The 144,179-nt window shown below is 40.2% G+C and overlaps 2 protein-coding genes across 3 annotated transcripts; both read left to right on the forward strand.

The window, feature by feature from the left end:
- The first annotated feature begins 2,196 nt into the window (after positions 1-2,196).
- On the forward strand, positions 2,197-10,041 carry LOC139736620 (NFX1-type zinc finger-containing protein 1-like). Its single transcript, XM_071647366.1, has 4 exons — positions 2,197-5,268; positions 6,037-6,212; positions 6,588-6,681; positions 9,025-10,041. Exons 1-4 carry the CDS (start codon positions 2,197-2,199, stop codon positions 10,039-10,041), a joined length of 4,359 nt encoding a protein of 1,452 aa, XP_071503467.1.
- Positions 10,042-26,430: 16,389 nt separating this feature from the next.
- LOC139736622 (protein quaking-A-like) lies at positions 26,431-114,158 on the forward strand. 2 transcript variants are annotated; one of them, XM_071647369.1, is made up of 4 exons: positions 26,431-26,679; positions 62,359-62,489; positions 97,228-97,344; positions 113,870-114,158. In XM_071647369.1, exons 1-4 carry the CDS (start codon positions 26,499-26,501, stop codon positions 114,107-114,109), a joined length of 669 nt encoding a protein of 222 aa, XP_071503470.1. In that variant the 5' UTR covers positions 26,431-26,498; the 3' UTR covers positions 114,110-114,158. The 2 variants fall into 2 exon arrangements, with proteins under 2 accessions (XP_071503470.1, XP_071503471.1); XM_071647370.1 differs by lacking the exon at positions 26,431-26,679 and adding an exon at positions 54,068-54,105.
- Positions 114,159-144,179: the final 30,021 nt, after the last annotated feature.

A 144,179-nucleotide genomic window follows, 5' to 3' on the forward strand; every position in this document is an offset into this window, starting at 1 on the left:
CTATTGGTGTTGTATAGGGCCTCATCCGCGTCAAGCTCTGCTTATGATAACGGTCCCCTGTATTGATTTCTCCTTTGTTCATATACAAATACAATATGCCTTACTATGTTGCTTTGATTCATATGTTATACAGACTGATTTTGTTGTAAAATTGACATTTCTTATGTTGATTTATAAAATGTTATACTCTCCTTTTTTTGCATGCTCTGTATCACTTTGCTTTCACTTGTTATTGTATTTGGAGAAAGAAAATGCAGAAATAAACCAAACCCAAACCAACAAGATACTATTCAAGATTCAAATTTATTAATCAGTTCCATCAAATAAACAGAAATTATGTACAATGTATAAGCAGAAGATATTTGTAATGAGGGACTATGAGGGACTATGTAATGCACATGTATGCATTTTGACTTGCATAGTCCCTCATGATAAATTTGAATCTATTATTTTGACCACAAAACCCTGATTACCACGTGTGTAGTCAAAAGAACATCTGTTATGTACCATATTATATACACACTGTATTCTACAATATTTTGCTTCTATTTTTCTTCAGATTATTTGGACACGCCCACAAAAAAAAATAAACGCCTTCAAAGGGAACATTCCATCATACGGTCAGTGCCATCATCTGTCAATCATTGCTGAAGTACTAAAATGATAAACACATCAAATGGGAATGCACCAAAATTGCATGTTTCCGCGTTACTCATATAATCATGATTAACCGTTAAAGACACTGCGGGGAAAATGCAAGTTATGCTTAGTATTGAGTAGTCCCATAACATATGGTCTAGGTGATAAGAGGGTGTATTCTTCATCATTTTAGTACTCTAGCAATTATCGGCAGATGATGTCTCTGGCAGAATCTTGGTTTGGAAGCTTTTTGTGGGCGTATTTATGTGATCTGAAGAAAAAAATAATCGAAAAATATTAAAAGATGTATTTGTAGCACATACTATTTAGATATTCTTTTGGCTACATAGATGATAATCAGAATATCATCCTGATCATGGCAAACTAAGATGCTAATGTTAAATTCTAATATGGAATGAAAAGATGTGTTAGAATTAAGTAGAAAGAAATGGGATATTAAGGAAATAATCGTTGTATTTCTTTTTTACACATCTATTTACACATGCCATTTCCAGCATTCTCTTCGATCTCTTTCTATCTCTCTTGTTATCTCTGTTCTGCCCTCTCTCTCTCTCTCTCTTCTTCTTCTTCTCCATTATCTCCCTTGTCGTCACTGCCTGAGTCCCCCTTTTTTTTTCGTAATCAGCTTAGACATGATTTGAAAGTTTCACTGGGAAAGTATAATGACTTGCGTATATTTGATATATTTCTATATGCCATATATAATTATGTTCATGTATATTATTGTGAAATATGCTTATAACTTGTCTGTATATCAGTTGTTTTAATGTGTGTGTACAAGTTAGATTAAGTCGTTTGGAAATTATGTTCGATTGTGTCATTCCATTATATATGTTATGTATGTACATATAAATTATTGTATATTTTTATATTTCAATGAAAGTATGACTATATGTTTACGTTAGTTATTACCCAATGGAAATGTAAACAATTCTGCGATTCAGCAATCTGGCTGCAAATGAATTTTCAATGAATCAGTCCTATTACCTTTACCATTACCATTATGAATGATCACAAGTGCACGTGCACTTGCACTGCATAGTCCCTTTGAAGTTTTATTAACAATAAAGCAATGACAATTTCTAGCATAAGTTACAATATTGTTTCAACATTGCAACTCTTGAAATACTAAATACATTCAATACAGAGAACTACTGTCAAAAATCAATGAAGATTTGTTATCATATTTCACTTATTAATCGATCACTGTTATGGGGTCCAAACATGCTATCTAACATGCATGTTATAATCATGTAATTGTTCTTAAACTTCAGATTTAGTATCACGTTAGATATCATGTCCCCTCATGCACCCAACTTCTGCTTTGTTTTTGTAAATCCGCAGAGGTCTGGCTTGAAGTCTCTTCTGTGATAATTTGATGTGTCCGTCACAACACCTCATGATGTTGCACGATTCAAGAACTCAATTGACCACGATCGAACTCAATCACCTAATGCCTTATGAACTAAGTTAAGATTATGGTCTGAGACCTCAAAAAGCGGCTTGTTTGTCAAGAAAATAAGCACAAGACCACAGATGGCTTCGTCAAGACGCTCTCAGTACTTGAAAAATCCTGATGCCAGAGATGCGTCATCGAAGAAGGCGATACCATCGTCTGAAGAAAACATCACACACAATCCTCTCACTGAACAGGAATTGCGTCAGCTTCTTGGTGCACGAGAAAAGCTTCCTGTCGAGCTGCGCGCCAGGAAAATTCCGCTAAAACAGCTTCTTGACAAAGATGACATTCCGAAAGATGCATTTGGGAGTCTCATTAAAGTTTTGGCGATGGCATGTACCTCGGACGGGGAAGACACTGCGCATGTCTTCACGTTCGTGGCGAAATGTAAATTCCTTGAAGTCCATGTCCTTCAGTACATAAGGAGCCTGAGAAGCCGAGACATTTTGACAGAGTGTAATACCGTCATCTTGATCGCATTCCTCATGAGGTCATTTCTTAGGTACGATCCAGGCACAAGACGCACTGTGTCGTCAATTGCGAAGGTGTTGCAGGATATTGCAGCGCGCAACCCAAATATCAATGACCTCCGTCGTCAACTGGATTCTCTAGAGAGCCATCAGGCCCCTCAGCCCACTAAATCAGTATCCAGTAACAGGTGCAGCCTCCAATGTTTCCCAAGATCTGGAGAAGTAGTCGACTGCGATCCACTGGTATCTGTAGCAGTCCAAGGAAACCATCATGTGTTGGATTTCATACAGATTCAGCAGCAGCTCATTAGGCAGGAGGTCGTAGAGCCACTGCGCCATCAGATATCTGAGTACCACCAACTCAAGAGGAACATTGGTGTTAGCCGTGCTATGAGGGAATGTTCCATATTTTCCCATGTGAACGTCTACAAAATCATCACCACCCATACGGCACGCGGTGTGACAATCCGGGTAAAGTTTGGATCAAGGCCAGACGATCTTTCAAGATTTCTTACCTTTGGAACTCTTTTGTGTCTCACTTCCAATGATTTTCATGACATGATTTTTGCTTCTGTGGCAAAACGAGACGAATCATGGGTCCAAAAAGGCTTCTTTGAACTACGACTTTTTCGCGAAGGTGACGCTGTCAAGATTTTGACAACGAGAGATTTAACCATGCTGGATGCTAAAATCTATGCTGCAGAGTATCACGCCATCTATGAGGCATTGGAGCAAATTCGTGGACTCCAATCTTGCATGGCATTCCAAGACTACATGATTTCTGTCTCCGCTGCCGCAATTCAAAAGAAGCATCACAAGTTCCTGCAGGGAAACCTGGAAGCAAGGTTCGATCCTGGACCCCTTCTCAAGGCTGATTCGTGTGCACAGGGTGTAAAGTCAACAAGACGAGTGGTGAAACTGGAGGACTGGCCGAGGTTGGAGCAGTGTGAACCTGACGAGTACCAAATGAGAGCTATTCAATCAGCGCTTACCAAGGAGGTCACCGTGATCACTGGGCATCCCGGCACAGGCAAAACGTACGTTTGCAATAAAATCGTCCATATGATGGTTCTTAAAGAGCGCCAGTCACACTACGCACCTGACTCTGACACTCGCCAGCGTGACCTGAAACTCTTCATATGTTATTCCCGAGCGACTCTTGATGAATTCATACAAGGAATTTTACGCTTTCAAACAGCAGGCATCATCCGTTGTGGGGAGCACACTACCGATGCCTACCTAGCAAAGCTTGGTCTGGAAAAACAGCGGGAGAATCATAAGTCCGAAATTTCAGCCTGTGACAGCCAATACAAGGTTGAGCTCGGTGAACTAGGTAAGCGCCTAGATGCTCTGCGCTGGAATTCCCGCTTACTTGACACAGCTATACTGTCTCTAAACACTCTGCAAGCTGTCATGACAGAAGAACAGCGCCGGTGTTTCCCGCATGCTGAGCGTGGGGAAATACTTAAGTGGCTCCTTTTTGACCAAATTCCAGACCAGGATCTTCGCTGGCTGCAGAGTAGGGCACCTCCTCCCCAAGGACGACTTCCCGGAGATTTTTGGATAGAACAGATGATGTCGCTTGATTTCAACCCAGACAGGGAAAATCCTTCGTCACCTATTGCCAAACACATTGCAAAACACCACCGAGAGGGCAAACTTTCCGCCAAAACACCAGGAGGACACAGATCGTTGTGGAACCTTGTGGTAAGTGATCGCTGGGCCCTCTACCACACCTGGGTTGCTACAGCACAGGCAAAAATCAGAGAAAGAATTGGACACATCTATGGGCAGATGGAGAGCATTCGACGTAAGTCACAGAAAGCACATGATGACGTAGATCTGAGAGTATTGCAAACGGCGTCTGTGGTAGCTACAACTTGCTCCGCGGCAGTCAAAATACAGCGCGTTCTTATGCGACTCTCTCCAAGGATCGTGATCATAGAGGAGGCTGGAGAGATGCTACAGGCTGTCACAGCAGCCATCATCCCTCCTCAATCCCAGCAACTTATCTTAATCGGTGATAAGTACCCGAGGATCAACCAATACACGCACGCGAAGAAGCTTGCAGAGGGAAATGGTTGCGAAACATCACTCCTTCAGCATCTCATCGACAGTGGATACCCAGTAAACACGCTAGCGATGCAACACCGCATGAGTCCGTCAGTTTCTAAGCTCAGCAGGAAATTGAAAGCGTGTGATGATCTCAAACACGCTACCTCAGTTACGAAGTACCTGCCGGTTCCTGGCGTTACGGAGTGCGTGAACTTCATCTCGCATAACAACGGTTCAAATCCTGCCAACCACGAAGCGTCTTTCCTCTGGGGTCTATTCAATTATCTGTTAGGAAGTGGATTCCAGGAGCGGCAAATCTCGATTCTCACAACGTTTCCTGCGCAGTTCAGCCTGTTCAGAGGAAAGTTGGATAGCCAGTTGGAAACAGTTGACAACTTTCGTGGAGAGAACGACATCATCTTCTTCCTTTCGAATGCTTGCGAGAGAAAGAGCATGCAAGGTCGTTTAAACAGCGATGAGCGCCTCATGACAGTTTTGACAGCAGCTCGCAGAGCACTGTTCGTCATCGGTAACTTGGATCACTTGAGTAAAGAAAGTAAAGTGTGGGATCGCGTCATCTCGGAGGCACGCCAACTTGACCTTGTTCACAATGGCCTTAGAATCGTATGCCCTCGGCATCCCAAAGCAACGTCCGTGATTGCATCAAATCTCGAAGACTTCACTCAGTATCAAAAGACAGGCTGCACGCTCCCTTGTAAATCGCGCTTGACGTGTGGACACACGTGCAGAGAACCATGTCATGATCACCGTAATGATGCCCGGAATGTCTGCAAGCAACAATGTGACAAGGTGATATGCATTAATGGTCACAGGTGCAAAGAGAGATGTGGCGACAGGTGCCAAACAACTTGTCAAGAGCTAGTAGAAAAAGAGCTCCTATGCGGACATTTACAACTTGTTAAGTGTCATTTGCCAGTAGGAAATGTTATTTGTCAGGATCGGTGTGAACGGCTGCTTGCTTGTGGTCACCGGTGTTCCGGCATATGTGGCCAGCCCTGCACTGATGTGTGTTTGGCGAAAACAACGAAATCTAACTGGCCGTGCAATCACACTGTAGAAGTTAGGTGCTGTGATGGACCCAGCGCATGCCCTTGGCCGTGTGGAGCAGTGTTGACTTGTGGTCACAAATGCTCCGGAACCTGTGGCCGATGTCGTCGCGGCAGGCTCCATATTCCGTGCGAGCAAACCTGTGGTCGAATTCTTGTTTGCGGGCATGCCTGCGGAGAGACGTGCTCGCCGGAGTGCCCGCCATGTTCGAAGCCCTGCGAAAACAAATGCCAGCATAGCCACTGCACGTACCCTTGTGGCGCCAGGTGTGTGCCTTGCCGAGAAACCTGTCTGTGGCGCTGCGCTCACATTTCGTGTCCTAAGTTGTGCGGGCAGCCCTGTGATCGTAAACCGTGTAACGAGCCGTGCAGGAAGCTTCTGCCCTGTGGACATCCCTGCATTGGCCTGTGTGGTGAGAAGTGCCCCAGCAAGTGTCGTGTCTGTGACGAGGAAGAGGTGACTGAAATCTTCTTCGGCAGTGAGGATGATGACGATGCAAGGTGAGTCCAATGCTCCGCAGTCTGTACATAATTTACTTTTTTATTCTCCTTTATATATCCTTTACTCTTTTAAAAACATTTTGATTATTGCTTTGATCACGTGAATTTTCCTGGCATGTGTAATGACCTTTTCTCCCTTTGCAGCGACAAATGACTGATTCAAATGAGTGAACGTTAAACGGCCATTGTCCAAAGAGCAATGTCTTATTGCAACAAATTGCAGTAGGAATTTTGCATGCTACAAACACTTACGGTATTCAGTTCACCAGTTTTATTAATCATGATTACACTCAGAGCCAATCTTATTGATTTATTGAACGGGAGAAAATGCATTCCTTCACGCACATTCACACTCATGCAAACTCACACTCATAGGTTTGTCCAGCTGGAAGACTGTGGACACCTGTTTGAGGTCAACGCCCTGGATGCGTGGATGCAAACGGCTCGTTCTGAGTCTGCGTCAGTTCAGGTTAGTACACTGATACCGTAACACATTCACAATCCCAGCTTAATACAGATGAAACACTGACAGAAAACAAGCAAACAAACAAACAAACAAAAAAGTTCAAACGCTGAAACGCTCCCTCTCAAAGTGACGCACGTTACAGACAGAACATGTGGAGTACGAGCACTGATCTCTACCCCAATGGTAGATAGTGGGATGAGTCGTACGAGTAAGGTTGTTCTTTGGACCTATACCCTATTTTGTTTCAAATAACATAGATATACGGAGCAGAATAGAGAATACAGTGTTTAGTTATTGGTATTTTGTCGTTATTAGCATTGCTTGGGGTAATACATATCAGACATTGGTAGAAAAACGTATTCTCTTTTTAAAGATATTATCTATTATAGCATTCAGAATTATTTTTAACCTCCATACCCGAGCACATGTGATGTTTTGTTTTCTAAATACAGAATTTTGAAAATAAAAGACTTGTATTCAATTAAACTTGGTCAGTTCATGTTTTATTATAACTGTAATCATTTACCTAAATATTTCATGATTTATTTCATCGAAATAGTCACATTGCACAGCGTTCCCACAAGATGATCCAGTGAATTCCATCTCCACTTAATGAGAACTGTACATACAAACATAAAAATATGAGACCCGGACTTTACATTATCTAAGATCATAGCTTAAAAATACCCTAAGTTTATTACATTTAGATTGAAATGGGGAAAAAACTCACTGTTTCCATGTTTATTATACTTAAATTGTTTGTGTAATAACCTTTGTACTTTCACCTGCCCTGGCGATGGAGTGGCGTGCTCACCAACCTCACTTCCTTTCTTCTCTGCTCCTCCTCCTCCTCCTCCTCCTTCTTTCTCCTAGATCCTTGTGCTGTCATGTTATTCTGTTGATGAACTTGTTACAATGTGATTTCGTCTTTTTTTCATGCGTGCATTTTCTTTTCTATTTCGTTTTGCGGGACAACCTGTGAGTGTATACAAGTATTGTTGATTTGCCACTATATTTTCTTGGTACACACAGCTTAATGAAGAGTGTCCATGCCGTAACATTTTCAGGTCATTCTAAACCTGCGATATTTTTTTTAATTATCATTAGTTTCTTATACATCAATAAATTTCAAATGCTTTAACGGTACACATAATCATATATATATATATATATATGTATTTAGATATATATGTCAGTGGTGTATTATTGTTCTTTTGAGTGATCTATACATTTTACAAGCTTCGCTTCTCAGTAGATAACTCGTTTCCAACGCTTTAGTTTGCTTTGTTTCAGTTGCAAATGAAACCATTGTTCTATAAAGTTTGATAGTTTAGAAGAAATGACATTCAGGTTCAGGTTCAGGCTCAAGTTCAGTGACACTTATTTCCAGCAAATATGAATATATGTAAGTACAAGTAACATGCTATGAATTTGAAAATTTTTACATTCTATTATGAGAGAGACTTGAAAATCTCTCAGTAGGTGATTAGATCCACAAAAACAAACAAACAAACGACAACGTTTCCGTAATATTCTTACGTACAACAATAATGAACTTGTCATGCGAAGACATCACTTTAACCAATTTGCACGAATAGTTGCCACCGACACCATAACAATGCTTGCTTGAAAACGATATTGCGTTGTGCGTAAGATATATTTTGATCTACTCAACTGAGCAACTGTGTGTTTTATTTTGATATACGCTATTGAGATTGAGATTGAAATTCTGAACTATATCAAGCATGCTTGAGAGTCCATTTTTCAAATGTTTAAAGGGACTGTGCAGTACTGGTTGAGGTGAGGGATTCATGTTTTGAACATTCCTAAGTGAGATAATGAGAAACCTCATATGAAATATGAAAGAGCATGTAATTTTAAGAAGGATTCAACGTTTATTTGATGAAAATTGGTTTTCAAATGGCTGAGATATCAAAAGAAGTGATAATAATAAAAGGCGACATGCCACAACTTTATTAGGTTCTCTTTGTTTCACCTTGTTTTTGGATATCTCAGCCATTTCAAAACCGATTTTCATCAAATAAACTTTTGATACCCCTTAGAATTGAATGTTCTTTGACGTCTCATAGAGTGGTTTCTCTGAATATCTCGCATAACGTTAAAAGCTAAATCCTCGCCTTGACCAGAACTGTACACACCCTTTAAACCGAAACCGAGACTTTTGCACTCAAATTATATCTTCTGCGTTGTCCATTAGTATTTCCCCTGGTATCTGCAGAGTTTTGCAGAACCGTAATATGGATAGGCCTATGCGTAAGCAGCATTTACTCACAACATGAACAGACGTTTGGATTTTATATCTTCATCCTCTCCTGAAATTTATAGTTGAAGGAGTGTCCCCGCTGCAAGGCATCGATCCGGAACAACGTGAGGTACAGCAACCAGATAAAGAGAGCGCTGACAGATATCGAAAGGGTGAAGGCTAAGATGCGAGGCAACCAGAGGGAGATTGACGGCGCGCTACGGAAGCTGAGAGAGAAAGCACTGGATCTCCGCCGCCAATTAGTCATGGGAAAATCCATCCTCGCCGAATGTGATATCGATGGTTTGCTCAAAGGCGATCTGCTACAGACACAGTTGGGCCGAGCCGTCGCCAGGAGGAATCGATGCAACTTCCTTTTGGCCCTTCATAAGCTGTATACGTCGGCGTCTCAGCTGCGCTGTAGTCATGAGTTTCTGAAGAGAGAGCGCACCTGCGTAGTTCAGGAATTGTTCATTCTGAAGGGAGTCGTCTGTGGCGGCGACTTGGACCGATTCACTGAACAGCAGATGCATGATATACAACAGGAGATGACTCGTCTGGAGCTGCAAATTGAAGCTTGCCAGACTCTGGGCTCCAACGTCCCCTGGCTGGAACGCAATCTCGAGCCAAGAAGAATCGTAGGAATGTTTCAGGCAATCGTTGCCAAGGCGACACCGTTCACGGAGGAAGATGCAGAGATTGCCGAAGATTTGCTCGAGCGCATCAAGAAATCAACTGGGAGTGCCGTTCTTGGCATCAGCAACAGCGAGAGGGTGGAGATCATCAAGGCCGTCGGGCTCAGCAAAGGTCACTGGTACAAGTGTCCCAAGGGTCATGTCTACGCCATTGGAGAGTGTGGCGGTGCCACACAGCGCACCAGGTGTCCCGAATGTGGAGCAAACATCGGCGGAGACCGGCATCGCTTGGACGAAGGCAACCAGGTGGCCACCGAGATGGACGAGGCTCGCCACGCCGCCTGGCCGACTCACGCTCACGATTTCGAAGATCCCGGCCCTGAATTCGATTATCTCCAAATGGACGCTGCCGACGTGCAGCAGCAGCGCGCGCTAGAAATACAAATGCATTTACTTCGAAACTAAGCTTGCAGAGGACGAAACTCTTTCTGCCAGTCTGTTTCAAGTTCAGGTTGTCATGCATTCGACGCATATCGAGACTCTCATTCAATGTGATCGGTCCTGAATGTAATAGTGAAACGTCGCTCCTGTTGAAATGTCTCACTCACTTGCATAGGCGATGATAGGATTATGTGAAACGGTGTACTACATGATAACCATCTCGTTTCAATTTGTGGCATTACTGTTGTAGCAAGAATTGTACAAGATAAGTATCAACCTTTCTCTCCACACACACGTTATTTGGAGCCCTTCCTACTAACACCATGTTTATTGTGAGTGAGGATTTTTATCAGGTCCAGCGAACTGTATGATTCTGGACACTTTGCATTCTATATACTTGCAATTCTCAAAACAAAAATGTTGAAGGCGTTGTGTATGGGCATTTCATGCTCTATGCATTTTATTAGTGCGCATACATAGCCTTAAATTAGTCAAGGACTGACTGTAATTTTGCAAGATAAGGTGGTCTTGTTGTGTGTTTAATTCCTTCTTCGCGATAATGCGTAGATCGTTGGCGCCAAAAACAAAAACAACAATCATTAAACTCCAGACGAATAATACCTCATTTTTACGAATATTTCACGGAACCGTTTTAAGCAACACTTTTAAGATTATTTTGTGCTTGTACAGTGAAAGCTAAACGTTTAATTCGGTCAAATTTGCTTTCGCCTAGATAAGAAGAAAAATTCGACAGTTACTATAGCTCTACGTGGTATTCATTCTTCTATACACAGGGAACCTGGGCATTCCCAATGTCGGAAAGAATGATGTAAGTGAGTTGTAAGTAAAACAATGAAATCCAGTCTCACTGTTTAGCCAATGCTGTCTAGTTATAGTATATAGGGGGTAAGGGGTAGTGTGTGTTTACATGCATTTCAAGTATATGCTGTTAAAAGAGAAATTTTGGGCGTGCGAAAAATTTTCGCGTGCACGAAAATTTCGCGAGGAGGCAATATTCGCTTAAGTTTTTGTCGACAGCATACTTTGAATGCCAGATTGGCAATTCGCGAAAGTTTCATACCGCGAGTTTTTCTGGTTTTACAGTAATGTATCTTTGAAAAGACCATGAGAGAGGGTGAGGAGGGCAAAGAGCTTCACACGGTAGTATAGCATGCACTCTGAAGGGATATCAACCCTGGCTTCTTTGGAAGAAAACTTCAGGCGTGTTGTTCGTTTCTATACCTCAGCGTGGTATCTTGCTTCTCAACAAGAAATCATTAAATCCTTATTGAGTACCTCGAGAGAAATGTACCAGTATTTCTCAAAATGCGACTGGTTATGTATACATGAAAGATTAAAAGTCGTTTATGTGTCTTTAGGTCTTTTGTAGATTTAATTCCTGATGTTTGTAGATGTATAATGATATTATAAGGCTTGACGATTTGTTGGGCCAACAATTCTCCAGCAAGAGGTCGTGTGCTTTTATAGAGATGTTACTCTTTGTAGATATCATCATCACATCAGAGATTTATTAGAGATTATCCAGAGATCAGTCATGTTGAAAAAAAAAACCAAACTTGTGTTTCTTGGCTCGTGTACCTGCAAATTAGGAGGAGTTGTCACGATTGACGAACGTATTCCTATAAATTTTACATTTTGACGGATGCGTGAGATACGACACGACAGTTCATTCCGTGTATATAAGAGCCCGTTATCGATGAATGTTATAATGGCCATGCAGGGTCAAAGGTTGAGTTTGATCAAACAATGTCAATGTGTTTGGCATAACTTCGCCGAATTTGATACAATGGATAAGCATGAAGTAGAGTGAGTCTGTATAATGTAGATTTCGGATGGAGTATGATCCATTCTTAGACATGTTGGAGTGTTTATGGCAAAGTCATATGAAATGCCAAGAAGAGTAAATCAAGATTATGACTGATATTGTCATGTTTTGTTTGTTGCAATGTAAGAATGTCGTGCAGGACTTGCCATCTGGGGAGAAGTGCTACATTGAAGTATGACTGCGTGCCTTTCCAGAACGCATAATGTAGGGTCAGAGGTGCTACAAGTTTACACCAATATTTTGAAAACGAATTCAGTAATGTAGAAGTTGCTGTTATCATCAGTGGTAAATCAGTCATGTTAAGACCGCATGGATGAAGTATGCATTGCGGAGACTTAAAGATGTTAATACAAGTGATTCCCGTTTAACATAACGAAGTTATATTGAAATTCCATACGTGTATAGCCGAACAGTTAAGTATATAAAGATGTCGGTTATAACTTTGGGACCTCAATTGTTACTTCGTTGTAACGAGAATTTTGTTATAACCGTGTTCGTTGTAACGGGAGCGCACTGTGTATCGCGATGTTTTTGGTGGTTGTTGTTTTTTTTTCAGGTCTTTCAGTTCAGTTTCCATTCAAACAAAGCCACACGAAGAGAGGTGGTTTGACGTGATTACTTGAAAGCCGCTAAGGTTAGAACGCTTAGAAGGCTACTGGTTTGTGTATTATATACAAGTGTATTTCATTCATTCCACATTTCTGCTTGTGTATCATAGGAAGAGTTATGGTGCATTTCTTCTGGCAGGTGGATGTAATGAGAAACAATGACAAAAAAAAAACAACAACCAAGGACGTATATATATATATATATATATATATATATATGATTATATTTGAAACTTGAGATCAAAATTTTTATTCTTCGAGCTATTATGTGTCACTTAATTTCTCGATCTCTTTTTCTGCAATTTTTCGAGTATTCCTGTAATAGGCCTAACCTTTAACCCGCGGACTATATTAACCTGATGTACCCTGTGCAAAGTGTACTGAGATTTCACTTTAGTAGAAAACATGTCAATTTGTATTTATATGTTCGTTTTGGTATATCATTTTCTGTACTCAACATCTGTATCTTTTCTGTTGCAGTACATGTTAAGTTAATCAGGCGGAGGTGGTTCTACGTATAATAATACGAACTCATCTTTGTTACTTCCTTTTGTGATTGCGATGAGAGATAAGAGTATACGTATATATATCTTTTGCTCTGAGATCTAAGATTTCATGAAATCATTAGTTCATGTTGAATGAAATCTTTTGCCTTCTAAAAAAAAGAAAAACAAAGAAAACAAAAACAAAAATATGAAAACAAAAACAAAAATATGAACAACAAAAACAGAAATCTAGGCATCCATACTGCTTAGTGAACGTGAAAATCTCTCATGTAAAGAGATGTCCGTTGTGAAACAACAACAAAAAAGAAAAACAAAAAAGGTTATGACCAAGTGATATCTGTAATTCTGTATGCCATAGAATTATGAATGTCAATATGTATGCATCTCTATATCTTTATTGTGCTTTGTGTTTATAAATGCAGAAATTTTGATGTTTGATTTGCACGCTATGTACTTTAGGCACTGTGCAATTCAGACATAAACTAGAAAATCATTTCATCAGCACTACGGTGTGATACTTCGTGTAACATGGCAGCACCTCTTAACAGTCATCTTTTCACATAGTATGGCCACACAGGAACTGCACAGTACAGCTGCACACAGAAGGGCGCCAGCTATGGCAAGACACGTTATAGTGTGAGAAATTGGTACATTCTGAAGAGGTTACAATGCCGATACAACACCGTAATGGTGAATTCCATTTTATCTGTTGTATAAGGAGAAAAAGAAGAAGACGTATGGATCACTTGGCCATTCCAGAACTCCTGTGATCTGTTTGGGCTCTTATTTTGATATCATGATAGTATCATTATAGATACATTGTATTATCAAGTATAGTATATTGAGTAAATTGTTTATATGACATTTATGTACGACATTGTATTATTGCATGTGATGATGAGTAACGTAGTGTTGATGGAGTAATGTATGCTTCAAAAATCAAAAATCCGGTATGATTTTTTGTTTGTTTGTTTGTTTGTTTGTTTGTTTGTTTGTTTTTGTTTGTTTTTTGGAGGAAAGTATGGTAGTCGGCCCTACTGCTTATAAGATAGTCACATGTCATTTAATTGTTAGTGCTTCAATCTCTATCAAAATGATTCTCCAAGCGGTATATTTCGGCTTTGACGGTGTATTATCCTGGTGTTGCTCTACGTGTCAACTTATATTTGTTACTTTCTTCCGCGATCGCGAAGAGAGATAACAGTATGCGTGTATCGTTTGCTTTGATATTTAAGATTTCTTCAACTCATTTTAAGAAAATGAAAGAGTGTACTTTCATAAAGTTCATATTGAATGAAATCTTATGTATTAAAAAAAGAAGAAAAACAAAAACAAAACAGAAACAAAAACCTAGGCATCCACATTGCTTGGTGAACGTGAAAGTAACTGCTTTTAAGAAATTTCCGTCGTAAAAAAAGATAAATGAATAGAATTAGTTATTCATTGCAGTTACTGTGACGACGTGATATCTTTCATTCTGTATATGTAATAGAATTATGAGAGCCATTATGTATGGAACTCTCCATCTTTATCGTACTTTTTGTGTAAATGCAGTAAATGCAGTGTTTCGTTTCATGCTTTGTGCTTAAATAGGTCCTCAGCGAATCTTATATCGCGAGCATCTAAAAAAAGAGAGAAATATATAATTTCATCAGTAATGCGTTGTTATGCTCGGACCAGGTGGAACATGACAGAAGCTACGCAGTCATCAAGATAGAACTAGAGCTATACCACAGATCTCTGTTTAACCATTATTATACCACTGCTCTATATCATGTAGTTACAATTTACAAATTAGAGTAGAGAGCTAGATATATTTTATACTCGAGTACTCGAGTACATAAGAAGGGCGCCATCTATGGCTAGACACGGGATAGTGTGATAAATTTGTGCATTCCCATCAAGAGGTTACAATGCTCATTCGCCTGGGGTCCGTTTCGTGAAGCCATCACATAAAAGTCTTTACTTAAATCTCAGAATGACCAAAGTCGCTCGTAAGTATAGCTATGAGAGACTTTTAAAGTGAAGTAAAATCCATCATTTTCATGAAGTCTTTTATAAATGTGTCTTATGAGCGAAAAGTCTGTCATATACAACGTAAGACTTTTATGAAACGAAGCCCTGAATAGTGAATTCCCTCTTGTCTGTTTGTAAGAAGAAGTAAAAGTGTGTGTGTGGGGGGGGGGGGGGGTGCCATTCCAGCTCTCCTTTGATCTATTTGTGCGCTTCTTCAGATATGATAGTACGATATTGATATTATGGTACGAGCATGGAGTTGTAGCTCCATGGTATATGAATGTTATAATCACTTACACGTACGTATTGTTCGATGATGAGGAATGTATGCTTCAAAATCAGAATAGCAGTAAGATGAAGTAGTCTTGAGGATTGTGGCATGTCGTTCAATATTGTTAGTGTTTCAATCTCTGTATCAAAATAATTCTACAAAGTGGTATATTTCCTGTGGCAGTGTATTATCCGAATGTAGTTCTACGTGTCAACTTAATACATTTTTATTACTTTCTTCCACGATAGCGAAGAGAGATAAGAGTATATACGTAAGATATTATTACCGTTCTTATATAGTGCATAATACCCTTTTACTCTGAGATTAGAAAATTTTTCAACTCTTCAAAAAAGAAAGGAAGATGATTTTCTTAAAATTCATGCTGAATCAAATCTTTTGTGTTATTAATAGAAACTAAAAGAAAAACCAAAACAACAAAGACACTGCTCCTATAACGAATGGAAAAGCCTCTTTTGTGAGTATATATCCTGAGTATGAAAAATAAAAAATTTAAACCCTAAAGTATTGCGGTCGCTGTGACCAAGTGACATTTATCATTCTGCATGTCATAGAACTATGCATGCCATACAATAATGCAACTTTTTATCGTGCCTTCTGTGTAAATACAGTGAATTTTATGTTTGTTTTCATGCTATGTGCTAAAATAGACCCGCAGTGGTTTGGATATCATTCATAGGTAGAAAATAATACTTAATCAGCAATGCGCGTGATGCATGTACAAAGCAGGTATCATAAAATATAGAAAAACCTATATCAGAATCCGAAATACTAGTATAGACTCAAGGGACGCCAAGGCTGTAAACTGCTGTAAACACTATTAGGGCGCCATCTGTGGCTGGACACAAGATAGTGTTTTAGAAATTGGAATATTCAAAAGAAGTTCAAGTGCGAATACACCTCTGTAGGGACTCTTCATTTATTATATTATATGTTTATTTTTTAAAAAATAAGCTGCATGGCTAGTAAATGCTGTTGATGAGCTGTCTTTCTGACAATGCCTGTTCTAACAAGAAGCATTTCTTTTAATCATAGACAGTATATAACAAGAAAGCTTTTATTGATATGAACGACCGTTTTGTGTACTCGTCCCTCAGGCTCTTGGCTCTCAAATGACGCGAAAAGTTAGTCCGTGACCTAACATAATTAAGCCAGGAGATAGAATAGGCGTATACCTTGCACGGGTGCACGTCACGAGACCAACACGCACTAATCATGTAGCCCACGTGTCAGGCAGCCCATGAGTTCGACACTAAGAAAACAAGGCTCACGAGACCGACATATTAAGCTCCTTGTTGCTATAGTGTCGAACTCATGGGCCGTATGTCTCATGGGCTGTATGACTCGTGGACTTTCTTTAAAAAATCTCGAACAATGGGCTGTTTAACTCGTGGGCGTCAGTCTCGCGGGATGACCCCCTTATATACTGTTACACACCGTCATTGATTTTGTGCGTGTCAGCGCGCGTTCATTATTTTTAGATGTCCGTTGGTGTTAGCAGTGTCGCACACATTTTATGTGTCCGAAGTTTTCATATGAATTATTGATTGACTAGATTTTACCTGTCTTTGGATATTCCAACCGATGATTGACGGGCTTGCCGAGGACTACAAATTTAATGTCATAGAAATTTCACACAAATTCGCAGTTCGATGAATGGGGAAAACAACAAGTTTTCTCGTATAGTGTAACCAGTTTAAGAGATTTTGTTTTTGACGCAGTTGCATGTCCTTCGATGATGGGGAAAACGACAAGTTTTCTCGTATAGTGTAACCAGTTTAAGAGATTTTATTTTTGACGCAGTTGCATGTCCTTTGATCTATTCGTGTTCTTCTTTCGATACCATATTGTACATCGTATTTCATAGATTACATGATATGGTGTTCTGGGTTTATTACACATACATATTGTTTGATGATGAGTATTGTATTCTTCCGACCAAGATATATGATGAAGTTTTCTGCAGTATAATCAACCGTTTAGAGAGTATTATAGTTACATGTTAACTGTCATTGTTTCAATCTCTATCAAAATTATTCTATACAAGGGAAATAGTTTTCATCTTATTTAAATTTTCTCTGTAGTATATTCCTTTCTTTAAAGGTTAGTTAGATGTCATTTGATTGTTCATGCTTAGTTCCGCATTACAATATCGAGCTTTAGAAAGCCAGCCTTATTGTGTAATTCGTCACAGCGATAGATTAGGCCATGCAAGATTTCATTAAGTTAGCTGCAGTGTATCCAGCCCCTTTAAGGGAAGTTATATGATATTTAACTGTTCATACTTCAGTCATTTCTTCATTACATTATCGAGCTCTAAAAGAGGTTTTTGAAAAAATTGCGATACAATTCTAACCTATACCCTGTAGTTAAAAATGAAATACAATCCCTTTGAAAACAGCGATGTGTACCTCGCAGCGAACTTATAATCAACTATAGCGGATTGTACTTTTGGTTACAACTCGTTATTCCGAAGGTTCTTTAGTCCGAAGGTTCGTTAATCCGAAAATGTGATGAGGTTTGTTATTCCGAATGTTCATTAATCCGAAAATGAAACAAAGCTCATTATTCCGAAGGTTCATTTCGGACCCTAATAATACATCATTTCGGATCAACGAACCTTCGGAATAACGAACCCTATTTCATTTTCGGATTAACGAGCCTTCGGAATAGCTAACCCTATTTCATTTTCGGATTAACGAACCTTCGGAATAACGCCACAAATGTTCGGATTAACGAACCTCTAGGTATAGGGAATTTGTGTGTTTCGGATTAACGAACCTTCGGAATAACCACCTTCGGAATAGCGGCCAGCACCCGCACTTTTTACCATGCTGATTCGGTTCATTTTCCAATTACTTATTTTCGTCGCTCATTTTATAGTCTTTTTTAGTCAAAGTCATGGGGCTGAATACTGTATATATACAGGTGTAAGATCTGATAGCAAGTCCTCCCCAGATATTGTATTAAGATATTATCATCATCATAATCATTGATCTTATTGTATTGTTCTTATCTGGTTCCAATTTCCGCATGAGCACGAAAAAACAGGTAATTTGTAACAACAGGGCATGTTGGTTATTAAATTCACTGAGATAAGCATCTGTGATGTAATGATTATTCCAGTATTCCTTAAGTTAATGGTGCTTACGAGCACACCCACCTGACAACAAAGTGGTGCACATGAAAGAAAAATATTATTCAGAGGGGTGAAATTTCAGGTGTGAGTTTCTTCAGTCTCCCTTTACAAATTAAATTGGTTAAAATCGCAATAACTGCTGATCTGTAAATTAACAAACATGTCGGAAAAAAGGAACCAGTGGGACTCGAACCCGTTCATCGTGTCACTGCCGCCAACCAAGGACAGCCTGGTGGTAGTGTCGCTGCCCGGAAAGCGGTAGATGACAGGTTCGAGTCCCACTGGTTCCTTTTCCGTCGTGTTTGTGAATTTACAGATCAGCAATTGCGATCTTAGAAAATTCAATTTGTAGAGGGAGACAAATTGAAGAAACTCACACCTGAGAGTGGTACATGTATTTGGCAACATCGACAGAAAAAGGCTGTTTATATTCAATGCAAAATAATACAATGGATGCTTTCCTAAGTGGTATCTGATGAACCATTCTATAACGTCCCCTTGTCTACGCATGCAGATCTTTAGTTGAACATGATTTATGAACTCCACAAATTGTTATTTCAGGCAAGCATAATTATTCATCATGTCGCCTGTAAACATGTGAAGTGCCTGATCAACCGACTGTTCCCATGCATGTGCACGTGATTATGAGCTAACTCCGAACTGGCTTTATAGCCATCATCATCAACGGTAACAATTTACGAAAATCTATAAATCAAGCAATTACAAACCCAGTTGTGTTCATTTTTGGGTTGAATTTCAGGGAAATATGTGCTTGTTAATCATTGTGCTCTTTCGGTTACAGTAATGTACGCATGGTTTTTCAAATTAAATGTCCTATAGTGACTTCTTCATGTTGTCAAATCTTTGAATAAATTTCGGATGAAAAAGAATACCCTCTCTCCAACTTCTGCAGTTGTTTGTTTGTTTTGTTTGTTTGCTTTTATTTCTGCATTCAATCAGATGCAATTTGAATACAAACTTCAAAAAGTACAAAGACAAAGAATAACAAGTGCAGTGAAATAAATCGATAACAGTACATAAATAGATACACATAGGTGATTGCATTGAGCAATGTAGATACACAGAAACATAAAATAAGATATACAGTATTTTTCAGTAAACAACAGAGATCATTGAATGCAGGAGACCACCATCATAAGCGATTAAGCTTGAAATGGATGGAGGCCTCATAAAATGACTATCGAACGACATAACTCTCTTGGAGGAAGGTAATCAGGTGAGTGCAGTGCACTTGCAGGTGAGAGTGCAAGATGCAGTTGAAGGAAGAAAATAGAGATTGACAATAAGATGACAATCATTTACTATAAATATTTGTCAGCTCAATTAGTTTGGAGAATATAATTGTATCAAATATCGTTTTAGTGAAGCTTTCAAAGAATAGATACTTAAACAGGACTTTATATTTTCCAGGAGATTATTCTAAATGTCGGGACCCGAATGTCTTATAGATTTATGGCTCACTAATAATTTGGGATTCAAAAGGTGGAAATTTCTACATATACGAGTATAGGGTACGAATGGACAGAAGTATTGAACCTAAACATGTTATCAAACGATGATGGAAGTTGATCATGTATATATCTAAACATAATTACTGCTACTTGAATAATATGCAAATCAAAAACCTTCAATGTTTTAAGCTCATGAAATAAAGAATCAGTATGAGCCAGAAAATGCGATCCTGTACAAATACGTATAACTTTCTTTTGTAATTTGAATATAGAATTTATCTTAATAGAGCCGCAAGTACCCCATACAACATTGCGATAACTTATATATGGGAGAATTAAGGAATTATATAATAGAAATAAAGTTGAACGAGGAAGAAAGAACTTCAGCTTGGAAATTATCCCTATATTTCTAGATTTACACGTTGTAACATAATGCAAATGCTCATTCTCCCGATTACCACTGTTATGGCGCTATTGTGTGTGAATGAGTGTAGGATGTATATTATTTAGTATATTGTTGAGGTTGGATGAACGACCTGTAAAAGAGTGTTATTAAAGATGATATTAACATCGCGGCGGATCAATCAAGACTACAATGTATTGTCAAATATTGCCGAGTTCGGTAATGATTTCGAATGCATAGAAGAAAAAAAAAACACCAATCCAGCATTCAATTCAAAACAACCGTATTTTCATTTCCATTAAATAGTCAGGGAAATTATATCCAAGGCATTGTAGGTAAATGTCGCTCGGGAAGTGTTTACAAAATATGGTTTATTTTGTCACTGTATACTGTCTATTAAAAAAAGAACACATTGTGGCAATTCACATGCATAACTCGCAGATTAAGTTCACTCTTGTCTTCAACATGCTACGTCTATCATCACATAAACCTTTTAGAAAAAAATATTATAAAACTTTTTCTATATAAAGCTTCATGTACTCAATATCAGAAATTCAGTTTAGATTTGTCGAATCTGTATTTTGTTACAAAATGACTTTCGAAGATGCCAGAATATGAGAAGAATTAGGCCGCACGCGGAAGAAAATTAAGATTAAATGCTGATCGGTGAATGGAAAGTGGTAATCGGGAGAATGTATGGATGAGAGCTGCAGAGAAGAGAAGCACGTGGATGGATCGAAAGTGAACGAGAAAGAAAGAGAGCTGACGAGAAAGAGAAGGCGAGATAGACGTGGGATAGAGGCGTAGAAACGGAAATGGTTTATTGGTTTATATAGGATAGTGGAGTGTAACACGGGAGAGATGGAAGCTAAAGACGGGGGGTCAGAAAATCGTGACAGGCAGCATCATTAAAAAAAAAACACTTCATATACGTATTGATTATTTGCCAATATCGCCTCCCCAATCAGAGTACAGAAAAACTGTGATAAACGTAGTAAAAAAGAGAAAGAAGTTCCTGAATCTTTTAAATTAGGAGCAAAGCTGCTGCTGATGGGTGAGTAGTCATTTCTACTGCAGTCGCAGTGCCCCTCTGCTGGCGATGAAAAAGGATGTTCGTCTTCTGGGAGCCGTCGTTTCATGAAAGTTATCAGCCGTGACAAGTTGTCAGTCTCTGACAGTTACCATAGTAAAAGTTAGTGACCAGAGCTTCTCAACCAATCAACACTAAATAAGGACTTTACTGGAATTGTCAACTTTCTTGAAAATGTGCCCATGTCATCGAATGCATACTGATATCATTCTGACGTAACTCAATTATGTAAATTTAGTTGCATATATTATAGAGATCAGTGAACGCAGCAGACTCACTCATTGACTCATGACCCACATAAAGCCAAGTGCACGAGCGCCCTCTCTCGGCATTAAATACAGCTTACACGCATCACATAGAATTCTGATAGCGTTTGTTTTGGGAGTTTCATTGTTGGTTTGTTAGGTTATTGTTTTTTGTTAAGTTTGTGTGTTTTGGTGTACGTGGTTGTCATTTTTTTTTTTTACTACTGTTATGTAATTTGCTATCACTGTCTATCTCTGTTTTGACGGGTATAATGAACTCCATATCATTAAAATCTTTCTCGATTGTTGTTTATAGCAACCCATTCGCCTAAATTGATTTACAAGTTAGTATCGATAAAGAATGCAAAATCATGAACAAAAATTACTCTGTTTTATTATGTAAATATTAGATGATATGTCAAGACGACGGAGTTTGATAAAGCGAAAGAGACGAAAAATGCAATATGTCGCTGTTGCATGAAAGTGTGTTCGTCCTCGCATGTTTTCCGCTTTATCAAAGGTGCCAGTGTAAAAAGTTCATTGCTATCATTCGTACAATCATGAAGGCTCGGCAATATAACCTTATTCGTTGGTAATCCGCTTGTTCCTCATTATATAAGGACATAACGGAAACTTTTTTTTTTTTAGTTCAAGAAACATAAACACTAATAAAGAAAATTTCATTGTAAGGTCTTATATTGTGTCATACACTAATATAAGCAGCATTTTAAAGATGTATTTGTAGAAAACAATTTATGTTCATTTTGCAACCAGGAAGGAGAATCAGATTAATTTTATGTGCATTTTTTCTGAACTGCCAAAAATCAACCAACTCTAGCAGACTGTGATTTCACTCTTAACTTTGGAAGAAATCAAGGAATTGAATTGTTGGAGTGTTACACTACAGTATACACTAAAGTATATCAGTATAGTAAATATGTACACACACATTTTACATCATTTAGATGAAAGAATGCTATTCTGGGCAGAATTGCACTTTTGGTATGAGTTAAAGGAGTTGAAGGCTTTTCCTGGTTCCGACGTATCATCTGTTTGGCCAATGAGAATGAGACCTCGAGGAAATAGCACCCTGGTGTAATTGAGGTTTGATTTTGTCTGACTTCCGGCTATCGTTTCGTCTGTATACAAGAAGCACGCAATATAATGATTGTAAAACTGTAATCTATTATTAAAGGGGAAGTTTGCCCAAATACACACGTGGATTCAATGGAATAAAATATATAACCGATCGATTGTAAGTTCAACTTGTATAACCCTATACATGAGAAAATAACACTTTCCTTACCTTATGTACAAGGCAAGAATGGGGGGGGGGTATCATTATTTACACTTTTCTTAAAGAATTACATTTTGCGGAATTCTCCATTCATACTAACTATATCGTTCCACAATATGTGACCATTATAGCCTTCTTATCCAATGTTGACGGGGCATGGGTTTGACGAAAATTAAAAGATTTCGAATATATTCTTTTTCTATGTGAAATGAGTGGCGTTTTGTTTATTTATACGAGTTCATTCATAGCAAATCTGAAGAAGAGATACACTTTCCTTTCAGTAGGTTTACTGCCATCAAACAATGTCTTAAAATTTCAGTCATAATATGCTTCTTAATTTTTACTATACCTTGCTTTCACGGTGATTGTGTACGAAATCCCACTAATTGTTTAAGTAATCTAAGTTAACCTAAATCGATATCGTGGCCTAACTTTAACAGTTTTACAGTTTGCTGAATGATGTTCACCAAAGTGCATAATTACGTATATCTCGTTTTGAGGGGGAGAAGGGATAGTTTGACAGTAAGAGGTTTATCACAAAGTTTCAAGCATCGAATCTATATGTCTGTTGATGTTACAGGGAATTTCTTGCCTATATTTTAAACATGCATTGAGTGAATGCAGACATATTATGAGTCAACACACAGTGAAAGTTTTGGAGTCATCCGACGATCGTTTGCGAGAGATACACAGTCATGGTATAGGTCAACTCAGTGCCGTATATAGTTATGTCGCCCTCTCTAGTCGGCTCTACAACAATTCGTGAAATCACGGGCTTACATGTACGTATATTGACAATAGAACCATGATAATAATATAGGTTTTCCCGGCCAATTTCGCACTTTTTTTCCCAGTCCAATTCCTAATTTGTGCATTCAGTTTAGCACAATCTAGCCTAGCTAGCATGTTCGGTATTTCAATTTTATAATCTTTTCATTCAAATTCATTTTGAAGTATTCAAATTACCTTTAACATCATTCGAATCAGCACTTTTTCAGTTCAAATTCGCAAATCGTTCATTCTTTATTTAGCATGGTATAGTCACGTGATCACCTATACGCTGCGCTCGTTCATTCGATTTCATTCTTGGGCATCCAATTTCGCATTTACTGCAGTCAATTTAGCAGACGCGTTAACGCTTTCATTCCTTTTTCCCCGGCCATTTTCATTCATCATAGGTATTGTTTGCAAGCATCTTAACATTTCATATTTCGTATTCATTCTTTATTCTGATATCACCTGTGCAACAGTACTTTCAAAATTTATGTATGTGCTAATGTACGATAGCATTATTTTATTCACAGATACGTTAATCTTAAGTTTGTTTTGACATTAATTGGGAGAAGGAGGTTTCAATTTACATCGTGATTATTTATTTCATCTGCATGTTTCATTATTTTCATTTGGCGGGTGCTATATTGCGTTAATCATCATTAAGAATAAAGTTCTTGGATCCGCTCTATAGCCATCAATTTGTCAAGGTTATTACCCTCAAATACTTCTGTGATTCTTTCCCTGTCTTCTTGAGAGATACGCCTGTATCTGACTCGTACTACCATGACTGGACATATTAAAGTATAAAGCGAATCTATATATGGTATACTGGTGCATGTATAGTTCTGATGACATGTATAAAAGAAGAGGGGCGTTACACAACAACAAACTTGAATTATTTAGTGTCAAAAATACGTTTGCTATATACTTAACAGTGTGTGGATGACACAAAAATTCACATTTAAAGACGTCAAAATCACGGTTCTCACCTTTTCAAAATAGAAATAACATTACGCTAATTTGAATTAACATGTTTGGAATTTGACTGCCCATACGCGAAATTGAATGACTTTAAATACCATTTTCCGCCAGTGCTGGCGAATTTGAATGACTGAAGAGCACGTGCCAATTAGAATGCCCGTTTTACGAATTCGAAAGGCGCATGTGCGAATTTCATTGATCGAAATGCTAAATTGAATGAACAAGTTGCAAATTTGAATGACAGAATGTGCAGTGACGAGGATTTCCGCTAACTTATTAAATGAACCTTTTATCAAATGGACTGACAAAAGTGCGAAATTAGCCGGGAAACCCTATAAAATACATAAAGGGGAATGAAACCTAACACATACATGAGAATTAGTGAATGCAACAATATTATTAGAACACAAAGGTGAAAGTTTGAGGAAAATCAGACAATCCCTTCAAAAGATATAGATTCTAAAGGTTGGTGCCATCACAAAATAGAGAAATGAAAGGTACACAATTTTCTTGAATTGTGACTGACATGTTAATGGTGATATCATTTCCACTGCTGTCTAAAAGCCAGGTAGGTCCTCTTCCATTATGCTATAGAAAAGTGAAAACAAGTTGAATTGCCTTCATATTTTGTTTACCGTGGTATACTAGTATCGTTTTTCATCATCCAGTGATTGCTGCACCAAACTTTAGAAATTCCTAACTTTTTATGGATTGTTCGATTTTTCTAAAACTTTCACTGATGTGTTCTATTGCTGCATTCACTCAATCCACATCCAACCCCTACAGAGTGGATTTGGCGCAATGTGAGTCATATTATTATTATTGTTATTATTATTATCATTATTGTATAGTTATTATTATTATTATTATTGTTGTTATTATCATTATCATTAGTGTAGTTATCATTATTATTATCATTAATTCACTCGGGTTCATTCCCTTTCAAAAGAATCTAACAATCAGAATATCAAAAAGGAACGAGGGTTTGGAGAATAAGTAGGCATGATTTGCCTTGAAATTTTTCTATATTTAAACAGGTTAAAGGAATACATAGGCCTACCTTTTATCTAAGATTTATATGTGTGAATATCTTTTTCTTTCTCGTTTTCTCTGCATCGTTTTACAAAAAAAAAAAGATGAACAAGCAAAAAGTTTGGAGTTTTCGCATTCCATTTCACGCAAATTTCTTTCATGTTTCTAATTTATTATTTGGATTTAAATAGCGCCTTACCCCTTAGTCCCGGCCCTAAGTATGGTACTAGAAAGTTGTCTTGGACATGGTACTTACTAGTAAGCTAATGTTTGTGATAAACAGGAATACACTAAAAACATACACATTTTGAGTTGCATGCACAATGTACTCTGACATGGGAATGTACCAAAGAGATTTTGGTATTTAATCTCTTTGGAATGTACCCAGTGTGAACGCGATGTACGCGGCCCTAGTACTATAGTAGTCAAGTCACTGAATCATAAAGCCAATCCAAGCGCACAAGTTACTCGTACCACGAGTACTATTTTCACACGGCGCACGTACGCGCACATGGACAGGCTCACAAAATCACATACACACAACACACACCATACACGCAATCAATCGCACCGTAACTTCTGCGCATCGCAAAGCGAGTACACTGCTCACTGTATGCATGCTACGCTGCACGGACGTACCGTACCGACTCAACTATACTTACTAGCCAGCGTCGCGTGCGTGTGTGCATTGTGTGCGTGTAGTTATTCTTGGAAGTTAGTGCTGATATCTACAGGCAAACTGGAATAGTTTCTGCGAATGTTTTGTGATTAATAGTGATTGTAATGTTGCAAATGCAATTTACCCCTCCGCCTCCCGTCGCAGTACCGCCGAAAATGAACGATCACGCGGAGAAACCACCTATGCAGTACACGCCTGAATATCTGGCGCAATTAATGAAGGACAAAACTTCTTTCGCTATGGTGTCAAGTATGTTTATGCACGTCGACAGACTTTTGGACGACGGTAAGTTTGGCCTGACTTGGGCCAGCGTGTAACGCCTATGGGTCCCGCACTAGTGGTGGGTGACAGTCTAGTGTGCTGCGATGTGAAAGAGTGCATGTTGTGTGTGTGTGTGTGTGCGAGTATGAATGGCTTGCTGGCGTTGAAGCCAGACGGTCTACTCCGGCTGCAGAGAGAGTTGGTGTTACGACCAATGTGGAAGCCAACCGCATTGTATCGCCTGTGCGACATGTGCTGGAATTTGCCAGGCGCTTGTAACTTTTTTGACACGTTACTCACCGCCCACAGAGGTATACTGCAGTAAAAGTAAAGGTCCTTGCTACAGCAGGCAATGTTGTGTGGTGTACTGTGGTCTTTTCTTGTAACTTTTAGTTGTGTCGCAACGCACTGTTGCGAAGACTTCTTTGGGTTTTAACCGCGGTGTTGCACTTACTAGAATGGAATGCGAGCCTGAGAAATGCAATGTAGACAACGTCAGAACATGCCCTTGTCTTGTGAAATGGTCTCAGTGCTTTCACTGCCCAGAAATATTCAAATTCAGGGCCAAACAAAAACTATGATCAGATGATATTAAAATAAAGAACATCTCATGTGCTGCTAGTCTAGACCTTGCCTTGAGACATTGAGAGTTCTAGTTAGTACAGAAGAACCAGCAGAGAGGCCAGAGGTGGGGGACTAGTAGCCTCTATGCTCTGTTGTGGTTTTACTTTTGGTTTGGTCCATGTCAATTTCAGACTTCCAAGAACTGGGCAGTAAAAGAAACAGTCTCAGCTCAGTGCTGTGGTGTGTAAGAAGGTGAAATGGCTCACATTCCAAAGTGCTTAGTCTACACTGTACAGTTACCCTCCATATTTCCATGCACCTGTTCACATTCAAAGAAAAATACTTTCTTTCTAGAATTTGAAACGTCGCCTGTCTATTTCTCCTGAAGTTCAAAAGCAAAATTTCGTAAAGATGCGATGAATAGTGCCACTTTTTTTGGTGAATGAGATGAACATGGCAGGTAAAAAGTTGATAACTCTAAAATTATTCCTCCCTCCACTGCAGTGTGATGACCGGTACGTGATGTTATCCCAGGGAATGTAAAATTGGTAACCAGACATTTTTACTTCGTCAGCTGGCCGAAGACTTTTCTTATGCGCTTGGATACTTTTTTTTTTTAACCATTGTTACATGTAAGTGAAAGCTAAAAGCCTGTCTGTGTCTTGATGGACTCTGATGAATTCGTTATAATCTGATACACAGAATATCTGAAAATTCATTAGATTTGGACACATACTAAACAAGCAAAGTTTTGGAGGATAAAAGTCTTGAATTCCTATTTAAAATGTAAAACAAAATTTCTAGATCTTTCTGCAAATGGAATTAGATATGTTTGCAAATTGAGTAGGGTTAAAATACCAGGGCTTTGGCCTCATAATTCTCTGACTGTGTGCTCTGATCTATCTTCCTCTATTTTTTTTTTTCAATGAATGGAAAGGAACACCTAAATTTTAATCATTGCATCATTGTACAGTTTAGATATACGTAACATTAACTTTACAAACCAAGGCTTCGCAATAAGTTTTTCTTTGGTGACCTGAAGAAATAAAGAAAAATAATGAAAATGAAATATAATTGATTGCTCAGCTTACAACAAGTAAACATGTATCACAGCACTTTTCAAAATCGTAGTATCAAACTTACATTAAGGGGGTAGGAAAAAAATAACAGATGAGAGAGGGAAAAAAAAAAGAATTTGATGAAGTGAAACATTAAAAATGATACTGTAAGCAGTGATAATAATAGAGGCCTATATAAAATGGCAGGTATGACCAAGTGCATCAAATACCATGTAGTGACTCAGAAGTCTTCAGAGAGAAAAGCATTAGAAAATGAATAAATTCTACAAAGCAGTAGAACAATTTACAGTAGATATGTACATTGTAATGCATGTGTACCTTGGTAATAATGTGAAAATGGGCTGGCAGGTACATAATGTATGTTAATAGCCTTCAAATGCCATTATTGTAGTGTACAAAATGTAACTCTTACACATTACGGCCTGAACATGACTGCTTTCACTTTCTTTGAATTCCAAGACTTATTTAATTTTTGGCAAATTGTCATGAAACTTCCATCCTTCCATTTATTGAAGTTGAAGGAGTGGGCTTTCGCTTTTTAACTGAATTCATGAGATGCAGTCTCAGTTAAGAGCATCATGATAGAGTATTTTTGTTGTTAATCTTACTACAGTGTACTCAGTGTATCAAGTGTCGCTTAAAAAAAGCAATGAAGATTGTTACTTGGTATCCATGTAGCACCTGCATACACTTGCAAAGTCATTGAGAAATAAACATGAAGTTAAGCTTTCAAATGGAGGTTCCCCCCCCCAAAAAAAAAAATAAATAAAAAATAAAAAATGAAAAATAAAAAATCTGTAACTATCATTTCTTTTTCTCTCTAGTAGTGTTACATGTAGCAGTTTGTATTATGCAAAAGTACCCAGTAAGACAGGAAAAAGCTTTGAAGACATTGTTATCGAAACTTTATGTAAATACGTACATTTGTAGGGCGATGCACAGAACTACAGTATCTTTCAGACACATGTGGCATCACGTAGGACTGCTATTTACTAGTGAATCCATTTTTAATATTTCTTTTTTGTGTGTGTGTGTGGTAATGGTGGTGGTGATGCTTATCAGAAGATCAACGATTCATGAAAGATTTAACATGCAGCTTCTAAGGTTATTGTCTGTTGTTCCACTTGATACAAGGGTAGAATTTATTCAGCATTTATACATTACATTGTATGGTCTTTGAATGAAAAAAAAAAAAGGAAATGGTGTCTGTTACTAAATTGCCTGTCTGAGTGTCAGCAAAACATTTTGACTGGCTGAAAATTTTTTGTGAATGGATACCCTTTGTAAATAATGGTGCCAGCATAGTTCTCCAGGTTGTCATATTATTGACTGTAGTGTGACTGATTGAGATATTAAATTGATAAGCACCATCAAGTGTGTGCTCAAGAGCTTGTTCAAACAAGGGGCTTGAAAACGGAGTGACACACTTGTTTAGCAGCTTGCACACCCAGATTGCGTCTGATAACATGGGCTGTGAGTGAATATGTCACCAAGCATTATTTGTAGGCATGAATAAATGATGTCCTTTCATGAAAATCCAGTGATAACATCCAATTTGATGCAAAAACTGTCCACGACACTGGCTTGTCATTCAGATATTTTCTTCTGCTTGTTATCTTGCTGTCCTCAAACTCTTCAGTAATATCATCAGTAAGAGGCAAAACAATTATTTCTGTGTCATACTGCCTTTAATAAATGGCTTGAAAGTGATCTGAATTACCTGGTATTCACTTGTACTTAGGCTTACTTCTTGAAATTATTGTAAATAAACCTCATTTTATCACGCTTTGCAGTGTTAAGCATGCATTGAACTGTAGTGGAGAATGAGAAAAAATGGGTAGGGCAAAGTTATTGTGAGAGAGGAGTAGTTTTTTCACACATGGTATTTACACCCAATTCATCATCATTGATCTGATGATTTAAAGCAGGGATTTGAATTTCAGCCAGAGATGCATATGAAATGCATTCAGTTGTATTGAAAAGGCGGCTAAAACCATGAGAAAGGAAAGGGCCAGGATCATCCCTGCCCAAAGCTTTTTTCCACCAAAGTAGCAAACCTGACTGGCCATGGAAAGTGAATGGGCAGAGAATGCTGTGGCCGAGGAGTTTAACAATGTATCTCAATTTAGTGAGCCCCCTGGTTTAGCCCTATTCATGGCCCAGCATAAAAGGACTTTTCCCTTTGAAATGGGCTTTCAAGTGAGTGCTCGCTGGAGCATGGAGCCTGGGGCCCCTGTGGTTTTGCTGCCAAGAGAGACTTTACTATGGCTTTGCTTGTAAATCAATACCACATTTAGGTTTTATGTGTACCCAGGAGTAAGTGAGTGTGAGGGTACTGAGCTGAGGGTATAGGTTGAAAAGGGTCGCTCCTTTGGCACCCTGATGGAAGGATTATTAGGCTGCCTTTTGATGACCCCTCAGCTTATACTTGAGAAGAAAATGGCTGTGTGAGTATGGGGTCGGAGTGGTATAGCTGGTATAATGCCCCAATCCTTCTACTTATTACCAAGCTGATTCAGAAATGGTGGGGGGGGGGGGGGGGGGGGGGGGATGGTAGTGATTGGAATATTTATGAGGATTGATATTATTTGCAGTGTCCTGAATACACATTGCAATCATGTTTCATTAGGCAGTGGATCATTTATGGAAATTCTTACTACATTGTATATGGCTGGCTGCTCTTTGGATGACTACTGGATGAATATATGATTGATCTTGTATCAATTCCTATTTTTGCTGTGATGAGAGCTTTTAAAGTTTTATGTCATCCACAAAATTATTTCACATTCGATGTGGACATCTCTCACAGATAGCCTTTTAATACTGTATTGATACTATGTACAATGTGGGTACTTGTAGTCTACATTTGAATGGTCACCTTGACCATCTCCTTCAATATAGAGGGTAATTCATCAGCTGATTAAGTAAAAAGAAATAAAGAAAGACTTGTGTGGTAATGATTTAGTTACAAATTGATTCAGGACTGTTTTCTCTGGCTGCGTTCATGCGAAACTAGAATTGCGTTTCTAAACATGTTTAGTCGCTAAACGTGTTTAGTTGCGTTGCGTTCATGCGATTTTTCCATTTAAACGCGTTTCAAAACGCCGATCTGAAACGCGGAAAAAAGGGCGTTTTGAATCATGATTCTGCCAGAATCACGATCGCAGAAACCGCATGAACGCAACCGTGATTTCAATCATGATTCTATGACGTCATTGTGCGCTGTGCGCAGGCGTGTCTCATGGGGTATCCCATGCACAGCTTCTAGTTCTGTTCGCGCGCTTGTGTACGTCTTATGAATCGTGTGTTTTGGTACCATACTTGCACTTGTTTGTTTACATCAACGCCATACACCGATTCTATGCTAGTATCTAACGTTAACTGTTTAACATAATAATACATGTAATTACTCTCCGATTGAGTTGATAAAAGTAATAGCTGCAGCGCTGTGTCTACCAAGGGAAACAATTGGAGAGACGAAGAATTTGGATTATTCCTCGATCTGTTCCTCGACCTGTGGGCAGAGCCTGAATGCCACAGCTAATCGGAAAGCATTCACCGAAATAAAAACGTAAAGGCCTGTACAGCTGGAATAAGGAGGTCTGGCTCGAGTTGCAGAGACAAGGTCAAACTGCGCAGTGCGCTGCGCAATGGCAAATGATGAGCTGAGCCAGAATCAGCATTGCGAAAGCCCGCATGAACGCTCTTCCGCTGAGACCGTGATTTGAAACGCCGTTTTGAATCATGATTCATGTTTGTGATTCTGGCAACGAAATTCGCATGAACGCGGCCTCTGCCATTCTTCAAATGTTGCAAACAAAAGCAATTAAAAGCCCTTTAACCTCCAATGAAACTTGTGACCAGCTGTTATCTGCCAAAGGTGGCTTGACAACGTCAAAAAACAACATAACCATGAAGCTTCCTGATTTTGAGCAGCAAGGGATATATTCCGTCCGCATACAGTATTACAATTATAAAGTACTCCATTGTTGTAGACTACAGTAGATCTATGAAGAGAGCCCCCTATGTTGCCACACAGTTTGTACTAATTGTTGCATGTTCAAGGAGCAGTGATTTATAGGTGAGCATTTAGGATTCAAAATGTGTGGAATCTCCACTTCATGTAAAGCAGATTTCTTTGCTGCTTGCAAATTGATAAGCACGTGACTAATGTTTACAAGGAACAAACATACCAGCGATGTTTGATGACAGATTGTGAATGAAGGTTACATAATCTGTCTTGTTAGGATTCGATAGGAAAACTGTCATCCAGTAATTTGTGTATAATAACAATATACAAATGTACTTCTGTACAGACCTTGACATACCGGTAATTATTACACCTGGGCTCACAACTTTCCAAAGTTGAGACCATTCCAGGTCCATAGAAGAAATGTGGTCTTAAATTTATTTTCTGTGTGTGTGTGTGTGTGCATAAGTACAAACTTGTATAGTATGTAATTTACATTCCCCTAGGATTGTAAGTAGCAGGAACAATACCCTTATCCTACAGTATGTAGCCAGACCTCCCTAAAAGGTAAATCGTGTATTGTATTATGGGCAGTATTGATTTGAACTTTTGCTACCTGCCTGTGTGCACTCTCCAAACAGTACTGCACACTTGAATCTACAGAATGTGGGTGTGTTTGTGTGTATGTTGTGTGTGTCTTTGTGGATATCTCTCGTACTGTGTAATATATTGAACATCCAAATTCTCAGAAACTGTGTCAACACAAAGCCAGAGGAAGTGAGACTGAGGCCGAGAATCTTAACCCCAACCAGGAAAAGATGTGCAACACATAAGGAAGTGACCAAGCTGCTTCTAGTTTTCCACTCCTTTGATATGCAGTGCTGGCCCTATTTTTTGTAGCTTTATCTGGAGAGTCCAGTATGCTCTGTGGTGCTTTTTGTTGTCATTTTTTTTTCCCCGGGGGGGGGGGGGGGGGGGGGGGGGGGGGGGGGGAAGGAAGATTTCTGTTTTTAGTATACCCGCTATGTGTGTTTATTTTTGTTTTTCGTCATTTCCTTCCAATCTGCGAGTTTGAAATTCCTTTGTCATACTTCTTTTTTTTTTACAAAAGAAAATGGGAAAAGTGAAAGTTTTGAGGCAGTAGGCCTACTGTATGTACTTTCTCAGCAAGACAACTGATACGAGTGTTTGCTGTGGGTAAATAGATGTGAAAGAGAAACTTAGGATCAAATTTCTTGCAGTAGAATTTGAGTTGATAGTTGCTACTTCTTTCTGAAACATACATCAGTTTTGTGTCTCTATGGCAAGCTTACAAATGATTCATGTGTTGGCCAAATGGCAAGCTTATGATTCATGTGTTGGCCACAATATTTTGTGCATTGTCACAAGGTTGACTGTTCTATTTTTGTACACACAAACAAACAAACCCTAAACCACTAATTGTCTTGTTTCTTCAAAACTTTGATCCTCAAAAGACCAGTAACCAGGGCAAAGTTGGGACTGACTTCAATGGTCATTACAACCAGTTTGAAAGGCTAAACATTCAGGAGCATGCAGTACATTGGAATCTGTGCCAACAACTAACTTTTGATACAGTTCACTAGTTTATCTTGACTTTAAAAAAAAGAAAAGAAAAGAAAAGAAGAAGTAATAACATTACCAAAGCAATAATAGGGTTTAAACACAGGAAAAGATCAAGTGTGAAGTAATGTTTTATTAGGTTATTATAATCATTTTTAGTCTACAGTGATATACATCATTTCCGTAATGTTGATAGGGAATGTTACATCGAGTATACTCAATGACATTTATTGGCTGGCAGTTAAATGCGTCTACAGTACTTTATTAATGTTTTCTTGGTCACATCTGCGTACACCAGGAGTATTTGCAATGCTCTCCTTAAATTTCGAATCCAAGATGCCAGAAATCCTAACACTATAAAGCATGTGTCATAATATGAGAATGTTTGTGTGGATGTATGTATGTGTGTGTGTGTGTGTTACATGTTACATGTACAGTTTTGTATGGGTATGAAACTTGGCTCATTCATTCGCACATCAGAAATCAATTTTATGCCGACGCTGCCTCTGGTGCAGTCATCAATTTTTAGTGCAGTGTGGAGACTCCCGAGCGGAATTGATTTGCCTGCCTTTAGTGGGCCTAAATTATTGATTTTCATGGTGATTGGCAATCTGTCAGGGGAACAGGCCGTTGAGCAGTAACAGCAGCAGCAGGGCCTAGACCTTTTGCTGCTACGGTTTCCCCTGATGTTGGGACCCACAATACCCCAGCTTGAATGGTGTTGGCTCTTCGCCTTCTGTTTGATATATCATCCAAAATGGAACTAGTCACGGGTACACAAAAACCTAAAAAAAAAAAAAGAGCAAAGCTACAATCTGTGTCTGTACAGTGGTAGTGTTATGATCGGATGGCAGGCGCAATAATACTGCATGCATGCAGATACGCATATTGCCTGCAAGTAGTGGTAGTCCATTCCAATAAGTAGGCCTACATCATACTATTTCATTGGCCTTAAATATGGCTAATAATACATAAAGTTGAATAAAAACAAGTTGGAGGTAACATTCTAAAAATTGTATCATTGTATCACAGTACTGTAAAAGAATTAAAAAAAAAAAAATGTCTGCAGTTACATGACAAAATAACATTCAGACCCAAAAGCTTATGAATTTCGTTTGAATCACAAACTCATATCAGCAAAGAAACATTTAATACTATGTACACCATGCTTCACTGTGAAAATCATTTGACATCTAATTTTGGTTGTTTTCATGCTTAAATGCCTGTTATCAAAGCTGTATTGAAGCTGCTGCATTTTAAAAAAGTTTGTTTGGTACCAGTATCATATTCATCTATTCTGCAGAGACTGAAGTACACATGTTGCTGCTGTGTAACATTCTTCATGCTTGAACTGTGTTTATTTACAGTATTTTATATACATGCATAAATTCTTAACCTTATTTATTTTTTGGTTGGGTATGTGTGCTTCCTTTATTTGTTCAGCTCTCTTTTCTGCCTCTGATGTACAAGTATATGTGCTTTCAGACTTTAGAAAGAACATACATGTAAGTATGTGAGTGCATCTAATGAGTCACCTATGATAGCAAGCAGTTCAGCATAAATTCAGGGCCCCGTTTTGCTGGCTGGCTTTGGGGCATAGACTACATTGTAGGTAGGCAGGCATAGCCCAGACAGCCTTTTTCCTGGATAGTATTTTCTATGTATGGAAATAGTGCTGAATCTGTTGCTATTGTTTCCTGGGTTGCTGCTGCTGTACTTTTTGTTGTCCAAGAGATAGATAGTGCAATAACCTTTTATCCCTCTCAGGTAGGGGGTCCAAGGGGATGATACAAAATATGTGAATACAGTCATCTCTAAGTCATTGGCAACAATACCAAACTGTTGTATTTTAAAATCTTGTACAGTTGTAAGTGTTTGTATTAATCTTACTCAAGACAAAACACACGTGCAAATACACAACGGGACAGATTCCAATCATCCCAGCGGACTGTAACTTTTCAGTCAGTTCTACAAAACGGTAGAGATGATGTCAATAGCTGCTCCTGTGCTTGTCACTGGCACCGTGTGCACAGCAGTGGTTACAGTACAATGCAGCGACAGTATTCAGTGAGTTGCTGTATCGATCTCAATGACAGTCAATATCAATCAAACAAACAATTCATGAAGGGATATTTTACTTCTATTTCATTTTATTTCCGTATCATATGAAGTATTATACGTGACAGTGCCATGCCGATAATCGTAATATATGAGTAAATTGGTAATACCCCTAGCATGATATTGCTTATCGATTATCGACTATCCAGATGCCCGCCAGTCCTGGTGTGGCCAGACAATCGAGGTCCGACTATACAATCTATGTGCCAGACTAGTTTCATTTATTTCATGTGTGTGTGTGTGTATGTGTGTTTGTATGCGACACACAGATCATGTAAGACTGAGTTACATACAGACATCTTAAATGGCCTTGCAATGTCTTTTCATTCTCCATCAATCGTTGTCATAATTCAAAGAGGTTATTTAGATATTTCACAAGCGGAAGAGTATCTATGCCGTCCTTTTGATTGCATGCGTCATCCCATGCTGGTCTTGGTTCTCGGGAGATGATGGTAGATAGTGATCCCTCTGGGACTCCAGAGCATCGTGCTGTCCATTCATTCAGCCATGAATGGAGCATTTCCGCCCGTGCACTCCTCGCCAAATATTGACTCCTCACCTCTGCCAGTGCGCGTTCACCCTAATTACAACGGAATCTTGTCCTCGGGGCAAATCGAACACGCACACCAAATTTGCTGATAAGGCAGCCCGTCACCAGGCCACAAACTCGGGGTGAATCTTCCTCAGAATTGGTACCGATTGGGGAAACCATGCCTGAATGAATACCAACGACGATACAAAAGATTTGATCGAATTCAGTAACAGTTCTTCAGTCCTTTTGTGGCAGATATGAATTCTTTACCCCCCCCCCCTCCAATAATGATTAATATACCTACCTGTATGACACAAACTTTGGTCCAGCCTTAATCTGTGTTGTGCTGTAATAATAATGTTGTTTAGAGAGAAATTATTGACGTGTATTGGCAGCAAGCAAAACATCACAGATATTTGAAAAGACTTCATTGGAGACTTTATCCCAGAAAAAAAGGTGTGTGTGTCTGTGTGTCTGTGTGTGTGATAGAAAGCTCAAGCGAAGAAGAATAAGCCACTAGGGTCTCTGGACAATTACATCTCTCGCTTATGATAAGGTACCTATTGATGCCTCAAAACTTAACCCATCCACGTACGGGCCTCTGTGTAATCTGTAATATCGTGCCTGCCTAGTAAGTTGGCCATGAACTTGGGCGCGATCTTCCCTACGGCGCGATCTACACGCGAAGAGCATTCATACGTCATGGAAAAAACTGCCTGTGTCATTCCCACTAGGCAGGAGGGATGATGCGTGTACACTCGTGCTAATATGCACTTAGTTGACTCAATACAGCACTAGTTTATGTGAATTTTATGAAAAGAAATAATAAATTATGCAGGAATTATGAAAAAATATTGTTTCTGTGTATTTCATTGATAAATCCTCTTCATTTCAAGCCATCTGTAATCACATCTTACCCACTTGCGAATCGACGTGTCCATAATGTCCTCGTGCCCCACCCCCCGCCCCCGAGATAGCTCTGGAACATTCCATTCAATGACGGGGTTTTTATTTTGCAACGTTATCTAATAACTCTCATGTAAGCAAGTTCTTGCTATGGCTAATCTATTTTGTAATGTATCATAATCTATCTATGCTAAGATAGCCTAATTCAAATTTGCAGAGACATAGAAAAAGATTTGTTTTACAATCGTGATACGTTCAACTGCTCATTTACCCTGTGCTGAAATCCGCATGTCTGCTCCGCACATGTTATCGCTATCGCTCAAACTTCGATCGCGATGGCTTGTGTGTGTACACAGGTACACAGTGCTAGTGTGACGTGCATGTGTGGAGAAGCATGGGGCTGAGAAAACCCGGGACTCCACGTGGTGTAGTGAAAAACAAATCGGACGTTCGAAGTCGTACATTCAAGAGCTAAAACAGACAAATAGCGAATTCAAAGTCCACTGAAAAGGTCTTGACATTGTAATGTATGTTCCAAAATCATGTCTGGCTTAGTTTTGATAGAATTTTCTACACGCACGAGATCAGGAATGAGATCGGTGAACTGGCTAACAACGTGTGTACTGTGAACATGTGACTGGCTTGTGCACATGGCCTAGCTAGGTGATCGTGAGAGTGCGGCAAGAACGCTAGGAATGCACCCGAGATGCGGTGTGTTGCAAATTCTTGGGGTGAAATTAGACTTCCTTGTTCAGCCCGTCTAGTATCTATATTTTTTTAATAATTCTAATTCTTCATAAAATCACGATAAAAAGACTTCATATATTCATTTTATATTTTAGAAGCGTAATATGAAATATTTTGGGGTTTTTTTTAGTCCAAGAAAAAAAAATAGTTTGAATAAAAAAATAATAATAAATAGTCGTTCTTGACTCAAGTCTAATTTCCTGCGCCTTCTTGCAGTTACCCCGCAGTTGCCCATGGATACGATGCATAAATAATCAGCTGTTTACTGAGTCGTACTAGTGTACCACCCTACTGCTCTTGTTCAAATTGAGAGGATTGTTATTTTATCGGCGGCACTTAGTTTTATAACCTCATCCAATAAAAAAGACAAATTCAAACATCAAATGGTGTGACAGTTTTTGTCAGAATTCCCTATCAATTTCAACTTGTTGCCAGGATAGTTTTCAGATTTCACTTGCTTCATTATCGAAGCTGTTTGACATTTGAAAGAACTGCTCCATAAGAAATCACCTTTCATTTGTTATTTATTTTCACAAACAAGTATTTTGGTCACTTGAATATTTCTTATTATTACTTCAATGTCATGATATTCCATGATGGTTATGTATTCTGTCTTTACATGGCAAGATGGGATTTTTTTTTTCCATCCAGGGTCAAAGAAGAAAGTGACAGGAAGGAAACCAAAAGGATAGGGAGGAAATGAAAAGGATACAATGAAACACCTGATCAGCAGGCTCTTTTTTATTACAATGGTGAATGCAGTACATCAGAATTTAAGTACAGTTCTAAATAATTTATCAGTTGAAAAATGAGCAAAGAAAATGGATTTCATCGAGTTCTAAATGAAAACTAAATTAGCATCGCCATTATGATTTAGATCTAGAACCTAGTGCTAGTACTACAGAATAGACCTGATGCAAACTTGTTGTCAAGCTTTTGGTTGAGTTTCTTCAGAGACACGAATTTTGGTAGCACAATACCCGAGTGAATAAGAAAAAGGAAAAAAAAATAAATACACAACTGTAATGCAGGTCTCTAGACCACTCCCGTGCACGAGCGAGCATCAGCCCCCGTTTCTTCAGGGTCACTCTAGCTCTCGTCATTTGCATTGGCCTAGGCTAGGTTACTCGTGTCGTAGTTTTACTCGCCATCATCAATGTCATACATGGTTACACAAAATAAATTACATCTTGCCATCACCTCAACCACAGCAAAACCCTGAATATCACTCCCATCATAGTCACTCTCAGCTCACAAAACATATCAGCAAACGATACAGACATCGCAGACCTAGCTAACTACTAGCTCTAAACATAGTTGTAACTACGCCACGTCAGACATTAGTTGTACACAAAAATGAAACGGAGGTGAAAAACTAGTAATGAATACACGAAGATCATCAACGATGGCATATTACCGTAGAAAAAAATACACAGAACATCTTGCACCCAAAAAAAAATCGAGGTAAAAAACTACGATGAGAAAAACTAGGGTGAAAACACGATGCTTGGAAGACGAACGATGAAGACACTACGGCAAAAATGCTTACACGGAAAACAAACGAGTGGGTACCACACAAGCTACGATGTTATGCGCACATACGTAGATAAGCTACATCGTGTTCAATCAAAAAACTCAACAAACACTAGGACAAAAACTCACCTCTAAATTGTTGCAAACGAGATAATCACTTAGAAAAAATGAACAAAACACTCTCAGAAGTACGATTGTTCTCTGAGAATGAAAGATATAGAATGATACGAAAGCAAAAGAGAGAAAAGAGAGAGAGAAATGGACGGGAAACCTAGAGAAGTTACCCACACTCACTAACGTAAATGGAATTCGACACACACACCCCCGTGCCCGCCCCAGCATAAGCATAGCATAGCAGTACACGTACACACACAAGGAGATATCGTCAAGCACTCTATGAGGAGATCGATATCACGATACCGCGCGTAAGAAATCACTGCAGTTGCTGGGGCAACAAAGATACATGCGCGCTGTAAACATGAATATTGATTAGTTTCTCAGCAGGCTCGAACCCCTGGCAGCTGTTTTGGCCAATAAGAGACATTCTAAAATATGTTTCTTTGCATAAATTATTTTTCTGAGTCCCAGTAAGGATCTCTGTGATTGGCTAAAATTATTCTACAGCTCCTGGCCAAGCCTGAGGTCCTAGGACGCCCTCTTTTGGTCATAAATAATAAAAACCACGTTTTTTGTGGGACGTGACGGGGATGGGTTAATCAAACTTGCTTGCATTGCACAATACATTGAAGCATAACAAAGTCCTGAGCAAAGTATGGTGAATTCTTGCTAGTATAAAAACTATTCATGCAATGGAAATGAATTCCATTCTGTGCTAGGACATGCTGTCATGGTTAATAGAGCCATCGTAGAAGTGATGCAAGAAGGAAAGAGACTGTCTTTGCTTATAAGGGGTGGGGGGGGGGAAAGAAACACCAGCAAGAATCTAAAGGTTTGAGCATCTGTCCCATAATGACTTCTGTCTTTGCTTTCAGTTCCAATAAAAGTCATATTCGTTCAATTTGCAATACAACGTCTCCTTTTGATGTACATAATGTATGTTCATATTTGCATGGTGTTTGTCATGACCAATACATTGGTTTGGGCCTCGTAGATGACAGATACAGCTCCCCCCCCCCCCTCCCTTTCTCCGTAAGCACTGGATGATTGTTTATGACATCAGAAAAGTTATATCTTTCATTTTTTTTTTTTCAAGTTAATCCTGCCCATTCAGATGAGGGTACTGCATTATCGTACTGCGTTATCATTTCCTGGGATATTCAGTGCATTATGATATGATGAACACACTTATTGCAATTTGTATGCGCTACATAAATTTTGTGTTGTTGTTGTTGTTGTTGTTTTTGTTGTTGTTGTTGGCATTGTTGTTGTTGTTGTTGTTGTTGTTGGGGAAACAGGGCAGGTTTCGAGATTTATGTTGTGTTTCAACCTGCCGAAATTCCCTAACCCAATTGCCTGTTGATGATATGACATACTTTATCGGCTTCTGTGGCCTGAATCACTAAACTTGTGACTGTTTATGGACTGGGTCTTGAGATGCCCAAGTTGTATTTAGGTCAAGCAACCCAGTGCATGTAGCACAAAGAGTTGTTTCTGTGTTAAACTTTCCTTTAGGCCAGAGCCTTTTGAAGATTGTACATACATGTACATATAGGTTTATAAATTATGTACAATAGTATGCACATGCCCTGCATTTTAAAAGATGCAGTTGATAGCAAGTACAAAAGTGTATGCTCAGAGAATCAAGACATTTTTCTTATATTAAGTGTTGATCAAATTATGGTGGGGAAACACTGTGCACTTTAGTCTGCTTGTACATGTAATTCATGCCTACAGCTTGAAAAGCACAATGAAGACAACCATATTTGAATCAAAATTATCCGCCTGGCATGTGGAAAACTTTGTAGCTTTTGTTTTTCATGTTTTTCCTCCAAATTATGTGAAACAGTTTATTTTTTTTAAAGCATATGAATAAAAAATTGAAATAATTTTGCATTGTCTATCAAATCAGAGTATGCATATTATCATGCGGTTATGTCCCTCCTTCGTAACACTGCTGCAGCAGTGGAGGTTTTGCTGTCATACTCATAGTAGGCAAGGGTATGGTGTCACAGAAATGTTGTGTGATACTTGGTGTATTATCATATCGCTAGTGCAAACATTTTCTCTTGTACATCCCTTTGGTGGAATGATGTCCCCTTGTCTAGTCATCACTCCTTTCCTGTACGAATTGGCCCCTGACATTTTGGCCCTCGTCTGGACTCTGTTCAGCCCCCATTATTTAATTACCCGCCTAATTGACTTGATGATTCACATTATGCAAATGAGCCCCAAGTCTGTTGCTGGTGATGGTTGTAGGGGGGAAAAAGGCAAACTCCTAATGGTTCACGGGGCTCTATTATCACTCCATTACCACTTAATCACTGCTGTCTTGTTGGCGAGAAAGGCTTGTTAGTGGCACATTATACTGGCACTCCATCAAACACAATACATTCGTTGTACTGAGTTGAGAAAAAAACCAAGGTATACTGTACTGTTTGCTAATCAAATGTTCTTCCTGTATACTAGAGGGTGCTAGACCATTCCTAGTGTACCTTGTACTATTTTCCTTTCATTATGATGCTCTCATACCATTTGGGTATGCCCTGCTATGGCAGTGAATGTACTTTCCAAGTTTCAACATGCATGTTTATACCCTCGGGGAATAATTTTTCTGGTATCGCATTGCAAGTTGCTATGTGATACCAGGAAAATTATTCCCCCGAGTACAGTATGACTGCTGTACGTAATATCATTTGCATAGCAATATCATTACGTACTTGTACAGACTTGTACACCATTTTGTTCAAAATGCTTTTTCCATCGACTAAATTTGCTGTTCAATTTTGAGAAGGAAAATTATTTCCTGACCCTTGAGTGAGGTTCAAGAGTTTAACTGAGTTTAGCTGAATTTCCTTGTAAGAACGAAATCCATGTAAACACTGTGCCTTTGACAGTATGCATGCCCTCTGGTAATGGTGTTTAAATGTGTTTTTAGAGCACAATCTGATGTGTTTGCTGTACCACCATCACTGCTCCTATGTCAGCCCCACTTTTTTTTCTGAGGGCCTTATCTCCCCTTGTTTGATAAAACCGGATCAAGCAAATATACATTGGCAATTATGGAGTGTGGCTGAGGCCCTCTTTGTGTTGTCTGGACACATGGCGGCGTGGCGTGAGGCATACACGAAGGAATGTCCCATCAGTGATTAGCGAGCGGGCAAAGTTCAAGACTGGTGAATAGAGCAAGGCATGGCTGTTGTGAGTTAGCCCCAAGGCTGGCATGCTCCTTTCTACCTGTCGTAGTGACGTCGGTGCACATGATAGAATGAGAAATTAATTGCAATGAGACTGTTGGCTTTGTTTCTGTCATTCTTTTTTGTTATACCCCCGCCAAACGAAGTTTGAAGGGGGTATATAGGAATCAGCGGACGGTCGGGCGGTCGGTCGGGCGGTCGGTCCGTTGCAAATCTTGCATCGCGAACTACTTCCTCAGTTTTCAACCGATTCCCATAAAACTTGGCACAGATGTGTGCCTTGGGTTGTAGATGTGCAAGACGTATTTTTTGACAGTACCCAAAAGTACGTTGCCATGGTAACGGCATATTATGGGCAAAATGGGTACAAATCTTGCGTCGCGAATTCCTCCCACAGTTTTTGATCATTTTATGAAATTAGGTACAGATGTTCATCTGAATATGTTAATGTGCAAGACACATATTTCCGCAGTGGCAAAAAGTGCGTTGCCATGGTAACGGCATGTTATTGGTAAAATATAGGGCAAAATGCTTCATGGCAAAACTGCTTCATCAGTGTTCTTCCAATTCTCATGGAATTCATATTGAATGTTTGTCTTAGGATATAGGTCAGCATGACACATTTCTTGACAGTGACAAAAAGTATGTTGCCATGGTAACAGCTCACATATTATGAGCCAAAATGATGGAAAATTTTGTGTTGCAAACTACTTCCTCAGTTTTTGCCCAATTTCCATGAAACTTGGTACAGATGTGTGCCTTTGGTTGTAGATGTGCAAGACGTATTTTTCGACAGTACCCGAAAGTACGTTGCCATGGTAACGGCATATTAATGGCAGAAGATCAAGGAAAGATCTTGCGGATTTAACTACTTCCTCAGTTTTTTGACCAAAGCTTATGAAATGTTGTTTGGCGGGGGTATAACCAGTCGCTGTAGCGACATTTCTAGTTTTTTACTGCCTTGAGCTGTGACTGTCAATCGTAATGATAGCTTATAGAAACACTGATGGAGGCAAGCAGTCAGATGAGTAATTTTTCGTAATTTTACCAACATGTGATCCCACCCGTTTGCCCAATCTTGCCCATTGTGATGCAGTATGAAATTGCTTTCCCATAGTATGGCTCTTTCGAGAAATTGACTTTGCCAGTCTTCACATTTATAATGTGCGGCACATATTGTATCATCAACTGTAAAAGACTTCACCAATGTGGGACTCTTTTTCTTTCGCACCTGGAGATTTGGTCAGTGTGATTGGCTGTTGATTATGGCATCTCAAGACAACTGAATGAAAACTTGCACTGTGTGTAGTACATAGAGAGATTACGTATCTTTTTATGGTGGGGGGGGGGGCAGAGGCAAGAGGTCTGAGATGCAGAAAATATCGAAGAACACACTGTGCAGCACTTGTTTAGTCTCCTGTCCACTAGAGAACAATCAATGAGCACGCACGCAAATGATCAGATGTCGGCACATGGTACGCCACCTCAGTTTTTCACATCTTGATCAGAAATCTCTGGCCGCAGCTATCCGAGTGATGACGTGCTGTGAGCTCAAACCAGGTTAGCCTCTGAGTAAGTGAGTAAGGGTCTATTTTAGCTGAAATATTTTCAACTTTTCATGGAAAAGTGAGTAGGGCTATTGATCCCTGGGCTGTGTGAACAAGAACTTGAAGGTCTGTTATCTTTCGGTCTCTGTAGTAGCATTCACAGAGACAAAACAGTGGGATAATAATCGGGATCCAAGCACTGAGATATTTTGCGCCCATTCAGACCCAAGGATCGACATACAGCGTATCCTGCTAAATGCCAGTTGCACTAACTTGTCATAATGTATGTTGTGAATGACTGGACAAAATGAAAATCTTACGATTTTCTGCACCAGTGTTTATACACATGCCACAGTGTGAATCATTGTGCTGTTTCTCTTAGAGAAGCATCTCTTAGAGAAGCATCTTCCATTGATGGTTTCAAAAAGAATCTCAAGACCTATATTTTCAATTTAAATTAACAATATTGTATACCTGTATGTATAGTATGTGTATGTATATAGGCCTATTGTTTGTTGGTTTATTGTCTTATTATTTTCTGTGATACTGTTGTAATGTGACACAATATGTACTCTGTTCTATAGCACCTTGAGTATATTTTTAGGTAGAAATGAGCGCTTTATAAGAGTCTAACTATTATTGTTATATTCTCAAATTGTCGGTATAATTCAGAAACGATTTGAGATTTCCTTTGATTTGGATCATCATGTCGATTGTTCCACTGTAGTTTATGGGCAATAATCACGAAATTTGGATCACAATGCAAATCTCAAGATTTGTATCCCATAAATTTGCATCAGTTTGAATCCCATTTTTGTTCGGGTCTGTCATTTGTAGAACGTCAAGGCATAACTCTTTCCAACCCTTTTTCTCTAGATGTATGACTTTTTGTATGCTGAATGTGCTGTGTAGTTGTAAGCCAGAGTGTCAAGACTTAGGATATGGAGGCAGCATCCATTTGCCAGTTTTGACATGAATTCAAATTAACAAGTTCTAAAATTTTACATCCCGCGACTCTAAAATCTCTGGACTGCCAACCCCAAGAAATCACAGGGGCATGTTGTGATTTCCCTGGGAGGTAATAAGGCAGCTCTCTTGCAAAAATCAATGTTTCGGGAGACTGAGCTGGCATCGTCTCCGTCCGAGCGCCAAATATCGCATGACATCAGCGTCGGATCGATGCGCCTTGGGCCGGTCATTCCATCCCGATCGTCCCCCGCTTTGTTTGGATAAGCTTCTGCGTCCTCAAACTTGTGTGACCGTCAGACGAGCGCAGTCATTTCAGAAAGCTCCCAGTCCCTCTCCACAATTGGCGATTAGTCCCAGAATGTGAATCCTGAGCGACATTTTGTCGCAGGCAAGTACGTAGGATATTTGTGATTTGATACATCTATCGGAGTTACCAAATCAGGCTGTGATCTGAAGGGCCACCACTCTCTTCAAAATAATTGCTCTGTCTGATGTGTAGGCCTATACTTTATTAGTTTCTAAATCATGTTCTAAGTCATACATATTATACAACATAACATAACATGCACAATCTGTTCAAAACAAACAAAATAAAACTTTACTGTAAAAGGAGCGTCTAAAAGTATTGTTTTGACTTGTCCGATTAATTATTGAAGCAGTAAAGGGTTTCCTACGTTTAATCTGCAAGTTTCAATCTATTTTATCTATCCCACTCCAGAATGATAAAGGTTACTTCTCAAAGGATGGTATGTGAGTTGTATCACCCTTGAGGATTTGCACTGTGTCTCAGTCAGTCTCCAAACTGTCAGTCTCTAAACTAGGAATAATATAAAGGAATTTAGCGTACAGATCTACATAAAATTTAGTGTTTAGCAACTTTTGGCTTTTGCACATTGGTTGAGCAAATATATCAAGCCAGCCATAAATACCAACAGGAGTAGAAAAGAATGCTACTAATACTACCAAAACTACCTAACGAAAGAAGTAGGTATCAACAATCATCGGATAGCGATTATCAAGCATAGTTTACTGTTTTTATGTCCGTGAAGTCGGCCGACACTGTGACTGGAGGCAGTGACCAAGTTTGTGTGAGTGAGAAAGTGCAATAGGCAAGTTTGTGCTGGCTTGCTTTTGGGACGAGTTACAACTACCAAGACCATTATTTTTTTCCCCCATGCCATATTTGGGCATATGGGTTGGGGTTGCTCAGGGGTCACTACTGTGCCTGTCACTGGCTTACAGCACCTTGCAAGGGGGGGGGGGGGGGGGGGAGGGGGAGAGATCAAGTAAAAACCAGGAGTAAATTATCCCCCTTAATGCACTGTAGCATGTGCTCGCTCTCAGTACAACATGTATGTGAATCGAGAGCAGGTACAGTCGCAGGGGTTTTATGATTCATGCAATACCCAGTGTGTGATGTCATCATTTTCTATTTAAAAAAAGCATACATATTTCAAGTATTTACCTTAGGCTTTATCATGTACTGGTACATTCCCTTCTAATAGTAGGTTGATACCACACTTTACAGTAATTTTAGAAGCAGTTGATTTTCCACAACCATACAGATGTAGAAAGTGAAAGGTGGAATAAAGTACTGTAGGCCTAAGTAGCAAGTTATCTTTATTGTGAATGGATGTTTTTTTCTTTTTTTGTGGAGAGCGGTTAGTTGCTGTACTAGATATTTCTAAGGAAGTATAAAACACAAAGATACATCTTATTTTCAGTTTTACTTTGTCAGTATTTTCAAGGCCACAGATAGGACATTCTACAGCTCTGCGCTAGTTTCACAGAAATTACTTCTGAAATGCAATAAACGATGCAAGTGTACAGAGGGCAAAGTTATCAATGGAGATTGTGGGGTTCGGTTTGCAGAGTGCTTTTTTGTGGGTGTTTGTTGAGACTGCGTGCCACAAATCTGATTTTCCCAGTGCGCATTGTACTTTGTAGAACCACTCCAGCAGGCTAGTACATTAATGTCATTCACACAGAGAAAATAGCAGAATGTCGATCGCGATCCAAATAGCTTTTGCTCCCATTCATATGGACAGAAATATCCTACAAATTTGCCGATTGCGATAATTTGTCAACCAAACTTCGCACGCCTGAAATCCACTAATATGGTGACCCTTACCCATGGGATACAAATCTCGAGATTATTTACTTTAAGCACACAGACACTCATTGCAGTCCAAATTCCCAAACTTTTTCTCAAACAATCGCGATGATTCCAAAATAATCACAAGATTTCTTTGGATTTGGATTGCGATGCTTGCTGATCGCCCTATTTAGGGAGATTTTCATGTCCACACTACCAAAAATCTTAGATCATGGATCGCAATGCAAATCATGAGATTTGTATCCTGCTAATTCGCATCAGTATGAATGCTGCCATTGGAACCAAGCTGGACCCAAATGTACACTGCACTTGCTCACCTCTGGTATAGGTTACCCGTGTAGAAAGATCATAAAAGAAGAGACCAGACCATTAAGAATATGCAGTGCTGTACTTTCCAGCTAGCAGACATTTGACATTCCCAACCCAAGTACCTCCACTGAGGGTCTGCGGAGGCCGTAATGGCTGCGGGGACTAATTACGCCCGTAAAGGCGAAATTAATGAGCCAGAACAAAGAGCGCACACGTGGAGGTGAAAAGCCTGCGTTGACCGAGCCCGTGCAGAATCGGGGGAGAATTCATTATAAACAAAAGATGCCGTAAGGTCTGCGCCGTAATTGGCCTAATTCAGCGCAGGTCTATGAGTCGACCTACATTAAAACGTACGCTGCTGGACGGTGCCAGCTGGATTTTTCATGAAGGGAATTACAATTTTCTTGAAGAGAGAGTTACATCAGGCTGTCGAATGTAGAACAAATTTTACAGCAATTTAACGACAAGGAAAGCTTGGCAGGAGAACAAAATCAAGGTAAACAGCAACCACAGACAGTACAGTATTAGACATGACTATTAAAAGTAATTTCATGGTAGCCATAATCTTATATATCCAGTATTTTGGAGACTTGGAAAGCAGCACGAAAGGAGAAGAAGTCAGCGAGAGGAGGGACAAGAGATGGAGAGATGGCGCAAACAGTCTCCCCATAGTTCTGTATGAAGACTTGAAAGTCTTAAAGGGTGTGTACAGTTCTGGTCGAGGTGTAGATTTATCTTTTAACATTTTGCGAGATATTCAGAAACCACTCTATCAGATGTCAAAGAGCATGCAGTTGTAAGGGGTATCAAAAGTTTATTCAATGAAAATCGGTTTTGAAATGGCTGAGATATCCAAAAACAACGTGAAACAAAGAGATCGTAATAAAGTTGGGGCATGTCGCCTTTTATTATTAGCACTTTTTTGGATATCTCAGCTATTTGAAAACCAATTTTCATCAGATAAACGTTGAATCCTTCTTAAATTACATGCTCTTTCATATTTCATCAGAGGTTTTTCATTATCTCACTTAGGAATGTTCAAAACATGAATCCCCTACCCCCACCCCCAACACACCCCCAACACAACCCAGCACACCCCAACACAACCCAGCAAAGTAATTATTCTATTAAAGATGTAAGCAAAGTCCTCCTTCAAGTTCTAGTGTGTAAACCATCACCTGTGATATGTTACTGTTTTGGTAACCATCAACACAGGCAGTCAGTAGTACATCATGTATAAGAGCAGATGATGCGTATTGGTCTCACATTACTCAAAGCTAGTAATACCCCTTTCATAAACTCAATTATGCGGATAATATCCGCATGATATGGTCGTAAAATCGGAGTGGGGCAAGAATTATCCGCTTTTTTTCGACGCGACCAGATTTGGAGTTTGTGAACGCAAATCCAAAGTTATGCGGATAATTGCCAGGGTGCGGTCACAAGGTCACCTGTCTTTCCCCGCAGGAGGGACGTGTGCAGTCACCATGACGATTATCCGCCTTTTTCAGGATGGGCGCTCGTAAAAAAAAAAGTGCGGATAATTTTCAGAGTTTGTGAATGCATTTTTTATTGAAATGTCCACATAATTCTTAGGCGGATAATTGGAGGATGAGTTTATGAAAAGGGTATATGAAGAAACAAACCAACAAACAAGAGACCCCCTTCGAGAACAACAAAACCTGGGGTACAAGGAGATACACCCTTACATAATCATCCCAGTTTTAGATTTATGCCATCTACATGTACAGGGTGTCAATTATGTGGTTCACATCTAGCGACATATCAAATATTGAAAAAAGTGTGCTTTTGTCTACATATTTGACTACTCCACACTGAGGAAATGGAGTAGAGACGACAGAAGTAGAATGGTAGGAGGATTGAGTGGGGGGGGGGGGGGGTGGCTGGGAGGGAGAGATGGGTGAAAAAGGGCAAAGAAAGCTGCTGATGAGCACAAAATGGGGGAAATGAATTTTTTGAGCTCGCTAAAGAACTAGCAATGAAATCGATTCCTAGGGGATATTTTTGCAATTATGTCTAGGGCAGTAATTGTAGCCTGCAGTGAAGTAGACCCTAGAACATGTGGAAAGTTTTGTGTAGACGACCACAATTCACCAAAATACTTAACCGTCCATTTAAAGTCTATTTCTCTTTAGCTGTGATATTCTATCTTGTTGTATGTGCTTATGTGCACATACATGATTGTAGTTGTGTTTCCTTTCATATGTTCATTATTGAGAATGTGTTGGGTTTCAGCGTACATTTCCGTTTGTCCCTATATTGGGCTTTTCTGTGTTTTCATTTTCATTTCCTGCCCACTGATCATTTGTAGCGATCTCGCCCACAGTGTGATATTGATAATATTGATCTTTACTGTGATGACATCTCTCACAAAATAGATCCTCCATCTCTCTCACTTTCAATCTCTCTCTCCCTCTCTCCCCTCTCTCTGTCTGTCTCTCTATGTTTCTTTCTATGTTTCTTTCTATCTTCTTTCCATCTCTCACTCCTCCAGGTCCTTCCTTTCTGTCTTCTACTCAGTGATAATTTGCTTCTTGATATAGTACATACACAGGCTTGTTAATATATATTTTTTTCTTGGTTCATGCGGTCATCTCCTTGTCTGTAGTCTCTTTCCCAATGCTTTTGCTTGTAGCCATTCTGCAGGCTCGTATGCTCCTCCACCACTCCTTACCCCCCCCCCCCCCCCCCCCCCCATCCATCTCAGTTCTGCTCTTGGTACAATTTCTTCCCTTCTTCTCCCATCACAGTAGTGTTGAATCAGAGTCTGAGCAATTTCATTGTGCTGCCAAGCGTAACTCGTTTATGACTCGCGGATGGAAGGAAAGGTGCTCATAAAAATATGCAGAAAATACACATCCCCCCCCCCCCCCCATCAATCCTGACAGGGATTGATGATTAACGTCAGACTTTTCTCAAGAATTTCTTGGCTCTGCCATTTTTGTCCAGAGTGGCTTTTTTCATGCCTTTGCTCCCCAAATATGTGTAGATACAAGTTGTGCTCTAATTTCCAAGTTATGCAGTCTAAGCCATCAACTCTTGTGTATATAAATTTTGTGTTTGTGTGTGTGTGTGTGTTCACCATGACAAGATATGACCAAAATTTTACCAGTTAAGTAAATAGGAGGCTACACATCATATTTGGGAGTATAACATATCATCAAGACATAAAAACATGGGGAAAGGAGAAAGTCATTGGATTAGATGAACAAAATATTCAGTAATCTGTCCAGTGTATGGTATGTAGTATTTTTTTCACAGAACATGAAATTAAGATTTTGACATTGGATAGCTTTTGTACATGAGAAGTATAATGTGTTAGAAACCTTTTATAGGAGTAGTGCAATGTGTTGGAAACCTTTCATTACTCACAGAGAAGCTCCATTTTGCATTCTGTCATTTGATATTCACATCATGGCTCAGCAGCATGATGATGATTATTATTTTTTTTTCTCTTTGAGTGTGTGTGTGTGTGTGTGCTTCTTTTCCTCAATATCGAGTGACAAAATCTCTGTTGCTGTATGTCTACTTGGCAGTTTGTGTTACAGTTGTTGAAATCCAAGCTTAGCTACGGCACTGTAGAGGAGTAACTTTATGCTCTTTAATGAATTTGAGTCGCATCAAATTTGCTGCACTGGTTGGTTTCTCACCAGATACTAACACCTGATTCCTCAAATGTCTAGTTTACATAGCCAAGACTACATTGTATGGTAACCATCCAGCCACCAACAGTCTTTTCTTGAAGCATCCCCCCTGTCCCCCCGCCCCCCCCCCCTCCATGAGATCATACCACTCCTTGTACAAACTGACATCAAAAGCTTCAAAGGCATTATTTACCATTTGCAGATGAAACAAAAACCCAGCTTTAGTGCTTCAAAATAGTTCTGGAATGTGAGTTAGGGATAGAAACAACCAAAATGTAAAAATTTTAACTGGTATTTATAATCAATGTTAAGTATTATTAGAGATACAGAATGTGAACAATAGTTATAATAAAATTGTTTCTAGACTAAACCATCTACAGTTATGGTTTATAGAGAGAAATAGTGATATCTCCATGTATTTTAGGCTTTATTTCTGTATGGTAGGATGTTTTGTGATACAACTGACCTACACATATGGATCTAATGAGATAACTCAACCATTTTAAAATCACTACTCCCAGTGGTAAACAGTACCTTTAAATCCAATCAAACAAAATGGTAGAGGTTTCTTTGAAATCAGACACATAACTATATAGGCCCTAATAGTGAAAAGATTTTTAAAAAAAGCAGAGGATACTATGACATCACAATGACATAATCTCACCATGTTGTGACAATATGAAATTAAAGATTCCACAACTTGTTCTCACTGGCTGTGATTTTCATGAAACACTCGCCATTTTATTGTTTCATTTTTTGTCTTCCCTTTTCTCTAAAATTCAATATGGCTGCTGTAGAGTGAAGTTTTACTTTGAGATGGTTATATTGCAGTTTCTCTTGACATGCTCATCAGCAACTGATGTGGACCGGGTTGAATTGGCTGGAAACTTTGCTCATTTGCGGCGCTTAATGGAGAGCTCAGCTGCACCGTGTGATGGAACCTGTAATATCAAAGGTGATTCGCACAGGAGGGAAAGCACTTGTTCGCTAATGTTGCGAAAGACTATTTTAAATAGCCGTGCCTGCACCATGAGGCTGCATAAAGGCAACCTGCCATATTCAAGTAACCCCCGACTTTAGCAACCAACCATTGACATGACAAGCCCCCCCCCCCCCCCCCCCCATTGAAACCATTGTCAACAGACTCTGATTTTCATACCAGTAGAAAAAACAACAAACAAACAGGGTGTCAATATAACCAAAGAAAGTGCAACATGACTCTATAGAAGCTTTGTTATTTTTGGCTATAAGATATATAGAGACTCCATGAAGTATCAGTTGACTGTAAAGATAGAGTGAATTGGACATTTTTATCTCCCTAAAGCAAGCTTGGGCAGTAAGTTTGTGAAGAAGATGTGTCTTTGCAATAGCTGATTAATAGGTCAAAGAAAAAAAAAAAGAGAGAGAAGGAGGATTAACAATGATTGAAAGGCTGCGAGACTCGCATAGATTGATAACCCTGCGAGATATCAGAAATCAATCTTGACTGCTGGTCGAGATGGCAGAGATGCCACAGAATTTAATTATAAAGGAAACTAGGCAGTATCAAAGTGGCCCTGTCCTTGGCTTGTATAGTTCTCTGTTTTGCAGAGAAGGGAAAAGCGCTGACTTCTGACAATTCTGATGTATTGTTATATCCCATTTATGCAAAGAACGCAAGTCGTAACCATCATCAAATCACATGCTGAGAACGATGCCCTCTAGGGCCCATTGGCCATACATCATTTTGCAAAGATTTCAGCACGACTGACGATGCCATGTTATGCAGCTCGGATTCCCATTGTCGTGATGAAATTGGTGCTCGACAGTTCAAATCTGTGATGCAGATGTGTCAATTTCTTTGTGGGGAAAGTAGCCACTCGCTTTCTTGTATGGCTTGCACCCCAGTTTGCTAATTTCCATTTGTACAGAAAATGGAAGAAGGGGGAAAGAGGTTACATCCAGTTTTGCATTGCATTTCTCAAACTTTGTCAATGTTGGTACGTTTGTTTGTATTGTAGGTATTTACGTCCTTCCTAAATTCATTTTGTATTGTTGTAATGTCACTTCATAGCTTTTATTTAGTGCAAGTATTCAGTCTGTATGCTTTGTTTAATAAATGAACATCATAACACAAATTTTTGTTTTCTTATTTGGGTTATGCGATTCCGCCTCTCTTTTTGCATCTCAACCTACCCCTAAGAGTGCTGGAGGCATCAGCTCGACCTTTGACCTGAATAGACTGGTGGATGTTACTATGAAATGGCTCACTCCAACTGAACAGAACTTTCTCGTTCTCTTCACTCTTTCTTTGCCTTCGCACAAATTTGTTCGGATGGAATCTTTCTGCGGCGGCGACAGTGTGCAACCTTGTTTGCCGTTCTGCCTCTGTCGAGTCATTCGCGCATTTGCTGGTTGTATCCTTGAATGGTGTGATTATTGTTTTGCGCTGCTTAAATCGCCATCTGCCGATGAGGATCCAGTCTGCGCGAGATGCGGCGGCACGCCAAGGAGATGATTGGTTCGTGAATATTGCATCAACGTGCGATGTTGTTCGTATCTTGTGGATGAGACCCTATGCTGTTGCTTCAAGTAAGAAAAAAAGCAGCAGCAACAAAACAAAATGGCAAAACTTGTGCAAATGCCATTTGCCCTTCTTTCAGTCGCTCTCCTAATTAACCCACAGAGCAATGTCAGATTGCAAAAGAATGCCGTCCCAGTTTGTCGTGTCTCGTTTGTCACATTGGAATTTGCTTCTGCCTGAACCGTCCTTCACGTTAAAGACTCTAATTAGTGGTGTGAGAGTGCGGCAAGGTCGGTGTAAATGATGAGCTCACCAATGGTCAGCCCCATGCATCTCAATGCTACGTGGGGTGGGTGCCCCGGTGGAATTTTGCCCGAGCTGACGCAAGTTACTTTCTGGTCATCCGCAGAAATTATACTGCCAGTTTGAACCGGCATTCATGTAGAAGCGGGATTATTACTCTTCAATTAAAGCAAAGGATGAGCATGCTGTGGGGGGAAGAGAGAGAGGGTAAGCTAGAGAGTCGAGGTCACTTCCACAGATTAAAAAACATACATGACTGTGAAATTCCAGTCCCTTCTTGATGGCCAATACTGCTGCATTTTGTCTTTGCTCATGGCTCTTGCATTTTGTTTGTGCTTGTGTGTCTTTTTGTTTGGGGACATTTTGTTCGCAAGTGTTGACTGTCTGTGGATATCTTGTGCTGTGTGCGCATTGAATGATAGTGGAAAATGCAATTACATAGTCACTTCTCTTGCTGCATTTGATGTTTTTTGCTCATGTTTAGGTGAAAGGAGAAAAAAAGGGGGGGGGGCGAAGAATAGGGAGATTGTAATGGTGGAAGAAATAGGATGGCGTTGCCAAAGCAACGAGGGAAAAGTAATGGCCCAATGGGTCAGCTGGGACTGGAAGATCTTTGGGAAGCACCATGAAAAATTAATTCAGTGTCGGGATTGTAGCGAAGGAAGTAAAGAAAGCTTGGTACTCAGGGGGTGCATTCCACTGTTTTCTCTCTTCTCCAGGTTGTGGGATTTCCTCATGATTTATTTCAGATTTGGATAGGAAATCTGAGATTACTAGGGGCAGTGAAGGGGGGGGGGGGGTATGCAAGAAATAAAGAAGTAATAGGAAGGAAGCAAAGAGGTAGGAAGAACCAATGATAAACTTGTCAAGAATTTGTGTGTAAGAATTGTGAAATATTGGCAAATTTCACATCAAATCAGAAAGAGAAAAGAGTGCAACCAAAAGAAACTAATTAAAAATATATTTCTTATCAGTGAACATTGATAATATTTCATCCATGTTTTAGAGACTGGTTGTAGTGTGCATTGTATAACACAAAAGTAAGTTCTTTGATTGTTTAGGGGTCGGTATTTAATCACATCTTGAAAAAAAAAATCTCTAGAAAAAAAATGGATGTCTACCCTTTGCAATCAGCCTGCAGCAACTGACACAAAGGACTTGTGATAGACTGAATCACAGGCTCAAGAAATGTACTTAGAAATCTGTCAGTCTGTGTAAATGAGCCATGCTGCAGAGGTTGACAGTGTTACATCTTTCAAATGCTGTCATGCCAAAACTTGTAAACTCATTCTCCGCCAGAGAAAATGACACCTGGGTTGCATGCAGGCTTTATGTAACATGCTACGCCATCTGCTTTTTACTTGGCAAGCGTGCTGGATGAATCAAATATGAATTTCCCTAACAGTTTAAAGAAGGGATAAGAAGACTTCAGATAATACAATTGAGTTTGACTTTCATGATAACCTTGACGTGAGTATTTTTTTTTTTTATGACTGATCAAAACATTCATTGGAAGTCTTGATGAGAGTGGGAGATGTAAGATTAATGTTTTCAGTATGAAAGAAACTTTATTAAACCCTTAAATGTGAAAAGATTAGTGTAAATATTAGCATGAATAGAATGAATAGATCTGATATAGAGACTGAAATTGGACAACTTTCATTTCATGTACCTTGGTATCAAAAACCTTGTTAGGCTATGGGCATAGGTGTGGAGAGAAAATATTCTGACTAAATATGGCTATTTGTATGCATATGTGGGAATTCACACAAACACAAAAAGTTGATTACATTAACAAAATTATGCAAGCAATGTCAGCGTTAACCAACCAAGATGCCTCTTTCATTTTTCTCCATTGGTGGTATGTGCATGTCCCATGTAGGTCTACATAGTAGTTTTCTCATGAATTGCAGACTTTTAGTGGTTCTAATGTCTTGAAGGATTTTCAGTTCTGGGCCAAACTATTTTTGTGCTGTTTTCTCTTTGTTTCAAGGAATGAAATTCATCCTTGAATTCATATTTTCGCTTTGTTGTGTACATAAGCAGAGAGCAAACTGCACTTTTTCTTTGAAGTGCCCAAGGCAATTTATGACAGTGCAAGGTAATGCGAGTGGGCGGATGGGATGGGTGGAATTCTGCGTAACATAGCTGCTATTTTGTTCCAGTCTCATGCCTGCACATTTCTTGTTTTCTCAACATATTTTTTCCCCGTTTTTTGTTTGCCCAACTTCAGTTTTTTTGGGTAGTGCCTCAAGTACCTCACTACCCACCCAGACCTTGGCAGCTTTGTACATAAGGCTTGATGCAAATGACATGTATCTGAGGTACACACTTATCAGTGCTTGGGACTGAAGGCTTGTGCACGGTGCTGTGAGTAAACTTGTCGAGTGTTTGCTCAGCTCTCACGACCAGCACCGATTCTCTCACCGGGCTTGCACGGCTTCTTCAAATACTTGAGAGTCAACGTCCCCCATCCAATTTTGGGCCCCGCCATACAAAAGAGTAGTGTGCATCCATCTGCCTCAAATGGGTCTGTTCCACATCTCCTCTCCTTCATTAGGCATTTCTTTCTTCAAATTGGGTGCTAATTCGTGTATCTGTGCTGCATTCGTATGCTCGAACCGTGTAGTTTATCTTGCTAGCGGCTGACTCGCAATACCGAGTGCGTGCGATAGTTAGTAGATCTATGCAAACCAGTCAGGTCGAGTCGCAGCAGTGCGGCATCTTTTGCATCAGTGGAATGCGCATGTCCACTTTTAGCAGTCTTATCACATTTATGCAAGGCTAGACTAACATTGTGATCCTCCACAGCACATTCCTTCAGTGTACACGAAGGACAGATGCTTTGCTCTCTTTGAGGGTGTATGTGTATAATCTTATAATATTTTGTCATAATATAGGCCTACTATTCATTATTTTGTTTATTTCCACCATGTTTTGTTGTTCTGGCTATCGTATGACCCTGTATGCACTGTTCCATTCTGTTTGGCATGATTTGATAAATAACAAATTCAGTGGACCCATATTCCGATTGCAAATATACTATAAGATTTCTGACCCCCCCCCCCCCCCAAAAAAAAAAAAAAAAAAAAAAAAAAAAAAAGAGAAATTTACAAAAAACAAACAAACAAACACAAAGATAAAAGAGAAAAGATGCAATCTCTTAGCTTTGACTCACCATTGAGCCTATCACACAGCATGGATAGTGAACTTGGAAGGAATGTTGCCCCCAGAAAAATGGAATGTGTATCCCTTCTTCCCCCCCCCCCCCCAATCTATCATTTTCATGGTCACTGCCTAGTTAGCTGAGCTAGTTATTTACATTCCTATCTCAAGGCCAGATTTCTGCTGTTCAGATTAATCTTGGTCCAAACCATGGTAGCTTCCCCTTTGCAGAGCAAAGAAGAGTGGAGTAGGCCTACATACTTGTACAGTAGCTAGATAATTCTGTGCAGTGTTTGTAGATTGCAGATTATCTTGCCAGTTTCCTGTTCCGTGCATGGCATGGCATGGCTTCCTGATCACCAGGTCAAAATTCTTAGGAGAAAATTAATCCGAGTTATAAAGCACCATTTGTAAGGTTTGGTAATCTGATTAAGTTATCATTTTCTTTTCCCTCACTCCTATTTCTAGGTCATTCAGGGCAAAGATGTATGTTTTATAGATATTTGTGTGTGCCAAAAGAGAAAAGAAAAAGAAGGTCTGGGCAAAAGATTAGTGTGTTTTTTGAATATTTGTTTGATTGTATGTGTGAGTGTGCGTGTATATGTATGTGTGTGTGCTGTATTGTAGTCAAGTAGGACAGTGTAACGGTAGCTATGTAACTGATATTAATGTCAGTTCGAATGCCTTTTTTGGCGTGTACAAGGAGCTGTCGGGGAAGATACATGCTGCACCCATACAAATACTGAGCACTGAGTTTTTCGTGTGAAATATTTAGTGTCCCAGTTTACCAATGTTGAACAGGACTATGATAGTCAAAATGTGTAGACCGGTAGGACAGATACTGACCATTTGAGTTGATGTGGTTGGGAAACCAGTGGAAAATAATACTTTTTTGAGTGAAAGATACTATAAAAATGGAAATTTTCACGCAATCATGTGACGTGAAACTTTCGCAAATATAAAAACACTCATTTTTTAGCTTTGTATGCAATACTACATATTTTGATTCGTGATTAAAAACACATGAAATCTATCTTACTAGACTCTGGGACCCATGAGTGTGAAAAATTTCCATTTTTATTGTAATACACTTATACACCTTCATTTATTAACACTGGCATTCAAAGAGTCTTAAGGCAGCATACTGTCAGTCGACATAACGATCATGCATCCGGTGCACTTGCCAGACCGCAGAAAATAACCTCATTATGTGTTGTGGGCATGCATGGACAAAGCTGTAAATCCTCAGAATTGCCCAGTACATAAATATATGGTGTAATTGGATGTGGCAAAGATGTATTTGTTGTTTTCTAGATGTTGTTTATTCATTATCTATTGTTATTATTATAATAATAATAATTATTATTATTATTATTATCGTTCTCGTTGTTGTTATTGTTATTGTTATTATTATCATCATTATTATTATTACTATTACTATTATTTTAGAGCTTGGCATGGTCTGTCAGGGTTTTGTTTTGTTTTTTTCCTTGAACTGGGAATAATCATACGCCAGATAAGTGAGTCAAATATGGCAGTGTTGAAGCCAGGGAGGGGAAGTGAGGATTATGTTGTTAGGTCACATTGATTAGCAAGATTGATTTAAAGCCAAGATCCACGACAGAAAGGGAATAAATAATGAAATTTTAGCAAGGGAGAAAAAGATAATTTTATTGTCGTAGAGTTTCTGTAAGATGTGTGTATGCACCAATGTATATATTTTGTGTGTGCTTCTCGTATCTTGCCCACCTTAATTCCTACACTAATGTTATATAATGTACAATATTTGAAAAAGAAATTTTAAGGACTATAAATATACTTGGATGCATACTTCACTCTGGTTGCAAGAAATAGACGTTTGCTTTTACTGCGTGAGTGTAGCAGATATCACAGGAATGGATTAATTGCTAGCATGTCAACAAAGCTTGCTACTCTACCGAGGAAAAGCGAAAGCAAAACCAGTAGAGATTTTGTCACTCTCAAGGAAGATGAAGTGTTTCAAGAGTTGCATGGGTGGGGTTGAGTGTGTGGGTGTGTGTGTTCTACCTGTAGCTCCTATAATAGTGATCTGAGCTTTTGTAGATAGTGGACTTGAACATGTTTCATATTACCATAATTACATAACTGTATGCAAAGCAGTCACTCACATTTTCCACTTGTGTAACAATAACTACTGCATACACCATTTATTTAGCGAGTCTAAATTGTTGCGAATCGGGACTTCCCAACGATTTCGCGATTGTGGAGTACAGTAACTGAACAGAGAAACGAATACGTGCACGTAACATTCATATTTGGATCAGAGTCAATATTTTTGCGTGTCTAAGTTCGCGAATAGCACCTGACTTGCGAAATTTGTGGAAATAAAAACTGTGCAATATATTGGGTGTATACAGTACCTGTACCTTTTCTGGCTGGCTTTTTAGAACGAGAGAGGTGACTGCATTAAAGAATCCATTACTATTAACCAGAAACAATTTGTGGCATAAAACTTTTGCAAATCTTAGCTGACATTTTTTTTTTTTCAGGGCATGAAATTATCATGAAATACCACTGGCATTCAATGCATCGTATAGGCAAACACTTTCACGAGTCTTCGCTCCTCGCGAAATTCGCAAAACTTTCATGCAATATGCATGCGAGAATTTCTGGTTTTACAGTAGTTTGAGTATGGTCAGTTTACATCTCTTGAATCAGACATTCTCTGATGCGTTTACATGACTTCCAATTATCAAATAGGGCCTAAATAGTGTTCTAACGTCCTCAAATGCCAGCACGGTTATAGTAAATGAATAAAAAAGAGTTTAACATGATGGAGTATGTGGGTTTAGTGCTAATTTTTTGCCTTCTTTCCTGAAAATGCTGTCCAAGGATTTTTTTTATTATGATTAAGTTTGGCACATTCCCTGCAGAAGTGCCCAAGAGGCAAAGAAAGGCCAGAGACAGAGAAAGAAAGAAAGAAAGAAAGAAAGAAAGAAAGAAAGAAAGAAAGAAAGAAAGAAAGAAAGAAGGAGAGGGAGAGATTCAGAAGCCACTCTTCCCAGAGGCCCTTGGTCTATGACATGAAGGAGTGATATGTGCGCATCTTGGGGACAATTTACTTCTCTTTACATAAATATTTACCTCCCTTATCAAAACAACCTCCCCTGGCACACACCTCCCCCCCCCCCCTTTAAAAGAGTTCATATGGTGTTTCTTTGCATTTGACAAGAAGTGCCAGATTACCAACACACATTTATATATCTTTTATTCTTGTAGACGTTTAAACTTCAGGGATCAGGTTTGTTTGAAGCAGCCAAGTTAACAGAAAATATAGGTGGAGGAAAAAAAAAAAACTTGACAGCTTCAAGTACAACACTTCTTGAAGAGATATTGATGTTAAAGTCTTCTAATCAAAACACAGAGATGCTCTTCTGTTCAGTCTTTCTTTGATATCATGTAGGCCTATACTGTATACGGCAAATACTTTGCGAGGGTTTTTTTTTTGTGAATTTCATGAGTCGGGTGCTGTTCGGGAATTTAAAAACATGCCAAAATATCAACTCTCATTCCTACATGAATGTAACATGCACGCATACATTTCTCCGTAGAGTACTGTAGTCCACAACCGCAAATGAACCACTCGCGAAATTGTTGGGAAGTCCCAATTCGCGAAATATTAGACTCGCTAAAAATATGGTGTATGCAGTACCATGAATGCTGAAAGAGTGCTGAATGGGATAAAGGCTTTCAAAAACGTAGGAGAATGAAGTACAGTCAGTGCATTAAAGGGAACGTAAACCCAAACAGCAATGTGGATTGAGTGAAAGCAGCAACATCAGGAGAACACACCAGTGAAAGTGTGAGGAAAATTGGACAATCGATGCGAAAGTTATGAATTTTAAACTTTTGGTGTTGGAACAGCTGGATGAGGAGACTACTAGAGGTTATGACCTATGAGAGGACAACAATTCAAAGAAAATATAAAGAAAATTCAACAAAAATTCACTTTTTTAGCATTATGAAAGAGCACTTGACTAACCGCTTTCAGAAAGCAATGGGGATAATTGCTTCCCTTAACATATGTCAGTATCAAGTTGATGGAATTTGTAATTTTCATGAAAAATGAATTTTGGTGGAATTTTCTTTATATTTTCTTTATATTGTTGTCCACTCATATGTCATAACCTCTAGTAGTCTCCTCATCCAGCGGTTCGAACACCAAAACTTTAAAGATGCATAACTTTTGCATCGATTGTCCGATTTTCCTCAAACTTTTACTGATATGTTCTACCAGTGTTGCTGCTTTCACTCAATCCACATTGCTCTTTGGGTTTACGTTCCCTTTAACTGATACACTTATAATACTTCTTGCGTTTCCCACCAACCCCATGCGCAGACCCGTCGTCGAGGCAAAGCAGAAGAGATCGAGTAATAACTTAAGATACAGAGAAATGGATGGGTGCAGAGTCGTACGCCCGCAAGATGAAATCAGATTTAGTTTGATTAATGTGAGATGCATGACTCGTATCTCGATCCTTTTCATGCTCGCTTGTCCTATCTCTCCCTCCCCCATCTCTCTCTCTCTCTCTCTCTCCCTCGTTTTCTCCCTCTCTCTCTCTCTGTCCTTTGCTTTAAGTCTTCAATGTAAAACAGATAGATGTATTACTTTAAGTCTTCAGTGTGAAAGAGGTGAATAAAAGGGAATCTATGATGTATTGTGTGAAGTAATGGTGAAATATCCAATGGAAAGTGCAATGGCTTTCTAACAGGCTTGTCTTTCTCTTCTCTTTTTCACTGCAGAAATCAATCGGGTCCGCAAGTCACTGTACAGTATATCATCCACCACACAGCCCCTCATGCTTCCAGAGCCCAAAGGCGCCTCCGTCCAGCTCTCCGAGAAACTCTTCGTCCCGGTCAAAGCATACCCAGACGTAAGTCAGATAGGGAACAAAAATAGAAGGAAAGGAGGAGGAGGAAGAGAAGGAACGGGGAATGGTATCGCTTTTCTTGTACAGATGCTTGAAAACGAGAAGATCAGGCAGCTCCTCCACAATGCATGGAAAGACAAGTTCATCAAAATAAATGTGGATTGAGCGAATGCAGCAATATTAGTGGAACACATCAGAGAAAGTTAGCAAGAGTTAAGGGACAAGTTCACCAAAATATATGTTAATTGAGCAATATGCGGCAATATTCGTAGAACACATTTAGTGAAAGTTTGAGAAAAATTCGACGATCCTTTCAAAAGTTCTGAGCTTTTGAAGTTTCGGTGCAGCCATCACTGTGTGAGAAGACTACAACACTCTGTGACTTCATGTTTGTACAAAAATGATATAAAATTATAAAGAGGAGTCAACATTTGTATATTCAAATTTTCTCACATAATGAAAGAACACTTTAGCTCATGTTTTTCAGAAGATAGGGAATGATATTGCCTTCATGTCTTCATGCCTTCATATTATATTTTTATAGAATAAAATTTTGTGGAATTTTTATTATGTTATGTTTCATCCAGTTTGTGAGCATAGCACATTTAGTAGGATCCAGTCACACACACTCAAAAGTAAGACCTTCTTTCGTTAACCCAACTGAATCTCCACATGAGTCACTTTCTTTGGAGTGACAAGCTATTAATCGCTGATTACAACCTCCTAGTGGTGTCAGTTTTTCCCAGTTCACTGCGCCATCCTTTTTTCTAGTTTCTGACTTGTCATCTGTGAAGCGATCGTTATGACTCGATGGAACATGGGGGCAGGGATATGGGGGGGGGGGGGGATGGTGGCTGCATCTCTGCACAATGGCTGTGCCAACTGTCGTTTCGTCACAAGGCCTAATGATGTGTGTCGCCGCCATAGCAGCAGTGTTGTACTTAAAGCAACCTGTGAAGGAGGGCATGTGGTGGTACAAGCCTTTTCATATCAATGCTGTTTGCTGCACCCAGTTCACCTCAAGGCATTTATGAAAGGGCCTAAAATTATAGGTCAAATTTGTGTAGGGGGGGCGTGAGGGTGGAAGATTGCTCAGAAGCAAATTACAAAATCCACTTAGGAACTTGCTTAGGACAATTTGGTCTGTAGACTACATGAAACATGACTACACATTTCACGCTATGTAGCCCAGGGGGTTAAAAAGTTGCATGTTTCTTGCTGTTAGCAGATGTTGGCCATTATACTATAAAACCAGAAATTCTCTTGTGCATTTTATTTCTGAATATTTTTTGCAAGAGCCAAGGTTTGCAAAATTAAATGCACGCGAAAGTTCTTGTCTATGTGCAGTACAATGTCTGTACATCACTTTCAACACACCTCCCCGCTCGCTGCAGAGCATTGGCCATTCACGTCAAAACTGTTATTTTGAATTAGTGCAGCAATTGGTCAGACTTTGCGGTTCGAAATTGAAATTTTGCTCCTTGGACCTTACGTGATGGGCACACTGTAGAGTGATACTCTACTCCAAACATTTCATTCCATGTGAGTATAATGTAAGATTTGTGATAGAATGTATGTAGACATTTTCAACAGGGTTAACAACTATGTTGAGGGTCTCCCGATAAAAGTGTGTGGGGAACATGTCAGACGCTGTGCTTCATGCGGCGTCTGGGCAGGCTAGTTGGGATACAGATAGAATGCAAGTGAAAACAATTCTTGTTTAAAAGGTAACAGCATGGATGTGATTCAGTGCCCAAATGTGTGACTGATCCAAGTTTTCATGAACAATTTTTCAAAGACATTTGTGAGCTACACCCCTATGTGCCATTGGTCTGTGTGCACTATCGACGAGAAATATTTCTGTGCAAATTTTTATTAAAGTCTGATGGACTTCCCCCAAAATTCCAAAAATTTGCCAGGCAGTGTTTGCTTTCAGATCAGCTCACCCTCCTTTAAGCCTTCTCCACCATGTCTATGAAGTCAGACTTCATAAGCCGTGATGTTGCATGTATATCTTGCCAACACCTTCACCAGGGGAAATACATGACCGGCCTGGTAAATGAAATCAAATGCATATTGGCGAGACACCTTCCGCAAATATCTCTCTGTAATTACATTAGAAGTAGCCTACTGTTCAGCCATGCTGGTTTTAAGATTATAATGGTCTTCCGAACACTTGAAAAGAAATAAAGAGGGGAAGGTAGAGTGAAGAAAAGCATCTTTTGCGTCGAATCCATTTCAGGCATTAGTGTCCTTGGGTATACACCACAGTCTGCTAAAGTGATTAGCAAAGTTTAATTTCATTGGAAGCAAGGGGGGGGGGGGGTTATGTAGAGTTATTCCCATCGTCTGGCTCTTTCCTGTAAGAAGAAATGGCCATTGTGTTGCTATGAAAGAATGATTCCAGAGTCGTAATGGAATTGCCACCCCATGGAAGTCCTTGCCCACAGCTTGCGACGAGGAGGGGTCCACGGCGGCGGCGGCGGCGGCACACGGATGTTAATGCTCGGCACGTCACGCTCCGCTCCGTCGTGGCTGCCACTCCAAAATATCCACACGTAACGGATGATGAGAGGAGCAGACTTAATACCTTCTCTTCCCCTGCACTCTGCCTCCAATGGTGTTCATGCGGAAAGGGTGTGCCCCTCACCATGGGACTGGCCACACATTACATGTCGGCGAATCTGACCGCTAGCTGATTACTTTCAAAGATATGATATACTCCGCCAAGGAGGTACCTTCAATTGGATTCGTGAGCACTGTTTCGTAAACCGAGGTGGCACATTCGAAAAGACTACTGCATTAATGTTGATGCAGACTTCTTAATCTCGTTATCTCTTATGCATTGAGAAGACTTCCAAAGTCTGCTTTACGTGCGATAGCAATTTGAATGATTAGGTGTGAAAAAACAACAAAAACCTGCACTGTCCACAGAATGTTTTTTTACCAATGAATAAATGGTATATTACTCTGTGCTACTCCTGCAAATACCCAGTAGTTTTTCAAGAGTGTTCCTGAAAACAGAATTAGCAAATATTTGCATTTGTGCACATTAGATATGATAGAGTGCAAGTCTTTCACTAGATTTTTATGAAGCAGTAGCATTAATGAAAAAGTGAATGAGATAGCAGAAAATTATAAGGTAAAAATTAGATGTAGGAAAATGTAGAATGAGAAAAATTAGAAAAATGTAACATACCAGTTTGTCACAGGAAGAGAGTAATTGCAAAAATTAAATGACACTTTGACATCTTGAAATGCACTCAGGTTAAGTTTATAGGGGACTGGTCAAGGCCATGAAAATACAGGGGAGGATGCTGGCTGTCGTAGTAGTCCACCATGGGTGTTTGGGCTCTCATGGTGGAGAGAGCAGGGCATTGCTCACGAAAGAGCAATACAGGAAGATGAGAGCAAAGTTGTAGCACACTGTAAAACCAGAAATGTTTGTGAAGTTTGTGAGGAACCTAGATGTGCAAGAATAAAATGCATGCAAACGGTTTTGTTGACACAACATGAAATGCCAGTGGCAGTTCATGAAAGTTTCATGCCGTGAGAGAGACTGTTGGCTCCAATTCGCAAAAGTTCCATGCTGCCAATGTGTCTGGTTTTACGGTTTACAACAAGAAGCAAAGCATACATTATCTAACGTCAAGACATCTGTCACTTTGATTTCAATGAGAATGCGTTCCCAGTGCGTAAAACATTTGTGAACCTTACTAAAATGCGTTTTTGTGGGGGGGGGGGGGGGGTGGTTGGGAAGGATTGAGTTGGCATAATGTGGAGCCTATTACTTAGCCTCAAAAGATGTAGGAACAGATTTATTGGAGCACTATTTTGCTCTCTCGATATGGAGATCTAAATTACATAGGATCGAAGAACCGAGATGGAAAAAAAAAGGCTCTCAATTTGTCACAATTTCTGATGCAAGTGGAACACGCTGGGACGGAGAGAATATGATGGCCAAATTTGTTTCAATTCCTTCGCCCAGACAGTTTACTCGCCTCATGCTAACGAATCTCTCCCATCTGATCCGCATTTCTCGAGATAAATCAGCATACCTTGTACATGTACCATGCTCTAGATTTCGTTTCATTCATCCTGGCCCAGAATGTCATCTTGCGAGAGCAGTATCGAATACCGCGAGAGGGGTATTGAAATTGTTATGGAATACGGTACATTTTTGCAGGGATGTTCGCTGTGCTCCATTCATTCATTCAAGAGCAGAAACATGGTACGACATGAAAAATAACAGATGCCTCGTGGAACAGAAACTACAGCAGACAGGATCTCGCCTCTGAAATTTATGGAGAAAAATGAAGGTGAAGTTGGGAATCTTAGTGTTCATACCAACTTCACTTCATGTACTATGATATCATGGTCTTTCCCTAGAAAGAATGCAGGCATGAAGCTCCCATTCAGTCTTGATGAATATCGAAAACCAGAGAAACGGGCTCAGGGAAATAAACTGATGGTTCCCCAAGCATTTTTCGATAATATTCCTCATCAAATGAACAGGCAAAGAATTGCAGAAAGATATTCAGAAAGTTGCCCAAGATGGTGAACTTACAAGAAGTCAATGTCTTGAACACACAAATACACACCCACCCACGCATACACACCCAAGAGTTTCGATGTATTTGACATTGTGTGTTAAGAGGGCTGTTCAAAATTGTTGTCCCTGAACTTAGTATGTTCTTTTTTCTTTCTTTTTTGTTGCCTAGTATTTGTTTCTAGAGATTATGGTTTTATGACAGAATAAAAGTTATACCATGGAGTTCCACACAATGTGATAGACTGAATTTTAATATTTCTTGCATGCAAGGAAGTATTAATGATAAGGAATTGCGCCAGTTGTTTACCATCTTTTGTCCATACTGCAACTTGCAACTTACCCCATCAAGGATTTGTTGCTGGTAGAATTAGAAAGTGGTGTGAAGACATTCATTGTATTCCTTGCCACTCTGTCAGGCTTATTCCTTAAATCATTCAGCCTAGCATGATTCTGTGAATATGAAGATAAATTGAATTTTGATGAATGGATATCGCTGCCCAGTTAGCACCATCCATTTTGGGTATCTGTCTTAAATACCAGCTTGCCAGATCACCAGCATAATGGCAACATTCATGATTGCCTACTGAAAGCCACAGGGAAGTTGCAATGATTGCTTTGGATTGAAATGTTGCAGCAGTGCTAAAATCTTGTCGCATAGCAAAATTTGACAGACTGATTATTGTATCACAGAAAAAGAAATATCCATCTAATTATTCAGATAAGTTTATTGAAGCTAGGAACATCTGCTCATGTGTTCGTTCATTTGTTTAAGAAAAAAAAAAATCATGTATACTAGTAGTTGAAGAAACAGGTTTCAATTCAATGTTGTGTACCCAGGGCTTCATATCGTCTGACTTAGCCTCAAATGAGTAAAATCAATTCCATATTTAAAATTGTTCAGATCTATGTGGCAGAAACCAAAATTTCCTTTTTTCTAGTTCAGGAAAAAAAAAAACCAGAAAACATGCACACACGTATGGTACACCTACAGAAGAATATTTAGTTGCGCTTGCCTTCTGGTGAGAAACCTGGTATCGTTAACATTGTGATGTAGCGTAACAGAAAGAAGTTGATACACTACACGGCCCGTCTTAAAACACTTCATTCACAATTTACGTCAACGAAATGCAGTGCTCAGACACGACCTGTTCCAACAACCACCCTAATCTAATATTGGCCGGGTAGATCTCCCCGCGTCGTCCATGCAGGCATGTTTCAGAGGGAGAGTTGCTCGTTCTACCTGCATGCTGTAATCTTAAACCTACAAACATGCACGAGATGTGAGGAAGAAAAGTCTTTTCTACTTATACTTCGTAATAAATTCATTGAAAGTGCCCGGCTCGCTGCTGCGCGTGGTAACGTGAGTAGATCAAACAACTATCTCTCTCAGGATTTGAGCCTCGATCTTTCTAGTGAGTCTTTGGTGCTAATTTTAGGTTTGTTGGGCACAATGAAAGGGGGGGGGGGTTACTCCGTGTATCTTTCAATATCAGTGATGGTACAGGTTTCAGAGTGTCAATTGAACATACACATTGTATGTGTTCAAAACAAGATTAAAAAGATATTCAACACTTATCTTTTATCCAATCTTTGTTGCGCAAGTATTGAACAAGCACTCCAAACTGACATTTAATCAGGTGCGATTACCTCTTTTATTGTTGTGGTCCTTTGGTATTATTTATACACTTTGTCTTCAGAATCAGTATCTGATTACTTGATTGACAAATGACAGAGTTGACCATTGCTCAGTGTTTAAAAAGCCAAATTGTCTGAAAAACAAATAAATATGCAACCCTTTGGGGGTTTCATATTTCACAGACTCTTTTGTATATTTTGGTTACTTGATTTTCTTTCAGCGACTAATAGGCCTACCGGATACGGAATGTGATATCAATATTTGTAGTTCTTGGCTGTTGAGGACAATGCTGGCATGTGAAAGAGCCACTGGCTATGTAACTACGCAATCTTTAAATTTCTGTCGGTGCGTACTATAAACTCTGGCATTGAATACTGCCAGTTTTACAAGTGAACTCAGTATCTAAGCCTCACTCTAATGTAGTTTGAAAATACTGTTTTAGATGCATGAAACCGAAAGAAATTCTTCAGTACAATGGTGAAAACCATCTATGCTTCTCCACACTTGCTGTATGTACACAGTGTAGAGCAAGCGAGAGTTACCTTTAATGTTTGGGCTTGCCCATTGTTATATCAGAGCATGGGCAAAATAATGCCACATGTTGGAAATGAACTCCATGGGAGCTTGAGAAGGACAGAAAATAAAGAGAGTGAAAACAAAAAGAGCAAAATGCTGAGAAAATAATGCTTCACTCGTGTAGGCCTATGTCAAGGTACAATAGTTACCTTAGGGTTTAATGGTGCTCAAATGAATAAACAGTCCTCAAAAGCCTTCCCAAAGTACCTTTTTCTCTGCTTTTTTTTTTTAATATGAGAATTCTGCACATGAAGAGATTCTGTTTTGATGATAGGTTTGTGTTGGATTTTGTGGGGTACAGTTTTGCCATGTCTTAATGAGGTGTCCACTTTATCCCATACCAGGTGATTGCTCCTGTACTTGTCCTATCTGGGCACATGCATGGTTTACTCGCTCTGTCTGTTCCCTCACCATCTCCATTTTGTCGCTGCTGATGTGTTTTGTTCCAAACACAGACATTTTGCTTCATTTTTGTCTAGGTTAGGAAGTCTTTTCCATCTTAGTAGAGAGCTTATTTTACCAATGACAAGAGACTCTTCCCCAGATCTTATCACAGGGGGGTAAAAAATCAGATAGAATGACAGCTTTTCTGTTAACCATCAACAAACTCCATGTTACTAGTATATGACTCACTGATATTTCAGTAGTCATAACTTCATATTACTGGTAATTACAGTGTCATACTGTCTCTCAGATTTTCAGTGATGAGTTGGTTGTGTGTGTTCACCACCATCTGTGAAAAAAACAAATTCATACTTCGGGTACTTTTCTCCTTCACAGGTATGTAACAACAACAGTAAGTGACATCAAACTAAAAATGTCGGTGTTTACCTTGGCATACCTTCCACCCTTACCTCCGGACAGTGGCTATTTGTGTTAACCATTGAAGTGCACTGCACCGCATCCCTTCTGCTGCTGCTGGTGTGTTTTGATATTCTAGCTCCGCCTGTTGACAGTGATGTTTGGATCGTAAACAGTCTGGTGCGAAAGCCGATAGGAGGCCCCACAATTGGCCCCGCTTTCGTTTCTCTCTCGGCCCGTACCGTAGCCAGTAGAGAATGGAAAGGAAAGACAAACAAGGAGTGTTGAAGTCCTCAAAAGAGAATGATGAAACCATGGAACCCTGGTAGGTTTGGAAAATCTAGATAGGAGCTAGACTAAAAAATGGATGGGGCTAGGGGACTTTCGGGGGAAAGGAAAGAGTTTGGTCATTTTTTTTTTCTTTAGATGTACAAACTGAATCAGTTCTGCGCTTACAGGAGTACCTGTGGATTTTGCTCTGCCTACTGGACCGCTTGGATGTAGTAACAGTCGAATGAGTGATGCGTTACACTTTCCCGAACTTGTCCTTAACCATTTGTCTGCTTTGATGGCAATTAGCATAGAAAACACCATAGCAATGCACACATTGTCCAAAGTCCTTGACACAGAAAGGGGTAAATTTAATCATCTTTGGAGCAGGGGGTGTTGAGGTGCAAAGTCCTTCGGGAAGAAGTTTATATAGAAGTTACTGCGCAACAGTTTTATATATTTTCTTCGTCTTCTTCTTCTTCTTCTTTTTCGCAGTGAGCAGAAAGACATACAATTGCCCTTTACCAGGGTACCTAGCCTGGAAAATGTGTTGATGTAAACGTGAAACCAGAGCATGTTAATCTCTGAAATCATCGGAAAAGCACTCTAAGTGCACATCAAGATATTGCCTTGTCTTGTCTGGCTATGATAGCAGATTTCCTGCAACATGTGTTGAAGAAATTTACTCTGTAAGATCTCTCTTCTTCCTAGACCCAAAAATGTTGATAATCATTCCCTGATACGATATGATTCCTCCCACACCCCAACATCCGTGGTGGGCTTTGTAGCGCACATGACCTCCTGCTCGGTCTTGTAGTTCTGCTATGGAGGAAATATGTAGAGCCTATCACATTAGGACTGCCCAATTTCAGGAAGTGTATTTCAGAATAAATTTACCATCCCATTTACATATCGAATGATCGACAAAATGTAATACATCAGTGAGCCATTGTCGCTCTGATAACCCCTCATTTTTAATGCTGTGCGGCTAAGGGATGGTTTATGTGACCATCTCCTCCCCCATGCAACATTGTTCTAGAATTGACAAATTTTTATAAGTACATCTATGTCGTCATTGGCATTGTAATAGTGCTGGTACAGAAAGGTAGCAAAACTATCACCACCACCATCACCACCACCATTATTACTATCAATCATATTTTCCTTCCATTATGCTTTTACCCCTCGTTTTTATGTATGGATACAGAGTACCTTATTAATGCCCCATTCAATGACATAGTTTTCAAATTGACTAATAGGCCTATCTTCTGGTACATTTATATCATTGGTGTCATCATTATCATCATCATTGTGCTGGTATCAAAACCATCATCACCGTCATCATCCAGGGTGGTCCACGAGGGATTTGAGCATGAGGCTTCAACTTGCTTGAATTCTTGTGTAACATTCTCAAAAGCAAACAACATGCTATGCAGCATTCTCAAGAATTGGCAACATGCTCAAACTAAAATGTAATCAACTTGTGAAAAACATGTAAACCATGAGAAACATAAACTACTCAGAAAATTTGTGCGCAAAACATGAGGCAGAACTTCGTATAAAAGTAAACAGCACAACAGGAAAAGCACGTAAGTGGCAGCATATTGTGTGTGACACTCACTTGTGTTGTGCGCTCCACGTACGTATCATTTCCACAATATTCTCACATTCAGAGTTTGCAACATGCTGAAATTGCAAGTTGTGGACCACCCTGATCATCAGTCATATCATCATCTCATTTCTTTAGTGCTGCCAGTCAGTTCAGTCATGGCAAATTCTCACAGAATTTAGTGGGGGAGGAAGCAGTGAGGCGAAACGAGTGGATGAAAGTGGGCTGTGAATTGGGCCGTGAGACCAGGGGGGTGGCACAAAACGTCAGACTTTGTTCAACTTACCCCAGTCGTCTCTGTTGTCCCCTCCCCCCCCCCCCCCCAATGGTGGAAAACAAAACGTCAATAGAACAAATGAGCAAAATACAAATATTATATGTTGTGGATCCACCGTAGTTCAATGTGGATCCACCATTGTTCAATGTGGGACACGGTTGAGCAATGGATGCTCAGCAGATAGCTATGTCTGCATTTTAGTCGATTACATGTTGCAAGTCTGCTCAGACTGGTGTTCCAGTGGTGGTTCCCACCATACCGTGACGGCAAAATGTGTCGCACCCATTCACTTGACAATCGGGCCACGCTCGTTGCTATCAATACACTTGTGAGAGCCGAGCAATATAATTCTTGCCAGTAGCCTTCTTTACAATCTTAATTTCGATTTTCATCAATATTACAATCCTTTACAAGTGACACTGTGATGTTTTTACATTTCTGATTCGAAACAGCCCCCCCCCCCTCCCATTTCCTATAAATTCTTTACCTTGAAGCAAAAATACAATAGGGTATTAACTGCAGCAGTTAACATATATTGTAGACATAAACATGAGGTAGTCTGAGAACTGTGAAATGTTGATGGACAGGCTAAAGGACTGAATTTGATTTTATTAACCCCCCCCCCCCCCATATGATACTACATTCATCACTGAATTTATGACAAGGATGGCGAATATTTATAACTGAAGGACATTATGGAATAGATGTGTTCGTCATGTATTGAAGGGCAGCCCTGTGTGGAAGAATCAGTTGCATGTCAGTCTGACAACTGGTTGTATAGTGCTGCCGAGGAAACCCAGGCAATTTATAAGTGTGACATCCAATTGAGGACCTCCATTTTCTCCACTTACTTTGGTGTCATATTTTGATTAGTATTTGTTTTCTCCTCTTTTTTTTTTCTTTTTTTGTTATTATTTGTGTTTCCACTGGCAGATGATGGGTGGCATTGTTTAGAATAAGTTCAATAACAGATTTTAGTGTATTCCTTTATGTCTAATTTGAATTCGTGCAGTGACTTTTTGTCACAGCTCTGGCAGAGTAGCTTCTTCATGGTCTAGGGTACTATCAAATGCAGCTTACATTTTCTGTTGACATTTTCATTCCCATGCGTAAGTGGGGTTTTGCTTTTGTTTTTTGTTTTGCCAATACTACTGACATGGCCTCCTCATTCCTTTCAAAGTTCAGAGAAATATTTTGTAGGCTATTAGAAATTATCATATGATGACAATAACATAAGAGAAGAATCCCTAAATCTCTCTGAAGACTGAATCTCTGTAAGGCATCCAGACATCGCATCGCTGGTCACAGCACGTCATCGTCCAGAGTTTGTGCATTGGCCAGCGACGTGCAATTCTGTTTTATGCTTGGAACTTGAGGTCTTTTTGCAGATGTGTTTTAAAGGCTAGAGAAGTGGTTACGTTTTTGGTTCCAGGGGGTAGGCAGTTCCAATCTTTCAGAGTTCTAGGGAGACAGCTATTGAGGTACACTTTCATTCAGCATTGAAGGAGGGTATATCGATTCTGAATGTGTGCTTCACACACTCTAGGGTGGGATATTAACAGCAGCTTCCTAGTGGAGTGCCCTACAGAACAGAGACCACATGTACTAATTTTCGCTCTGTTTTTTCGGGGTGGGGGGGGGGGAGGAGCAAGTGAGGGAGGTTAAGAATTGTCTCTATAGATGTTAATTCATGGCAACTTCCTCAGATGTAAAGTAATGATTTCTTTCTCTTTGGAACAATCTTCCCATTCAGATTTAAAATGCTATAACTCTGTAGACATTTTGAAATTATTGTTGTAGACATCCTTTTGAGGTTTATTGATTTTATCGTAATAAAGTGTTCTTTTTTCTATCTCTCTTTTCTGATCGGTTTTTTTTTTTCAACAGCTTAGAGAGGCTTTTGCAATCTGCAGTATAGAAAATATTGTTATTATTATTATTATTATTATTATTTCTTTGAATTACTGACCAACAAGCATGCATCCCTACTTTGTCATATATTGTGAGATAATTTTTCGCTAGTGGTATACAGTTTAGGGAAAAAGAGGCCACGGCTACTCATGTTCAAGCATTGCAAGTCCCCACCTGCTGAACGTACTGACTATAACCTCAGTTCCATGCTGTGTTATGTGTTCCATTCTTAATCGCGAGCCTATTGTGAATCTTCATTTTGTTAATAAGCACTCAGTACGCTTGTGATGCAAGTGGGCACTTGTTTAGAGTGTTTTAATAATGTGGCTTTTCGCACCCTCCATCAAAACATGTAATTTACGGCCCTAGCTAGTCGCACAGGGACAAGGTCGTGATAAGTAATTAAACACCAATCAACTGCTGCTCAAAGATTGCGTGGATGCATTGAAATCATGATTATGAAAAAGAAGAAGAAGAAAAAAAAAAGAGAAAGGACATCAGAAAATAATGCGCTGTACATAATTAGAACAACCACTGATGCCAGGTTGATGCAATTGTGAAAATGAGTTTTTAATACAACTTAACCTTCTCTTAAAACGAGATTGAAAGGGGTGAGAGAGAGAGAGAAAGAGAGAGGGAAGGGAAAAAAAAAATCATCAAGGATGTTTCTTCACGCGAGCCAGGTGATGTGGTAAATTGGGGCCGGAATGAGACCAGGTACTGGTATTCATGTCTGTTTGATTTGAATTGCGACGGAAAGTGCATCACTTCATACTTCCTGTGTCAGCTTCCCATCAGAAGCCCACACTTCCGGCAAGCTGTGCTGGCGCAGATGCTACTCACTCACTACCTCTGTCTCTCTTTCTATTTTTCTCTCTTCCTTTATGTACGTATAGATAGAGAGATACATAGAGATAGATACATAGCGAGAGAGAGAAAAAGAAGCTTTTATCTCTCGCTCTCTCTCCTTCTCTCTTACTACTATATATAGTATATACATAGGTAAGTAATTACACACACACACACACACACATATAGATCTTAAGTGTTTGTTATTGTGTGTATGATAAACCACCTGTCCTCGTCCTATGAACTCATCAAGTTGCTGAATGGAATCCAATGAGTTTTCCATTCCACTGTCTTTTCTTCTCTCACTTCTGTATCTTTGTTCAATCCTATGCTCCTTCCTTTGATCTTCTATTCCTTCAATCGATCTGCTTCTCTTTTCGTCCACCGCTTTTCCCCGCGACTAGCCTATTTTAAAAGTTTTAAGCAAAAGTGCATGCTTTGCTTCTCCTCCCCACAAAAAAAAAAAACTTTGAATTTTGTCTGCGAAGACTTTGCCCATCTGTGAGGTATACTTTTCTGCGCCTCTCATACCCTTTCCTAAAGTCCTTGTGCCTCAAATGTTGCAGAGTTATAGGATAGAAACACACTCCATTCCCCACGTCAAAATGTCATTAAGTCAAACCATATTAATCAGCTCACCAAAATCTGTTTTTGAAATGCTCAAATGGAATGTTTTATCAGTTTGTTTGTTTGTTTGTATGTTAGCTTTCGTGTACACATGTTTGTTGCCTAGAAGTCTCATGCTGTTTGGTGCCTCATATCCTCATTTTGCGTAAAAATATTTACTAACTGCTTTGTAAAAATCATGCCAGTAGAGTTGTATGGGAAAATTATTTTTAATACAAGTAGCTTGACAGTCGGCAGATTCTACCGACATTCATGCAGACCGGTGTTGCCTTCCCACCCCCAAAAGTGCGGATAGCATGTGTCTACTGTACAATACTACAACCCTTCTGATGGCCTTGATGATGATGAGGATGATGAGGATGATGTTGATGATAATGGGAATGTGGTTCCCACTTTTAGGTGTCCTTGTATACTAGGATAAACAGAGTTTGCCAAAAGCAAAACAAAAACCACAGGAAGAGCTGGGATGAATATACCTATTCTGTAACTCTATCAAAACTACATTGTATATCCAGGGTGTCATTTTGTCTCAATCTGCTTTTATATTCTGGGAAAGATGATGAATTTAATGATTGCATTAAATATTGTGTGTGTATGTTTGTGCACGTATCTGTGCGTGTATGTAAATCAAAGTGTCACTAGACCTACAAATATACTTTCCATGATACTTTAACCCGCATAGAAGCGAGACATAGGCGTCACTTCTCTCTAACCTTCCATAGCTTGAGCTATGACCACCAAACTCACACCACAGGTAGGCCTGCATAACCTAAAGATAACCTAAATAGTGGTGAATTCCAACAAAGTCAAAGGTCAAATGGTCAATGAACTTTAGCTGATAAGTACTGTACACATAGTATTGTGGTGTATTGTCACTAACTTTCCACAGCTTTGAGCTATAACCACCAAGTTCACACCACAGGTATGTTATCTGAAGATGCCAGTCAAGTTTGAGTGTTGATTAAAGGTCAAAATATGTATCAAGCTTTTCCTGCCAATTGTGTGCTCTCAATAACTTTCCAAAGCTTGAAGTTATGACTACAAAACTCACACTACAAGTACATCACCTAAAGATACGAGTCAAATTTGAATAGTGGTTACGTCAGACAAGGTCAAAGGTCAATAGGGCGATGAACTTTCATTAAAAAAAAAAAACCGAACCACTAGAATCACAAATTGTGATACGATGATGTGGGCAAGAAATTGCTTGACATTTTCCTTGTTTTGCATTAATAAATAGTACGAGCTCTACACTACGTTGCCTGCAGGTCAGGCCACATGTAACGTGTGTAGACTGGGTTGAAGGAGATATTGGTACATCAGTAGCAGAAATGTGCCAAAACAAGCAAGCAAAGGCAACAAAGGAGAGGAGTGCATGAGTCTTTATCATTGAATTGTTAAACATTTGGTCACTGAACATTTCAACTCATTCTGTGAGAGTGAGATTTCCTTCAAACTGGGTTGTGTTTCAAGCAACATGCCAAAGTCTGCTTTAGAAGTTATGATTGTGAAACTGCAGTGTGTAGCTCAAGATTTTGGTAAGCGCAGTCATGGAAAAATACTGCAGAGAGGCAGCTACAATGAGGAGTTATTTGGTAGAGTCATTTTTTTTTTTTTTTTTTGGGGGGGGGGGGGGGGGCTTATGGAGTGAGGAAGGGAGGGGACCAAAATTTACACACTGGACAGAGAAGTGCTTTGGAACATTTTGAATGGAATCCCACAACAAGCATTCACACAAAATGCATCCCGTCAAGAACCACTTGTGTGTGCATTGTGTTTGTAAATAGGTAGATATACTGTAGAAGGTGGGGGGGGGGGGGGGGAGAATCAACACAAAAGACAACAGGGAGTGGTTTGCTGATAAATTCATGGAGACTAACAACAATTTCCTCTGGGGCAATCCAGTCTGTACAGCATGAATTGCTGAAATTTATGATTTATAACTTTCGCGAGCAGGTAGATATTTAGTTTAACAGGCTTGTGCAATTATTTGCAGTTGTTGTTGTGTTTTTTCGCCTCCCCCCTTTTCCAGTAGAAATGCCACATTTTGTTTGAGTGATCATTATAATGTTTCTCCTCTAGATTGATTGTCCTTGAAAATTGATGGCATAGCCATTTTTCTCCCCCTTTTTTGTGACATCAGTTTAAAATTGGCGCAAGGTAAAATGATGATGTTGTATCAATTGAAATAATGCACCACTATCCCCTAGTAGAGACTGTGGTATATTGTACACACAACTCACCATAATCCACTTCATTATGATGCAGTCTATCACGCTGACATTAATGCAGCCGTAATTGAAAAACTTCTCGGCATGGTAAACTTTCATTGCAATCGAATTGATCAAAATTCTCAGTAAAGTGCTCTCGGATGATTAATATGGGATGAACTTCTAAATCGATAGCAGGCCATCAGTGGAAAAGTACTTCTCACATTGTTAAAAAGAGAACGTACTTCCATGTGTTTTGCCTGAAAACATTGTGGTAGAGTACAGCTGTGGTGTATCTTGCCCTCTTGTGATATTTGGAACACTTGATAATAATCCTTACGGAGTGGCCAGTGCAAGCACTGAATGGATTTGATTAACCTCGTGGATTACAAATTGTGAATATGGCTTGAGTTCATGTTTGTGGTCAGATTATCTATATATATATTTTTTTTTTTGGGGGGGGGGGGTGGAGGGGGGGGGAGTAAGAAAGCAGTCGCAAGTGAAATGATGGAGAAAGATGATATGTTGTAAGATGCATTTTGACGCGCAACTACGGGCTTTTTTTTTTTTTTAAAGATACTGCAATTACTGGAGCAACACCCATCCCTGCAGACATATTTTATCAAAGTAAAGAAGGGCTGTTGATACACTCAGCTCTGTCCAGCCCCGGAGATGCCACTGTGGAGAAATCCAGCCGTCCAGGCAGCCACCCCCAATCAGTGCGCTCTCACAGTGTCAATTTATGCATGAGACCGGCCCCCGGGAGACGCAGGACTTTTAGCACCTCTCAGAGACGCTCCTTGGGAGTAAAGGGAAGCGCCAGGTCGGGTATGGCACGCAGCTCATCTCCCCATCAAGGGGACACTTGTGAGCAGAGGAACCCGGACGAAACAGAAGGAGCGAGCTGTACCTAGCATCTCGATCCCAACAAGGCAGGGGAGAGATGGGGTGGGACAATGGTAGTTTTGGGGTGCAGATACCCCTCTAAGAAATCGCCTTGAAAAATTGATGGGTGGAAGGGAGAATCAAGTTGGCGCGATGAAGTGGAATATACTGCAATCTCGTCTTCGATAGTCGTGTTTGCATGGAAACGGTCTTCAGGACTCAACCCTGCTCAGTAAGATGGTATTTACCCGTCGGAAAGAGACGAGAGTTGCACGCTTTGTCGTCGTATCCATCGCTGCCGAGGAGAATTTTTGCCGGGATGAGCGAGAGTGCTGGTAGGATGGAGGTGTGATCGTGGAGAATGCAAATAGATGGCGTGTGTGTATATCCCTTGTCATGGTTGGTGCTCTTCACGGTGGTAAACTTTGATGACTTGGAGGGATACGGGGTAGGGTCTGCTGTTGATGGCCCGAGGATAATTAAGATTCTAATATCGTGGCCGAAACATGTTTGCCCAGAATTTCTCCAGAGTGCATCCTATTCTTTTATGTTATCCTGTCCTGCTGCAAATTCCACCAAGACCAATAAAATGTGTGATGACTCTTCTCTCCTCCCATCTCCCACTCTCCTTCTCTCTGTCTTACATTCTGTCTGTCCTCCTGTCTCACACATCTAGACATACTGAAAAAAAAAAGAATGGCAAATCAAATTATCTTACTGGTAAAAAGAATCAAAGCCAAAATAAAACATACGATACTCTTCATTATCGCAAAGAAAGAGTGTGGATGCAAGTTCTAATGACATCTTTGAGAAAATTTACAATGAGATATATTGCTAGGATGCTTCTTGGTATCTAATCTAACCGTCTTTCTTCATGCGCTGAGCTGTGTCTTCTTTTTAGACCTCCAAATTGGGGCACTTAATCCTGATGGGCTCCTTTAATCATTTTAGTCCAGAGGAGTCTGAAAAAAAGAAAAGAGCGGATAGGAATAAGAGGACCTCATTATAATGACTGCAGTCATCCAAATTCCAGCACAGTTGGAATCACAGAAGGGCCACTCCGCCGAAAAGAAAGAAAGAACGAAGAAAAAAAAAAGGGCTCACAGCTGAGTGATAATGAAGATTGCCTTCACACTACACCGGCTTCAACCCACTCACATAACTACCACAAACACAATACCAAGGCTCGAATCGGCTTTTTGTTATCACTTCTTTGTTGTTTTCTCTCTCCCTTTCTTTTTTTCACCCCTTCTCTTTCTCCGACTCTCTGATTCCTATCCTCACACATACTTACAATATAATACACACACTGAGGCATACACAGAGTGACACAGCTATACGTAAACTCATCCGAACAAGAACTCGCACACAACCAGTCTCTGCGAGCATAATTTCTCGTCACCAGATTTGTTGTTGTTGTTATTATTTGTCTCTCTCTCTTTAAACGTGAAGAAACCTTGCCACTCCTTTCGCCCACGTCCATTGTTGGGGGCAAAACCCCCGTGGGCACTCACTGGCCCTGTCCCATTGTTGCGGGATTACGGAGTGGCAAATCCCGCACCTTTTCATCGCTCGCCGGAGGTATTCAAAGTACCCAACAACTAGATGCTTGTATACCACTCCTGTATTGTAACGATCTTTGCTTTCATTTGTGTAAATTCTGCTCCTCACTCTTCTCTCTCTCTCCCTTCCCTCCTCCTTCTCTTCATTCTCTGTCCACATACCAATGGTATTCTCCCTCCTCCCAAATACCCCCACCAATACTTTTTTCTCTTATCTGTGCAAGTAGGGTCATCAATCTCACTTATTACTTATTTTTGTGTCTTTTTATTAATTTTACCCATTTACCACTCCTTCAAATATAGACCTATATCATCATTTCTTATATCTTTTAATAGCTCCAGTTCAGTCTATCCAGTGTTACTTTCTCTCTTATCTGTTAATGTGTTTGTATGTGTTAGTATGTGTGTATGTGTATGTGTGTTTGGGGGCAGACAGAATGTGCTTATATGCTTTGCTTTTTTTTTCTATCTCTCTCTTTCTCACCTGTTTTTGACTCCCGTTTCCATTGTGTCATCCTGTTATTATGCCTTTGCAGAAGAGAAAAGTATTGGACAGTCCCTGTGCCTTCCCCTGTTTCAGGAGCCCGGTCCCCCCCCCCCCCCCCCACCTCCCCGTAGGGCACAATAAGAATAACAATCTTGTTTTGAAAGGCGGATAGTTGCTGGGCACAAAGGTGTCATTACCTCGGAGTCGTGAAGTTACATAATGGCAGGGATGCAATCCTAGCAAAGGACAAAAGCGACATGACTCTCTGTGGATGCTATTTCGGTCAATACATATTAACACCATCAACTAGTGCAGCCATGGAGCTGTGAGTTCGGTTGCAGTGGAATGCCTGTCAAGAAATAACAGATTTCTTTATACAAGCTTGTATGTTATTCCATTTTTTGCATTGATACAGGCCCCAGAAAAAAAAAAATGAGCCTAGATAAAAGTATACGTTGTAATATGCAAAAATATGAAGGCAACAGACAGGGGGAAAAATTATGACAAAATCTGTTTGATGTTGATGGAAGTAGTCACTAAAATTTCAAAAAGTCATCTAACATGGAATTTAATCAGCAGCTTTGAATATTTTCATGCTCACATAACCAGCACTATTTGCTTAAAAAGTGCACTCCCCTCTTTGAAACAGCACGGATTGCACAATAGTACAGAAAACGATTTTAACCCGTTGATGAGGAGTCCCGAGTATACTCGGGCAGGTGTCTGTGGGAAATGTGTGTTGTAGCAAAATCAGTCTGTCCTCTACAGGTTAGGAGATTTTGCTCTTCAAATATTATCGATGGTAGTAGGTCATAATTATATCTTTCCAGACAGAAGTAAATGTTGTTGTATTTTTTTTTTGTAAGAATATTCTCTTTGTGTGTTTGTTGTTGGCATTAAAAAGGAAAAGCTGAGAGCTTAGGATCATGCAAAGTTCTCTGTGTAGACCACATGCTGGCAAATTTGAAGAGCCCACTTGGATGGTGTGTCAAAAGATTTCTGAACTGATGCACCGTCCTTGTAACTAACTTTGTTGCAAATGAATTCGATGTTTACCCGAGCCGGCACCCGACTCTTGCTTTTGAGTGTTACCGGGGATTTTGTTCAAGACACCCTTAGTCTATTGAGAATGACTTTTTGTCTACTGGCAGCTTTGCAGAATCTGTGGATTTCTAGAAGAATGCTGCCTCTTGTGTGCTATCCATACACAAATGAAAATGACAGACAACTTATAAAAGTTAGTTAGAGCTTGTTCGTGCTGCATTTTTTTTTCTTTTTCAATTGTGTGGTATTTTTTCCCATCTTTCAATAAAAGTCATTTTCAGACACAGCACTCCCAGCTTTCAGACAATAAATGGCAACCATGTGACAAAAGAACGATCTGTCTTTGTTACCATGAGTGGTGCATATGACCTTGACATGTTTTTTAACGTTGCCAATTTGGTAGTACAGGTGTGACTCCAGTGTCGCTCAAGGCTTTGCATTGAAACTATCCAAAGCCATTACCCAAGTTTGTTTTGCAAAATTGTACTTGAGAACTTGTTCAGTGTTTGACATGGATCACAGTTCATGATACTCAACATGTAGCTCCTCTTTAGCACAGGATTTGGATCATGAACCAACTGTTTTACAATGCCATGGGCCACGTTCATGATCCAATTGCAGTTTTGCCATCCAGAGTTTGTTCTAGATTCTGTTGTTACTTTGCTCACCCTCCCACAATGGCATAAAGCGTACCAATTTGTATTGAATAGACTGACACATCTACATAGATTTGTTTTGAGTTTGATGTTATGAATTTTACAGCCAAGATGAGCATAAAGGGAAAATAACTCTTTTGAGATAAACAGAACTCTTCTCCAACTGACTTGATTGCTTGGCAGAAATACGTGAATGGCAGCCCCATCTACTTCATCAAAATTTGATGCGACCTATCCATCCAGGTCGCCTTTTGGAGACAGCGAGAGATGGCCAACCCAAGGGATGAAAGGAAAGAAGGGGGGGGGGGGGGAGATGGAAGGGGGAAAGGGAGGTCGTTGAAAGGAAGAGTTAAATCTTCACCTGAAAAATGGAGTTGAGAGTGTCCATAATTCAGATTGGAAAGGGGGACAGGAGCTTGACAAGTGGCTTGCCGTCGTCGTTGGGGAGACAGAGACAAAACTAAAGGGATGAAGATGGCACGGTGGAGGGAGGGATGGGGGTGGGGAGGTAGATGGAAGGAATTGAAATTGAAATAGATGGAGTAGCTAGGGGGTCTGATGTACAATGTACAAGTTGGGAGAGGAGATACGGATGATTGGGTGATTTGGGGACAATATGTCCTGATTGTCTCACTGAAGAGTATCAAGTGCTACATCTTTCCTCACTGCTAGAAGAGGATAATGGAGGGGGGGAGGGGGGGATGGAAGTTTAGATTGTGCGTAGGACCTATGTGTGTGTGTGCTGGGTGTGTATTCGTTTTGTGTGGTTGGAAGATACATTGTGATAGTCTCTTTTGAGTCTTACTGATAAATTGAATCTCTCTTAAGAGAAATCACATCACAGAGGAGAAAAACTGTCAGCTGGGCGAGGACCAGCTAGCTGTACAGCATTTGCAGGCTTTTGAGGTTTTCAGCATCTACTGAAGTACATTGTAACAGATTTTGAGAACACCCCATGCGTATCAATTATTGTCCACAGAAACATAAGGTCACAGTTTGCTTTGATAAGAGATGGGCTTAGTTTTAGTCACAGAGATACAGTCGTTTGTAAAGAACTTTTTGAAACTCACTGTGTATGCCTGGAGCATCAGGGTATCCGATTTATAAGAGCACTGCAATGGGATGTTTCCCTTCTTGTTGCCCCACTCCCCCTTAGACGTCCCCATATATGCACATGTTGCCTTGGAGGGGGGGGGGGGGGGGGAAATAAAAGACTAGTTGAATATAAAGTGAATGCCCAAATACCCAAAGAGACACTCACACAACTCATTTGGGCACTCACAACTGCCTAATTCCCCTTGCCGCGAGTCCATGATAACAAACAGAGCACTTATGAAAGAAAGTAAATCAAAGGGGAGAAGAAGAAGACAAGGATCTTGATAAGGAGGGCACATTCACAAACTAGAATGAAAGCTTGAAGGAGATTGCACTGTTGGTACGGATCGTCCATGGTTGTGACACCGATAGCTCATTTGCACCACCGTAATGGGTTGATTGACTGGGCAGGAAATTGATCCGCAGTGATGTTCCCTGTAATCTCCCACATTCTTTTTTGCTTTGTTTTGTTGTACATCTTGCCTCTTTTACTGCAGTGTGCATCAGACGTAGAATCAAGATGGATGGATGGATGGATGGGGAGGGAGAAAGGCAGGGGCAGGGGTGGAAAAAAAGTAGGTTCACTGTGGATCCATTCATCAGGGATGATTATTCCGTGATGGTGCTATTTGGTTACAGAACCTGACCTGTTGATGGAACTGTAAAGAGAATAGATTGGACTGTTCCACAGTGAGAAAAAAAGAGAGAAACATTACATGCCATGGGGGGGGGGGGGGGGGGGGCAAAGAAGAAGAAAAAAAGAGAGACTCAGAAAATTTGGTGAAATCAATGCTGCCCAGATGACTTTCTGTGAATCACTGTCACAGGTCTCTGTCACCCAAATCATAGTTTGCAGGAGTCTCCGTGTCTCCCAGGGAGCTCGTTCAAAAACTCATGTGGAATTGGAAGCGGGACCGACTTGTTGAAGTTGCGCAAATGTGTTATCTCAGCACTTCGTGAGCATTACTACGTAGGTGTCTCTGGCAGTGAAGGACACGCACATCACACGGCTAGCATTACTACCGTATTACTACCGTATGTGTCTCTGGCAGTGAAGGACATGCACATCATGCGGCTAGCATTACTACCGTATTACTACCGTATGTGTCTCTGGCAGTGAAGGACATGCACATCATGCGGCTAGCATGGGAAAGAAAAACAGAAAGATGTAAGGGAGAGGGTAATGTTGTGTAGGAGCGTAGCCCTGCTGCATGCATTAGCAAACAGGAATTGGGACTCGCGGGGGCAATTCTATGCTATTACACAGCTGTTGTCTCATTCAACGTACTACAGTGAAAACGTGTCCATACATATTCTTATCTGTTGCCTTTCTTTCACGAGTTTTCCTCATGACATATTTTCTCCATGACCTCTCTTTTAGCCAACATGGGGGGGGGGGGGGCTATCTCAGGGTATAGGCCCTACTGAGATGAAAGGCATCAGTGGGGAGTATTTAGCCAGGAATTAGGACACGCTTTTTTTGTTCCTCATCACCTTCTGTAGGTGAAACTGGCTGAGAATTTTGACAGGAATGACATTATTAAGAGGGAAAGAGAAAAGAAAGAAAGAAAGAAAGAAATACTGCATCCTTTAAGTTGAAAGCAAAACACGGGGAATGAAGTGACCCAGCACCTGTTCGTGTGACGAATTCTAGAGTCAGAGAGAGCCCTAGAATCAACCCTTTTTCTGTGCGTGCATTAACAAGAGATGGAGTGTGGGGAGGGGGTGTAACAAGTTGGTCATGCTTACAAGGGGAATGGCCCAAGGGAGGGGGAAGGGGGCAAAGGGGAGTGGAGATATGGGGGGTGGGTTAAATCAGGACTTGCTGTCCTCTTCATGTGCAGGATTCATAAAGTTTGCATGAACTTCATATGGAACTCAAATTTTGCCATTCATATTCATAGCATTCCCCTGAAATAGATCAAAACATATGACAATCCTAGAGATTTTTTTCCTCTAAAGAAAATTTAGTTTGAATGATACCAATTCATTATACTTGCAGTTACCATGACAGCAGCAAGGTGTAGATCAATGAACTAAAAGCATCGTTGGCATTAATATGATAACTTCCAACTATGCAGGCTTCCTGTAATTAAAAAGGAAAGAAATGCATGTATGCAGAAGGACCAAGGTCTTCTATTCATGCTGGTCGTGAATGTGGCAAATGTCGGCAAAGGTTGCCCTAGATGTGCCATTGGAATAAACTTGAGGTTCATTCAGCACAGTGGTGTGTAGCATTGAGGTGAGCCAAAAATAATGTCAGTTTTAGATTTGTCGTGCACTCGCAGCTTGTAGGACTTCAATTATGTCAAGGGGATATTGTGATCCCTGGCAGTGCTGTGTTTCTCCGCCGATACGGTGTAATTGAGTCATGATTCACTGTTCTTCTGACAAGAGAGACAATTATACTAGTCGGGGCCCCTGCTGCCATTATGTGTAGGTTTTCACGCAAGTCAGTATTGTTAGGCTGCCCCCCATGAGATTGGTGAGAATCGAGCATGCGGGTTCAAGCTTAGACCTACTTGTGAAAAATGTGCAGTGGCGTATTTAATCAAGGCATTGTATGACTGTGTGAATTTGGATCCTCAAATTGCGAGCACTGCTTGAAATTGAATTGAAATCTTGCATGTACGATTTGGAAATGCCCACAAGTCATTATGCAAAAATAAGAGAAATGTTATTCAACACTCGTCAATCTGTGAGCATCAAAGCCCCCCCTTTTTTTAATGGACAGAGTATACCCCCCCCCCCCCCCCCCCACCCCGAGCTGAAAAGCAAATGAGTAGAATTCAATTTTTGCATCTTTGGGGAGAAATATGAACACTTGGCGGTAGTCATCCTTTCGGTGCATCCATTTCGGTAATGTCCTCCGAGTCCCCTCCGGCATTAGCTACATCTAGCCTCCTTGCACCCTCATCAGAGTAAGGTGTAGGAAAAGAGGGGAAAAATGTCGAGAGCAAGAAGGCTCCGCCCCCCTTGGGCATTCTAGAATTGTAGTGGTGCTAACAAGATTCGACCCAAGCTAATTTGATTACTTGTAATACAGCCAGTCGTCAAGTCGCGCTTTTGAGATGCGTTTTGAGATGCGTTAAGCCCCCCCCCCCCCCAACTCGGCACGGACAGCGAGAGCTGCAGAGGCGGCACCCTTCTTGCATGTAGTTGGCAGGCATGTTAAATGGAGGGGGCTTGCAGAGGTGCGAGGAAAAGGCGCCTGGCGGTCAGCCGCCGGTCAGCCGCAATTCATAATACTGCGGTCTGTTCTGGTCTATTTGGGGTGGCATTGATTTCTTTTCTCCTTAAGTCCTCTCGTCATTTGAGCGAACTCTCATCCCCGTTCTCCCTACGCCTAGCCTGGTGGGGAGAATTTACTCTTCAGTCAGAGAGATTGTAGTCACAACAAAATATAGGGGCTGCTACTTTCATTTTGAGAGCAACGCCTTTGCCAAAAGTGCAGCTTCATACAGAGTTGTGATATCCGCCCAATTTTGTTTGAACCTTTGAAAAATCTGTCATAATTTGGCTGAAGATGGCTCTTGCTTTGATATTGGCATGGCACATAGGGGAATAATTTTCCCACTCAAAAAAAGAATTGTTGATTAACACTGCAATATCAGCTGATGAATGATATTTCAGTTGGTATCATGGAGCCTACACATCTGTGGAAGAAAACTACTATACAAAATATACTTTGTGTGGCAGTGGGACTGTATAAAATATGCATCGCAAATTGCAGTGTGATACCAGGAAAACTTTCCCTGCATATAAATGCAGAATTCTGTTCATCATGCTTTGTAGCTTTGTACTGTGAGAAGTCCTTTGAGTCATGAGCTTGTTACTACCACTGGCCTTCTCTTTCGAGAGACAAATTTAACTATGATGCCCTTGAATTCAGTGTGTTCATGCATCCACACATGATATTCCCATTTCCACTTGAATACCAATACCCCCTCCCCCCCCCCTCGTACTTCTGCCACAACGGCCGAAACTCTCGTTTACGAGCCAGTCTCCCACGCATCCATCAAGGCAGCAGTATCCAGGCAATTGGCTTATGGGAGCAGCCATTTTACATGTGATCATCGATCATAATGTGCGCTCATGACATCCAAAATTGGAATATTTGCTTCCGTAGACATCCATGAGATGGCCTCGGGCATGCTGAATGGTTTGAAATAGAATTTCAGGTGAATGAGAAGATTTCAGCCTGATTGAAAATGATGACAGGAAATTACAATTGTGTTTTTTTTTTCCATCTCTGAAGAAGATGGCAAGTGTGTTTCAAAGATGCTACAGCGTACAGGTTCTGCTTTCCTACCCTGAACCTTGTATACGTGACATTTCTAGAAAATGAGGAAATTATCATTTGAGAGGGTCTGCAACTGTGGAAGTGTTCAATGGAGCATGACTAAAAAAGTGAATGTGTCGTGTTTTTCCCCTCCTGTATGCTCCTATGCCCCCCCCCCCCAATACATTGCAAAGGGTGATTTTTTTTTTTTTTTTGGTGTGTGTGTGTGTGACTACTAAGTAATGTTGCTTATGTATTTTCTTCGTTTCTCTTTCAGTTGCGACAGATAATTCACTATGTAATTGGTATATGAGAAACACAAAGTAGCAAATTTCGGTTTTGCTCTTGTTTTTTGAGGGACCTTTTTGCCTGCCTCTAAAACATTTCAAATGTATGGGGTTCAATACTGGCCTGGAAAATCATGATTGCACTGGCAGAATTCTCACTGTTTAAAGAAAAAAAAAAACAACAAAAAAACAGTGTTGCATGCAAAATTTGCTTGTACATTTTTGTGTTTGTGTGTTATCAACATTGATTGTTGTTCAAAGGGGGATACATTCATCAGTAGCTTTTTATTTCCTGTCCTCATTGTTATTGATGGTCTGTCCTCGCTGATAATCCATGAGTGGAATAAGTTTCCCACAATGCATGCCCACCCCCCCTCCCCTTTTTAGTTTTGGTTTAAAGCTATCAACGCCCACCTCTTTGGCAGTAGGTCTGGTTATACAGTGAATGAAGTGAGGATGACTTCACCCTTTGAGCTGTCAGCAATCATGCCACGTATTGTTGTGGATTCCAGCAAATTGATCCATGGCTTGTTTTTATTTCATGCATTATTAGAAGGCACTTAGCTCTATTAGCGGAGTTTGAACCAAAGCAAAGGGTTCTTACATAGCAGCCCAGCCCCCTCCCCCCCCCCCCCCCCCCCCCCCCCCGGAAAAAAAAAAGAAAAGATGAATTGCATCCAAAAATGATGAGTGTGGATAATTAATGAGATTGATTAAGGGTGCTCGAATTACTTGAGAGCTTGTTGAATTAGCTCCAGTGATAAACGTGCTCAGTGCTGCGTTTCACTTGGATGCTGATTTGATTATTACGCTTCTCCTTTCCACCTCATTTACTATCTTTCTCTCTCGCTCTCTCTTACTCTCCTCCGTCTTTCTGTCAGCAGATGAAGCTGAAAATTTATGGAGTGAAACAATCGTATGTCAGATGTGTCTGTAATATATAGTTTGGTTCTCTCTCATCATTTCCCTTTGTTATCCATTACTATACAAAGTCTTGTATTTCTTTGGGGGGTGGAAAGAGAGGAGAGATCAGGGTTAGAAATGAATATATTTGGGATGGGGTACTTCAAAAATAAGAGGACTTTTCCGTGGCTGCCTTTTGAGGAGCACAGAATATTTCTCCCTGATTGTAGCCGAATCGATTGGGGATTGCCGTAGGAGTGTATCGATCCTTCGCTGCGGCGGTGACATGAATTTCATATTCCTCTGCTAGCCATCACATGCTTGCTGGAGGTGCGTGTGGGGAAAAGGTGGCGCAGAAATATTCATCATAATGTGAGATGTTGCTGCGGCTTCTTTTTAACCTGCGGTGGAAATAGATTTTGAAGTACTTGTGCCATCGCATCTTTGATTTCAGAGGCTCATCCGTACAACTTTTCTCTTCTTCTATTTTCCCCAGCTACATCTATGCTGTATATTCCAGCAAATCTGTAATCCCCCACCCCCGGCACAAGTATTGTTTTGATGTTCTTCTTTCATTTTGTTCTTTTGGCTCTGTGCCCCGTTTGCTGGCACATGAAGGCAGTAATGAGGAGAGGCATCAACATTTTATGTTTGGTGGTCTGATGATGCCATCCCATCGCCGTGCCGACAAACTGTCATTTGGGGGCAGACATCATGCTAATCTCCGGCTTTGCTCCGCTCCATTGGAATGCCTTATCCATGAGCCTGTGCATGTCAATGATTTGGCTAATGAGGCTAGCTCCCCAGTTGCTTCCTCCCCCTCCCCTACCCCCTACCCCCCTACCCCCCACCCCCACCCCACCTTCTTGTTCTGTCGGTTAAGAGCTGGATCAGAATTTATGAGCAGCTGAGAGCAGTGGAAATAGACTGCTGAACTGATGCCGCTGGGATTTCACATCTTCTCGAGATTTTACCGTAGGGGGATTTGCAAAATGAAAGGAGGATTTCATCTGTCTTTTTTGTATGCGTTATCATGACCTAGGGAGGCATCTATGCAAATAGTGATCTACTCATAAGCATCATGTATAAAGTGCATATGTTAACGCCTGTGTCTTGACATACACGTAATCCTACAACATCACACGACACCATACCACCTTCAAAGTAACTGCATGAGGTTCCTCGATCTTGTCGCTGCATTTACACAGATCATACGTCCTTTGCCATTGTCATGCATCATTCCACGTAATCCGATTTTGGCTTTTCCCGTGGGTTGGTCCGTAATATGGCGCTGAAGGAAGACTGATGGAAGTGTACCATAGCGATGATGATATCCCAGATTTTCTCTGGCCCCAATGTCGATTGGCGCGGAGTCTCTGCTCTGACGAGAAACCGATCAGATTTCTTGTTTCTGAACAGTTGATCACGCATAGTCCCACGTCACCTGACATCATGTGGACTTATGGAAGAGGTTAGAAAGTCCATTTCGGCTCACGCATGAAACGCTTAACCCTGACTTTGGTATAAGATATCAACCTACTGTACATAAGGGGGAAATTGTGGTTTGATATGTACTTTCTATTATTTCAACTAACCAGTATTTGCAAATGTGTTGTGTGTTTGTCGCCTTTCATGACATAAAGGAAGCAGACATTGGTTTTACAAGGTTAATCTGATGATTCAATGAAATGATTTACCCAGGCTTTAAAATGCAAATGTTTGCAGCAGGTAGTTTTGATGTAATCTGATGGTTATTCTGAAGTTATCAGGTGCAGGAAATGAGCGGAATTCAATACCAGCAGCACATCATTGTTTACGGGACAACTGAGCGAAATCTCGAGTTCATCGTAAGTGACCCCAGCATCAAAAAACTAAAAAAAAAGATATATATTTTTTTTAACACAGTACTAGTAAATGGACAAGGCATGTAGATTAGGGTTCAGTGACATATCTTATAAGCAGCAGTTTTATCATGTGGGCAAGTCCAAGATAACACGCACGTTACGTATGGGACATTCAGAGACTTTTATGACCTGAAAAATAGTGTTAATGGCCTTTGATCATATTGAACTTCATCATGGTGATTGATATCTAGAAGAAGTATAATCATGTAAAAAATTGAGAAAAATGACCTTGACAATTATATTCTAGAAGAGAAAATATGTGCCGTTACGTATGGGACCAGAAAATTTTTGTTTTTTTGAACATTTTTTTCAACCTCAAAACTCTCTGAAAGTATATCATTCTACAACTTGTAACTCACTGTGATGAAAGTCACAACACTCAAGATTATCACAGGTAAGTTTCATGTCATCAGGCAAAAAGCTCTAATTACAGGTTCTAATTAAAGACAGACATGACGTGTTACGTATGGGACAGTTACGTATGGGACAGTTTGTCCCCCATTCATTTAGTGTGTGAAGAACCATGTTTATGGGTATTTTGCATAATTATTGAAGTAAAATCACTTGAAACTACTCAAATACTGATCCAGATTGTCAAGGAAACAATATTCCCCAAATATTCACCATCATAATCATATTCAATCATATTTTTATATTTTCATGACCAACCTGGGTATGCATGCCCTTTGTCCCCCATTCGTTTAGTGTGTGGAGAACCATGTTTATGGGTATTTTGCAAAATAATTTTGCAAAATACCCATTTAAACAGATTTTTGCATAATTATTGAGGTGGAATCAGTTGAAATTACTCAAATACTGATCCAGATTGACAAGGGAACAATATTCCCTAGATATTTACCACCATAATCACATTCAATCATATTCTATATTCTTTATGACCAACCTGAGTATGTATGCCCTATTTTTATCAGGATAGTTACTACTGAAAAATTGAATAGTTTAAAGTGTTTACTTCCATTGATGAAGGGCAGTTTGCCATTTAGTTTCAATAAAAAACAACTTGACACAAGAAATATTAAGTTTAATAAATAAGCAATACCTGCTTCGTGGAACCCCAGTGATCGAGTAGATATACAATGATGTCTGTCTAGCAGTCAGGTCATTGATTCGAGTCACAACTCAGTATGTATACCCATGAATTTTGTTGTGGCTAATACTGAAAACTGAATAAGAACAATTTGTGTATCACTTGCAGTTTAAAAAAAAATCATTTTACTTTTTTTTTTTCTATATATTTCACAACCATTTCAAATTGGATCTCCATCACATAAACTTTGAATTCCTCTAGTCTTCGGATTTTATGCTCTTAAGTAATTCATATAATTGGTTTCCAATCATTTCTTTAAATGTTGAAAACTGAATCCCCATTTCTACAAAAAACTATACCATCCCTTTAATGCTGGTTTTTCATTGTGTATTTTGCCATTTTCCCCTCCCCCTTTCTGAAAATTGTTCAGTCAAGTTAATGTATTGTTTCAAGTGGCTATAACTCAAAAAGTAGCTACAATGTTGGGATGCTTTCTTCAGGATGATTGACCATTTGTGTACTGAGAGACCTTCCCAGCTAGCTACATGCATTCACATACAATATGTATGAGGATGTCCCATACGTAACGCATTTGTCCCATACGTAACATTATTTCAATGCCTAATAAAAAATATTTCTTTCACTTTTTTTTCTTTTTTCTCAGGTATTTAATTTCTCTAAACAATAAATTAGAACTTTCCAAAAGGGCATTAAAACAACCTTAGCAATTTCAGAAAAAACCTAAAAAAATGACCTCATTTTGTTACGTATGGGACATCTCATGATAGGACACGAGCTAATTTGCATAATCATTTGCATAATCCCTAAATTTTCATACCAAGTTAAACTATGTGATGAACTTCTTATGTCCACATATTAATCAAATATTATTTGCTTTCCTTTGAATTAATATGAATTTTTATAAATGTCCCATACGTAACGCTGTTTCACATTTATGCAAATGAAGCCCTTGAAATTTGCATAAATTTACATAATATCATTTTTTCCTCCACGGAAATCAAAACTTCAACTCATAAGCTTCATAATGATACCAAACATGTCAATATTGAGCAAAGATGAAATTTTGCCTTCTGAGGGGACCTTATCTTGGACTTGCCCATGTGTGTTTATCAACTTAGTCCAGTGATTACCTGTACAATGTGTATATCAGTGACCACAATTCTGAGCAGAAGTGGCATCTTACAGGTAGACAGTACAACACATTCTTTGAAGAGAGATTGAGGAAAGATCATTGTACTTTGTAATATGTCAAACCAGCCAACAGATGATAGATGAGACAAATCCATGTTATAAAAAGGAGACCATTCCAAATAGGGCCTATATGCTGTGTCTGGATGATTGCACTTCAAATCCTATTTCTGCACTTGGCTAGGGCAAGTAAAACTTACTGTGTTGGGAAAAAGTACAGTGAAGGGCTACTAGCAAATTATGAAGAATGTTGCCCTTGACCAAATGTCCATTCGGGGCAAAGTACAAAGAAAAGTAGAAATTACCAGCTTGTATTTTGTACCTAATTCCTCAACATTTATGGACTTGAAAGAAAAAACAGAAGGGGGGGGGGGAAGATGTGGGATTCTATTCTCAAAGTAACTTGAATATGAATGAGAAACTAAATTTTACTCTGCTGTTTGACTAATGAAGTGTAGAATAGTGCTGTGAAGTATTGGTATTTGTTTGTATCTCAATTCAAAGTGAAGACTTTGACAGATTGAATATGAACTGGAGAGAAACTTGGTGAAATCACTTTTTTTCTTATTTTTTTTTCTTTTTTGGGGGGAGGGATGTAGGAAAACAATCAAATTTGACAGAGGAAATCATTGAGAACAATTTTCAGCCCATGGTACCAACGATGTATGGAGGTGATGGTGGTGGTAGTGATGGGGGGGGGGGGGGGGGAGGGGGAGGTGTTGCTGTTTAAATTGGTAGATTACTGTGTTCATGAGAACATTCCAGAAATAGCTGCATGAATTTGATCAGTCGTTGTAATGAGATTTTTTTTAAAGAAATGACTGAGAAGAGGTATATTGGATATGGACTCCACTACTCAAGGCCAGAGCTTTAAGGTCAAGTGAAAGCAGTCTTGACTGGCTCCCTAGGCCATGGAAGGAAAATTGGAAACAGACCAAGGTCAAAGGTCAGAATGAGTGGATTTCAGTGGAAAAGAGGGGCAAGGATTCACGTAGACCGGTCTGTCAACATAGTCATGTTGAATTTCTCCGTTATTAATCAGCAATATGCGACACACACGTTGTGCGATGATCCCCCAGAAATTTAGCAGAGCTTGAGCTGAGGTATGTGCCAGATATCCGTGCATGCTTGCCTGCCGATTCCAATCTCGGTGGGAGATGGATTGGCACTCGCTCCTGATGGAGGTAAGACGTGGGGAATGTGACAGGGGGTGATCAGGATGGGGCATGGTGCTATGACTGCGTGTTGGGGGTAAGGTCTTCTTTGTGATGATCACCCGGCTTTTGATTGCATTGTTGTAGTGTGCATTTCCCAAGCATGTGTTACTGCCAGAATTAGGGGGGGGGGGGGGGAACAAGCAAACAAAATGAGTGGATGTTCCATAGTTTGCCTTGGTGGTGACAGGAGTTCTTGCTCTCTGGTGCCTGTGTTTGATCAAATCCCTGCTCAGTGTACAGAATCCTTGAGTGGGCAGAGAAGGCACCCTGTTGAAGAAGCTTACCATGGGGCCTTATTTAGGAAGAGAGGGTATCTGTAAGGAGTCACCTTCATGTTTTTTTTTGTGTTCCTAGACAAGGTTTCGGTCCTAGACAAGGCACCTTGTGGAATTCTGATTAGTCAGTCACCTTCTTGCTGTCTGATCCTTATTAACACACTTAGGAAAGTGTTAACCTGCCATTATCTTTCTGTGTTCTCCTCCTAAACAAGAGCCGGAGATAGACTCGTAAGAAAAGTTGCCCCCGCCCCCCCTCGCCTTCCCAACCAGAGACTGTTCCTTCGAAGGTTGCTTCAAGTTGCATTCTTGTCCCAATCAAGGCACCTTTCACCATTTTCAACAATTCCCCATCAGGCTGTGATGTTTCAAATGTTGATATTGGTGGTGTGTAGTTATTGTTTGTTCATGTGTGTTTTTTGCAAGAGAACTCGCTTTCCTCTCTGAAGGATAGGCGGAGTCCAGCCAGTCTCCGCACTTCATTCCCTCTCGCTCCATAACTTCCCGCATGGTTCCCAAAGAAATAGCATCAGCAAAATCAATATCCCCAGTGTGAGCAAGGGCTTTGAACAGAAGCACCGGGTTAACTTGATTTGCAGGCAATTTACAGCAGATTTTTGTTTTGCCTTTCAGAGCCATGGCATTCATCAAGGACCCGACCTTCCTTGACTCTAACAATATTAGGACAAAGTTTCGATTAGGTTGTGGAGACCAAGATAGTCCCACCTACTCTGTATCCAGCTGTGCAGTGGGTATTGGCAAAGTCTGTCAAACTGTTTACCCAGTCTTTCGCGGAAAAGATATATTTCTGTACTGTATTGTCCAGTCATGCTTCCAGCAAACTTGCCTACTGTATCTTCCCTATTAACTGTCACAAGTAATTTTCACAAGAGTTTAATTTTCACGAATGTTGAGAATCGCTCTTGGACCACACATTTAATGACATGGGAAAATGTCTAAAACTGACAGTCATTAGTGCACTTTTGATTGCCTCAGTATCAAAATCGTGCAAACAACGTCATGCCAAAATGCCTGTGACCCCGTCATTCATGAAAATATCTGTACACGAAAATAGCAGCTTATACAGTTGTCCCAAATTAAAATTCTATTAATTCATCACACCTCATGCGAAACAATGGCTTACAGCTGGATATGTATGCAAATGACAGCCAAGCATGATATCATGCCCTGTTTTGTTTGGCTTTATCTGCTTGATGTTCGGAGATATATTGTTGAAATAGAAAGGAATAACAGGAAAACGAGCAAGGCCTCCTGTCTGCTATCGCTTGAATCGATGATTGCCCGAAGGCCACTCGATGTTGTGCCATGATTGGTCGGTTCGTACAGGGAGATGATTAGTAGATCGAGTTGGGAAGGATTTGAGCTCCGTGGGAGAGACCCACCGGACTGTAAATATATGGGCAAGATATCATCAGCACTCTCAAAGCTGGTAGGGCAGGGTTGTGATTTCGTGGTCATCTTGACCATAATGTATGTTGTTTGTCCAAATGACCGTCAGTATATGGCTGTGAGCATTCTTTAATGTCCAGCAAGCAAGAATGGCCATTTGATAAGATGAAGCTGGTGATATTTTTTTTTTTCTCCTTCCCTCCGTGTTTGTCATCACTACTGATAGGTTTGATGAGAGACCTCGCAGACATAATGAGACCTTCATGAGGTTACGAAGATGTCTGCACGTTGCCTCATATCTGCTTGTATGTGTTGGGCCCCTTAATAAGGTGTTCCTCTGATGATGCGAAGAAAAAAAAACAACAAATGATGCATGTAGATGAGATTTCCAGGCACCTCTGCGCAGAGCGAGCAACATCTGAGCCAAAAGCAATCACAGCTTACTGTCATGATCATCATTATCATATCATCATCATCATCATCATTAGCATCATCTCCTGTACTAGATTGATAATGCAGACCCAAAGTATTAGCACCTAATGCCTGTCCTTGAAAATACCTTTTCTTTTTCTGTGTTACATATGCTTTTTATCAAAAAGATGGTGAAAAGATCCGCTCTCTCCGCTTCCTCTCCCCGATGGAAGTTGGGAGAGGGAGCCGTAATCCCTCTCACCCATATACTCGTGTTCCTCGCTACCAGAGACGTGACTTGCACACGGCAGACAGCATTCCGATATGAATCGCATCTCATATGTCAAATCAAATTCTGCACACCTTGTGTGAGTGGAGTTTAGAAAAGCTGGTGGCTCAGTTATGAAGATGGGCTTCACCAATGTGGTCCCGAGAATACTGTAAAATGAGGAATGTTCGCGTGCATTTTAATTTCAGGAATTTCACAGGAGCCAAGATTCGCGAAATAAAAATGCACACGAAAGTTCTTGTCTACACTATATGATGCATTGAATGCCAGTTGTAATTCGCGAAAATTTCATGCTGCGAATAAGGCCATCGGCTCCAATTGGCAAAAATGTCATGCCTCTATATCATGTTTTACAGTATGCTTTCAATATTATGAAGTTTTATACGATGCATATTCTTTCCAGAAGTTCTCACCTGTATTTTTCTCCCATTTTTTGTTTTCATTTTATTGCATCTACAGTTCAACTTTGTTGGAAGGATACTTGGTCCAAGAGGAATGACCGCTAAACAGCTAGAGAAGGACACAGGCTGCAAAATCATGGTCAGAGGGAAAGGGTCAATGAGGGACAAAGTCAAGGTGAGAACTCCCCAAACCCCAAAGTGGGGGTTAGTGGTGATTTGGGCGGATGCCATACCCCATTCATACACAAAGTTGGGCCAGGAGCACTCCTGAAGTGGGGTTGGCTGATTCTGGAAGGGTTAATATGGCTGCACATGGCAAATCTGGACTGAAAACAGGAGAGGGATACTCATGATAGGATGTGCGCAGTACAAGTGTTTGAGTGGCCACCTGATTTCTCAATCAAGGTCTTGTGCGAAGTGAATTGTGTGTGACCTGCACTGTGTGCCACCAGTATGTCCATCTTTGTCTTTGTGTGCATGTGTGTAGGTGTGGGGTGGGGGAGGGGGGGGGGGGGGGAGAGGTAGTGCAGTACACTGTCCCTACATCTGTAGCCATGGAAGTGGAAGTTGGCATTATGTATGACTGGGGGAGAAACCCGAGTTGCGCCAATGAATGTAGCATGTGTGCAGACGAGAGGGAGGCGGCACACGGGGCAGTATCACCTGACAGACAGATCAACAGGTACAGAGTTACATTTTAATCAGGAGCCACTTCCTGTGACCACCAGGTTCTGGCTCCTTTTACATCCGCAGGGGAGGAGAGAAAAAAGCCTCATTGACACCCATCACTGCTATCTCCAATCTCTCTCTCTCTCTCTCTCTGGCATTTCATTATTGCTGCCGTGACCATGGTCGATCAGTATTTCATTCCCGCAAATTGGCAACAGGGAATGGTTCCATGGAGCTATGGGGGTGATGTTGTTGGGGAATATATGAAAAATGAGTAATGACCAACCAGTTATTTGACATAAGAGTTATTAGATTGTTATGCATGATTCTAATGGCCAATTGATATACATTATACATTTTTTTTTTTTTTTTCGGGGGGAGGGGGGAGGGATTAAAGAATGGATAATCTCACCACCACACACACCTCACACATACTATGTGCTTTTGTATTATAGTAGATTCCACACTTTTGTGCCTCTGGTTGATAATGCAAGTTCTGCTTCTGCTTCCTTCACCAGCGTCATTAAAACTGGGCCTAGACAAACTTTTCTTTTCACCCTTGGTATCTTGGGATACAAATTGGTTTACTCTTCCAGTTTTGTCCTCATTTTGTAGTTAAAGAGATTTTTGTAATGAATTTCAGGCAAAGAAAAAAGCAATCAAATCAATACTTGCACATGGCGTATTGGTCGAAAAACATGATCTGCATGGTAAGTGCCAGCCTTAGTTAACAGTGCATACTTTCATATCTACCCCTGATAGTATGAACACCCACAAGTTTGACATATCTTTTCTTTGTCATATCGGATAAAGAAAGAAGTGTTAGTTATTCCAAATGTGTGCTTTGATGCCTCTGCAGATGTCCTGAGCCTCTCTGCAGTCACAGAAAACCTTTAACCACAAAGAACTTTAATAAGTAGATCTTAGATGTTAGGATCACCGTAAAATTTATGTTATGCTCTGTGTGTCTGCCATGATATACTATATTAATAATGATAATGAACAGTTTGGTGACTTTTTCATGCAGACATTAATATACAAAATCAAATAAGGGACCAAGGAATTTTTATGTAAATATTAATAACAATTTCAAGTGGATTCAGAACACATTAAGTAAACCTGAATTGGAAAACCAATGGCATAACATTATTCTAAATTGATCTCAACTTTTAAGACTGACTTAAGTTCATTGTGAAATGCCCCCCCCCCCAAATCAATCATGCATTAGGTTGGGGTGGACTTCACATGCCAGCCCTGTTACTCTTCCACTTTCCAAGTATAAATTCAGTCTGACTACAAACTTGCCCCAGAAATAGTCTTTTACCGCATCCTGTACAGCATCTTGCAGACTCCACAGAGATGCAAAAAATATGTCACCAGTGAGTAATGGTGGAAATGTTTAGTCCAGGCATACTTTAGATTAGTTGGTTGGTCACTAACCCTGTCTGTGCCAGGGACTGTAAACATTCTATACAAAACTATATCAAAGCAGACGAAGTAAAGGCCTTCATGGTCAATATTGCCTTATAAAAGTGTCTTATAGGTATTGTACATCACATCTGTTCCTCTTTTGCACGTAGCATAGGCCCTACATAGGGGTTTTTGACTCTTGGAGAACTTACCCCTAAAGTCACCCGCTTGCCATCTGTATGTAGGCAGGAAGGGCAAATACAGCACGTAGACTGGGAGGCAGAAGATATTTGTAGTCATCAGTCCGAAGATAGTCGATAGTCGTTGGGATGCCAGTGCCTATCTCTGAGAAATGTATGGGCCCTGAAATGTAATGTCTCCCTCTCGCTTCCTTTGTTTTATCATGTGTGTGTGTGTGTGTGTGTGTGTGTGTGTGTGTGTGTGTGTGTGTGTGTGTGTGTGTGTGTCTGAAATGAAGGCAGGTGTAGCCGAAGGTCTGCGCGTTAAGGTTTTTGAGGATTTATGATTGTTGGCTAGACTAGAGGACCTTGCCAAGAAGAAGAGGTGGTATTTGAGAGCAGATGCATAGGGGGAAGAGGTGGGGTGGAGGTGAAAGGCAGGAACATTATTGGCTGATCTCTACTTGCTTCTTTTTTCTCTTGGGTGTGACAGAATGTGGGTGATAGGCAGCGGAAGTGGGGGGGGGGGGGGGGGGGAGCATTCCAGAGGTTGGATCGTGATGGAATTCTGGAGGAGGTTTTGTTTTGTTTTGCTTTGTTTGTTTATCTTGGAGAAGTTGCTAAGCATTATATTATTATGGGTGATGATAACAAAGAGAGAGCTAAAAACAGGCTAGGAGACAAGGAGAAATCTGCCAGAGAAAAATAAATCCTCCTAGATAGCTACTTCAAATAAAATTGTGAATCTAAACAACCAAAATGATAGACATGGCATGCACGTATGAACTGGGGAACATGGTGTCTTCTGAATGTTCATCATGATGCTTGACCCCTACATTTGTTTTGATGAATTCACACTTAACCAACAGTGAATGGAATTGATTGGCTCAGAATGCTGAATGATCATTAAAAAACAAAAGTGGCACTTCCCCCAACCCCTTACTAAAAAACTCATGTAATTACATCAAATCTGGGGGGTGTTTCATCAACGTTTGTCAGCGCTGACAATTTCAGCAAAATCCTTGGTTTTGATTGGCTGAGATGCTCTGGTCACTGACTGTTACTATGGTGATTCAAGTTGTCAGTGCTGACAAACGTTGATGAAACACCCTCTGATCTCCCATTTATCAGAATTTTATCTGTTCCGTCCACTAGAAAAAAATTCCCCCCCCAAAAAAAAAGAAAAGAAAAAAAAAAGGAATTAGAATTCAACCCAATGCTTGGGTGAAGCAAATCGGTACTCAAAAGTGTTAAACAGTATTGATTTGAAAGGCATGGGGTGTGGTTTTGTCAGGGAAAAAATGCTAACAACAAGCAAACAGAGGAAATGAAATCATGCTGCGCTCTATTCAGCAGTGGTGTTTATTTCTCTTAGCTCCTTGCCCCCCACTCTTTTCTACTCCCAGCTACATTTTGTGACTTGCTGTCAGAGCAGTTATATTCATACTCATTTCAAAAATCTGATGTGAGAAATATCGGCACTGACATGAAAAGCACTTAACAGAGGCTAATGTATGCACTGAGATGAAAGCTATGGCACGAAACAGAAGATGTCAATTTGCAAAATACATAATTCGTAATAAAGGTGAAATAAAGGGCAGGGAGGAATGCAGCCATGCACACACACACACACACACACACACACACACACAGACACACGCACAAACTTTACAACAAAAGTAAATTACCAAGTTATGTATACTGCAGAGAAAAGGACCCTTTTTACACTGTGGTCTTGATAAACATTAAGAATGCGGTCTATGAAAATAGCTGTGCTTAAATGTACATCTTTTTCTTTTAAATCACATACTCTGCTCAGTTGCAGTTGAAGAGAATCCATCCGCCATTAATTTCGGCACTGTCAAAAGTTGCACACTATCTGAAAAATCCATGTCGATGCATTGTGCTCCAAGAGCAAGGGCGAGGAGGCAACATCGAGAGTTTGTTGCAAAGACAACTTATCAGACTGGTTGTGCATGCCAGCGATATGTTCCAAATACCACAGTGCATGGTATCTCCTTTGAGCCAAGGGTTATATTCCAGACCTAATTCTGAGGTTGTTCAACTTCTCAGACGTACCAAGGAACACGACACCCAGGTTGATCAATCAATTTCCAATTCTGTGCAGCTTCCATTCCTCCCTTACTGCCCCCCCCCCCCCCCCCCAACATAACAACCATTTTGTATATTACTCATAAATTGGTTCGTCAGACAGGTCCAAATTGATGTTGATTAGAAATAACGACAAAGTAAACCGTTGCAAGGGTTTAGAGCTTGCTTTTTTGCTCATTGTTCATCATCTCTTTCCATTTAAAGAAATGGATATTGTCTCATAATTGCTGCCTTCATGATGAGTATGGACAAAAGCTCCTCGTGATTAACATCCAGCCATTAAAACCTGGGCCTAATGTTCAGTATTACGTCAAGGATTGACGCGGAGATTCCGCTCCTCTCGTCAAATTAAGAGGGCCCCAGAGAAACAAGCTACCTTGCTTTTCCACCAACCCATCTTGAGGAGTCCGTGGGAGTCGGCGCACAACATACAGCGGCTGTTTCCATAGCAGCCCATCTAGTAGATACAGTATCCCTTCCCTTCAGTGTGCAAGGGGGGAAAAAAGTGGAGAAGAGTGTGTTTACACCAGCAGAAAAAACATGATGTTTACCCTGCAGGAGGTTAATTGCACTTCCTGCAGTCGGGAATGGGCTCACTTTCCAACCAAGTTTTATGGAGAGATCTGCAAACACATTACGCCCATCACAAGTTGAAATTACTCATTTCAAACCGTGATTCCACCTCAGAGTCGATTAGTGATAATAGATTATGACAACAGTTGCATTCGGGAAGACTTGATTCACAGCACTTTGCATTTTACAGAACTTCTGGCTGATTTTTCTTCACCAGAAAAGGGTGGCAGAATAGTCTTTGCACTTGCTCATGTGATAGCAAAACAAATCTGGGTAGTGTTTGATGGTGAAAATAAAGCTGAGTGGAGCTTCGTAGCTGTTATGCCTTACTCTTTCCTGATCTGGAAAAAAAAAATTTTTGCAAGAGTATTTTGCAAGGGAAGGTAAAAATGTCCTCCTCGTGTTCAGTCACTGAAGTGGTCAAAACCTTTCAACTCCCATGGTCTTGTTCCAATACTGTCTTTTATGTCAATGCATCAGCCCGTATTATTGTTTTGCAACTTTGAAATACACCACAAAATACTTTGCACAATACAGTGGTGTTTAGTGGTGTAACTCAAACTTTGCATGAAGTACGCATGCAAGATATCAGTATGAATTGTGTCACAAAATACCACAGCACTTCCTGTCTTCTCTCAGCAGGAGATGTGCACACCTCAGAGAAGTGTATTTTGGTGCTTGTTCCCTGAATTCAGAACTGTACCAGGTGTATTACTGCAGTATCTATGACCGTGGTATCTCAGTAATAAGAATGGTGCCAGCAAAGAACGATGGTATTTACCACCGCGATTATTCAAATGTGAATGCACCTACTCTGGTCTTTTTCAGTCATTAAGAGATTTTTTTTTTTTCATCTGATTGCTGAGCGACAAGCTGTTTGTTACACCTGCTTCTTTCATTGCTTCTATGCAAAAATTTGTTATTGTCTGCATTAAGGTGCTGCTTGATCAGACATGCCCCAGGCAAGCGTAAAGGTTGCACTGTTACTTGAGCGGGCATGAAAATTGGAATGTGCACAATTTAATTTGTCTACTGTTGTCCAGAGGTGGAGATTTCGGTATTTGAATTCACAAGTCGGGCATTACGAAAGGAAAGAAAAAAATGGTATTTCTCCCGCTTGTTCAAATGGCCATTTTGGCAAGGGGCCTCCTTCTTTCATCCTGCAAGTGGTCATCCAGTTTACTTGCCCTGAAGTAAGTTTTAGTTGCCCCCAGGCAAGTCAGTAGAGTGGGTATGTGCAAGTAGAACCCAGAATCTACGGCAGAATACGCCATACTTACCTATACCATATCGCTATTCCTTCCCTACCTGTGGTATAGGTAAGTATGGCTACTTAGTAGATCTGATTTTCACTTACTGAAAACTCATATCCACATAATGTGGCGTCTTTCCACCTTCAAAACAATGTATGATACAGGGCAACCTGTTTCGCTGCATGCCGTCATCCTGCGTATCAGTTTTGTAATGTGTATTGTAGGATGGGGTGGGAGGTCTAGGAAAATGGTGCCTCTTTACCGTCCAGATATAGCCCGTGGTGGAGTTCATCTTTCTCCCCTCTCGATATTATTTCTGTCTGTGGTATAAATATATTTTTTTCCCTCTCCATCCTCCTCCATGTCCTCTCACCTCAAAATCCTCGGGGCAAGAAGGATCGTCAAGAGCGGGACTCAAGTTTTGGTAATGGGATCGCGGGCGGCGAGCGTGGTGGCAAGAAAGGGTCGGGCGCGAGATTGGAGGAGCACCCCACGAAGAAGCGGGGAGGATGCATCTCTCTTCTCATTCGCTCCTCCTCGCTCCTCTCTTTATTTAGTTTTTGAAAAATCCCTCTGCTTTTAAGAAGACAGTTGCCCCACTTGCAAGGGTCAGAAGAGGGAGAATAGCCTTTTGAGATGCCCTTTCTTGACCGGGATGCGGTCAGAAGGGCTGGTCACCTGATCTGCCAGCGTCTGCTACGCCCTCTTGTTCAGTGCAAGTGAGATGTTTACAGGGCAGTTTGGGCTTTGGGACGGACAAGGTTGCTAGCTCTGTCTTGTCCCATACTTTATGTACAAAAGATAGGCTGGAGCTGCTTAATAGCAAAGACACCACCTAGCAGACCTCCTAAGCTTACCTGGACAGAAATAAAGCGGATTGCAGTAATGGCTTTGAAAGGGACAAGTCATCAGAATAGCTCATCTCTGAGTATTAGCATTAAAAAATTATCTACTGTTCAGGGCAGCAGACATTAGCTTCCATTGAAGAATGGTGTGAATAGGTATTCAAATTTGGTGCACACTTTGTTCATATAGGTTTGTCAGTGGCAAGCCTAAACTTATTCTAGTTTAATATCAGGCCTGCATGACTGAGCAATAAGAGATAGCACATTTAACAGATTCCAGGAGAACTGAATATACCAGTTGAGGGTTCGTTTTGCATATGAGCAGAAAAAGGTCACTTGTACCAATATAGGGCATGTTAGTTTCACTATAAAGATGAGCATTTGTGATGTTTTGATTATTCAAGTAATACTTGAAAATGGTTCTTGCCAGCACATCCACCCAACAATAAAGTAGTATTTGGCAATCTAAACAAAAATGTTGTTAATACATGCAATGCAAAATAATAAAATGGATGCTTCCCCCCCCCCCCCCCCCCCAAGTTGACGGACCCATTCTGGTCAGCTGGTCTATGCAAGTTAATTTTTTTTTTTTTTACATGATCGATCAATTACACAAATTGTTTATTTCCATAGATTGTTATGTTGGGCAAGCGTATGTATTATGTTACTTGGTAAACAAGAGAAGTGCATAACCAGCTGAGAAAAAAAGAAAGGTCATTTGTACCCATGTGCATATAGGCTGACTTCAAACTGGCTTATTCAGAGAAACCAGTGAATAAGAGGCAATGAGACCCCAAACATCAAAGAACTGAAATACTTGCGGTGAATTGATCTGTAAAGTAAGGTAGTGCTCATCGCTGGAATGCTTTAACCCATCCACGTACGGGCCTCTGTGTAATCTGTAATATCGTGCCTGCCTAGTAAGTTGGCCATGAACTTGGGCGCGATCTTCCCTACGGCGCGATCTACACGCGAAGAGCATTCATACGTCATGGAAAAAACTGCCTGTGTCATTCCCACTAGGCAGGAGGGATGATGCGTGTACACTCGTGCTAATATGCACTTAGTTGACTCAATACAGCACTAGTTTATGTGAATTTTATGAAAAGAAATAATAAATTATGCAGGAATTATGAAAAAATATTGTTTCTGTGTATTTCATTGATAAATCCTCTTCATTTCAAGCCATCTGTAATCACATCTTACCCACTTGCGAATCGACGTGTCCATAATGTCCTCGTGCCCCACCCCCCCGCCCCCGAGATAGCTCTGGAACATTCCATTCAATGACGGGGTTTTTATTTTGCAACGTTATCTAATAACTCTCATGTAAGCAAGTTCTTGCTATGGCTAATCTATTTTGTAATGTATCATAATCTATCTATGCTAAGATAGCCTAATTCAAATTTGCAGAGACATAGAAAAAGATTTGTTTTACAATCGTGATACGTTCAACTACTCATTTACCCTGTGCTGAAATCCGCATGTCTGCTCCGCACATGTTATCGCTATCGCTCAAACTTCGATCGCGATGGCTTGTGTGTGTACACAGGTACACAGTGCTAGTGTGACGTGCATGTGTGGAGAAGCATGGGGCTGAGAAAACCCGGGACTCCACGTGGTGTAGTGAAAAACAAATCGGACGTTCGAAGTCGTACATTCAAGAGCTAAAACAGACAAATAGCGAATTCAAAGTCCACTGAAAAGGTCTTGACATTGTAATGTATGTTCCAAAATCATGTCTGGCTTAGTTTTGATAGAATTTTCTACACGCACGAGATCAGGAATGAGATCGGTGAACTGGCTAACAACGTGTGTACTGTGAACATGTGACTGGCTTGTGCACATGGCCTAGCTAGGTGATCGTGAGAGTGCGGCAAGAACGCTAGGAATGCACCCGAGATGCGGTGTGTTGCAAATTCTTGGGGTGAAATTAGACTTCCTTGTTCAGCCCGTCTAGTATCTATATTTTTTTAATAATTCTAATTCTTCATAAAATCACGATAAAAAGACTTCATATATTCATTTTATATTTTAGAAGCGTAATATGAAATATTTTGGGGTTTTTTTTAGTCCAAGAAAAAAAAAATAGTTTGAATAAAAAAATAATAATAAATAGTCGTTCTTGACTCAAGTCTAATTTCCTGCGCCTTCTTGCAGTTACCCCGCAGTTGCCCATGGATACGATGCATAAATAATCAGCTGTTTACTGAGTCGTACTAGTGTACCACCCTACTGCTCTTGTTCAAATTGAGAGGATTGTTATTTTATCGGCGGCACTTAGTTTTATAACCTCATCCAATAAAAAGACAAATTCAAACATCAAATGGTGTGACAGTTTTTGTCAGAATTCCCTATCAATTTCAACTTGTTGCCAGGATAGTTTTCAGATTTCACTTGCTTCATTATCGAAGCTGTTTGACATTTGAAAGAACTGCTCCATAAGAAATCACCTTTCATTTGTTATTTATTTTCACAAACAAGTATTTTGGTCACTTGAATATTTCTTATTATTACTTCAATGTCATGATATTTCATGATGGTTATGTATTCTGTCTTTACATGGCAAGATGGGATTTTTTTTTTTCCATCCAGGGTCAAAGAAGAAAGTGACAGGAAGGAAACCAAAAGGATAGGGAGGAAATGAAAAGGATACAATGAAACACCTGATCAGCAGGCTCTTTTTTATTACAATGGTGAATGCAGTACATCAGAATTTAAGTACAGTTCTAAATAATTTATCAGTTGAAAAATGAGCAAAGAAAATGGATTTCATCGAGTTCTAAATGAAAACTAAATTAGCATCGCCATTATGATTTAGATCTAGAACCTAGTGCTAGTACTACAGAATAGACCTGATGCAAACTTGTTGTCAAGCTTTTGGTTGAGTTTCTTCAGAGACACGAATTTTGGTAGCACAATACCCGAGTGAATAAGAAAAAGGAAAAAAAAAATAAATACACAACTGTAATGCAGGTCTCTAGACCACTCCCGTGCACGAGCGAGCATCAGCCCCCGTTTCTTCAGTGTCACTCTAGCTCTCGTCATTTGCATTGGCCTAGGCTAGGTTACTCGTGTCGTAGTTTTACTCGCCATCATCAATGTCATACATGGTTACACAAAATAAATTACATCTTGCCATCACCTCAACCACAGCAAAACCCTGAATATCACTCCCATCATAGTCACTCTCAGCTCACAAAACATATCAGCAAACGATACAGACATCGCAGACCTAGCTAACTACTAGCTCTAAACATAGTTGTAACTACGCCACGTCAGACATTAGTTGTACACAAAAATGAAACGGAGGTGAAAAACTAGTAATGAATACACGAAGATCATCAACGATGGCATATTACCGTAGAAAAAAATACACGGAACATCTTGCACCCAAAAAAAAATCGAGGTAAAAAACTACGATGAGAAAAACTAGGGTGAAAACACGATGCTTGGAAGACGAACGATGAAGACACTACGGCAAAAATGCTTACACGGAAAACAAACGAGTGGGTACCACACAAGCTACGATGTTATGCGCACATACGTAGATAAGCTACATCGTGTTCAATCAAAAAACTCAACAAACACTAGGACAAAAACTCACCTCTAAATTGTTGCAAACGAGATAATCACTTAGAAAAAATGAACAAAACACTCTCAGAAGTACGATTGTTCTCTGAGAATGAAAGATATAGAATGATACGAAAGCAAAAGAGAGAAAAGAGAGAGAGAAATGGACGGGAAACCTAGAGAAGTTACCCACACTCACTAACGTAAATGGAATTCGACACACACACCCCCGTGCCCGCCCCAGCATAAGCATAGCATAGCAGTACACGTACACACACAAGGAGATATCGTCAAGCACTCTATGAGGAGATCGATATCACGATACCGCGCGTAAGAAATCACTGCAGTTGCTGGGGCAACAAAGATACATGCGTGCTGTAAACATGAATATTGATTAGTTTCTCAGCAGGCTCGAACCCCTGGCAGGTGTTTTGGCCAATAAGAGACATTCTAAAATATGTTTCTTTGCATAAATTATTTTTCTGAGTCCCAGTAAGGATCTCTGTGATTGGCTAAAATTATTCTACAGCTCCTGGCCAAGCCTGAGGTCCTAGGACGCCCTCTTTTGGTCATAAATAATAAAAACCACGTTTTTCGTGGGACGTGACGGGGATGGGTTAAAATTCAAGAGCCAGTGACAGGCAAGCAAAATAATGCAAGGGTGCATGCCGAGCTGTTCATTTGGCCACAAAGGAAGCTACAGTGACTGCTCCTGTAGAATTTTCATAAAAATAGTTTGAAGATTTGGCACTTAGTGTAGAATTGATCAGAGGTAACTTGAGGAAAAAAATAAATAAAAGAGCTTAGTGAAAATAGCGGCATCTTTGTTATTTACCCATTTATTTTTTTTTAGCATATCCTAATAGCGCATTAGGATGAACAGAAATGTGTAGCTTGTTTCACAATGAGTCAAGTTATCTGAGAGATGTCATCCATTTTAGCAACTCTGTTAGGTCAGATTCCTTCTGACCTTCCCCTCCCCCTTTCACGATGTTTGATGAAAATCCAATGCATCCTTTTTTTTTTTTTTCTTTTTTACTGCCACACCTTTGGTAGAGTGGGGACAGTGGTTTTAAATATTCACAAATTGCGCTATACACATGCAAGTCATGATAATGGCACTTTGATACTGTATATTGCATCTTATCTGCTTTGTCCAAACTCCATGTAGCGATCCTCTGAAAGCTCTATCCTCCAATTATCCATCCAATCACGCTAAAAAAGAATCGAATCGGGGGCCCGCAAAACGCCTTGATAGCAAATAGGGGGGTCGTAACCACTCTTAATTGTTTGCATGGAAAGTGGTCATGAAAGATGCATAGGAAATAGACAGGCATCAATGATAATCAATACATTCCTGTGGCCTCTGCCATGTGGGGATAGGGAAGTATGTGTTAGGAGTCTGACACAAAGGGGGAAAGGGGGGGGGGGGTGGGGGTGATGTCATCATGCCATTACATGACACTAGACTGTACAATTGTAGCATCATGGTTAGCTAGCTAAACAATGGTTGAATGGGGGCCATGCAGTGTGGAAGGGGAATAAAGAGAGAAAGGGGCGAACAAAACAATTAAGAAAAAAAATCAATTTGCAGCCGTTTGAGAAAAACATGGGGAAGCGTTAACGCGAACATGAGCAGTGCGGTTGTAAACAAAAGTAGCTCCCCCAGATGGGATGAATGAGATGGGGAAGGGGTGCATGCTGTGTGTTGATGTCAGTGTAACTAAGGACATCTGTGCAGGCTGCAATACAAATCCAATTGCCTGCTAGCCCTGGGCAAGTCAAGCTAAGTGTTGGGACAAGTGAAATCAGTGGGCACTTACCTTAAAAAAGTTTAAATAATAAATAAATTTGGGGAATAAATCCTGCCGAGTGACGAAAACTGCCGAAGTGTCTGTTACAAAAGTCCCTAAAACATCTTTGAAGCAGTTTACAGTTTTGGCTGATTCAAAGAGTGTGCCAGTCTAGATAGACCCCATGGCTTTTGTGTGATCTTATCTTTATGTTGGGGTTTACAGTATGTATGGGGGATGGGGGGGGGGGTTAATTCTTGAAGACCCTTCTTCCACTTTAACTGTCACCATATCAAAACCAATCAAGGTGAACACATCACGCCGTCTTGATTCTATTTCATTTGCCCACATATTGGTTTCTATGTTAGTATTTTAGAATGCAAGACTTATGAGAAACCGTCAAGGATTTTTCAATCCATCCCTGCAGTCACCCCTGTCCTGCTGCTCTGTTTGAGAATCCAAAGATTCCTTCAGTCCCAAACCTGCCGCTTTTTGCTGATTCTAGAATATGAGTGCAGAATCAGAGAGAACAGATGACTTCCTGCTTCAACATTTGTCAGAAACTTCCTGCAGAACTGTGTCGTGTACATGTATATTGCCATTGGGGGCAGGAGAGATGGAGTTGAGGGTGGGGGTGAAGTGCGGTGGAGTTCAAAGGGCAAATGTCGGTGCCGGATGAGAAATGAAAAGAAAGCAAGCAGTCGGAACGCCGCAGGTGGCTCATAATTTCTTGAGGGAGAGTCAAACTATCGGTATGCAATGAGATGACATCATGCTGAGTCTGAACTGCGGGAGTTTAGGAGTGACATCGTCCTCGATATCGTTTTGATTGCCAATGATGCAACTAGGGCCGTCCTCTGTGAGAAATTCGATGATGCAGTCAGATGTATGCGTATGTGTTACAAGATGGTAGGGGGAAATATATATTTTAAGTATATTGTCTTTAGCGGGAGGGGCTGAAAGAGAGACAAAGAGTTAAACTAGCAGAGATAGCATAAGCTGGTTTGAAGGACTTGATACCCAAATTCTTTGTTTTGATTTATACCACACTGGCGCTATTTTGCAACCAGGTCAAACTTTATCAAACATCAAAAGTAGTCATCCAAGGTTTTGCTGGCGACAGAGATCTGAAAATCAAAGCAAAAATACACATTTGGAGGGGATGGTGTGTGAATGTAGGCCTACAACAAAGAGACCAAGGTCTTTATTGGATAATGATGATTTACAACATCTGAAAGACATCACAACAAAAAAAAAGAAAAATAGTATTTTAGTTATGTTCATATGCAGTTGCCAAAATTGAAGTTTAGGTCAAAAACTTAAATGTCAATGATTAGTTCCACTTGTGAATTCACGACGTGGTTTCATACCTAAACTTTAAGGTACACCTTATGAGCAAGTCACACCCGATGATTACAACGGAAGTGCAGAGTCTTAGCTATGACCTAATGCTCATATAAAATAGCACTACTGGATGTTGACCTGGAAGCAAATGAGAAGCGAGGTTCACGCTAACTCACAAGCTAAACTGTAAGATTGCTAACTTTTGAGTGCGTCCACACGGTGCTAAACTACAAGCTAATCATTGAGAGTTAAGTTTTCTATCTAAACTTTTAAGTTAGGAACAGCGTGTGAACGTAACTTTCGAAAGCGTGATCAGAGGTCGGCTCATGCGCCTGTGGTATGGAATTGCTGCTTCTCTCCAAGAAAGCAGCAAACATTGGGAGCAGAAAGCAGGGCATGGAAGGACACATTGAAAATTTATTACTGCCAAAATTTTCATGTGTGAGAGGCCCTCCCTCCTCTCTCAGTTCAGTGATACCTGCCATGATGTTGTTGTGAAATAACAGCAAAATTGAAGTGGAGGGGGGCAGTATTCCCAGTTCAACATCACCCTCTTCCCCACCCAGCTGGCTGGCTGGCTGGCTAGCTGGCTGGCTGACTAGCTGGCTGGCAGGGGAGGAGAGAGTTGCTGAAGGTAACAAGGCTCTGCTCCCAGAGAATTGAGGAATGCTGATAAGGAAGAAAACTATTCGGAGGTGAAAGCTGCAGGGAGTTCGCAGAAGTCGTGGGGAGAGAAGTGATGGATTTCGGCGGGGTCAAGGAGGTCAGGCCAATTTGAGATGAAGGGGAGGGAGAGAGGGCAGGCAGAGGGAAGAATTGATGTCAAACGTGTGGGAGAAAAGTCAGAGGGAGGGAGGGTAATGTAATAGAGGATAAGTTCGTTAGTTTATGGGGGGGGGGGTTTCTCTGTGTGAAGATGCCTGAAAGATTGAAAGAATGGGTGCCATGGTGATGAGGAAAAAGGTTTGAAGGAGGGAGGAGGGTAGGTTAAGGTCAGGAGCGTAGGAGGGAGGGGGAGGGGCACGGGGTATGATGTCCCCTGTGAAGATGCCAGAGAGGAACCCTGAGTGGTAGTCATGGTAATCGGACAGGAGGAAAGGTTTTGGTGGTGGTGGGGGGAGGAAAAGAAATAGCGCACGGGGTGGGGTCTTCCAGGAAATGCAGACAAAGGATAATCTCAAAATATGGGACCAGAAAGGGGGATGGGGGTAGGAGGTGAAGGTTGTTATTGTGACAAGAAAGGGGAAAAGACTTGTTTAAGGTAAGCAAGTAGGAGTCTGTAGGAAAGGGAGTATGGGGAGTCTAACTTCAGAAGTGGAAAATATAACATTGAAGGAACACTACTGTGCAGAGCTCTGTCAGCAGGTCAAATTCATGGAAGGGAGGGGTGGGAACAAAGTACTACTCAAACATCTTGACAGCATTTCTGTCAAGATAAATAATGGTAAGGGCCACAAAGGCTTCTGTAGAACTTCCTGATGAAAAGTGGATTCGATGTAAAAAAAAAAGTGTAGAAAGATAGATAAGTGCACGTAAAGGTATATGTCTGAAGGCAGCTTCCATGATGTAACATGCAGGCAACGAAGGTGTGTTACCCACAAGCACTCAAGAATAAGAGAGTAACTACAATTGTATCCTATTTCACCGAGAGTTTCACAGAGATGCTTGAATTCGTTTTTCGCCACCTTATTTGAACAAAATCATTCACTCAATCAAAGTGAGCAGAAAGAGTTGTACTCCCTCTCAATAGAATGCACACTTATTTCTCCCACTGATACTAAATTCACCCTTCTGCGCCTCCCCATGCCCTTGTACTGCTGATGCAAGTTTTGCAACAAGAGAGAGATGGGAGCCAGCCAGAGATTTTGTGCGGAAGAGAGCTTTGGGAATACTTCAGAGTGAGAGAAAATGAACAAAGCAAAGCCGAGTGAGGGGCGACTGCGGTGTTATGTCACAGAACTTGTCAGAAGTTAGAAGGGAGAGCGCACAGACAGACAGACAGACAGACGTGCCGAAATGAGGAATGATGAGTTTGCGACAGGTGCTGCGCTTCTCAGGGTCTCAGGCAGAGGATGGCTGCTAAAGCCTTTTTTAAATGCCTATTTGGGGTCAAAGGTCACATTAGTTGTCACCATGGGGGTAGAGAAAGGGCCACGCTGGCTCCAAGAGGCACCTGTGCATAGCAATGACACCAGGTTAAAGGCGCTAGTCGTGCCAATTTGTCCCATCAAATATGGCTGATTATGCAGTGCACTGATTGTATGTGGAGTGTGAACTGTTATGGTGAGGGCATTTTATATTCAGTGATGAATTATTTGTGTATTTATTGTGTGTGTTTGTGTTTCGTTTGTGTTTGTGTGTGTGTGAATTGATCAATTTAGGCCCTATTTCTTTGACTTGAAATGTTAAGTTGTTGGAACTTTTGAGCAACTAACAACTATAAATGGAAGAGGTTCTTGCTCCCCTCATGTATCTCATGCAAGGTTAACAACAGCTGGCCCTCCCTTGAATGAAGACCTTCAAGCCAGCATACATCGTATCAGTGATACCTGATTTAATATTGTTGATGTTGTGACATGATCTCCATCATAAAGGGAAGAATATGCCAGAAAGATTTGCAGAGTAACTTCACATTGTGTGTTTTCATGTCTCATCACCACACAGTTAGTTGAAATCTCATCCGGTTCCATTTTCTTGCCATCAGCGTTGTAATGACAACTTTGTTGTATTATGTATTTTGTCAATATTGTATGTTATCGAAAGTTTTCGCTTGCTGAAAATTGTTTTCTCATGAAAATTTAAGCATCGATGATGATTGTTGAGCAAGTCCCTTCCGACTGTGCAGTGTTTCTTGATCATCAACTTGTCATATCGTTAAGTTGTTATCTATTTGTTCCCACCACCCACCGAAGTATCACCTCTTTTCTTTCTTCTTGTGTCGCGCCACAGGAGGACATGAACAGGGGAAAACAAAACTGGGAGCACTTAAACGAAGAACTCCACGTACTCATCACGGTGGACGACACGAAAGAGAGGGCAGAAGTCAAACTGAAGAGGGCGGTAGAAGAAATCAAGAAGCTGCTTGTACCCACGGTAAGTACGCCAACTCAGGCCGGCGTCATATTGCAACTGTGCGTCAAAGCGGAGACGACACTTTTATTTTTTCCATGTCAGAATTTTCAGCAATAATAAATGGGGTTGGGATGATGATTACAATTTAAAGATTATGACCTTCCAGTGAAAGCTAATAAATCATGCATGCTAGGAAGTTGAGACAAATGAAATGATATTTGCAGACCAAAGTCTAAACCTGATTTTCTTCCATTGTGCATGTTTGGATTTAAACAAAAAATATGAAGAAAAAAACCCCACATATTAAACTAGTTCAACATACCCATATTTGTGTTCAAATTTTTTTTTATTGCAAAACTTGTATACCTTTAGCAAGTTTTAAACTATTTGTAATTGGCTATACCCATTCACACAGAGAATTTGATAAGTATTTACATTACTGTTTCCTTTACAGTGAGACGTTTTCAATGTCTTTCTGCTATTTGGTCATCAAAACATTTCTGAAGGCTTTTCCGGGCTGTCCGCCCTCTTCCGCCATTTCCAGAACGTGCTCCATCCCACACCTTCCCCCTTTCACCTGGCGTTTGTGGTGCTTGCGTAGAATTTCACCCCAAACTGGCAAGATGATATAGAATTGATGTCGAAGAAAGCATGACCTTTTTTTTCATTATTATTATTATTTATTGATTTTTTTTTTCAGTATGAATCGACCCAGAGACGTTTTGAGTCAGTTCGTGTCAAATAGTCTACTTGCCAAACTGAATGTTATTTGTTAGCCACCTGAAGTTGCATGTGTCTGTATTGAGCAACGTGAAGAAAGGTGCATGCCTCTTGTGTGAGACACCCAGTAATGTGTCTGACTGGTTGGCGGGAGAGGTCGATCCCAAGGGAGTACACATCCCACAGCCAAGAAGTCAAACTCCTTCCCCAAAATCCTAACCACTTTCTCGATTCTTGATATTATCATTGCCTCTTCATTCTATAGGCATTAACCAGAATACCAGTCTGTCTGTCTATGACTATATACAAAAGTGCCTCTCTTGAGACCAGTGAATACTCATTTGGGTCTTTTTATAGTTGAAATGGAGATTAAAACCTTTTCTCATTGTGAAGTAGGAGGGGAGTAGTAGCCTGAATTACTGCGGCTGTCTGTGTGTATCCAAGTGTCGTGGTGTCGTCAGGAAGTGAAGTTTTCTCTCTCCCTCTTACTGTGCCGTAGTGTTGGTGCACTCATTGAAGATAGCCAGACTTGATGATTTGAAGAACTAAACTTTTTTTTTTAATAGGCCTATATAAATTGGCACAAGTGTCGTGCTAGACAGCCTAGCACAAGCCTATATCACAACCTATAGAGGTTTACGCTTCCGGTGGCCTGTGCTGTTGGAGGCGGAGTGCTCTCATATGTGCCCACAAGAAACTGCCCACCTCCCTCTTCAAGGAGAAACATGCACTCACTGGTTTCCATAGAAACATATGCCAACCTCATGCTAGACTACCAGGGAACTCTGAATGGTGGTGTCTCTCTCACACCCAGCTGAGTTAGGTAAAAAAAAAGAAAAAAAGAAAAAGAAGAAACACTTTCATCTAGCATGTTTTTCGGAGGTTCTTGTAGTGAGGAGTATCAGATCCCTTAAAAATAATGATTTTATGATTCGAAATTTCTCCGAGTATCACACTGATTAACAGTGTATTTTCTTTTAAATTTCAAGCCTCTCCTACTAGCTCATAGTATTTCACTATCTTTTTTTTTTTTCGTTGGGTTGGGGGGGTTGGGGGTGATTTATGGGTTAGCCTGGTAAACGCAAAGAATATATGAGAGGAAACTATTGCAATAATTTGTGGAGGCCTTTTTCAGAGTGTTATGCATTCTTGACACTTACGATGCCAGTGTGAGCTCTCTTTCAGAATGAATTTTGTGTCAGCAAGTTTATGTACGTCATCTCTGGGACAAAACCTTTCTCTCTTTTCTTGAACTTTTTCCCCCAGTTCCATTACCCTAAAGCCAGATTTTGATTGCCCTGTACTTATTCTTCATTTATGTAAACTGACCGGGGATAATTCGGAACAGATAAAGAGTGTCTTTATTTCTTCCTCATCTTCTTTTCTCCCAAGGCCAGATAGCTGTTAGAAAGCCTGGTTTAAAAGGAAGTAAAGGTATTTTCTTTTTCTTTTTCTTTTTCTTTTTTTTTTTTGTCTTGATGTTTTTTTTTTCTTGAAGTTGAAATCATGGCATTAAAAAAGGCTGTGTGACCAGCTAAGAGCTTTATAGTGGGGCATTGTGTGCAGAGATGTCCAAATTACGTTTGGGCGTTGCCTGAGAGACAAGTTTATAAAGTCTCTTTCTCTCCCTGCTCTGCCCCCTCTTGCACCCTTTCTATGTCTTATCCATCTGTCCGATTGTGAGCCAGAAAAATTGTGTGACACATGGTACATTGTCGCAAAGCTAGCCAATGCGTTAAGAGTTGCCAAGAGTTTGTCCGGCAGTACTGAAAAAGCACTGACCTGGGGTGGGGAAAAAAGAAAACTCAGAGAACAAAACAGGTCGAAGCAAAAGAAGCTTAAGAACAACACTAACAATAACCAGAAGTTTAGATTAAAGATGGCCCCATTACCTAAGCTAAGCAAGCTTAAGTCAAATGTATTCCCCCCCCCCAAAAAAAAAAAGGAAAAATGGAACAATTTGTTCATTATGAGCATTACAAGCTTTACATTCTCATTCAGAAGAGTATGTACAATGCTCTCAAATATGAACAAATATGTATGCAAATGAATTTCCTTGCATGTAGGGCCTATGTGTGTGTATTAAAGCAATTTTATAAAACTCTATGATATAGTAAACATTGTGCTCTACAAGTAAATTGTAATTTGCTGGGACACAGTGCTATCGTAAGCTGGATTTCTCCAATTATGCTTTCTGTTAGTAAGGCATGATATTGCATGACGACGTAGTAACACAGGAAAATAGAAGATGTACATTCCAGCGAGCTGTTTCATGACTCTTATCTGCCTCGAGTACATGCCAAGACACACATGTACGTCATTCACCATTGAATGGGTGGTTCAATTTGGGCTTGCTTTTACTTTTTTCTTTTTTTTGTGGGGGAGGGAAGGTCTCACTTTTGTGCGTAACAGCAATGTGACAAATCCTGACAGCTTCAAAGACAATAGTCTATTGTATTTTGACAATGACTGAACTCCATGACGAATGACTTGACCGTGATGTGATTTTATTTTATTTTTTTTTTTTTTGTCCCCGCCGAACGAGTTCGAGCAGGGGACTATGAAACGGGCTCCGTACGTGTGTGTGTCCGTGTGTCCGTCCGTCCGTCCGTGTGTCCGTCCGTCCGTCCGTCCGTCCGTCCGTCCGTGTGTCCGTGTGTGCGTCCGTGTGTGATCAAAATCTTCAATTTGCTACTTCTCTGTCATTTATGAGCCAATTTTGATTCTGTTTGCTTTATATGATAGCACTACATGGGAGCTTTGAAACTTCTACACAGAATTTCAGTCGTGACCTTTGACCTTGACCTTTGACCTATATTGTACATTTTGCTACAAAATGCTACTCCTTCGCCATTTCTAACCCGATTTCGATTCCGTTTGCTTTATGTGATGGCACTAGGTGAGGGCTTCAAAACTTCTACACAGAATTTTGACCTTTGACTTCTTTGACCTTTGACCTTGATTTTTTTACCTATATTGTACATTTTGCTACAAAATGCTACTCCTTCGCCATTTCTAACCCGATTTCGATTCAGTTTGCTTTATGTGATGGCACTATGTGAGGGCTTCAAAACTTCTACACAGAATTTTGACCTTTGACTTCTTTGACCTTTGACCTTGATTTTTGACCCATATTGTACATTTTGCTACGAAATGCTACTCCTTCGCCATTTTTATCTCGATTTCGATTCCGTTTGCTTTATATGATGGCACTAGTTGAGGGCTTCAAAACTTCTACACATAATTTTGACCTTTGACCTCTTTGACCTTTGACCTTGATTTTCGACCTATATTGTGCATTTTGCTACAGAATGCTACTCCTTCGCCATTTCTAAGGCGCACCTGGTAAACTAGGGACGGCGAGCGACGCGGTGCGACGCTTCTGCAAATTTCTTTCAATTTCCGACGTTAAAGGACACCCAGCGACGGTTAGCGACGGCACACAACCAGTAGTTTAGACTGCGTGTCGGCGGGCGCCGCCGAGCGTCGCAAAGCGTCGGCTAACTCCCAAGTATACTTGTAAAAGACGAGCCCTCACAAATGGACCGTTGCATGTACGAAAAGGAGCTTACCTGGTGGCCGTCTCGCTGCGTCCGCAAAATAAGCTCCTTCCCTCTACCCTCCCGATGCGTCCCGATGCGTCTCAAGGCGTCCCTCGTTGAATGGCGACTATTGTTTCGTAATGAATAGAAAGCTTATACTACTAGTGCTAAGCGGAGAAGCCATCGGCAATCCAGGATTTAGGGCCACGCACTATTTTGACATGAAAATTACACTTACTGATACATGTGCAAATGTATTTTAGGTTACAGAAATGAATTGTGACATGATTCAACTCCTCAGCAATGCAACTGCGAACCAAATTCGGCAATTAGTATTAAGGAAGAAATGCCATAAATATACTATTGCTTGATGCTTAAAAAAAATCGCGAGTTTACCGTTTAATTCGCGCTACTCGCGCGCTCGCTACTCATGATCCGAATCCCCGATACGCGTGCGTGTACGTAGTGCAGCGTCCGAGTATACTTGGGCACACAATCTGCGCCCTGGGCTTGAGATGAAATTTTATGAAGCATAGCTGTGACTTGTGAGAGCTAAAACATCAAATGCAAGTCCCCGCACCGTACGTAAATTTTCATTTAAACGCAAGGAAGTTCATTGCTAAAAGGAAGCGTGATTCCGTAGGCAAATATCGAACGCAACCTTCACTAATCAAATGGAATAGAAAGTGCTACATATTACTAGCAGACAAAGCGAAGCCATCGGCAATAGGAGGGTTTGGGGCCAAGCACTGTTTTGACCTGAAAATTACACTTACTGATTTTCTAGGTTACAGAAATGAATTCTGACATGATTCAGCTCCTCAGCAGTGCAGTATCGAACCAAATTCGGCATTAAGTATGAAGGTAGAATTGCTGCCCGATGCTTACAAAAATCGCGAATTTACCATTTCGCGCTACTCGTTCGCTACAACTCCCGATATCGATCCGAAAATCCCCGATACGCATAAAGTATTATGTGTTATAGCGTGTGGTATAGTGCACATAATCTAAGCACCGAGCTTGGGAAATTTCAGTAGTTGCGAGAGGTAAAGCATCAACAAATGCAAGTTCCCGCCCGAGAGCGAGCCGTACGCAAATTTGCATTTTATTGCAAGCAAGTTCATTGCTATTTATAAGCGGACGCACGATTTCGTAGGGAAAATGTCGAAGGCAACCTTGACTAATCCAATGCCAATTTGCGTTTGTTTCTAATTCAACGCAAAGTTTCAGGCAAAACTGTATTACTTTATTTGCAGTTGCAAGTCAAATCTCTCACAGGGCCAGCGAGCCCTGTCAGTCCTAACAACTTTTTAGGCACGACGGACATCCACTCGTTGGTATCTATTCCAGAATGCGTTCGGAATACTTAGTACCTTTTATCTCAGTGGCATGCACTCGAGAATGCGCGCATTCTATACCCATTCCGGCCGTCGCCTGGCCTAGAAATAAGCCGGGCATTCCGGAATGAAACTGAGAATGCATCAACAATGAGGGTGACTTTGTCTAATCTCTCTATTGTCTGTTAAAACCTAACGGTAACACTACCAACAGGATTAATTTGCCAGGGTTCACAGCCTTTGTCTTCTAGAATGCATTCGATCAGCCCCACGCTTTCACCAATGCAATGAGGTGCATTTTGTATACGTACGTACATGCCGCTACTAGCTCACCATTTTGCTTCCTTCGCGAGCTCTCAACGATCGAACATGTGGCTCTGGCTGGCCTGGTACATATTGCGAAGGTACCAAGGTAGTCTTTATCCAGGCATGCTAGATTTCGAATTTTCTATCAAAGGACATTTAATTCAGTTTTCGCCTAGAAGGGATAAATCAATCCTTTTGCATGGCTACATGACCATTTGTGATATCAGGGAGGTGAGGTCTGTTCGCTATATGCTTTTTTTTAGGCGAAAAGAAAGACAAAACAGTATCATATGACGTTTACAGGAACTCAAAAGGGGCTTTTACTCAAGACTAGTGCTAGAGACATGTCCCTGGCTCACTCCCACTCCCAGGCCAGACTGTCTAATTGATATCTACACGTGGTTTACAACACGGGTGGGGCGTGAAGGAATGCATACGCGCATTCCTTTGCTGGCAGGCAACACTAACTTATTGATTGATCCACTCTGCTTTCATGGAAATTTCCACAAGCTTGGCCTGGCTGGGGCATAGGTATCATTCCCATTTATTCTGCCAGCACATGTTCCTTGTTTTGTTTTAGTTTTAGTTTAGTTTAGTTTTTGTTTTTGTATTGTACCGAACTTCTTCTTTGTCGGGTGGGCTGGGGAGAGGAAAGATCAAAGTGAGCTGAGAGGGAATGAGACAGGGAGAGGGGAATCAAAAGGAGGAATCGTCCGCTAAGCATGTTGTCTCCTATACTTTTGCACAGTTCCATTATTATTGTCATCAAACGCCGATCATGTGAAATTAACCGGATTTTGATCAAATAGAATTGAACTGATATGAATAATAATATGAAAATCAGTGCTGTTGCTACAATACAAACGCATTCTACGTCACTACGAATGATTACAAGTTACTGATCTTATACTGCAGGACCTATAATGTATTACAAAGCGTTTTTAAAGCGACAGGGCTGTGTATGAAATTACAGACCAGCGTGGCTAAGAGCTACCCTCACAACCATGAAGCACACGGGCAAATTACAGATAGGAAAATTATTCGACATGTATTCTAGCATGTTCCGGAGCTGCATGTTATTGCTATTTACTTTCGAACGTAAAAGCAAACATGTGACATTTATTTTATCATCGTACGGAGTTGAATATTATCGTTATTCATTTCTGAACGTTAAAGCAAACATTCGACATTTGTTTTAGCATCTTCCGGAGCCGAATGTTATTGCTATTTACTTTCGAACATAAAAGCAAACATCAAACATCTTAATATCATTGTACGGAGTTGAATATTATCGTTATTAATTTCCGAAAGTTAAAGGAAACATTCCACATTTATTTTAGCATCTTCCGGGGCCGAATGTTATTGCTATTTACTTTCGAACATAAAAGCAAACATCCAGCATTTATTTTACCATCGTAAGGAGTTGAATATCATTATTATTCATTTCCCAACGTCAAAGCAAACGTGCGATATTTATTTTAGCATCTTACACAGCCGAATGATATCCTTATTCATTTCCCAATGCAAAATCAAATACTCGACATTAATTTTAGCACCGTACGGAGCTGAATCTTACCGTTATTCTTTTCCTAAAGTATAAGAAAACATCTGACATTTATTTTAGTATCATACAAAGTCGAATATTACCGTTATTCATTTCCGAACGTTAAAGGAAACATTCGACATTTATTTTAGCATCTTCCGGGGCCGAATGTTATTTCTATTTACTTTCGAACATAAAAGCAAACATCCGGCATCTACTTTAGCCGAATGTTATCTTCATTCATTTCCGAACGCAAAATCAAATATCTGACATAAATTTTAGCACCTTACGAAGCTAAATCTTACTGTATTCATTTCCAAAAGTATAAGCAAACACCCGACATTAATTTTAGTATCATACAAAGCCGGATATTATACCGTTATTCATTTCTCGAAAATAAAAACAAATATCCGACATTTATTTTAGCATACGGAGTCGATTGTTAGCGCTGTTCATTTCCAAAAGTATAAAGGCAAACATCCGACTTTTCTTGGTGGCCCGATCGGTCCACCAAAATCTTCATAAAAATATATGAAATTTTGGTGCCCGACGTGCGTTTTTTGATGGCCCCGGGCCACCGCTAGTGTCGAGACCTGACGGTATACCTAGTAGGTACCTCTTAGCAACGGGGTTGGCGTCTCAATCTGGCAAGAAAAAATACGAATATATCGAACTGCGGTACGAAACGCAACTTTAGGCGACGAGTATTATGTCGTAAAAAATAAACTAACCAACATACAGAAAAATCGAACAAAAACAAAATCTCTGTGTTAGAAATCCGTTTCCAGAGACACTTTTACTCATTTTTTTTTTTCTCACACTGAAACTGAAATACAACGTGTATAATATGGCGCGACTTTTCTTTCTCACAACGCAACAGGGCGGCGTGTCGTTCTTTTGAAGGTCAAAGACAATCGTAGAGGTGCACGAGGCCGCTATCATTCTTCGTGAATGAATGGTTTCAGTAATGCGTCTGCATTCTCGGACGCATTCCGGACGCCTTGAATAGAGGATTTTATAATCCCCATTCTCGGAATACGACGGAATGCCTCTATTCAGAAGGCTGAGGGGAGTAACAATAGGGCATTCTCAGTGCAGGCAGAATGCGTGGACCGGGAATGAAGTAGAGAATGCCTGCATGCCGGACGCATTCTGGATTACCAGCGACTGGATGTCCGTCGCCACAGCATATAGGCCTACAATTCATCACATTTTATTTTGCTTTCTGCAGAATGTGCGTCATCATGCGTCCCGAGGCGTCCCTCTCTGAATGGTGACTGTTGTTTTTTAATGAATAGAAAACGCTAAACTGTACTGGCAAACAAAGAAGAGAAGATTAATCATTATCTTATAATGTCTTAATGAAGTGTAAAGTTACTCTAAATACTACGGATTTGGAAGTAAAACGTGATTCGTTTTCTTCTCTTAAATGCGTTCTTTGAGACCTTCAGCAAATTGTGATAGTCCCGTACGTGCTACTAAGTAGGTTATAGCTCGTTATTCCGAAGGTTCGTTATTCCCGAATTTCATTTTCGGACTAACGAATCTCCGGAATAACGCCACAAAATGTTCGGATTAAAGAACCTCTATAAGGTATAGGGAATTTGCGTGTTTCGGATCAACGAACCTTCGGAATAACGAACCTTCAGAATAGCGAACCTTCTGAATTTTGAATTGATTTGATTTGATTTATTTCATTCTCATTTTCATTTTCATTTTTTTCTTTCATTCCACAAAACATAACACAAAGTAAATCTCAAATTCAATCATAAGCATATATACATTGCAAAATATAACGATCAATGGTAATCAATAAACTTACAAAGATATGCACACATACTGGAATTACAAAGTTATGTTTGAAGGATTAAAAAAATGAGAACTGGGGGGTCCACTAAAAAGCATTGCTTGTAGATTGTGGACCACTCTAAAAAATCTTCAAAAATACTTATTATAATTACAAGTATATGTATATACATGTACATAATACATAATACAGAAAAAAAAAGACAAAATGAAACAAAGAACAGAGACACAACAACATGACATGACTAAACTGAGGGGGATACGATTGAAAGGAATATGGCAAAAAAAAAAAACAAATTTAAGGGAAGAAGGAAAAGAAAGAGATAAAGAGAGTGCCTATACACGCTGGACAGAGACACGGAAAAGGGGATTGTGGAAGTATTTCGGACAGCTGGTGACTGCACGCAGCTGTGGAAAAGTTAAGGATATAAACTGCCGAATTTCTTTACTTTATAATGCCATTCTTTACTTTATAATGAATAACGAACTGCACCCACTAAGAACAGTTGTATTTAGTGGCAAGTATAGATACGAGGCCGATTGTAGTCATCATCATGAAGCATACTAACGTAGTATTTAATCTTCCAGCGCGCGTTGGTGCGTTGTTTGTAATTCTTGGTAAAACCACATTGTTTTCAAAGAGAGAACATTATCTTGCTGATATAGATCTGCTCTACATAGCTGTCACATTCATGACAGCAGTTTTAAATTCTGTATAAACCTATGTCATTAAACTTTTCGTCTAAATTTCGTCTTTATATACCCACTGATTAAATACGAAAAGATTTTAAAAAGTGGTGTTCATCAAAGAAGGGGGTCTGGACATTCACATGTTGGCATCAGTGACTGTTCATTCATCACGATTTATTTTTCTCTGTCCATTCACGAATCAACAGTATCATCATTCATCTAGTATTAAGACAAAAAGGTAATGTATATAGATAGGGAACATAACTGCATCACCAATAAAATGTTATTATCGATGTGTATCACAACATACCTTGGTACCTGCTCACACTTGTGTTCATTCATTTGTTTTTGTTTTCATAAAATTCATTCTTTCCTATCTTGGTGGTACCTTATAAGCAGCCGTTGAGTTTGCAATTCCCTCGTCGATTGAACGTCGACGGACTCTTCGATGATTTTCAGTGTCGATTATAACTTACCTGAACACCCACAGACACGCACGACAGCTTTCAAAGTCCCTTGACGGTATAAACTTGGAGAGGTGCTCACATGGACTGTTATCTCGGTGTCGTATAACATGCCGAAACACACAAATTACCTATGCCTAGAGGTTCGTTAATCCGAAAATGAAAAAGGGTCTGTTAATCCGAACATTTTGTGGCGTTATTCCAAAGGTTCGTTATTTCGAAGGTTCGTTAATTCGAAAATTAAATAGGGTTCGCTATTCCAAAGGCTCCTTTATCCGAAAATGAAATAGGGTTCGTTATTCGGAAGGATCGTTAATCCGAAAGTAAATACGGTTCGTTATTCCGGAGGTTCGTTCATCCGAAATGAAAGAGGGTCCAGAACGAACCTTTGGAATAACGAGCCTTATTTTATTTTCGGATTAACGAACCTTCGGAATAACGATCCTTTTTTCATTTTTGGAATAACGAACCTTCGGACTATTTAAAGATCCTTCGGAATGACGAACCTTCGGAATAATGAACTGTAACCCTGCCTTACGGGGGACGGGGAATGCTTTCATCTTCTCAAGAGACCTCTTTGTGTGAGAGAATGCAAAACTTTCTAAGGATGTTTTCAATTATTGTTTACTAGAAAACATAGACATGTGTTGTTTTCAGGCTTTTTCATTTTTCAATTTATTGGATTTTAAACATCATTTTCCGAAGTACGTGAATCCATTTTCTTTTCCTCTGTCATGACTGAAATCAGAAAGTCTGCGATAACAACAATTATCGCTAAATGCCACGCTGTGTTTGGACGTGCCAGTGTGCGAAACACATGGTTTTACTTTCAAGTTCAAAGGAAGGCTATGTGCTTCTGGCTTCTTTGAGGTTTGTATACTGCAAGTTCGGATCCATGGATCGAATGCGCCGTAGTAGCTGTGCTTAATAACGGTAAACAGTTTACGTTCGATACGAAGAAATATTTTTGAATCCAGTGATTAGCAAATCCCTTTTTATATTTCAGTGAAGATTTGAAATGCCTGATTTAATACGCTATACATACAACTGTTTGATATTTCTGCTATGGGCCAAAAAGAAAGGCTATAGAACCATGGTGTGTAGCGTAGAATCATGAGATCACGAGCTAGTTCTTCCATTGATTTAACTTCCAGGCTATTTACACGTTGTTTACAACCAGAATTCCAGTGCGCGCATTCTTTCGTCTGGCCAGCACCTGGGGTCTGGTGCATGCTTCTTTGGAAATTTCCCACAACGGGGGCCGGGGGGGGGGGGGGGTGGTGGTGTCGACCGCATACAATCCGTTCGTGTTTTTCCCCTTATTTTTTCCCCTTTGCTGGTAATGAACATTTAGTTTTAACTTAACGAAGGTGAGGTGTATGTATTTTTTCCATCATTCATGGGAAGAGAAGAAGAGTGAAAGAGGGAGAAATGAAATCAGACGGAGGACACGTAGCTCAACAAGCTGTCTTTTACACCAGCATCAGTAATTATCATTACCATCACTCAGATCATTTGGCCCTTTTCGTATCAAAATTAAGGAACACGACCACCATCATCACTCGAGATAACACATAAGCAAACTAATCACAAAGTACCAACAACCTCTCAGACAACAACACAAACACTATACAAAATATCACACAGCACACCGAAGAGGCTGGGAGCGAACTTCCTTCGAAATACTACACTACAGCAAATTGGAGAAATCGCCGTTACGAAAATGCATGTGCAGTAACCAGAGAGACACCTGAAAGAATTTTTACATACCGGTACTTCGAAACAAAGGGAACGAATAAAGTGACATTAAACGAAAGAAATCGTACCAAACGAGGTATGAGAAACAGCGGAAATAAAACAATGAGTAAAGGCCCTCGCCGAAGTTTGCAGCACCGAACACCACGCGAAAATTATACAAAGTCAACACGTGGCAACTCGCTATGACGAGATCTTTGAGACAGACATATTTTGTTCTTTGTAATCTTTATCAGTAGGCAATAAACAATACAAAACAGAAAATGAATTCGTTGGGACCGGAGAAACTAGTTTGTTATATCGGGTATTATTTTGTTACATCAGGATCTCCAATGCCTACATCGAGTTTCCACGGTACACTGGAATCAAAGTTCGAACGCTTTTTCACATGCACAAAATACATGCAAGAACAATTATCGCAGGAGCAAATGTGTCATCATCCAGTTCATTCTCAAAATTGTTGTTTTTGTTTTTTCAGTCACAAATTATCTTAAATTGTTGTGAAAATTGTCCCGAAACGGGAGAGTGCCATAGAACTTCTTTAGAGTTCTGTGGAGAGTGCCCGTCACCTTCTTCTGAGGGAATTGCTAGTAAGCCCGACCAGACGCAGTGCAATTCTATGCAGCGACAGGGCTGGGTAGTTAGTGAATGAGTTGCCTCCTAATCCGTCTTTTGTTCGCACGAGGCGTGGCGTGGACATTCTGTTTTGAAATCGACAAGCCTTAATTGTCTTTGATCAAAGTTACTCTGTACAATGTACTTGAAAGTCTGTGGTGTAGGGGTCATTGAGACACCTTCCTTGCAAGACACAGTGCGATGCGTGAAAAAAAAAAAAGAAGCTTAGTGCTTGTTCATTAATTTTCTATGCCACCACGCCAATGTGCTGAATACGCATTGTATCACGATGTGCACCATCTTGTTGATGAACCCTATGAATTTGTTTAATCAAATCGTTGCTGACCGTAAAAGAGAGGAGGAGATTATAAGTCACGAACTGCCAGCCGCATGACAGAAATGTACCAAGCAAGCAAACAAGCAAGCACCAGTGAATGCCGTTTACAAACGCAAAAACTTGAACTGTTGATAGCAAAATCGACTGAAATCGTGTTTAGACTAAGTAAGAAGCTAAAGGGCCTACTCGTACATTAATATTGCAGAGATCAGTTACATGATTTCTAACAGAAAGAAAACTCGCCTTTTAAAATGCAAGGTAAATCTCGCTCCACATCACAATAAGGCAGCGAGTAAGTTCAGATTGTCTTTATTCACTTACTGTTGTCAAATCACTACCCTGATTCAATTTTGGCTAGTCCGCAAAAAAATTGACTAAACAAACATTACGACATATTAGTATGCCTTAGTAATAGTATCGTCCAGCTTGTGTACCAGCAGCACGATTATAAAGATTCTCGAGTACTACGTGTTTATGTACTGAGCTACTGTACGCGATGTATACATGTTTGCGGATTTACAGATCAGCAGTTGCGATCTTAACAAATTTAATTTGTGAGGGAGACAAAGTGAAGAAACTCGCATCTGAACCTTCACCCCTCTGAATAATATCTTTCTTTCAATGCAAACTTTTTTTGGGTATATTCAGTTATTGTTTACTATAAAACATAGTCATGTGTTATTTTTCAGGCTTTTTAATGTTATTTATTGGATTCTAAACATCTTAACTATTCGAGTTTCTTTTCCCCTGACTGATATCTGAAAGTCTGCCATAACGATGTTCGCTAAACAGTTTACGTTCCATACGAAGAAATCATGTCTTTTAAACGAGGGAAAAAAAACAAGACAAAAAACAAAAACGAACGAATGTTGACAGCCAAATAACTTCACAGTTCGTAGGTGAAGTTCCTTCAAACTTTCCAAAGTAATACGTAGTTGTGAGCGTGAAATTGCCAGGATTTTGCTGTCTAACCGGTTAGTGGCTGCATCACATACTCGTAGTGAATTTGTGAATATTTGTGAATATTTCTGTGAGTAATCAATCCCTTCCTATACAATTTTTTAGTTCAGTAAACATTTGCAATACTCAAGAGAGTACACGATAATAAAATGTTCGATATTTCTACTAACGGTCAAAAGAAAGGCTATAATTAGAATCATGATCTTTGCGATGACAACTCATGAGCTATAGTTCTTCGATCGATATTTCCAGGCTATTTACACGCGGTTTATTCCCCAGCGCGCGCATTCTTTCGTCTGGCACCTTGGGTCTGGCACCTGGTTTTGTGGAAATTTTCCACAAGAGGGGAGAGGGGTGGGGTGTCAAGTTTCTCGTAATGCCAGAGAGTGCATACACAATCTCTTTGCTTCAGTTACTGTTGTGTTTTTTTCCCTTTGCTGGTAATGAACGTCTAGATTTAACTTTACGAAGGTTGCTAGCACGTGGTTCTTTTTGTTGTGAGGTGTATGTATTTTTTTTTTTCATCATTCATGGGCCGGAAGGGAAAGAAGTATGTTCAGCAAGCTGTCTTTTACACTCGCATTAGTAATAACTTATCATCACCATCACTCAGATCACTCAGCCTTTTTCTATAAACATTCAGAAACATGACCAACATCATCATCAATCAAAGATTACTGTAGTATTCCTCCCGTCTATATTTCTTTTCTGAATTATCCTCCACTGCTCGCTTTAATGATTAACAAAAGATCGTAACTGTTCGTTACTTTGAAAGTTTGCAATTTCCGAAGTCTCGTTATTCGAAAAAAAAAATAAAAGCAACAACAAAATTGTGTTGCTGTTTTGAAGATTCGTCAATTCAAAAACGAAGGAAGGTTTGGTTTTCTAAATGCTGCTAATCCGAAAACAAAACAAATTTTTGACCACGTTATTCGTTTTCAGATTAACGAACTGTATTTCCCATTTTCAGATTAACGAACCTTCGGAATGTCACAAAATGTTAGTACACTTTCAGATTACTATAGTAACAAACATGGAATTTGCGTTTTTCGGATACTGAAGAACGAACCATCGGAATATAAGTACACCTAGTATCATCATACCTGACTCTTTTTGGAATAATAACCACCACGCAAAGAAATTAACAATGTCAAACTGAGAAACTGATTTCATGCCTCAAAATTTTCCCTGATGCCGTCTATATATTTCTTTTCTGAATTACCCTTCCCCCTCCACTGCTCGACTGAAAAACAAACAAACAAAACAAAACATAAAGTTACAGTTCGTTACTTAAAGTTCGTTACGAAGGCTAAGATTCGGAGGAACGAACCAATGGAATAAGTACATGACTCTATCCAGAATACAAACATCACGCAAAAAAAAATTAACGATATCAAACTGAGAATTTCACTTAATTGTATTTCTTGCCTCAAGAATTTCAATCTCTTCTATATTCATTTTCTGAATTACCCCCCCCCCCCATCCCCTAATCGACAGAAAAAAAAACAAAAACATAAGTTACAGTCATTCCGAAGGCTCGTAAATCCCAAATTGACGAAGGGGGAAAAAAAAAGCTTCGTTTTTTGAAGAATCGTCGACTCGAAAACGAAACGGGGGTCGATATTCTCAACGTTGTTAAACTCAAAAGATAAATGAATAAATAAACAAATAGGTAGATAGATAGATAGATAAATAAATAAATAAATACATTTTCGTGCCGGATTAAGAGTTTTCAGACTAAGGCACCTTCGGAATAATCCCACACACTGTTAGTTAGTTAAAAGTTGATGCCTATTCAGGTGGTCACAACTTACGTTTGAAATGAGAAAGTGCATGGGAGCATTTGCAGACATTTAAAACATCCGACATTAACGTTTTAGCACTATAAAGAGCCGAAAGTTACCGTTATTCATTTTCGATTGTAAGAGCAATCATGCAACATTTACTAGTATTTTAGCACCTTACGGAGACGAATGTTACCGTTAATCATTTTCAAATGTAAAAGCAAACTACCGACATTCATTTTAGCATCTTAGGGAGCTGAATGTTATCCTTATTCATTTCCGAACGTGAAAGCAAACATCCGCTATCTATTTTAGCATCTTACTGAGCCGATTGATACCGTTAATCATTTCCAAATGTAAAAGCAACAATCTCTTATTATTTTAGCATCGTAAGGAGCAGAATATTACTGGTATTCATTTCCAAATTTAAAAGCAAACATCCGACATTTATTTTATTATCATACGGAGCCGAATGCTGCTGTCCACTTCCGAAAGTGAAATGAATCATCTGACAATATTATTTTAGCATCGTACGGAGCCGAATAGTAGGGCCTACTGTTGTTAATTTTCAACGTCAATGCAGATATCAGACATTTACTTTCCCATCAAACGCAGCTGAATGTTACTGTCATTCATTTCGAAATGTAAAAGCAAATATCCAACATTTATTTTAGCATCGTATGGAGCAGAATGTTACTTCTATTCACTTCCGAACGTAAAATCAATCATCTGACATTTATATCAGCATCTTCCGGAGCCGAATGTCATTAATATTTACTTTCGAAAGTAAAAGCAAACATCCGACATTCATTTGATCATAGTACGGAATTGAATATTATTGTTATTCATTTCCGAACGTCAAAGGGATCATTCGACATTTATTTTAGCATCTTCCGGAGCTGAATGTTATTGATATTTACTTTCGAACATTAAAGCAAACATCCGGCATTTATTTCACCATCACACGGAGATGAATATTATTGGTATTCATTTCCAAACGTCAAAGGGATCATTCAACATTTACTTTAGCATCTTACAGAGCTAAATGTTATCGCTAATTTACTTTCGAACGTTAAAGTAAACATCCGGCATTTATAGCATCTTCCGGAGCTGAATGTTATTGCTATTTACTTTCAAACATAAAAGCAAACATCAGACAGTTATTTTATCATCGTATACGGAGTTGAATATGATTGTTATTCATTTCCGAACGTCAAAGCAAACATCAAACATCAATTTTAATGAATCAATGTTACTGTTATTCATTTCGAAATTTAAAAAGCAGACATCCGACAATATTTTAGCATCGTATGGAGCAGAATATTACTGCTATTCGCTTCCGAACGTAAAAGCAATCATGTGATAGTTATTTTAGCATCTTCTGGAGCCGAATGTTGCTATTTACTTTCGAAAGTAAAAGCAAACATGCGGCGTTTATTTTATCATCGTACGGAGTTGAATATTATTGTTAATCATTTCCGAAAGTCAAAGCAAACATTCGACATTTATTTCAGCATCTTCCGGAGCCAAATGTTATCCTTATGCATTTCCGATCGCAAAATCAAATATCTGACATCAATTTTAGCACCGTATGGAGCTGAATCTTACCGTTATTCATTTCCAAAAGTATAAACAAACATCCGACGTTTTAGTATCATACGAATATTACCATTATTCATTTCCAAAATTAAAATGAGACATCTGACATTAATTTTAGCGTCTTGCGGAGCCGATTGTTGCCGCTGTTCATTTCCAAAAGTAACGACAAACATCTGACTTTTTTTCTACGGGAGAAATAGGACGACTTCGTAATACACTGTATTTAGTTCTTGAGTCACTTGACAGATAAAAAAAGATCTAACCTCATGCATGCAAAATTTTACATGTATGGAGCTGCCTAATTAAGGCATACATTCGCGTATGAGTGTAGACCTACATGTGTTTTCATAAACCCTCTTCGATCGCTACTTTCAAAGTGTTCCCCGTTCAGTGAGATCACACCCCATAATTACGTTTTCTTTTCACCATCTTATAGCCAAACGAAACGCAAATCAACTCATAACCAATGTTGAGACAAAGGAAAGCGTCGGGACACGTCGTTCATCGTCGGGCTATCACAAGCATCATTTGTAATCAGGAGAGGTGCGTCTGGACACGTCGCTCGCTATTCAATTTAAGCACTGGCCGTGACCATTCAGAAATCTCGCTATATCTCAAGCGCCATGTCCCGAAACGTCGGCACTATCAAAACGAACGCTTGCGTGAGCGGAGGTCACGCAACATAGAAATAATCAACAGCTTCTTTTGAGGGTGTCGGCAAGTGTCAGCAAGCGTCGGCAAGCGTCGCGGTATCATCAAAATGATGGCGCGTAGTGCTTTGACCGACGCTTAGCGACGGAGTAAAAACATACTGCGACGCACTTCATTGTTCTCGCAATATGTCCCCGTCGCTGAGTGTCGCTCTCCGTCGCTCGCAGTCCCTACTTTACCAGGTGCGCCTAACCCGATTTCGATTCCGTTTGCTTTATGTGATAGCACTAGGTGAGGGCTTCAAAACTTGTGCGCAGAATTTTGACCTTTGTCTTCTTTGACCTTTGACCTTGATTTTTGACCTATATTGTACATTGGCTACAAAATGCTACTCCTTCGCCATTTCTAACCCAATTTCGATTCCATTTGCTTTATGTGATGGCACTAGGTGAGGGCTTCAAAACTTCTACACAGAATTTTGACCTTTGACTTCTTTGACCTTTGACCTTGATTTTTTACCTATATTGCACATTTTGTTACAAAATGCTACTTCCGGTGGGGACATATGTTACGCACCGCGTAATTTCTACTTTTCCTTGTTTCTTTTTTTTGATAACCCATTCAACAAGAACAATAGGAAAGGCTTCTGGAAAAATTCTGTGTCATAATAACACTTCATGTACAATGTAGTATATTCATCCTTCTCTATAGAAGGAGCCGTTGATTACTTCTCTTCACACTCACACACAGCACACAAAGTTTTTGTGTGTGATATGCATTTTATCAGGTTCTCATTAAACTTTCCATGTAGTATCCTTTTTTTTCCATGCAGTCCCCATATTTTTAAGAATCCTGTCAATCCAGGTGGCAACATTGATTTCTCTGTAATTGGCTTGGGAATCTTCCTTCACAATTAGGACGCACATCAAGGTCTGTGGCCTCCTCTTGGCAGGGGCTCGGACCGGACCCAGGATGACAGGCTGACGCCCCTTACCGCCCAAAATCACCTGCCCCCTATCTCAGTAGGGGGGAAAAGATAAATTGATAAAATATTACAGAGGGAGGTACATGGACAAACCAAGCGGGGGGAAATTAACAAGAAATGCGCCAGATTTGTTCACTGGAAGACGCTCCGTGTTATTGCCCGGAAATTAATCTGGCAGTTAAAAATCAAACTTGGACCCATCTATCTCCGTTTAATTAAGCCTCTTTGCATCATCACTCCCCCCCCCCCCTTTTTTTTCTTCCCCCAAGGGAAAAATGATGAAAAAGTAAAAGATGGGATTATTCAGAGAAATTGGTAGCAAGAAGGCACGCTCAGTTATGCCGCCAGAAATTGATTTTCACTGGGACATCCAACATCCATCTGCTGCCTCCACAGAGGAGAAGATGAGGGAGAGATATATGCCTCTATGATGATCCCCCGTCCAGTTCTCTGGGATCCCATCCACTCCCGGCGGGTGGGAAATCAATGAAGAGCTGTAGATGCCTCAGTGGCGTGTAAGAGTGGATGGGTTAAGTGCAGATGAGATTACTTGGGTATCGGATTGTGCTTCAGCAGCAAGGGAAGGGATGACTGGCCGGATGTATTGATTTTTCACATATGATCCTCTTGCATGGTGGGGGAAGCGAAAAGTCTTTTATTGATGTTTTGTTATTGGACTTCACTGGGCTGGGCTGGTTTCAGGGCAATCACCATTTGTCCACTAAAATGAGTTTCACTTATAACGTATAAGTACATGGGAGCGAGTACTGGAGCATGGCCTTTTTCATGAATAGAGAGAGAGAGAGAGAAAGGAATCTTGTACAAGCATTCACTCCTCATAGTCCCATGCATTCAAAATGGTGCAGTTACCTGCTTCCATCATAAATGTGGCCATAAAGCGTGCCCTGCAGAATGTGCTTTCTGGTCAAAATCTTGCAGGCACTTTTTGGTTGTGTTCCATCCTTCTACCCCCATCAATTCCCCCCCCCCCCACATTAATTGCTCTTGTAAACACAATAAATATTGCAATAAATCTTGGTAGATAATAGATTATCATGTGGTCTCTTAAGGTGATTTAAAGGAGTTGGACTCTTAGAACTCTTTGGAGGAAAAGGCAGAAATAGTATGCATCATATTTTCCCCTTTGATTGCTTAAATCAGACCAATAGCCTGTTCTCAGCATTGGGAAGTTGACACAAGTTATTGTAGTATATGTTCCCCTTTAATCATAATCATCATTTTGTTTTCATCAAATGGAAATCAAAAGAATGCATAAGAATGAAGTAACCTTTAACAAGTGCTTATGAAACTGAGACAAATTTTTTCTTGCTTTATATACAAGAAAGAGAGATAGCACAAGCAGAGTTGATCCTTTCTGACATATATTTGCTACAATTGTGGATCCCACTCCTCGTAGTGTGGATAGTATATGTGTGACAGGCTCAAACATGTTGCTAAGATGGATGTCAGTGACAGAAAATGGGGGGAGTAGGTTCTTCATCATCCCAGTGAGATGGCAAAACAGTCTAATACTATTTTATTTGTTTTGTTTTTTCCTCAGTCACTTAGCTTTGGCAGTTCTATCTTCCTGGCTTTATGGATCCTTTTAGGATGGTTTTTCTTTTTCCACCTGAAGTTAGCCGCTGTTTTTTCTTTTTCTTTTGTGGTTGTTTTGTTTGTAGTCGGTCCATCCGCAGAATCTTTTCTCCTCACCATCCATTTTCATATATTTCTGCGCCGTTGCAGTTGCCACCGCATTTCAGTCACGTTTTGTTTGTTTATGCGGGAATGATGCCCCATGCTCGGCGGACAATGCTTGGCTGCATTCCCTTGTTTTTGTAAAGGAGTGATGGTTTTGTGCAGGCTGTTGAAATAACCCACATCACCCCCCCCCCCTTATATTATTTTTGTTCCATTTTCATCAAGTCATTGTGAGATTCAAGGTCCCACTTTTCAAGGTTCTTGGGGGGGGGGTAAGATTAGTCAAACAATCAGATTTAAACTTGTAACAAAGAGCCGTGGTTATCATGCCAAATGGTGCATTAAGTTATTAGGATGAGAACTCTGTTGTATAGTTGTGGAAAAGAGGGAAGGTCTGGACAAAAAAAAAAAAATTGTGAAATTAAAAGAGCTTTACTCACTATTATAGCTTTCATGAAGTCGGCATGTGGAGGTGTTATCATTGCAAGCATTTGGAATAATGAATGTCCATTGTAGTTGTTAGCGCCAGACGAAATTGCCTAGCTTTGATTTTTATTTCACAATGAATATGAAAAGAAACAAGACATGGCAATATATGGAGGTAAAAAAGAGGTGGTCCAGAAAATCACAATAGGAAAATGGCATCTTGTAAATGGTTGTGTCTTCAAAACCCACTCCCCCCCCCCCCCCCCCCCCCGAAAATAAAAGGAAACGGAATAAAAATTATATTTTCAAATATCAATGCTTTGTGTAGTCATGCCTGATACTAGGCATATCTTCAACATGTTTTCTGTTTTCATCTATGTTTCATGGTACTGCATATTCAGTTTTCAGTCCTAAAGAACATTTTTTAGTCTCATAATCAACAATACTTTTACAGAATTAGATTTACCAGAATGCAATTATGTGTGTATGTTCTCAATTTATCATTTGTTTGAGGCAACCCACCATAGCTTGGAATAAGACTTATATCCATGTACTCTACTTACGCATCAAAACTACTAATCGTTGATAGTGCACAAATTCCCACATAATTATTCTATGAATGGTCATTTAAGGCAAGTGAAATTTTTATGTGGCTGCTTCTTTATTGAATGATGGAAGTGGGTAGGTACGGGATTAAAGGGATTGGTATCGGCATTAAATGCTTTGCTGTCATTGAGATTGTCATAAGCCAGGAGGGGAGGGTGTACCATCAAATATATATAGCTCATGGTTCTTTTAACAGAGCGTGTGCCAGTAATTAGCGGTTGGGTGCCAAATTCGTGTGAAAGATGAGCCAAAGCAGTGAACAGCAATTGTTTCTGTGCAACAGCTTTGCAGGGAACTTTGTCTCTGCTTGCTCCCCCTCCATCAACAGCAAAGATGGCTCAGACGCAAATGCGGATCTTGGCATTGTGTACAAGCTGCCATATTAGCTGCCATGTGTCACAAGGGTTGCAGCAACAAGTTTTCCGTAGTTGCATGCATTGTGCGTGATACAAAATGCGGCTAACAAGACTTGGATCATGACATTATTAGTAAATAAATTATTAATTCAAAGCAATGCCATTAAATACTACATGATATTCCTGACACAATATTCTGATATCTGACCTTCAAGTGAACTGAGATAATTCAAGAAGTGATTTGTTGCAGAGAATTTCACTGTGAGCGAAGAAGTGCTTTAAACTTTTCGTTTGACATTCAAATTTTCAGAGCTGGGTAGTGTGTTAGGCTTGTTTAATTGTGTTTTTTAGTAGTCTTGAATTCCAGTACACGTGTATTGAGGTGTTTGCCGCACCCATCTCCTCTGCATTCTGTTTTCATGTTTTGAATTGTGTCACCCACACCCTCTTTAGTTGCTACAATGTCAGACAATATATGCAAACCAGCCAGTCTGGTTAGCCATCTAAAGGTATGAATAAGAATGTGAGTTCTGTTGTAAGCATGTGTCTACTACTGCAAACTGCTGCCCTGTTTGACAGAGCTGCATTTATTCACGGTCCGGGTTTCGGGGCGCTCTTGCAAAAGAGAGCTATGACTAGCAAGGAAAGGGGAATCAACCTAGCAAGACAGAATAAATGAACTTGTTTTTGTCCAGAAGAGCAAGGGCGAGATGAAAGGTTGGCAAATGTGATAAATGACTTTTGGTGTGTCGCTTGGGGATGTTTTGTTGTTTTTGTTTTTTTTTTAATTCTTTATTTTTATTTTTATCTTCCATTTTTAATTCATGTCATGGTGGTATGGATGTTAGTAAGTGATAACTTGGTGGAATGATGAGAGACGGCTCGTATTGCAGGAAAGACCCCTACACATCCTGTGTAGCCAGCTACTTGCAGGAAGTGTCCCCAAGATCTTGGGGATGTGGTGAGTTTCCTGACACCACACCACACAACAGATTTATCTGTCTGCCCACCTACTTACTCTATCATCTCCTACAAAGGAGGGTGCTTAAAGATAAATAAAGACTTGTATGTCTTAGAAAGTCTTCAAGTCTTCAAATTCGCTGTTATTGAGGCATTCTCTTTCGGGTGCTCTGACTGGGAGGAAAACTCAAATCTGACCTTATTCTAGTTCCTCCATTTACATACATGTAGGTTAAGTGGCTAGTTGAGATGCAAAAAGTCTTATGGCAGTTGGGACAAACACTGTTTGCACCCTCCCGCTCCCCCCACCCCTCTCCCTGCCTGCAATAAGGAGACTCCTTCAAAATTGTTAGCATCCGATCCTGTTCAGTCAGCACTCCGTGTTGTGTAGTTGCCATCTACATCCCCCGGGCTGTTTTGAAATTGAGCGTCGAAATGAAGTTAGGAAGTCCAGGGAAACAGCCATCACGAAACTGTGATTGCCTGAGTGTTTTACTTACATGTAAAAGTTGTTGTTGATGATCAGGCTACTGCAAAAATTTTGTTTTCTCCCGCTTTCTTCCAGTTGGCATATGGGCAAGCACCCCAGACTTGTGACAGGCAAGGGCCCTAAGAGTTTGCTTTACCAGACAGTGAGCTTCAGTTGCCCCTGGCAAGGAGGCATGTCGCTTGGTAGCCCTCTGATGTTTTCGGCTCTGTGAATGATTTCAGCTCCCGTAGGCATTTGTCCGGATATTCATAATCATATTCATAATGAGAAACATGCTACTAGTCAACAGGGGTACATAAACTTACTTCACTGTTGAACAGTGAGGGAGTCACGGAGGGCTTAACTTGTTACCCAGGAGTAATTTCTGTCTGCAGAAGCTATCGGCTTCAGGTGAGAAATGATTGATGGAAACCATCAAACACTGAAATTGTGTCTTTTTCTACAATCTGTCGGCATTCTCCAACCCTCACACTTACCTGTACCAATATGAAATGGCTAAAAGCTGCAGCCATTTTTGTAAATATGTTGAGGGAGTGCCCTTGACAAGGGGGTTTGAATTGAATCGAAATGTTCACTAATACCCCATTTATTATACTAAGCGAGAAGCGGGTTCTGCTTCCTCCATGGGCAGCTTCGAGCAGCCTTTCAATTTGATATGAATATGAACAGGCAGAATACGGAAAAGAAGGTCAGATCTGATCAGGTTCTGACACCACTCACAGGGGGTGGTTTCAGAGCCTCCTATAGCAGCCTCGTAAAGCCATGGCTACAGGTTTCAAGAAGCGGCTTTTTTGCCGAATCAGCAGTAACTTGGATCAGTGGGTAGTGTGCCTGCCTTCAGATCCAGAGGACCCAGGTTCCATTCCCGAGTCTGACTGAGCAATGTCGTGTGTAATCATTTTCAGAATCACTCAGCCAAAAAACTGCTTCTGATGCACAAGGTAAGAAATTTCAGCCAAGTACAGACCAGTAGACTAAGGAGCAAGATGATGACCTGTGACAGATACATTGTATGTATATCGTATGTTTCGCTTCACAAATAAAAACACAAACAAGCAAATCAAAAGGTCAATTTCCATAAAGTTGATAGACGACAGAGTGGAATTTGAAGCATCTTTCCTAATTGATTTGTAATGAAGCAGAGAGTGCATCTCGCACATTAAAGAAAGGGGGGAAAAAATAAATCCCCAAGCAAGAAAAAAAGGGACCTTAAGTAAGAAGCCCTTAATGTAACATGGCAGAAGCAATTTGTAGAGATTTCCCCTCCCCGCAAAATTCGGAAGAAAGCATCATGCGACGTATCTCCTCCGGTGGCATCATCGATATTGACAATGCTCCTGGCCGGACTGTCGTCCCCTACCCCCACATCGGATCCCGTCTGGCGAGGAGTGCGCAGACGGAAAGAAAATCTTGGAATCTCCCGAACCTTGATCCAAACACCGAGTGAGAGAGGGAGATAGAGAGATAAAGGAAGGCGGATGGGATCGAAGAGCATGCTTACTGCAAACATCATTCGGGCTCATTTTGTCCTTGTGCATATTCACCCGCATCCGCCAGCCACAGCAACGGGGAAGGCGCTGGGCCTGATGTTGCTCTTGGATCGATCAATGCTCGTCAGAGTGACTGATGAATCTGGAAGGAGAATCCAGTCAATAATGTTTGTCTGTCTGTCTGTCTGTGTTTAGGGGGAGGGGGGCGTGTGTAATATTCTTTTATGGTTTATGGTTGTATGGATAATAGCACATGAGATGCCCCCCTCCCCCCCCCCCAAAAAAAAAAAAAATCAAGGAAAAAGAAGGACATCAAAGATTTCCTCTTTCTGGTTATGCTGCATCCTCTGTCGTATCACATTGCCTGTCCATAGAACTGATGTTTGTTTTTGCCCTGTCTGCCAGTTCTCATATAATTTGGCAATATCTGGCAATTCACTTTGTATGCTTTAATACAGTCAAACTCGGATACCTCGAAGTCGTCGGGACTGAAGAAATTGGTTCGAGGTACGCGAATTTCGAGGTACGCGTACGTCGAATTTTCTTCGACTTATCCGATTTTTGTCGATGTTCAACATGGTATCTGTTACAGTGCCTACCGATTGTTTGTATGCTTGTCAATTGGATTTGAATCGACTTTAATATGAATGAATTGAATGAAAATCGATGTTCTTCTTTCATCAGTGTTTTCTGGTGAACAATTAAATGACTTAAATCACCATAAAAACAAAAAGAAAATACCGGTACGTAATCGAGCGCAAGACAGGGTTGCAGAACATGCCTGCTGAATGTACATTGTCGCGTCGGCGTAGGTACCCCCTCGATCACTATTCGTTTTTCCTCCTTTTCTCTCTCTAACTCATCATCTCGTACACAATATCCAACACAAGAATCAGTCTTAGCTTTGCAAACTATTAAAATTTCGCACAACTATGGGTGTACATGTAGCTCACCAAGACTGTGTAGAGCTACAGGGAGCGACGGCAATGTCGCACCGCTACGCACCGGTCTTCCATGTGTCTACCAGCAGCACTCACAGTCAGCAGGCGATACCGTTAATCATTTCCAAATGTAAAAGCAACAATCAGTTATTTATTTTAGTATCATACGGAGCAGAATATTACTGTTATTCATTTCTAAATTTCCAAGCAAACATCCGACATTCGTTTTACTACCATACGGAGCCCAATATTACTGCTGTCCACTTCCAAAAGTGAAATGAATTATCTGACAATCATTTTATCATCGAATGGAGCTGAATGTTACTGTTATTAATTTCGAAATGTATAATAGCAAATATCCGACATTTATTTTAGCATCGTATGGAGCAGAATGTTACTGCTATTCACTTCCAAATGTAAAAGCAATCATGACTGTGATATTTATTTTGGAATCTTCCGCAGCCGAATGTTCTTGCTATTTACTTTCGAAAGTAAAAGCAAATATCCGACATTTATTTAATCATCGTACGGAGTTGAATGTTATTGTTATTCATTTCCGAACGTAAAAGGGATCATTCGACATTCATTTTAGCCTGTTCCGGAGCCCAATGTTATCGCTATGTACTTTCGAACGTAAAAGCAAACATCCGGCATTCATATATTATCATCGTACGGAGTTGAATATTATTATTTATTTCCGAACGTCAAAGCAAACATTCGAAATTTATTTTAGCATCTTCCGGAGCCGAATGTCATTGCTATTTATTTTCGAATATAAAAGCAAACATCATACGGAGTTGAATACTATTGTTATTCATTTCCGAACGTCTAAGGGATCGTTCGACATTTATTTTTGTATCTTTCGGAGCCGAATGTTATCCTTGTTTATTTCCAAACGCAAAATCAAATATCTGACATTAATTTAAGCACCGTACAGAGCTGAATCTTACCGTTATTCATTTCCAAAAGTATAAGCAAACATCCGACATTTATTTTAGTATCGTATGGAGTCGAATATTACTGTTATTCATTTCCAAAATCAAAAGCAATCATCCGACATTCATTGTAGCAACTTTCGGGGCCGATTGTTACCGCTGTTCATCTCCAAAAGTAAAGGCAAACATCCGACTTTTTTTTTGGTGGCCCGACGTGCGTTTTGGTGGCCTCGGGCCACTGTAAGTGTCGAGCCCTGAATAAGTGCAGCACAGTACATTAAGGATGGGCTACTAGTGAGTGATATCGCTAGATGAGATTCCGGCTATAGCTTCTGAGGACAGTGCTATTGCTGTAATCATAAACATTTACCGAAGAGGATTGTTCGCATTAAAAAAAAAAAAAGCGAAACAATCTTAGGGGGCCTTAACGATTGTGCTAGAAAAGAAAAGAAAAAAAATACCGAAAACTCGAAAAAGATTCAATTCAAAACAGGGGTAAAATACATGATGATTTCTTTCTTTCTTTTTTTTGTCTGAAAATCGTAAAGCGTATTATTCCGTTACTTCGAAATTTATCAAAATAAACTGTTGTTAAATCATATCTATACTATTCTTTATTATGCTAGGCCTATACTTCCAGATCATATACCACACTTATGCTTCATAATCGCATTGCTGGAAAAAAAATATTCAGAGCTTGCGTTCTCGGGGAGAATTAATGAAACAAACTTCGTGAAAGGAAAAAAAAACTAGCGGGAGATTGATGTTTGGACAGTGGACCTTGATTAATGCCAAAGATATAACTGTTAACACCTAAGCAGGTGCGCCACGACGGTTAAGAAATGTACGCGCACGGCATGACTATCACGATCGCAAATCAAAACAGAGCGTAGTGCTATTGTAAGCTCTCCATTTGCACGGCTGCTACAAGTATATGCATTCCGGGTACGTGTGTAGGTACAGTAGGTGTTGGGGATTTTCCTTATCAGCTGTGTATCGGGTATTTGAGCGCACGATCGTTCTGGGGCTCAGAATATTTACAATCGAGTGTGAAAAGATTTGTGACATGTCTTCGCTGTCCCCGCGCGCTTCATCGGAAATGCTGAGTGATGTTTGCAATTTCAATTCGAGCAACATGCTGGGAAAAACAATAAGTTAATTAAGATCGGGACATGAGATTTCCCTTCGAGGTAACCGAACTTCGAGTTAGTTTTTTTCGAGCTACGCGAATTTTAACACACGAAAACTCCATAGGAACAATCGGGACTTTCATTTTGCCTTCGAGGTAAGCGATATTCGGCTTATCCGAGTTCGAGGTATCCGAGTTTGACTGTATAGCTCTTTCTTTCTCCCCTATCATCTTCTCTGTTGTAATACTTGATATACCACTAATAGGCTTATACTTCATTCGTCAATACGTCCAGTCATGTGTAGTCAATTGGAATGCATTCATCATACATGGTATCAATTAGTGAGAGGTTTTTGCTGCATCAAAAAGAAAAAAAAATATTGGCCGTTCTGCAGTTTTTGTTTCTTATCTATTTCATTTTTTAGCAGATGTGAGATGCTCAATTCCTATATTTCCCTTGGCATTTGAGCTAATATATCAAGCCGTACATATCTTCTCATTCCATTTGTTATCAATTCCTTTCTACTATCCTATGCATTTTTTTGTTTTCTTGTTGCTGTTCTCTTAGTCTAAAGTTTTATCATCTACCTTATTTTCTCTACATCGTCACGTGCATTGAATTTTTGTGTATTTTTATTCCAGGGACAAATTGTCATCACGGATCTGTTCTTCATGTACTAAAGACCTTTGCAGGCGAACTTGTAATAAAAAAACTAAAAAAACAACAGAAAAGAATGGCTAACCTTGTAATTAAGATCTGTGCATCATAAATTTCTCCCAAATTGCTAGCCATACCTGCGTGGGATGAAAGCCGAGATAATGTACTGTAATGCACAATTGCATGTCATTTTCTGGCATGCATCATTTACTGCAAATGATTATATATTGGCTTCCATAATGAGACTGGTTGTTAGACCCTCCATACCTGTCTAACCGTCTTGTCGTACTCACTCTGTCTCTGATAAATCAAAAGTCAGGAGGCGATGCGTACAGCATGTACACAACCTGTCCCCTCAGCGAATATTTTATGGATAGTAAATCCATGTTAGAGCGGACTGGGGGGGGGGGGGTCAGTTGATAGGAAGGGTCATGGGTGGAAGAAGGCTTTTGTTTTGTTGAGGCTGCTGTTTACATGAGGGGGCGAGCAAGGTGATAATTGTATGTACGGTTTTACGACATTGTAAGTCACAGTGGGGCAGCAGAGCTTAAAATATGGCGGACTATTGGAATGTCTGCATTTCTGAGTAGTGAACGTTTTGCAGCGCTTGGTCATCAAGGAAATGCACAGAGGTTCAATGACATTTAAGTGAAAATAAGTCTGGGTTTTCAAGCACATGCCACCAATGTCAGTTCAAGTGCAGATGACATGCTCAGTTAGAAATAAGTATAGTAGGAACATGGGAATCGCTGGGATTGTATAGGATGCTAATGAACTCTTGCTGTCGTGTTGGCTATATGTTTGTACACAGTGCGAAATTTGATTTTAGGATGGCTGTGCCAAGAGGCTTAAACAGCAAGTGGCATGCAGGTCAGCTAGTCAGGACAGACCCTGGATGGACATGTAGAAGAAGTCAAAGCGATAATTAAGACCCGGAGAAGAGGCTGTGATTGTGTATCTCTCGTTGCGGCGATCTTAACCCCAGATAGGAGTTATGAGGAACAAATGGCTGAGGGGGCCTCATCCTTTTATCTTCCTCGCCTTGAGTTCTTGTTAGAAGCTCGTAGGATCCACTGATGGAATGACACAGAATTAGAGCTGGAGATTAAAGTTCAGAGCATTTTAAACAGTTTGTGACCAATTGTCTCCCTAAGATCTCTTCAGTCTTTCTCTCCATTGTTGTTGCATCATGTGTTTGACATGCCGTGTCAATTCGGTCTCCATGGAGACTGTTGCTAGGTTACAGGGACTTGTTTTGTTCCTTTTTGTTGAGAAGAAAGGTCAGCAGGTGTGCAGTTATCAAATTTGACTGGAGACATCTTATGGTATGAGGAGTATGGCAGTTTTGTTTGACATTGACTTCATTGATTGAATAGGATCCTATCATTTAGGCCAGCAGTA

This window comes from Diadema antillarum, unplaced genomic scaffold (assembly GCF_040938485.1).
Source record: "Diadema antillarum isolate AM-2024a unplaced genomic scaffold, OU_Dant_1.0 seq00000658_RagTag, whole genome shotgun sequence".
Classification (NCBI taxonomy): domain Eukaryota; kingdom Metazoa; phylum Echinodermata; class Echinoidea; order Diadematoida; family Diadematidae; genus Diadema; species Diadema antillarum.

What these genes read in the sequence shown, in the direction of transcription:
- LOC139736620 (XM_071647366.1), top strand. Translation starts at nt 2,197, where the DNA reads ATGGCTTCGTCAAGACGCTCTCAGTACTTGAAAAATCCTGATGCCAGA. An exon ending in TTCACAATGGCCTTAGAATC is followed by an intron (nt 5,269 to 6,036) that starts GTATGCCCTCGG and finishes TCGTGTCCTAAG; the next exon opens with TTGTGCGGGCAGCCCTGTGA. An exon ending in CTGAGTCTGCGTCAGTTCAG is followed by an intron (nt 6,682 to 9,024) that starts GTTAGTACACTG and finishes TGAAATTTATAG; the next exon opens with TTGAAGGAGTGTCCCCGCTG.
- LOC139736622 (XM_071647369.1), top strand. Translation starts at nt 26,499, where the DNA reads ATGTTGCAAATGCAATTTACCCCTCCGCCTCCCGTCGCAGTACCGCCG. An exon ending in CGACAGACTTTTGGACGACG is followed by an intron (nt 26,680 to 62,358) that starts GTAAGTTTGGCC and finishes TTTTCACTGCAG; the next exon opens with AAATCAATCGGGTCCGCAAG. An exon ending in CAATGAGGGACAAAGTCAAG is followed by an intron (nt 97,345 to 113,869) that starts GTGAGAACTCCC and finishes GTCGCGCCACAG; the next exon opens with GAGGACATGAACAGGGGAAA.